We start from the raw sequence: 139,781 nt of genomic DNA on the forward strand, positions 1-139,781 counted from the left end.
ATAGTGGTCTTGATTATCTCGTTTTAATCAAGACATGTTGTTGTGATATATATATCCAGACATTATCAAAATTTGGTCGATCTTGCTCGATGGATATTGAACTAGATATTGAACTAGTTAGGATCAAATTGAATGCAAAAATATTGTGCTTGCTATTCTGATTTTGATCATTGTTGAAACTAGTGATTTTGGGTTTATGTGAGATAAGTTTTTCCGAATGGATTGTGACTATCTTTTGATACATAGACTATTTGCATAATGGTTTAGGTGTATATGACTAAACTAAGATTATGCAATTGGTGAGGAATCAGGAACCAATTGGTTCATATCTCTGGTTTCTTTATTGGTTGTGCAGTACATTTTGCTTATGCTTAAGTGGGAGAATCATATGTTCGAATGTAAGCATAAAGCTAAGAATTAGGCCGGCCATTATAATTCATTTGGTTGAATTATTTGTGTTACTTAATTTGTTTAAGTAATGAGAAGGATCCTATTATGTTGGTTAGCATTCAAAAGGAAATGAATTTGGTTTCCATATGGATTCTGATTAGTCATTCATTGTATTGGAATGATTTTTTAGTTAATATAGTTGCTATACCACATCTTTTACTTAACTTGGTTGTGTTGAGTATGGCCTAGATAAGTGGGAGCAAATTGGTTTGGTTTTGCTATATTGGTTCACATAATTACAAAGTGCAAATTAAGTATGTTGTGACTTTTGAGTTAATTCTGCGATGTAACAGAAAAGATTCTTAAGTTCAATACTTTAAAATGCATAGATAAGGTGTATGTGAGGTTAAGCTTTTGTTATCCAAAAGATTTGGTGGCTATATGAGTGGGAGTCTGTCTTGGTTTACTTTTGAGCTTAGATACATTGCTATGAACATAAACTAGACATTGTGATTTGTAAGTTAAATTTGTATATTGTGTTGCAGAGGCAATTATAAATTCATTGTTTTGGTTTATGTAAGCTGGTTGTGTCTATGTACTACTGTGGTTGAAGAATGACTTATGTGATCACCTTTATATTGAATTTGAGATGATTATTTACTGTTGTGAATCATACTCAAGTAGGAGAATGTTAGAGTATGAGTGTGATTCTTACAGTTTAGTAATAATCATTGTTATTTTAGATTGGTATAAAGAGGCCTTAATGTGTTTATAAGAGTTAATTCAACTTTGGTTTGGATTGAAACTCTACTGTTGGCTCGAGAATAGAACTCATACTTATACAAGGATTTGGTCTTGTATTCCTTGTAGGATTGTAATAGGGCAATCTATGTTTAGTATAAAAACATAAGCCACTGCTCTCACAAAACATACGCTCAATATTGAACTAAGACTTATTGTTAGTTTGAATACTTTTGGTTTTGCAAGAGAGGAGAAGGTGCACTGTTTGAAGTCTGATTTGGCTTATTCTTCTACTGCTTTTACGGGTTAGTTTGTTATTGTGTTTATCGAATTGTGATTTTAATACTTGTATAAATTTGTGGTTCATGAGCTTAATCTCTTAACTTATATTTTTGATAAGTTTAATCTTACACATAATAATATAAATGTGGCTTACATATATATCGAATTACACACTTGCAAAGTCATTAATTTAAAGAACCTATATATGTTCAAATAATACGAAAATATAAATTAATACGATTCAAAAACCTTATAATATAATACGAGAAAATCAAAACCATGAACCATTTTGAATGTCACTGTCAATGGGCAAAAGCAGAAGTCCAGATGGCTGACAGATTAACTTGATAAACCCTAATTCCATATGTCATGTATGCATGCTGGTATTGTTTGATTAGCAGGACATAATTAATTAGCACCAAATCCATCGTCTAGATCCTGAACGCTTTATATGAAGAAAGACCAAGACCTAAGGTGATTTGTTTTTGGTCGGTCAAATATATATATCATGCAAGCGGCGGAGAATGAGCAGTGAATTTTTGCTGTTTGGGTCCTTGCCTACTTGAACCTTTCCAATTAGTCTTTTCTAATCTTGATTAGTGAAAACGGTAATGTTAAGGAATACTTAAATTATATTTTGTAAATCATATGACGTGATTATTAATGATTGAATTATTACTTAAGTGAATTATTACTTAAGTGTTGATTAACATGCTTATTTCTATTAGTGACACACATAATGTGATCTTAAAAGTTGTTTACTAAGCAATCATCCTTATAATGTAGAAGGTGAAACCTGCTAGGACATTACAAGGATCTCATTTGAAAAAAAAATTGTTTTGGATACGAGTATTGCGAGGAAGGCTAAATTTTTGTAGATAAAATTTGCAAACCAAATTAATTAATGATGTGTCAACAATAGAAAATAAACATATTTATCAACACTTAATGTCACATCCCAGCCTGGGGCGGATCACTTCCCGGGCCTACTCCACCACCATAGCACGATATTGTCCGCTTTGGGCCCTGAGTCCCTTACAGTTTTGTTTCTAGGAACTCACGAACAACTTCCCAATGGGTCACCCATCATGGGAGTGCTATGGCCACCTTCTCGCTTAACTTCGGAGTTCCGACGAATCCAAAGCCAGTGAGCTCCCAAAAGACCTCGTGCTAGGTAAGGATGGAAATATATATTTAAGGATCACTCCCCTGGGCGATGTGAGATGTCACACTTAAGTAATAATTCAATCATCAACTTCTATATCATTTAACTTATAAAATTTTATTTACAAATTTAATCTCCTTAATATTTACTCTTTGAAGATATAACTGATGGTAATGGGAGCATTCTTTTTTCTTTCTCTTGATCAGTAGAAGTCAATTTTATGTTTACCAAAAAGTGATCATGGAAAATAACAACATAAAAGACAAATACAGGTGAAAAAGATCAAACAAAAGTTGATTCTGGATATTCATTGTCGTCAAATTAGAATCCGTTCAGTTTAGTGGAAGTCTGCAACAAATTATGATGCTTGCACTATTTTCGTCCTCATCTTTCTTTTTTAGGGTAAAGTAATGGTGAAGGTAAATGACAATTAACTAGTTGAACTAGTCATGATTTCTTTGCAGCATACATTTCACTCCACCCAGCTAATTAGTTACTAACTCTAGTCAAAAGGAAAAAAAATGAATATATAAGCGTTCATGCGATAAAAGATCAATAGTTTAAGATGACGTTATAGGTTTGGACTAATTCCACAATATTTTATTTTATAGTCAAAACTATTTATTTTTTAGATCTTCATTGTCTCATTTTATGCAACGCATGTGATGAAGATTAGTCATAGAAGGTTGATAGAGATGGGAGTGGTTGGCGAGTTGCCAAATTAATCAGGCTTCTATCCCCTCCTTTCAGCTTAGACCGTTGAAAAGAAATCTTTTGGTATGAAGTTAAGCCACACATTCAATGAGCCTTATTTTATTTTTTTTTATTGCTTTTATTCAAACCCATTTGAAACAATAAACCATGAACGACAATTTTTTTCATCAAATGTTTGAATCTTTTCAACACCAATAGAGAGAGAAGATGGTCAAACCGTGGCGGATGTGTGCAAGAGGAGGAAGGTTAAGTGGTGGCGTGAACAAGGGTGGAGAAGAAGAATGATTGTGGAACAAAAACAATATAAAACAAAATAAGGCTTATTAAATATGTGGCACAGCTCCAAGCAGTTAGATAATTACTTTTGAAAAAAAAATGAAAGGAGAGAGAAATAGGAGGGGAGAAAATTCAAGTCCAATTAATCAAAGTCCTCGTTTGATTGGTTAACTTTCTACCGTGATTGGTAGACTGGTCCCAAAACAACTCTTGGTCTATCTCTTTTACATTACAAGCCTTATTGCAAATTACCTAAACCATTGAAAAGAAAAATGACCAAATAAATGGTAAATTACACATTATAATCTTTTTTTAGAAATGCAGTTTTCATCTTAAGAAGCTATCTAGGATATACTTCAGTGATCAATGAAACCTCATTTTCTGGTGCTTTGACAGAGTTGCCATTGGATCGATCCGACCCGGTTGTAATCACCTCCGAACTATTCTTCCATCCCAAAGTCATGTCAGATCCAACGTTACTATCTCTGAAAAATGCTGGTTGTGAGGGTACTGGAAGAGTGACTGAATAACTGTTAAGCATTAGAACAATAGCATTCATGGTTGGCCTATCGGGTATATTTTCTTGCACACATAGCAACCCAATATGGATGCATCTCATTATTTCATTTCTTGAACCGTTCGTCAACGCGGGATCTATTAGATTTGAAGCTGTCCCTTCCTTCCAACATTTCCATGCCTGCATTGTGAAATTCGTAGAAATATAGTTAGAGATAAATTATTTTTCTTGGTTGCATTATGCATATAGTTTAAGTACTTACGTAGCTTAGAAGATCCTCCATGTTCTCGCCATGACGAAAGGAATTATTTTTCTGTCCACTCACTATCTCCAGAACTAAGACACCAAAACTATAGACATCTGACTTAACAGAAAAGTGCCCATGCATCGCATATTCTGGAGCCATATATCCACTGCATATCGAAACAAGAATAATATATGTTGGTTTTATGATCACTAACTTCGATGAGGACTTTGGATTATTGATATAGATTGACACAATTATAATATAAGCCATGTAGCCTTGTCGAGTACTTACTAGGTCCCCACAATTCGACTGGTATTGCCTTGTGTTTGATCAACCCCAAACAATTTTGCCATGCCAAAATCTGATATCTTGGGAGTCATTTCTTCATCTATCAAGATATTACTAGCTTTGAGATCACGATGGATAATTCTAAGCCGTGAATCCTCATGAAGGTAAATGAGCCCTCGAGTAATGCCTACTATGATTTTGTAGCGCCTATCCCAATCTAGTTGTGCACGCTTGATTGGGTCTGCATGTTCAATTCAAACCAAGGTTACAATGTTTCTTGTATGTTACAAGAATGAGATTTTATGGTAAAATTTTGAAGTTAAAGCTAAAGTTGTACAAAAAGAACATTGAAGCATAAATACCAAATATGATGTGGTCCAGACTTGCATTAGGGACAAACTCATAAATAAGAAGCCTTTCAACTCCTTCCAAGCAGAAACCCAAGAGCCTAACTAAGTTTCGGTGTTGAAGCTTTGCCACTAACAAGACCTCATTTTTAAACTCCAAATCTCCTTGTCCAGAATTTACGGAGAGCCTTTTCACTGCTATTTCTTCTCCATTGAATAACCTACCCTGAAAGAGTATCAAAACAAAAAGGTTGCATTTAAGGAATATATACATGAAATTGGTGATGTTGCCCATATATATCATCAAGTTGTTAAGATTGGCAGGTTAGGTTTTTTCACAATAAAGCCGGCCTCTGTGTTATGATCAATGGTGGAACAATCACTATATATTGTATTTTATTTCGTAAGGTATGATGTGAGAATGTTATCTTCAATAGATGTGCTATATATTACCTTGTAAACAGAACCAAATCCCCCTTGTCCTAGTTTATTGGCTTCAGAAAAGTCATCTGTGGCAATTCTAATGGTGTCAAAATTGAATTGCAAGGATTCTGCACTTCCAATTTCATCCATGTCTTCGTCTGTGGTACAATTTTAACAAAAATTTCATATGTAACATAATTAGATCTAGATGACGTAACGGTACTAGGCTTCCCACTTGAAGCAAATTGAGTTAAATTAATGTTACTGTGTCTATTTTGTTACAGTACGTACCTGGAATTAAATTACTTTGAAGCTTTTTCTTTGCCTTCCGTACTCTTAGACAAATGCCCATGAACATTGCTAATACCAAAGAAGCAATAATTGACACAACAATAATGATGACAGTCCGAGATTTGCTGCTCTTCGATCCTGCAAAGTAAAATCAGAAATATATCTTCTCTAATCATATGAGATTCTGAATAACATGTTTAAGTGATTGATCTATCAGCGAGAGGAGTTATCATTGATCAATTAAATTTTGAGATCAGTGTCAAGCAAATATGCAGTCATCGGCGTCTGTAATGGAGTGTACATACATATACGTTGTACGTGCGTACCTTGTGAAGTGTTTGTGGTATTGGTTGATGGTGGTGGAGAATGTATTGGTGGTGTTATTGGTGGCGGAGATGGCAGTTGTTTGACAGTTGTAGGGTCATAGAAGGGGTAAAGATCGAATCTAAACTTACAGCTAGGTTTATTAACTCCCCCACCTACTTTCCCGTAAATAGAGGAGATATCTGCAAAAGCCCCAACTAAGCAATCACTGCAAAGTTGCTCTGATATGTCTGGCGTGCATTGCGCTAGTGCAAATATTGTTTGGAAGGATGGGGCACTTGTGTTTCCGAATGCAAATTTCCGAAGAGAACCGCCAGCTGCAGCTTCACTTCTTATGCTTTCCAGTAGCTTCCTCAGCTGTTGGTTGAATCCATCCAGGTCGGACGACGATACGTTATTAATGTTATAATAAGCGGGAGAAGGCTCAGTTTCCATGACGCCATAGATGGAGCGGTTTGAGTAGCGTAACATGCAATTGTCATCATACCAACCAATTGCTTCCTTCCGATTAGGGCAACTCTGAGGGAGAGCATATCGGGAATTATTTAGGCAGCTACGGCAATCTTCCGCCTTGACATCTCCTCTACAAAGTCCGATTGCATAAATGTGCTCGTTCGACGAGTTTAGGCGATAGGATGCATTGTAAAAGCCATACCCGTTGCCGTTTTCGTCGGAGGGCAGGGAGGAGAGGAGGCGGTTGAGGTTTGTCTGATAGGTACTATTGGTGGTATAGTTTCCTTTTCCGTCTATGCAATTTTGACCAAGGGCTTGATTAATCATGAGAAACAGAATGGGAAAGAGGCAGGATAGAAATCTTGAGGAATCCATTGCTGGCATTATTTGATATTTTTGCTAAAATTGGTTTGTAAAAGAGGATTATAGTTCTGATGGAAAACTTGCTACACGTCTATATATGAAGAACGAAGTCAATGAATACCTCAATTTACGCAAGACGCGGTGGTGGGAAGACTTTTAGTAATAGCTCTAGCTACGATACGGTATTATTAGTACTTGCTACCATTCCTCTGCACATGCATGTTTAAGTGTTCTACAATCTACATGATCTCTAATTATCTGGCTTTTCGTTTACAACTTTTTCATGTACCAAGCCTACTCAACTCTTATGAAAAAAGGATGCCGTTATGACGGTCTCAAGCCAATAACATAAGTTGGAATTTAAAATGCATAATAATTTTAAATCAAATACTACTTGATTATTCTTTCATCAGCGAGGTTTCACACTGTTATAATTGAAGATGCTGATATAGACGGGAGTGCTAAATTAAATATTTAAGGTAGCTTCTTCCTAGACTTATGCTATTCAAGGAAGCTTCTTCCGAGACTTATACTATTCAACCATTGAAATAAAGTAAACCACAGACTGGAACAACTTCTCCTTTCTTTTCGGTGCATGCATTCTCTCAGTCAACAAAGTAAATCAATTATAATACGCAATTCTGACAATCATTTACTCGTTTCGGTGGATATACCTTTCTACTTTGTGGTCAGAATTAAATTGTCGATCTGTGACCGACTGTTTCTTAGTTCCTTTCGTCTCGGCTTACATTGATTGTAATCGGAAAATACATGGTGGTTACTACGATGAGCAAGAAAAGTTACAATAATTGATATTGCTGCACACCTTACTCTTTACTATAGTTGATACTAGCAAAGATGCCCAAGCTCCATTGCGGGTTTTGAATTCGTAACCATAGTTTAACACACCAATTTTTAAATTATTCAGAAACCAATCAAAGCAACTGAATCGACATGGTAAATTAAGTCTTTCAGTTGGATCTACATTCTATTGAATTTACATTAAAAGCCTATCTTAAAAAAAAATGTCGGATTTTTTAAAGTCCCAACTATATACAATGTACATGAGTTTTTCACATGAATTGGAGAATGATGGTTGTTTAATTGTACCTAAAGTGCAGCAGTAGCTGTCAGTGTGTGGCTAAAATGCACCTGCACAGTGAATCAAAATTGACTCATGATTCCTTGTACTTGTAGCATAAGTAGAAGGGCAGGTGCTACACAGAAGTTTGTACTACACAAATAGTCAATGCTATTTCCAAACCACCATGAGATTACTTATAATAAACTTACCTAGAAGTTGAAATTCAACCGAACATAAACATCAGGCACATCAGAAAGATGGCAGCAGTTTAAGTCTTGAAGGTTCTCTTCATTTATGTCCTAGTTCACGGGAAAAACAAAAAATGTGATTGCAAAGATGTGATTCCCAACAACAAAGCCTACCAAAATCTAATCCTTTCACCAGTACCTACCTACCACCAATTGAATATCCCACCAACACTCCAAATTTTGACAGCCCTTAAGAAAAAAACTGTTCTATGAAGCACAAAACTCTTCCAACACATTGCTTGCAAGATTTACTATGTTTAAACCTCTGATTTATTGGTATCATGCGATTTCTTTGAAAATTTACATAAACCTCAAAAAGTAGTAAAAGTGCTGCAGCAGCATGAGGAGTTTTATAACAAAGAAGTCATTCATTTCTACCGATAAACTGAAACAATGATTGATACAAAGGTCTTCGCATCAGATAAAAATGACTGACTACGAAGAATTCAAGTGCAAAATGACTGACCAAGAAGACTTCTATTTTTCAGAAAGGTAAAAACAATTAATTGTTATGGTACAAATTCTAAAGTTAATAAGCCCTTGAAGCAGGAAGCCATAAAAAGAGCAGAATTTTACAACATACGTCTCAGAAACAAATAGACTCATTTGAAATGTTCTTAAAGAAATAATACAGTGCCAAATTGGAATCATATCGGAGAATAAAGAGGTCTAAGATATTTTATCCATAAACCTAAAAACTACAGAGAACAAAAATAACAATCACTCAAATGGAAAGTACGGGGAAGCACTGCATCAAAGGTCAGGTGGCATACCAGAATTTTGATTCAAATGTCATGGCTGAGAACCTTTGCATCAAAAGCAGCTGCAAGAGCAAATGATGATGCTGCGATAGGAGTCCAAACTAAACAGCAAAAAATTAGAGAGAATAAGAGTAAGAATTCGAACAGAGTTCCTCTCATAGAACTAAAGAAGTGATGTTGAAACAACCATTTTTTCCCATTTTGTTTGACCAAGAATCTATTTGTATAAAATCCAAATCCAAATGCAGAAGAGATATGAGAATATAACAGAGGACCCTAACAGTTAAGATTAGAGAGAATAAGAGTCTGCATTCGAACACAGTTAAGCGATTTGTTCCAACACCTAACAAAATTAAGAATGGATAAACAAATACCTCAATGATGGTTTTTTGGCGCCTGCTCTGTGAATGCATGGTTTGATGTGTATGCTTGTGTTTGATCTGCATACATGTCAAGAAAAAATTAAGAAGTGCATCACAGAAATACATAAGCAACCAAGAATTGGAAAAACAAACTACCAACAGAGGAGCTAAACAGTTGCTAAAACAGCCTAATCTCCCCAACACTCACATCACAGAAATACAGAAGCAACAAAGTATGGAGAAACAATCTAGCAACAGAGGGATATTCAAACGATGTGAAGCGGAAAAGCAACCTCAATTTGATTTGTTGAGAAGGAAACAGCAGCAAATCATGAAGAAACACAGAAATGAGCACAGTGCAACCCCCTAGCTTATGAAGACACAAACCTGACTCTAACTGTGTACGGAACAGAGCACTCAACAGCCTAATCTCCCTAACACCCAACTAAACAGCCTATAAACATCCATTACAATTTTAATGAAACAACAAAATATTCATCACAGTTTTAACAAAGCAAATGGCAAACCAAACAATAAACAATGATTTTAAAACAGTGCATTCCCTGTTGAATCAGAGGTGAAAACTGAAAACCCACTCTCTCCCATACCTCCCTCAGCCATTCTCTCCTTAACAACCCTGTGGAGTAACCCGTTAACCCCAAAAAATGCACACAGCCATGCTTTCTGCCCTCTCTCTCTCTCTCTCTCCCTGTCCATCCTTCTCTCAAAAATTGGACAAAATCCCTTTATCTCTCTCCCACTCAGTCGAAACACGTAGCTCCCATCTCTCTCCAATCTGTCATTCCCTCTGTCCCACTCCTCTCCTCCCCCAACGACCCTCTGACCGATGCATCTCCCACAGCCACACCCACCCGCCCCCGAGTCAAAAATCCCGGCTATCCTCTCCCTCCACACTAAAGATATTTTCAAACAAATCACAATCCATCCCACAAAGTGCATCCAACTCCAAGGCAAGACTAAGCAAACACACAAAATGTATAAAAACCAAAGAAAAGTAGAAGTGTAACAATATTGTTATGCATCTGTATTTATTCTCACAAATAACGAATATAAGAATTTGATGATCTTGTTACTCAAACTCCAAGGAAAAATGAAATAAAATTCAATGGTTAAAATTAATCATTCTGTAAATGTATTCCCCACATCTATATCATTCAAGTACAACGGTTTCAACAACAAAAAATTCCTGATTGACTTCAGTTCAAAACATTCAAGTTCAACGTAATTGAAACCTGTGCAAGAGATTCGATGAAAACCCAGTTCCAATATTAGCCACAACGAACTGAAGCCGTATCGGCTCAGCGAGAACCTTCTCGATAACCTCCTTCAACGCAACCTATCAATTCCAACACAAAAATTGAGAAAAAGTGCGAGAATATTTGAGCTTGGGATTTTCCCGGAAACCAAACAGGGGTCTAGACTCTAAACCAAACCTTGGGCGAGGGGTGGGGTGGAGAGAGAGGGCAGAGCTTTGAGGCGAGCCACCACCTCTACCCTCCTATCCACCATATCTAAACATCCACAGAGACAAATTGTCAAACACCTAATGGGTGCGCATATACAAACACACACACAGACCTGTATATACAAAAATTACCACAAACAAACACACATACACCTATAAATACAAAAGGGGGTGTCTATATAATCACCTTGGGGAACATCTTCGGTGTGATGGAGGGACTTGTGGATGTCCATGGCGTAGTCGACCGTGTTGGTCTTGTTAAGGAGCATAAAATGGACTTGAGGATCTACTCATCTGGGTACATCTGCCGCTCCTGTCCGAACTCGAGGAGGGAAAAAAAATGAAGAAATTTGGGTTTAGGGATCTGGGTTTTGGGTTTATCGTTGAATACTGGAACGGTATAAAGAAATTTGGGTTTGTGGAGAGTAGCAGAAACTGAGAATGCCGAGAGAGAATCAAAAAGCAAAGAAAAAGCGGAGAAGAAGTCGAGGTGCAGCGATGACAGACGCCTGGGCTAGCTTCCACCGTGCGAAGCGGTGGCTCATACTTTTCTCTGACCATCTCCCCTCTCCCACTCATGAAATCGAGGATCTGCGGCAATGGCCTCTCTCTCTCTCTCTCTCTCTCTCTCACAGAGGAGGCATGGCCTCCCATCCCCGAAACCCTCACTGAATGACAACAAACCTAAACCCACCCCAATCCCTCTCTTACTCAGTCCAAACCCGTAGCTCCCATCTCTCCAATCCGTCAGTCCCTCTGTCCCCCTCCTCTCCTCCCCCCAACAACCCTCTGACCGATGCATCAGCCACAGAACACCCACCCGCACGTCCCTCCCGAAAATCCTCTCCCCTAAATCCCGGCGAACGTCTCCCTTTCAACCCTTCTGTCGCCCTTCCCTCTCTCTCCCCAAGCCATAAGCCCAGATCCAGCCGAAAGACCGAAGACCCGTTGTTAAGCCCAGTGGCAATCTTGTAAATGAAGCGAAATTTAGGATAGAATCAGCCCGGTGGCAAACTCGTAAATAAAGTGAAATTGATGCAAAATTGCACAGTAGCAATCTTAATGTTCGATTCAAACACTACGATGCAATGTCCGTATTGTGATTTGCTTTTTGTGGATTTAAACTAGGGGAGTTTAACGAAAAGCACCTGGTACTGTTCACTTTAACGAAAAACCACATTTTTACACTAAAAAGTCAATCCTGGTACTATTTACTTTACCCTTTATTTTGTCCTTATCATTAAAACTCAAAGTTTTCAAGCCATTTTCATTAGTTTTCCTTTTAAACTATCCATTGCAGTGCATGTTTGACTAGTCACATTTAATGTTGTATTTTTTTTATATACCTTTAAATATTGGATTATTTAATTTGATTATCATAAATCAGAAACTATAACGCAGAGTCTTAATTTACTTATTTTGGGTAACATAAACTGCAATGCAATATGTGAATCCCTAATGACCAATTCCAAAATATATAAAATATGAAAAAGGGGTACCGAGTGTTAGATTTTATAATTTTTATTTATTTTAAATAATTTTGTAGAAACCGTATATTCAATATCTAGATTTAAGAGATTACAACCTATATTTATACACAAATTATAAGATATCTTCTTAGTGGTTACAATGGGACGGAAAACCAATTATATCCTAATAAAGGCTAATAACAACATAATAGCTAAACAATAATGTATTGTCCTTGAAGAACCGTAACTATGGTAACTCCCGTAACTCCCTAACAAATTTAAATACAGATTTTGTAGTTTTTGTTTATCCTTCCCTCCCAGTTGCAAACGTATGCATAGAAGGTCTAAACGCGGCTACGTTTGTCATCAAATAGGCCAATATATACATCACTGAAATGGTGTGGATTGATACATTCTTCTCCTGACTATCCTTGTCCAGATACTTTCCTGTGTAAACGATTAGTTGAAAGAACATCTGGTATGGATATTGAACTTGGCATAGCTTGTACCAAACATTGCATCAGTTGTTTTGCAACTCTTGAAGATTTCCTTGCTTGCTTCATGAAACAGTTTCGACAAACTATGGAGTTAACATCCCATCTACAAAGTGCTTGTCCAGGGACTATGTCACGTCCATCTCCAATCGTGTCATTGTAAAAACCTCCTGTGATGGAAGTGTTAGAAGACAATGACTCAATAGCCGCTCGAGATTGCTTTCAAATTGACTACTTCTGCCATCAGCTGAACAAAAAATTGAAAGGGGATCTGTAGCAGAAAGGGCAGCCGGCATCAACAGCACAATAATTGCGAAAAGCATTACAAGAAGTTTATCTTTGTCCATTTGCTAGAAAAGGGTTCACGGTGAACACAGATTTTGGCCAAAAGCAAGAAACACTTTGAAGATTTATTTTGACGACGTTTCAGTTTTGACAGTGAAGTTCCAGCTACAAGTTTACATGTGACCATCACAGAAACTTCCTTGCTGATGGAAGACGCAAGCCGGATGTGATTAAAGTCATGATCTGCATGTTGATAGAGACCAGGAATAACATATGGTGTTCAAATGATCGGTTAATTGTTGATTGATCAAAGACTTTGCAGCTTGGTCACATATAGTGCATGCTTAAACTACTTGATTAAAATGTGATTGTTTAGAGTTGACTGGCCAAACAAGCAGTGTCTGTTGGTTAGTACAAGTCTAACTATTTGTTTGACCATTCTACTCGAAGGGAGCTGCCATGAAATTACTAGTAAGGTCTTTGGAGTCTTTATAGCAGCATGAGGATGTGTGGGCATACAAGAAATAATATGATCAAGAATAATAAGGATATCCAATGTAAAGTAGGAATGACCCCAATTGAAAATAAGATAAGAAAAAATTGATTAAGATGGTTTGAACATTTGAAATGAAGACCTAAAGATGCTCCAGTTAGAAAACGCAACTACGTGACAAAGACTCATAACACAAGGGCACAAGGGGTAGATGAAGACTTAAAAAAAATTAGGAGACTTTAAGAAAAGACAGAGACTATTTGGAGCTAATAAAATACTTGGCCCAAAATCGAGTACAGTGACGTTCTAGGATTCATACAATCAACCCCACTTAATGGGATGATGTATTTTTGTTGTTGTTGATGTGTTTATGCAGGCTCTATTTTGTTCACTTATTATATAAACCGGTCAAAGTATCGATTTGCTTATATCGCACAAATTTCCTTGCTGACCGAAAATCCATAGATATGCAATCCTGCTCAACAAAGTCTTGATCAAGAATACTGTATTGATCAAAGACTTGTTTAATTAAATTAGTTAAACTCACATCAGTAAAAATTAAAATTCAGTCACACCACAAGTTGAAAGATTTGTTGACCCAAAACTAATAGATAATGACAAGGACTTCACAACCATCAAATAATAGTAAACTGTCAGTGTTTGATTCGTGTTTGTATTATTTGAAAACAAAACTGCAAATTGATTCAGTGAGACGATGATTCACACCGAGCAGCTGAAAAACGAAGAACAAAGGAGGAAGAGAATTCGGAGTCGTTGCTTCAGCAAGAAGGATTCTATTTCTTCTTGTTGATGAGAATGAGTTCACGTTAATGGGAGGAAATATCTTGCATGAACTTATAAAAGAGACCTACTCTTCATATGGTCAATTGGTTTTGTGGTGAAACCTCAACTTTTTTCATGGTATCAAAGTAGGTTGAATAGAATTTTACGGGATAATTTCCGTGTATTCCATAATTCTCAATTAAAGGATATGTACAACCCTAGTTACAAGAAAGGCAACAAATAAAGGACATAATACCTTTCCTAAAACAAGACTCTAGTAATTACAAAATATTTACATTCTCTTTTCTACTAAATATTAACTTATTCCAATACTCCCCCTCAAGTTGGAGCATAAATATTACTCATGCCCAACTTGACAAGCGACTCACCAAACCTTCTATTGCACATGGCATGGGTAAGTACATCTGCAAGTTGTTCCTCTGAGTTCACAAATGGTATTGACACAATCTTCTTCTCCAGCTTTTCTTTGATAAAATGTCTATCAACTTCAACATGCTTAGTCCTGTCATGCTGTACTGGATTCTCGGCTATCTCTCTAGCGGACTTATTATCACAATACAACTTCATTGCCTCCTTCTGTGTAAAACCAAGGCTCTCAAGTAACTTTTGCAGCCAAAGCATCTCGCATACACCATGTGCCATTCCCCTATATTCGGCTTCGGCAGAAGACCGTGACACCACATTTTGTTTCTTGCTCCTCCACGTAACCAAATTGCCTCCAACGAATGTAAAATACCCCGATGTAGACCTTCTATCAGTCACATCACCGGCCCAATCAGCATCCGTAAATCCCTCGATCCTCATATGCCCATGACTCTCATACAAAACTCCTTTACCCGGAGCAGACTTTAAGTATGCCAAGATTCTCATCACTGCCTCCATATGATCTACACTTGGTGAGTGCATAAACTGACTAACCACACTTACCGCGTAAGCAATATCCGGACGAGTATGAGACAAATAAATCAGCCTCCCCACCAGTCTTTGATATCTCCCTTTGTCAACCGGTTCCTGATCTGGATAAATCCCCAAATAATGTTTCTCTACGATAGGAGTGTCCACAGGTTTACACCCCAGCATGCCTGTTTCCTTTAATAAATCCAGAACATATTTACGTTGAGACAAAAAAATACCTCTAGATGACCGAGCGACTTCCACTCCAAGAAAGTATTTTAAATCTCCCAAATTCTTCATCTCAAACTCGGCAGCAAGGTTTTGTTCAAGCTTCATCATCTCTTCTGAATCATCACCGGTTATTATCATGTCATCTACATAAATTATTAAGGCAGTCACTTTACCACTTCCCCGTTTCACAAATAATGTATGATCCGAATGACTTTGATAATACCCAAACCTCCTCATAACCTGAGTAAATCTCCCAAACCATGCACGAGGTGATTGCTTAAGTCCATAGAGTGACTTTCGCAATCTACATACTCCGGTTTTTCCTCCGGCATTGTACCCCGGAGGAAAATCCATATACACCTCTTCTTCTAGATGCCCATGAAGAAAAGCATTCTTTACATCAAACTGTTTCAGTGGCCAATTCAAGTTTGCAGCTAAAGAAATCAGAACACGTACCGTATTCATCTTCGCTACTGGAGAAAAAGTTTCCTGATAGTCAATACCATAAGTTTGAGTATACCCCTTCGCTACTAACCTTGCTTTATATCTGTCTACCGATCCGTCTGCCTTATATTTAATTGTAAAAACCCATCTACACCCAACTGGTTTCTTGCCTTTAGGTAGCTCCGTCACCTCCCATGTATCATTCTTGTGTAGTGCCATCATTTCTTCATCCATTGCAGCAACCCATTTAGGATCCTTCAAGGCCTCCTCAACTCGGGTTGGTGCTTGGATTGCTTCCACATTATTTACCCAGGCTTGACGTTCAGGTGCAAGGTTTTTGCACGACACATAATTTGATATTGGATACTTTACTTTTCCTTCAGGAGAAAACCTGTCAGGAGGAACACCACGATTTTGCCTTGGCGGCAACTTATACATACTTACATCATTATTTGGATTAGTTACATGAGCATCTGTAGTACTTACCTCAGGGATATTCAGAGTAGACACATTGGGTGGCACTATCGAGCGAGAGAGAATGTGATGTGGGTTCTGCAGATGGCACTTCTTCCCTTAAAGTACTTGGTTCGGCAGTAGGCTGCTGGATTATTATAGCTTCCTCAGTAGGACCTTGCCTAAAACCTGCACTTGTCTCGGCAGGCAGCAACTGAAGGCCCATATCATTCTCGGCAATTTCTTGTCGAAAATTTGGTGTCCCATTTTCATCCTTGTCGTCAACACATGCTCCCCCTGAACTACATATCACATCCTCGGGTACCTCTAACCACCCAAGATCAACTTGATCACCACTAGTGTTCTCCCCCTGGTGATCTGAAGGTGATGGGATCGAAGAATAGAAATACTCTGATTCAGAAAAAGTAACATCCATAGTCACATACATATGTCGAGTTTCAGGATGATAACACTTATACCCTTTCTGTTAAGAGGCAAACCCAACAAAAACGCACCAAAGGGCACATGGATCCAATTTGCTACGATGAATCATGTGAATATGAACATATGCTACACATCCAAACACACGAGGAGTAAGGGTATTAGTGGATACTACAGGAACATGTTCCGTTAATACTTGAAGAGGGGTACGGAATTCTACAACCCGAGATGGCATACGGTTAATCACATACACAGCATAGGTAACGGCTTCAGGCCAAAAACGTTTAGGCACAGACGCACCAATAAGCAGGGCACGAGCAGTTTCCAAGATATGACGATTCTTTCTCTCATCAACCCCATTTTGTTGTGGAGTATGCGGACATGTAGTTTGATGAATAATTCCACGATCTTGTAGAAACCGGGATAACTCAGAAGCTATGTACTCTTCACCGTTGTCAGAACACAAAACTTTAATATCAATGGAATACTGAGTTTTAACCATCTGTTGAAACAGACGAAACACATCACAAACCTCACTTTTATTTTTCAACATATACAACCACATCATACGAGTGCAATCATCCATGAAAGTAACAAACCATCTAATTCCCGAAGTAGTACTAACAGGGGAAGGCCCCCACACATCAGAGTGTACTAGTGCAAATGGAGAAGATCTTCTATTCATACTTGGAGGGAATGAAGCACGATGACTTTTGGCTAAAATACATACTTCACATTTCAATTCTGAGTTTTCAATACCACTGAACAAATCAGGTACTATATGTTTCAAATAACCAAACGATGCATGCCCCAAACGACGATGCAATAACAATACCTTCTGTAGATTCCTATTACGTGACGAATGAACCAAATGAGCTCTTCCAGGAACCACGTCATCCACATAATATAGTCCCTCTCTCTTAGTGCCACGCCCAATGATCTCCTTTGTTTGAATATCCTGAAGCAAGCAAAATGAAGGATACATTACTACAACACAATCCAATTGTTCAGTGACTTGAGGTACATACAATAAGTGATGGGACAATGACGGAACCAATAAACAATTATGTAACGGAAGAGAGGGTGTAAGAGACACTGTTCCCGCTCCAACAATGGCAGCAGTAGTACCATTGGCAGTTGCCACACACTTTTTATGAGAATCTTTCATGGACTGAAACAAAGTTCTATCATACGTCATATGATCCGTTGCACCGGAATCTAAAATCCAACCGGTATTGGTCATTGTAATAACAACTGCACAACAGTCTCTACACACTGCACAAAACAACAAGTACGCACAATACTTATACGCAACAAACTACACACTTGCAGCTGTAGACACGCTGATCCACGGACAGAAATCACTAGCACAAACTGTAGCCCACGGTACAAGAGAACAATCCACACATTGCAAGCAGTAGCAAGAACCCACAAATCCTTTTTTTTTTTTCAAAAGAGAAAAAATTGCAGAACTTGCAGACATAATCTGAAATAATAGTACTAACACGCACAGGAACAAGGGCACGATATTGGACAACAATTCAAGTGCAGCTCGGCACAAGAATTATAGTTATACTCACTGCAACAAATTGGATAGCAAGCCAAATTGTTTACTACCCACGGGATAAAGGAAAAGGTACTTTGACAATTGATGCAAAGCAATTGTATGCTAACAATTGCACAACAATTGTACACTGTTAAAAACCACAAGCACATCAATACCATTCACACACGGTTGCACACACAGCAACAACACACACGCACAGTGACTGATCTCTGCGAAAAGAATTGCAGAAAAAACAGTTGATTGAGCACAGCGGAAAAACTAGGGTTACGGCAGCCTTGGCTCTGATACCAAATAGAATTTTACGGGATAATTTCCGTGTATTCCATAATTCTCAATTAAAGGATATGTACAACCCTAGTTACAAGAAAGGCAACAAATAAAGGACATAATACCTCTCCTAAAACAAGACTCTAGTAATTACAAAATATTTACATTCTCTTTTCTACTAAATATTAACTTATTCCAATAGGTTGTCCCACGTGTGAAGCCAAACGGTAACACGCGCTCTGCGTCACCCTATTGTATTATCCACGTGTTAGGCTTGAAAATTTATCACACGTGAGGGGACGTGTTGAGAATAAGTCTCATTTTAATAGGAGGAGGGAATTCCATGGGCTTATAAGAGGTTAAACTACTCTTCATTTTACCAATTGATTTTATGATGAAACCTCAACTTTCTCTTCTTGTAGCTGAATAGAGAGAGAGAGGGAGTTAGATATAGCTGAGCTGAGCTATTGAAGGCATACTAGTTATTAGAATCCTTTTTACTATTTATCCTAGTATTAATTAAGGGAACTGTTATTAACACTAAAAAAATCTCATTATATACTCTTCACAAGTATATTTTTCTTTCTAATTATTGAAAGTTTGGAGTGTTAAATGAGGTTTTAGGAGTGCTAATAACAATTCCCTTAATTAAAGTTTGTATAATTAATCAAATATATACAAGGTGTGATTGTAACATTATCATGGGATTCTTACTTCCAGCTTCTCGGTATATAGTTTTTATCACAGATTTAAATATCGATATTATCGGCGAAATATCGCCGATAATATCGATTTTTCGGGTAATGGATATTTAAATAGGTTTCTGTGTGGTTTTCGTCCAAATATCGCGATATTATCGATAATATCGATAATATCGCGATATTTTGGAAATATCGAGATATTTCGTTGAACGGTGCAATCGGACTCCGATTTCGAACGCCGGAGATGGTGTGGCTGTTCCCGAGCCCATTTCGTCCCAAAAACCTTGCAAAAACACGAATTTTAACTTCAATTTCACATATATGCTTCAAATTTCACGCATGCATCAACGATTCAACATATGATGTCGGTTTAGGGCTTAGGGTTTCAATGGAATCTCACCTGAAAAATCGATGACTGGGCCAACTCCTTTCTCAGCGGCGCACCACCAGAGACGACTGAGCCAAGTCCGACTTCGCCAGAGCCACGATCAACGGCAGCGAAGGATCGAGAGAGTGGGCGAAGGATCGAGAGAGTGGGAGAAGGGGGAGATCTGTGTGTGTGTGGGTCGAATGGAGAAGGGGGAGAAGAGAGGTCAGGCCTCAGAGAAGAAGACCCCGGAGGCCCGGGAAACAACCGTCATCGCCAACACGCGCATCGACTGGAAGGAGACCCCGGAGGCCCACATCTTCAAGGCGGACCTCCCGGGGATCAAAAAGGAGGAGGTGAAAGTGGAGGTGGAGGACGGGAGGGTCCTGCATATCAGCGGCGAGAGGAGCAGGGAGCAGGAGGAGAAGACGAAGAACTGGAGAAGGGAGAAGCTCAGAAGTTCTAGAGAGAAGGAAGGGAGAGAAGAGAAAGACAGAAGTTCTAGAGAGAGAAGGATCCAGAGTGAGACTCTGTGGGCGTGCGTGGTTTTGGATTTTGGGGGGGGGGGGTTTGTCTGTGACACACTGACTCACTGACTCTCTCTTCTGCGTGTGATGTGTGGTGGTGTGAGAAAAAAAAAGAATCCAATGCAATGATCCAATCCAAATAATTCAAAATCAAATAAAAAAACATATAAATAATTCAAAAGCATCTCCAAATAATTTTGACAAGACACTCACTCTACACATAGAGATGATGAAGATAGTGAAAAAATTGAACCTCATAGGAACTCTATGTGGTACTAAAGTGTAAAATATTGTACTAATTCATTATATATAAATGATTATGGTGTGTTTAGACTTCTTTCATTAATTACTACATATTTTCTACACTCACAATGTTTGTCAGCTCGCTATATAATCAACTTGATAATGTTAAATCCATCATGCAATGCATTTCCTTCCAATTTTTTGTGATAAACTAATAGATAATTGACTAAATAAACATCCTGCAAAGTTTCAATAAAAATTTCCAAGTTTTTCTTACAATTTCCGTGGTTTCCATGTAATTTTTATCGATATCGATATTTTACCGATATTTCCATCGATATTTCCGTGTTTTCAGACTACCGATATTTCCGATATTACCGATATTTAATACCATGGTTTTTATAAAAGAACATGGATCCCCTCCGGATCCATTATGTGGGGATCTTAGGAATCCCCACATCTCATCCGTACATCGTGAATCGTGCGGTCAGAAATTATTTTATTTTTATTATTTTAAGTTAATCACAAATAGTACCTTACGAAAACTGGCCGCACGATATACGATGAATGATTGGGATGTAGGGATCCTTAGAATCCCCACATAATGGATCCGGAGGGGAAGACATTTTCTCACTTAAAACATCGTCGTCATGGATATTTTTCGTTGTAAAAATTTAGGGCTTCTTTGGTACTCTACTTGAATCCAATTTTTTAAACTTAAAAACAATTTTCAAGTTTTAGACCTTAAAAAATTGTTTGGTAGGACTATTTTAAAAAATTGAACTCAAGACTAACTAAAAAATATAGTCTATTCTCTAAAACCATAAAAAGTGAGTTTTTAAAGTTTTTAAATTTAAACTCACTCATTTCTTTCATTTCCGCTTGCTCTCTCTCACTCCAAATCTATCTCTCTCTTTTCTTCTTTCTCTTTCCTCTTTTATTTTATTTATTTATTTTTTTTTCCTTTTTGTGTCTCCTCCAATTTGCTCTCTTCATTCTCTCGGTTATTTCTCTCACTCCTCTTCTTCTCTCCTTCAATCATCTCTTATTTTCTTTCCTTCTCTCTTCTCTTTCTCCCTCTCCTATGACCCCCCTCTTTTTAGATCTCTTTGTCTAGTTTAAGTTGTAAAATTTAAAATTTTTAAATCGCCAACCAATTAAGTTTTTGAGTCTTAAAGAAAATTGTTTTCAAGAAATGTTCTTAATAAATGTTTTGAGAAATGATAAAAAAATTCAAATAGGATACCAAACATGCCCTTAAATTCCTCACTGTTTCATGGATCAAATTGGTTATCAAACTCAGTTCACAATCTTGCGAGAAAATTGAAATTTCCTTGAGTAATTATCTGCATATATATGACACGAATTTATAGATTTTTTAATTTGAGAAGAAAATCACACCAAATTGAGGTATAGTTAGATCACATGAAAAATAACACTCCTACTGAAAGATATGAGAAAATTTGAGCATCGGTCCCTAAACAGGTCATAAGGTATAGTAATGGTTCTTTTGAGTAAACATTGTTTTATAATACCTTCCAAAATTAAGGGTTTAAAGAGGAAAATATAAAAGGAATTATTCTAACGTGATTACCAAAAATAAATAATGTTACAGATTGTAACAAGTTATGGACCACTATTCAAATTAACTCAAAACATATTAAGTATGTAAAATAACACTACTCAAGTCATACTGCTAGTCATATACAGGATGCGTAATAACAAATTATGTAGATTCGAGATTATTAGGGAGCGCATGGTAATTAACATTTACCCTATACAAATGACAAGGTGAAAGAAAAACTGTAAAGATTATAGGATTGTCTCTAAATGCAGCTCAAGAGCCTTTAACGGAAGAACTTCCAAAATATTAACCTTATTGTCATCGGTCTCAACGAGGAACATCGATAGAAATGGTCAAACCATTGCCTGAGCAATCTTGAGGACGCACTTGATCATGGTGGTCAACATATCCTCCTGTAAAGAAGGCTGGTTTCTCAGGTCTGGGAAGAATAATAGTTTCACTTTTTAACATAAGAACAACTGAGGACATGGTCGGCCTGTTGTTTGCATCTTCTTGAACACACAATAGTCCAATGTGGATGTACCTCAAAAATTCATTTGGACTGCAGGAATCTTTTAACAAGGGATCCATCAACTCCAACCCTTTCGTTTCATTCCATAATTGCCAAGCCTGCAATCAATATCTCTCAGGGATGTATGTACTACTCCAGTTTTAATAGCTACATTAATTAGCTCACGAATATTTTGAATAAGTATTTCAAGTAAAAAACTTACATAACCTATAAGAGTAGGTTTACAATTTGTGCGATGAAAGCCTAAAAAGTTCCTTCTCCCCGTTATGATCTCAAGCAGAAGTACTCCGAAGCTGAAGACATCCGATTTTACTGAATACAACCCTTCCATAGCATATTCTGGAACCATGTAACCACTTTACAGGACAGAAATGGTTGACATATATTAGAGTTTAAATAACAAATATATACTTTTCCGTTGTCTATTTAAAGATAGAGTTAAGTACATAAGTTGAAACAAATAATTGGAACTTAAGATTACTAATATTAGATAGAGGTATTTGTATAAGTTGAAACTTACTAAGTACCAACAATTCTTTTGGTATTTCCTTCAGTTTGATCATCAATTCCAAACATTCTAGCCATCCCAAAATCTGATATTTTCGGATTCATGTTGCTATCTAATAAAATGTTGCTAGCTTTCAAATCACGATGTATAACTCTAAGCCTCGAATCTTCATGAAGATACAAAATTCCTCGAGCAATTCCTCCAATTATCATGGTGCGGCTCAACCAATCTAGTTGTTCTCGTTTTTTATGTTCTGCAAATTTATCAAGTTCAAGTAGTACTTTTTGAAGTTAGGAACGACAAAGAATTATATTTACTGACACAAACATATATGTATATTCATCAAATGATGTTCACATACCAAATAAAAAATAATCAAGGCTTTTGTTGGGCACATATTCATAAACAAGTATGGTTTCTTCTCCTTCCAAGCAAAATCCTAATAGCCTGACAAGATTTCTGTGTTGAAGCTTGGCTACCAATACAACCTCGTTCTTAAATTCTTGTACACCTTGTCCGGAGCTTTTTGACAACCTCTTTACTGCTATTTCTTGTCCACTAATAAGCATTCCCTGTGATAAGGTATATAGGTACTTTAGTTTATCCAACAATTTTGTTGTGATCTAAGCAATTTATATATACAATACAATGTTGGATTAATAGAATGACTCATGAACTAATGCATTATATATTTGTTGGGTTATTACCTTGAAAACTGCACCGAATCCACCTTCGCCTAACTTGTTATATTCGGAGAACTTATTTGGCAGGTCAGGTTTTTTCACAAGAGTAAATTGTAGTTATGGTCCCTGAACTTTACTCAAATTGGAGCAATGGTCATTCAACTAAAAATCCATTATCATTGGTCCTTCAACTCATTAAAACGTGCAGCTATGGTCCCTCAACTAAAAATCTATTACCTTTGGTCCCTTAATTTTAATTCAACTGGAGAAATGGTCCCTTAATTTTATCCCAATTGTAACTATGGTCCTTCAAACATAACTCGTTTTGACAAAATTTTTTACGTAGTTGACGAAAATGACCATAATTACACACTTTGATGAGTTGATGGACCCTAATTAAATAAATGGTTATTCCAACATAACATATTTTGACAAAATTTTGAAGAAATTAATGAAAATGACTATAGCTACACATTTTAATAAGTTGAGGGACCAATGGTAATGAATTTTTAGTTGAGGGACTATTGCTCCAATTTGAGTAAAGTTCATGGACCATTGCTACAATTTACTCTTTTCACAATAAAGCCGGCCTCGGTGATCAATAGTGGAACAATCACTATATATATTGTATTTTATTTCGTAAGGTATGATGTGAGAATCTTACCTTCAATGGATGTTTTATATATTACCTTGTAAACAGAACCAAATCCTCCTTGTCCTAGTTTATTGGCTTCAGAAAAGTCATCTGCGGCAATTCTAATGGTGTCAAAATTGAATTGCAAGGATTCTGCACTTCCAATTTCGTCCATGTCTTCGCCTGCGGTACAATTTTAACAAAATATTGATATGTAACATAATTACATCTAGATGACGTAACAGTACTAGGCTTCCCACTTGAAGAAAATTGAGTTAAATTAATGTTACTGTGTCTATTTTGTTACAATACGTACCTGGAATTAAATTACTTTGAAACATTTTCTTTGCATTCCGTACTCTTAGACAAATGCCCATGAACATTGCTAGTACCAAAGAAGCAATAATTGGCACAACAATAATGATGACAGTCCGAGATTTGCCGTTCTTCAATCCTGCAAAGTAAAATCATAAATATATCTTCTCTAATCACATGAGATTCTGAATAACATGTTTAAGTGATTGATCTATCAGAGAGAGGAGTTACCATTGATCAATTAAATTTTGAGATCAGTGTCAAGCAAATATAGTCATCAACGTATGTAATGGAGTGTACATACATATACGTTATGCGTGCGTACCTTGTGAAGTGTTTGTGGTATTGGTTGATGGTGGTGGAGAATGTATTGGTGGCGGAGATGGCAGTTGTTTGACAGTTGTAGGGTCATAGAAGGGGTAAAGATCGAATCTAAAGTAACAGCTAGGTTTATTAACTCCCCCACCTACTTTCCCGTAAAAATTGGAGCTATATGCAAAAGCCCCAACTAAGCAATCACTGCAATTTTGCTCTGATATGTCTGGCGTGCATTGCGCTAGTGCAAATATTGTTTGGAAAGTTGGGGCACTTGTGTTTCCGAATGCAAATTTCCGAAGAGAACCGCCAGCTGCAGCTTCCCTTCTTATGCTGTCCAGTAGCTTCTCCAGCTCTTGGTTGAATCCATCCAGCTCGGACGACGATATGTTATTTATGTTCCAGTAATACGGCGAAGGCCGCGAAGGCTCAGTTTCCATGACGCCATAGATGGAGCGGTTTGAGTAGCGTAAATTGCATTTCTCATACGATCCAAATGCTTCCTTCTGATTAGGACAACGCTGAAGGAGATCATATCGGGAATTATTTAGGCAGCTACGACAATCTCCCACCGTGACATCTCCTCTACAAAGCCCGATTGCATAAATGTGCTCGTTCGACGAGTTTAGGCGATAGGATGCATTATAAAAGCCATACCCGTTGCCGTTTTCGTCGGAGGGCAGGGAGGAGAGGAGGCGGTTGAGGTTTGTCTGATAGGTACTATTGGTGGTATAGTTTCCTTTTCCGTCTATGCAATTTTGACCAAGGGCTTGATTAATCATGAGAAACAGAATGGGAAAGAGGCAGAATAGAAATCTTGAGGAATCCATTGCTGGCATTATTTGATATTTTTGCTAAAATTGGTTTGTAAAAGAGGATTATAGTTCTGATGGAAAACTTGCTACACGTCTATATATGAAGAACGAAGTCAATGAATACCTCACTTTACACAAGACGCGGTGGTGGGAAGACCAGACTTTTTTTTCTTTTTTTTTTTAACACAGACCAGACTTTTAATAGTAGCTCTAGCTACGATACAGTATTGGTACTTGCTACCATTCCTCTACACGTGCATGTTTAAGCGCAACTTTTTCACGCATCAAGCCTATGCAACTATTATGAAGAAAGGATGTCGTTGTGGGGGTCTCAAGCCAATAACACTCTTATATTGATAAGTTGAAATTTAAAATGCATAATAACTTTAAATCAAATAATACGTGATTAATTTAAAATACCGCTATAATGATATCATTGTATAAGCAAGTGTCTATTTTATATTACATCTTTGTAGGTATTCTTTCATCAGCGAGGTTTCACTCTATTATAATTGAAGATGCTGACATAGACGGGAGTGCTAAATTAAATATTTAAGGAAGCTTCTTCCGAGACTTACACTATTCAACCATTGAAATAAAGTAAACCACAGATTGCAGGAGTGGTTGGCTCTGGCTGGGCCAACTTCTCTTTGCTTCTCGGTGCACGCAATCTCTCGGTCAACAAGGTAAATCAATTATAATACGCAATTCTGACAATCATTTACTCGTTTCGGTGGTTATACCTTTCTACTTTATGGTCAGAATTAAATTGTCGATTTGTGACTGACTGTTTCTTAGTTCCTTTCGTCTCGGCTTACATTGATTGTAATCGGAAAATACATGGTAGCTATTACGATGAGCAAGAAAAGTTACAATAATTGATATTGCTGCACACCCTACTCTTTACTATAGTTGATACTAGCAAAGATGCCCAAGCTCCATTGCGGGTTTTGAATTCGTAATCATAGTTTAACACACCAATTTTTAAATAATTCAGAAACCAATCAAAGCAGCTGAATCGACATAGTAAATTACGTCTTTCAGTTGGATCTACATTCTATTGAATTTACATTAAAAGCCTATCTTAAAAAAATGGCGGATTTTTTAAAGTCCCAACTATATACAATGTACGAGTATTTCACATGAATTGGAGAATGATGGTTGTTTAATTGTACCTAAAGTGCAGCAGTAGCTGTCAGTGTGTGGCTAAAGGGTGCGTTTGGTACGTGGGACGGGACGGGACGGAACGGGACGAGGCGTTCCGTCCCGCGTTTGGTACGCCAAAAATGGGTGGAACGGGCTGTTCCACGGAACAGATTTTGAGTGTTTTTGCGTTCCACCTCCCCCCCCGGAACGGGTTTGTTACACGTTTGCGGAACGCAATGTTTTACCATTTTAAGACAAATATACCCCATGTCTTTTTCAAAAATTACACCTTCGTTCCGTCCCGTCCCGTTCCGTCCCGTCTGCGTATCAAACGCACCCAAAATGCACCTGCACAGTGAATCAAAATTGAGTCATGATTCCTTGTACTTGTAGCATAAGTAGAAGAGCAGGTAACTTGGGATTTAAAAATTATACTTTTTCCCAAAAAATTATTCAAATTCACTTAATAGGTAACTTTCATGCTCCTTCACTTTACTTTCTATTTGGCTAGTTCAATTTTGTACTCGAATCTTTTCAAATTCACATCAGAAAGATGGCAGCAGTTTAAGTCTTGAAGGTTCTCTTCATTTATGTCCTAGTTCATGGGAAAAACAAAAAATGTGATTGCAAAGATGTGATTCCCAACAACAAATCCTACCAAAATCTGATCCTTTCACCAGTACCTACCAACAATTGAATATCCCACCAACACTCCAAATTTTGACAGCCCTTAAGAACAAAACTGTTCTATGAAGCACAAAACTCTTCCAACACATTGCTTGCAAGATTTACTATGTTTAAACCTCTGATTTATTGGTATCATGCGATTTCTTTGAAAATTTACATAAACCTCAAAAAGTAGTAAAAGTGCTTCAGCAGCATGAGGGTTTTTATAACAAAGAAGTCATTCATTTCGGCTGATAAACTGAAACAATGATTGAAACACAAAAGTCTTCGCATCAGATAAAAATGACTGACTAAGAAGAATTCAAGTGCAAAACCAAGAAGACTTCTATTTTTCAGAAAAGTAAAAACAATTAATCGCTATGGTACAAATTCTAAAGTTAATAAGCCCTAAAGTAGGAAGCCATAAAAAGAGGAGAATTTTACAACATACATCTCAGAAACAAATAGACTCATTTGAAATGTTCTTAAAGAAATAATACAGTGCCAAATTGGAATCATATCGAAGAATAAAGAGGCCTCAGATATTTTATCCATAAACCTAAAAACTACAGAGAACAAAAATAACAATCACTCAAATGGAAAGTACGGGGAAGCACCGCATCAAAGGTCAAGCGGCATACCAGAATTTTGATTCAAATGTCATGGCTGAGAACCTTTGCATCAAAAGCGGCTGCAAGAGCAAATGATGATGCTGCGATGGGAGTCCAAACTAAACAGCAAAAAATTAGAGAGAATAAGAGTAAGAATTCGAACAGAGTTCCATGTGTTTATATTGGATAAATGACTCTTAGCTTGTTTTGCTTCTTGCAGACTTATGGGATTCAGGAAAAATGTTTTGTTTAGTTCCTCTCGTAGAACTAAAGAGGTGATGTTGATACAACCATTTTTTCCCATTTTGTTTGACCAAGAATGTATTTGTATAAAATCCAAATGCAACCGCAGTTGGGTGATGGATGACATTATCGCTCGTTTCTTTAACTTCTAAGATTTCTACTTGCCATAAAAAAAATATAAAAAAAAAAAAAACTAGTGGCAAAATTATATCAAGGACACAAATAGTTACAAAGGCGTGGATTATACCTTTTCATCTTGGATTTGAGAACTTCGTGTCCTCCGCCGTATTTTTAAACATCAGATCTGAACTCTGGGGTGCCTTCTTTCACGCCTAAACACCGTCGTCTTCGATCTTGAGGCTTCTACATAGAGAATACATACATGAGACGGTCATCTTCTATTTTTCCCTAATCTACTATGATCGGAGATGAAGTTAAAGGCATAAGGTGAGAAAATTTTACCTGTGAGTGTGTCGACACCAAGATCAGGAGGTTTGGCATCTGACTTGCATGGCTGAGCTCGATTTATGAAGAGCAGCGAAGATGGAGGGGTGAATCTGACCATGGCGATGGAGATTTTGTGCATGCTTCTGATTCTAAATCGTACCTGCAATACGGCCGAAAAATTAATGCAGCGGTGGATCGAGAATGAAAGACAACGGAGACAAGAGTGAAGTCGGGTTGTCTGCAGCGACTCGAACGGATCAAAATTTGATAGAAATCTTTAGGGCCCGACAGAGAAGATAGATATGAAATTTTAATTTTAATTAGAAGATGCAGAACCTACCTCTTCCTTCTCTATGTGTATGGAGCTTCGTTTCACAAAATCTCACACCCACCGACACCAGCCCACGATTTCAGGAACCAAAATCAACCCTAACCCCATTTTGCAACCCCTACTCCTCCGTCTCTCTCCCTCTGTTTGCGCTAAGCCACCCAACCCATTCCAACCCGTCTCAAACCCCACGGACAAAATTACCCTCCTAACTTTTAACAATTACCCTCCCAACCCACCCAGCCCTATCTAGCTGGCATTGTTGTAAATAAGATGAAATCGAATGTCAAACTTTTGAAATACCTCATCAATTTTAGAAAAGACACAAGCATCTACAATCACGAATCAATCAAAAGACAGGAAGGTGACTACGGTGAAACATGTTATAGTGACGATAAAACCACCGTACCATCACGACTATTGATCGTGTTGTTCGTAACATATCAAGATAAGAAAAATAAGGGGAACTAATCTAGGAGTGGGCACAGTTTGGTTCAGTACGGTTTTGAGTGAAACCAAAATCGAAACCAAAATTTTTTACGGTTTGGAAGCTAAAATTGAAATGAAACCAAATCGTTTGGTTCGGTTCAATGCGGTTTCAAACAGTTTCGGTTTGGTTTTTAAGAAAAAATGTACAATTTGCAATTTTACATATTAACAAGCATTTCCCAGTAGCAATAGGAAAAAGACATTTGTTATATAAACAATTAGCATGTTGCATGCAGTTGTGATGTTAAAATATGTTTGTGCAACAAAAGGATGTCCCGTACAAGGTATAACATAAAACAAGTTGAATAACTTTGAATTCATTAAACATGAGCGAAACTTTCATACTAGAATATGTTATATCATGCTTCAAATGAGTGGACTTCATTAGATCATTGTTCGACTCTTGATAATAAGATTAGTCCACCCTTGTACATATATGTGTGTGTGTGTGTGTGTGTGATGGTATAAAATAACAAAGGTCCTTCAAGTTAATGAACGAAAGAAAGTGATGAATGATGATATTCTAGTGTGGTTGTGTCCATACTAAGTGCGTGAATTCTAACAAAAAACCAATTAAAACATGAAATTTAATATGGACATTTAATTAAATGTTCATTAATATTTGTGGTGCGGTTCGGTTTCGGTGTGGTTTTCAAAAGTCAAAACCGAAACCGAACCGTTTTCTATGTTGCGGTTCGGTTTCAAAACCGAAACCATTCCAAAACCGCAAAACCAAACTATTTGGTGGGTTCTATTTGGTTCGTGTTTCGGTTTCGGTTTTCGGTTCTAAGTGCCCACCCCTAAACTAACTTGCATAGAAACTCCCAGTTAGATTCTGAAGCGCATCTTGAGCCTGTTCTTCCTCACTGAGCTGAACGTACACATTCCCAACCTACGCACACAAACACAATAAATTAGTCCAAATAATCAACCAAGCAATTTTATTGTACTCATATGTGTGCCAGATTTGGAAGATTGAGCTAGCATTGTAGACATCAAAGGAACTTGCTTTGAAACTTTTTGCAAAGTGGACTCCTCAGCTCGAAGCTGTGAACACAACTCTTTCAAGGACACAAGAGTTTCACTACCACAAGTCACAGACTTGATGGTGTTATACTCAGAAGGTAGGCCTCGAAGAGCCACAATCACAATATCCTCATCAGATATGAAGACCCCAACAGCAACAAGTTGATCTCAGGTATCCTTAATTCTTTGAAGATACTCATCAATTGATTCAGACCCTTTCTGTATATTTTGCAAATCAATTTTCATTTGAACTATACTAGTCCCGGTCATGTTTACAAACCGTTCTCTAAGACTAAGCCACATTTCTTGAGAACTCTGACATCCAATCACACAAGATAAAGCAGTAGTGGACAAAGTAGCAGTAAGAAGAGTCATCAATGTTTTATCATGAATTTTCCACACCTTATACGCATCAGAAATTACTGGCACTTGATTATCAACCTTCCCCTCAGATTCAAAATCAACAAATTTGGTCGGACACGGAATGGATCCATCAACAAAACCACGAATTCCATTAGCATTTAACAACAACTCCATTTGAAAATTCCAATTCACATAGTTAGAGTCATCTAACTTCACAGTAACAATATTACCCACACTTGGAATGAGAGAAGCAATAGGCAATTGTGTAAGCATTAACTGAGTAGAGGTAACCATTGTGAAAATACAAACAGATCAATCATGACACAGATAAGCAAATCGCAGAAACACAGAATATAGTAGAAATCGTGAACAACAATTCCCAAAAATTAGGGTTTAGACAAACAAGAATCAAAAGTCAAGGGATCAAGAATCAGGAAATAATCAAAAGAATATCACCTTCGTGAACTCTGACGACTCAACACCGCCATAAATCCCCAAACACTAGGGTTTCAGAAGAACTCCGACGACGACGACACCGACTTTATCGACAATCACCACCGACAAACACCAGCGACTCCACCGACTCTTACGATTATACGTTGCTACAGTGCAACAAAGGCAACACTCCGATCAAACAACACCAAGAATCAAACGAGCGGAAGCAATAGGATCATCAATCAACAGCGCGAGCCTTGATCGGCGAAGATACCATGATAACTGTAAGAAAATGTAAGAGCTGTGAACTGTAGAGAGGGAAAGTAGAGAGAGTTTTGTAAACTGAATTATTATTACCACACTATTCAATCCAATACAATACATTAACTTGTCCTATAAATACACACCTATAACTAACTCAAGACTTAACCAATGATACACAGACACATGGTAAGCTATACATGTAACACCTGACACTATTATATCCTAATAAGTTCTATGCAGTTAGATAATTTCTTTTGAACAGTTAGATTAAAAAAGTGGAATGAAAGGAGAGAAATAAGAGGGGAGAAAATTCAAGTCCAATTAATCAAAGTCGTCGTTTGATTGGTAGACTGGTCCCAAAACAACTCTTAGTCTATCTCTTATACATCACAAGCCTTATTGCAATTACCTAAACCATTGAAAAGAAAAATGAACAAAACAAATGGTAAATTGCACATTATGATTTAAAAAACAATGCAGTTTCCATCTTAAAGAGCTATCTAGGATATACTTCGGTGATCAATGAACCTCATTTTCTGGTGCTTTGACAAAGCTGTTCTTGGATCGATCTGACCTAGTTGTAATCACCTCCTAACTATTCTTTCATCCCAAAGTCATGTCAAATCCAACGTTACTATCTCCGAAAAATGATGGTTGTGAGGGTACTGGAAGTGTGACTGAGTAACTGTTAAGCATTAGAACAATAGCATTCATGGTTGGCCTATCAGCTATATTTTCTTGCACACATAGCAACCCAATATGGATGCATCTCATGATTTCATTTCTTAAACCGTTCGTCAACGCGGGATCTATTAGATTTGAAGTTGTCCCTTCCCTCCAACATTTCCATGCTTGCGTTGTGAAATTCGTAGAAATATAGTTAGAGATAAATTATTTTTCTTGGTTGCATTATGCATATAGTTTAAATTCTTACGTAGCTTAGAAGATCCTCCACGTTCTTGCCGTGACGAAAGGAATTATTTTTCTGTCCGCTCACTATCTCCAAAACTAAGACACCAAAACTATAGACATCCGACTTAACAGAAAAGTGCCCATACATCGCATATTCTGGAGCCATATATCCACTGCATATCGAAACAAGAATAATATATGTTGGTTTTATGATCAAACTTAGTTGAGAACTTTGGATTATTGATATAGATTAACACAATTATAATATAAGCCATGTAGCCTTGTCGAGTACTTACTAGGTCCCCACAATTTGACTGGTATTGCCTTGTGTTTGATCAACCTCAAACAATTTTGCCATGCCAAAATCTGATATCTTGGGAGTCATATCTTCATCTATCAAGATATTAATGGCTTTGAGATCACAATGAATAATTCTAAGCCGCGAATCCTCATGAAGGTAAATGAGCCCTCGAGTAATGCCTACTATGATTTTGTAGCGCCTATCCCAATCCAATTGTGCGCGCTTGATTGGATCTGCATGTTCAATTCAAACCAAGGTTACAATGTTTCTTGTATGTTACAGGAATGAGATTTTATGGTAAAATTTTGAAGTTAAAGCTAAAATTGTACAAATTAGGGACAAACTCATAAATAAGAAGCCTTTCAACTCCTTCCGAGCAGAAACCCAAGAGCCTAACTAAGTTTCGGTGCTGAAGCTTTGCCACTAACAAGACCTCATTTTTAAACTCCAAATCTCCTTGTCCAGAATTTACGGAGAGCCTTTTCACTGCTATCTCTTCTCCATTCAATAACCTACCCTGAAAGAGTATCAAAACAAAAAGGTTGCATTCAAGGAATATATACATGAAACTGGTGATGTTGCCCATATATATCATGATGTTATTAAGATTGGCAGGTTAGGTTTTTTCACAATATATTGTATTTTATTTTATTTCGTAAGGTATGATGTGAGAATCTTATCTTCAATAGATGTGTTCTATATTACCTTGTAAACAGAACCAAATCCCCCTTGTCCTAGTTTATTGGCTTCAGAAAAGTCTTCTGTGGCAACTCTAATGGTGTCAAAATTGAATTGCAAGGATTCTGCACTTCCAATTTCGTCCGCGTCTTCGCATTTGGTAAAATTTTAACAAAAATTTTGTATGTAACAAAATTAGATCTAGATGACATAACAGTACTAGGCTTCCCACTTGAAGCAAATTGAGATGAATTAATGTTACTGTTTATTTTGTTACAGTACGTGCCTGGAATTAAATTACCTTGAAGCTTTTTCTTTGCCTTCCGTACTCTTAGACAAATGCCCATGAACATTACAAGTACCAAAGAAGCAATAATTGACACAATAATAATGATGACAGTCTGAGATTTGCTGCTCTTCGATCCTGAAAAGTCTTCTATGGCAACTCTAATGGTGTCAAAATTGAATTGCAAGGATTCTGCACTTCCAATTTCGTCCGCGTCTTCGCCTGTGGTAAAATTTTAACAAAAATTTTGTATGTAACAAAATTAGATCTAGATGACATAACAGTACTAGGCTTCCCACTTGAAGCAAATTGAGATGAATTAATGTTACTGTTTATTTTGTTACAGTACGTACCTGGAATTAAATTACCTTGAAGCTTTTTCTTTGCCTTCCGTACTATTAGACAAATGCCCATGAACATTACAAGTACCAAAGAAGCAATAATTGACACAATAATAATGATGACAGTCCGAGATTTGCTGCTCTTCTATCCTGCAAAGTAAAATCAGAAATATATATTCTCTAATCATATGAGATTCTAAATAACACGTTTAAGTGATTGATCTATCAGAGAGAGGAGTTACCATTGATCAATTAAATTTTGCGATCAGTGTCAAGCAAATATGCAGTCATCGGCGTATGTAATGGAGTGTACATACATATACGTTGTGCGTACGTACCTTTTGAAGTGTTTGTGGTATTGGTTGATGGTGGTGGAGAATGTACTGGTGGTGTTATTGGTGGCGGAGATGGCAGTTGTTTGACAGTTGTAGGGTCAATGAAGGGGTAAAGATCGAATCTAAAGTAACAGCTAGGTTTATTAACTCCCCCACCTACTTTCCCCTCAAAATAATTGGGGAATTCTCCATAAGCCCCAACTAAGGGCTGGTTTGGTATTGCTGTGGTTTGAAAAAAAGCTGTTGTGAGAATAAGTGACTGTGCTGTGAGAATAAGCGGCTGTGAAATAAATCAGCAGAGTGCTTGGTAAACTTTTTTGTAAAAGTGCTTTTGGAAAGAAAAAAAGCAGTCTGATAGTGGGTCTTTTCATTAAAAGAGCATTATAGCTCCGTGTGCTTTGAAAAAAAACCAGTTTTCCAAAGCTGCAAATAGCAGCTTCAGTTTTTTCCTTTGATTTCAGTTTATTCTCACAGCAGCTTCCAAAATAAGCCTTTTTTTTCAGTTTACCAAACATCTAAAACACTTGGTGCAATGGCAAGTGCCTTCGCCCGTGAGCGGTAGGTCTCGGGTTCGAGACTTAGGAGCAGCCTCTCCATAAATTGGGGTAAGGCTAGCCGACATTCACCTCTTCCAGACCCTGCATAAAGCGGGAGCCTTGTGCACTTGGTACAACCAAACATCTAAAACACTCACAGCTTTTTTTCATGGATGTTTTTTTTAAGCACATCGCTCCCAAAACACCCCTAAGCAATCACTGCACTTTTGCTCTGATATGTCTGGCGTGCATTGCGCTAGTGCAAATATTGTTTGGAAAGTTGGGCCGCTTGTGTTTCCGAATGCAAATTTCCGAAGAGAACCGCCAGCTGCAGCTTCACTTCTTATGCTGTCCAGTAGCTTCCTCAGCTCTTGGTTGAATCTATCCAGGTCGGACGACGATATGTTTTTTATGTTCCAGTAATACGACGAAGGATCAGTTTCCATGACGCCATAGATGGAGCGGTTTGAGTAGCGTAAAATGCATTTTTCATACCAACCAATTGCTTCCTTCCGATTTGGGCAAAGCTGAGGGAGAGCATATCGGGAATTATTTAGGCAGCTACGGCAATCTTCCGTCTTGGCATCTCCTCTACAAAGTCCGATTGCATAAATGTGCTCGTTCGACGAGTTTAGGCGATAGGATGCATTGTAAAAGCCATGCCCGTTGCCGTTTTCGTTGGAGGGCAGGGAGGAGAGGAGGCGGTTGAGGTTTGTCTGATAGGTACTATTGGTGGTATAGTTTCCTTTTTCGTTTATGCAAACTTCACCAAGGGCTTGATTAACCATGAGAAACAGAAAGGGAAAGAGGCAGAATAGAAATCTTGAGGAGTCCATTGCTGGCATTATTTGATATTTTTGCTAAAATTGGTTTGTAAAAGAGGATTATAGTTACGATGGAAAACTTGCTACACGTCTATTTATGAAGAATGAAGTCAATGAATATCTCACTTTACGCAAGACGCGGTGGTGGAATACCAGACTTTTAAGAATAGCTCTAGCTACGATATGGTATTAATACTTGCTACCATTCCTCTATACATGCATGTTTAAGTGTTCTACATGATTTCTAATTATCTAGCTTTTCATTTACAACTTTTTCATGTGACAAGCCTACACAGCTCTTATGAAAAAAAGATGTCACTATGACGATCTCAAATCAATAACACACCATCATATTGATAAGTTGAAATTTAAAATGCATAATAATCTCAAATCAAATACTATATAATTAATTTGAAGTGCAGCTACAATGACATGTACAAGCAAGTTTCTACATCTTTGTAGGTATTCTTTCATCAGCGAGGTTTCACTCTATTATAATTGAAGATGCTGATAGAGACGGTAGTGCTAAATTAAATATTTAAGAAAGCTTCTTCCAAGACTTACACTATTCAACCATTGAAATAAAGTAAACCACAGATTGGAAATGGAACAGAAGTCGTTGGCTGGGTCAACTTCTCTTTGCTTCTCGGTGCATGCATTCTCTCAGTCAACAAAGTAAATCAATTATACTATGCAATTCTGACAATTATTTACTCGTTTGGTTCGATACACCTTCCTACTTTGTGGTCAGAATACGATTGTCAATTTGTAATGTAAGATGATAAGGATGGCAAGGGTCGGGCTAGACTGATAGTTTCTTAGGCCATCTTCAACTGAAGCGTTCAGAGGGTTAGAGGGTCGAAAAACATTTGAAAATCATCTCCAATCAAGGACTAGGCCAAAGAGCTCATGGGCCCCACAGAATCTGAAAGGGCCGAAGGGCCAAAGGCCAGCCAGCCAGCCTTGGGCTACCCAGAAATATGAGCATTCCTGCCGGTGCCAAATTTTCAAATGCAATGGCTACCTAACGTCAGCTAGCCGTTATTTATTTATTTTTATTTTTTTACAATTTTATTTATATTTTTTTATTTACAATTTTTTTCCTATAACTACTATTTTACAAAATTTGGTTCATATTTTTTTTAAATTCCATTTTTTTTTCTATAACTTTTATTTTACAAAATTTGTTTCATATTTTTCTAAATTTTTTTTCCTATAACTTCTAAGTCATTATACAACATTAAATTAAATTAAGTAACATGAAACAACATCAAACAATATGAAACAACCTTAAATAACATTAACCAATAAATTAGCCGTTAGATTTGAATTTAAATTGTAGTTTTTAAATAATAAATTATGTTTGACCCTATGAGCATTTGGCCCTCGGTTGGAGATGGAGGCAAATAAGATCATGTAATGTATATTAAAATATTAATTTATTGAAGGAACAGTGAGCTAAAACAAGCTATCTGACCAGCTTTCAGTTAGGATAACATTAGTTCCTTTCGGCTCGGCTTAGATTGATTGTACTCGGAAGATTAAGGTATCAGGAAAGCAACCCCACAATGGTTGTGGTTTTGATGGAGAACTTTTTCCACTCAACAAGTCATTTCTTCTTGCTTCCGGAACAGTGCAGACTTACTGGCCGCTCCGTTATAGTTAACCATCAGCTATTGTACGGTGCAACGACTAAGGGTCAAACATAGAATCATGCATATTCCATAAGTGAATAGGACCCACAATTTTTTATAAAATAGACCAAAATGTGAAAAGGAAAAAATCCCCTCCCTCCTCCCTTTTCATCTTCCGCTCCGTTCCTCGCTCACTAACCAAGGTTCTGGATTTCAAGAGCCCAACACGTATCCGCTTCGGTACGTCGGCGTAAGCCACCCCCATAGTCACGTGAATGTCTGACGCTGTTGACGAGGTGAAGGTCCCGCGGCCGTGTTTGACCTCCTTCAATTTTTTTAAGTTGGTTTCGTTGGAGGCCATGTGGAAGTCTCTTGAGCTCCAATTAGGTTGAAATTGGGGCCCGATTGGATGTTGGTGTGACTCGATTGGATGTTGTGTTGCTTAAGTTTCCAATCTCGTCAATGTCGGAGGGATGAAGTGGGATGATTTACGTGGGATGGGGTTTTGGAATGTGCAGAGGGGTTGAGGTTGAAGATAAAGAAAGAGGAGCTGCACTGGAATTTTAAAGTTTTTTTAGCCTGCACAAGTAAGACGACATGAATTCTTTTTTGTTTAAAATTTAATTCAACTCAAAAAATTAAAACAAAAAAAATTAATTTTTTTTTAATTTTTAATTGCCCACAAAAGTAAAAACTTTATTCTTTTAAAAAAAATTATTTTTCCAAAAAACTAAAATAAAAATGAATTAATTTTTTATTTTTAAAAATATTTCTTAATTTTTGACAAATAAAAATATTATTGTGACCATGTTTGTCACATCCCGGCCCAGGGCGGATCACTTCCCGGGCCCGCTTCACCATCGTAGCGCGATATTGTTCGCTTTGGGCTTACCATTCCCTCACGGTTTTGTTTTTGGAAACTCACGAGCAACTTCCCAGTGGGTCACCCATCCTCGGAGTGGTTTTGTTTTTGGAAACTCACGAGCAACTTCCCAGTGGGTCACCCATCATGGGCCCGCTTCACCACCGTAGCACGATATTGTCCGCTTTGGGCTTACCATTCCCTCACGGTTTTGTTTTTGGAAACTCACGAGCAACTTCCCAGTGGGTCACCCATCCTGGGAGTGCTCTGGCCTCCTGCTCGCTTAACTTCGGAGTTCCTACGGAACCCGTAGCCAGTGAGCTCCCAAAGACCTCGTGCTAGGTAGGGATGAGAATATACATTTAAGAATCACTCCCCTGGACGATGTGGGATGTTACAATGTTCGTGATATTTATTTTGTAACAATTAATCAACCATCCTTACTTGAGATGTGTCGGTTGTTGTGACGATGATATTGCTGCACACCTTACTCTCGCATCACATTTGTGTTTATTTATGATATTAAGATTGAATTTATTGAACGATAATCAAAACACAAAAGTAAATTTATAGGCATGCATAAAGAGAAAAATAGTGTGCATAAATAGTTTCCCTTAAACAAATTTGAGCCATTTACTAGAAGAATGAATCACACCGTTTAGCACCATTTGCAAACTAACAAGTTTGAGTCATCATGAATAATAGAAAGGAAAAATGGAAAAATTAGAAATCTTGAGGAAACGATTGCTAGCAATTTACTTTGGCCTTTGATCTGTAAAGGGAATGGAAAGCTATAACTAGCTAGACTACTGTACTAAGAATGATGTCATTGAAATCGTTTTTAGATCGAGATGAATTTTGAGGACTAATTGAATAGTATCCGGAAACAAAGAGAAATCCGGAATGTCTAGTGTATGTGCTCGGATTGGTCCGACCTAGAAATAATTAAACAAGACTAGCTTGAAGCTTCTGATTAGTTCCTGCTTGGAAGACTAATACAATTCAACCTCTGGATTGAGTCAGCAAGAACAAACCAATAGTAAATTTCTCGTTTGCTTGGCCTAGCCATCCGTATGTATAGAGGAAGCAGACCAATGAATTCACTGAAAATAATGGAACGATGCATCGAGGAATATCAGACGGATACTACTAAACAGGTTGTACATCTTTTAATCGACAATAAGTCGTGAATATATGTGAAATTTTAAGAGGTGAGACATAATGAAAACTAACGGATGGGCCTGTTTCAGCTGCAATAACAGATAATGACAGTCAGTTGATGCATGTATTTCACCATAACGATCATATTCTCGTATCGAATTACTTCCGTGACTGTTGCCCCTGTTTCATGTAGCGATAGATGTGCATAAGGAGAAAATGGTGTGTATAAATGATTTCTTTTAACAAATCATAGCCATTTACATGAAGAACGAATCATATATAGGACGGAATTAGTGTTATTTTAATTTTCACCCACCTAAAATAACACCAATTCCGTCCCACATCAAAATCACACCATGTAGTCTTGTAGCACCTATCACAGTAAGAATCAATAACACGTTTACAAGAAAAATGAATCCAAAGGGCTAAAATACATCATAAATTCATATATGAATTTTTCCTAAAAAAAAATTCAGATATAAATCTTCAAGCACTATCGAGGATAGACTTTAGTACGTAATCATGGAAACCTCATCTTCTGGTGTTTAACACAGTTGCTCTTAGATCAATCCAACTAGCCAGATGTCACCCCTGAATTCTTCTCCCGTCTCAAAGACATGTCGGATCCAATTCTACCGAGCTTATAAAACGCATGTTGTGAGAGTACTGGAAGAGTGACTGAGTAACTATTAAGCATTAGGACTATAGGATTCGTGGTTGGCCTATCATCTGTATTTTCTTGTATGTATAATAACCCAATGTGGATGCTTCTCGTCACTTCAGTTCTTGAACTAGTCCTCATTGTGGGATCTATTAGATTTGAAGTTGTCCCTCCCCTCCAACTTTTTCATGCCTGCAACCAATAATTTGTGAATTTGTAGAAATATACACTACAAGACATCAACTTATCCACCATGACAATTTTATCACGGACTTTATAAACTCGTTATAAAAAGTACAAATTTACCACAAGTATAATAAGCACGTGGTGAATAACATCTTTTACCGCGAACAAATCTTAGTCCGTTATAAATTAAAAGTGAATGACCACGTGCAAAGTTCCACGTTGTTAATATAATAAGCCACCACAGGCAAAGCTCGTGGTCATTATTGTTAGTATCCACATCGTAATTAAAATAAAATTGGAGGGACACCAAAATGTTTCAAAATTTCAAACATATATGCAATTTGGAATTTTCACAGCACTACTCAAAATTTGTAAATATTAGTTGAAAAAAAAAATCTGTAAATATTATTAATGAAACACTACTTATCAACTAAAATCCCATAAAATTACGGTTATAACTCTCTACAAATAAAAAATAAAAATAAAAATTATTAAACCCCGGATAAACATGTCAAACACTAAAAAGTGAAAAACACAAATTAAAAAAAAAAGAAAAGAAAAGATAAACACAAAAAAGTTGAAAAACACAAATTAAAAAAAAAAAAGAAAGAAAAGATAAACACAAACCCACGTTTATCCTCTTAATCTTCTCTTTGCAGTAGACGTGGGATTCAAATTCAAACCTAAAATCTACACGTTTCTACGGTGTTTTCCCTCGCCCAGTAACTTCCCACTCAATAAACCCGAGTAAGTTGTGATTATTTGCATATGAAAAAGAAAACTAAAATCTCCAAGCTCCAACCATTCAAAAAGTTAAAAAAGTCGACAATATGAAGTGAAGAACCGAGGTGATTTTTTCTCTAATTTCTTTTCATTTTATTGATGAATTTTCTGTATGAATTGTTTTGTTTTTGTATCACTAACTTCCAGCTTTTCCCCTACACCGGTTACGGTGATCCTCTAACTGGTGTTCAGGTAATTTCTGTTCTTAAATTTATTCTGAAGAAAAAAAATTGTAGATGTCATGAAAAGGAAAGAAGGCTTACATGTTTATATGAATTTGCACTATCATAATTTTGTGTATATTTGAGTGTATCCACTTGGTTTGTACCACATGATTATCTTTTCTTTCCGTATTTACTTCTCTTACTTGATCTCAAATTAGTATATTCCCACCCAAGAAGTACAAGATTTTATTTTATTTTTCTTTGTGCTTATGTCTATGCAGATAGAAGTAGACATATAGAAGATGCAATTAGTGAGGTTCGAGCATTAAGGGGAGGATGTCACTCGTGAAGGACTTTTTTTTGGAGGTGTTCAAGGAAAAGTAAACTTCTAAGCTGACTATTTCCCAGTAAATGGAGGTGTACTTCATACTTGATACATAGTTTCATGTTTCTTTTTTTTTTCTTTTTTTGTCAAAATAGTTTCATATTTCTTAGTATAGGACATTGGCTTTATACCTGATTTTGTTGTAGTTTAGTGCAATGCTTGTAATTTTTTTTAATAATTGATTAATTAAGAAATTATTGTATGACAGTAAATTTGCAATTGTGTGATTATATATATATATTAATTAAATATTTTTTTTTTTAATTTTTTGAAAAACGTATTACAACGGGCATCGGCCGTGGTCAATTAGTGATCCACAATGGTCATAGCGTGTGATGCTAGATTCCAATTTACCACGGGTTAGATATGTGATTATTATTTAATTGATAACGCGCTTTGACCGTGGTAGAAGTTCAAACTTTTCATCACGCCCAGATTACTAACGGACACAATGTCCGTGGTAAATTGCAATCAACCACGAACATTTACCGTGATAGATGTGGGTTTTTCTTCTAGTGATAGTCAGTGATAAATTGGTTATTTGTTTCTTGGTTGCATTACGTTTCAGTGACACCAAAACTACTATCTGTGGGTGCAAAAATTAAGGCTCAAGCAATGAGCCACTTCCCATGATTCTTAAATTTGGGGGAATGGAGTTAGAATAAAGGAGCATGATTAAACACTTCCATGGAATGTGAAACATGGGGAAATACAAGGAGTGTGGAACTTGGAGTTCAAGCATTTTATGCCTATAAAAAGGCTAATAATCACACAAGAAAGGGGGGAGGAGAGACGTAGGATATTGTTCTATATTTTACAAGTATCCTTAACATACACTAACTTGAGCGTTAGAGTGTTTTATTAAAAGTTCCCCTCCTCTCTCATTGATGGCGAGCGAAGATGGAGTTTAAAGCTTGTCAACGTGTTCAAGATTACCTATTGGAGAAGAATTGAAGTACCTGAATTTTTCCGCTCCAACACTATCTATTTTAACAAAGCTTAGAAGATCCTCCTCATTTCTCCATGATGAAAGTAGCTAACACTCCTCGACGGATATCCCATACATTTTTGTGTTCCGAACCCCTTAACGGATATCTCATGCAAAATTAAACATTTGAACGAAAACTTGTATTATTTTTTTCTGTTAACAGACGCATTTTAATGCATATAGTGAAACACTCAAAGTTCACAAACAAAGTCTTACATGAAGCACTACATAAACTATTCACAGTCAGGATTAAGCTAGCTTAGTTTGGCAAAAATAAAAACTAAACTAGCTTAGCTAATTAATTACAAGTGCGATCATGATTAAACTACTTTGCTCTTTGAAGAACAGAAAACCTGAAGATGTACTTGGAAGTTTTCCAGTCCCAGTCAAGGTAAAGACCGATTTGGTCATTTTCCTTCAAGCCTCTCCGAACCACAAACTCCGGTCTCCAACCTCCATTCAGAACGTAAAAATCGCCAGAGTTCCAATGCTTAAAAGTTAACTCACGCCGGTTGCACGTATCCCAGTCCACAATTGTAACTGGTAAGCCCTCTTTACTGTCGACCATCTTGGCTGACTTGTCGTCCAAGTAAGACATAACGTGTTTTCGCACTGCCTCTTTTGGCATCAACAGCCTGCTCAGCTCTCCGAGGTCGCTCGCCGCTAGCCTCTTCCTGATTTTCCAAATTGAGCTGTAGTCCCAGGTCGGATCCCACAGATACAGATCGGTAGAGGGTTCGTGTCCTCCGCGAGGATCATTCAAACTACTGCCGAGGCCAACGCCGAACAGTCGTACATTTGAAGGGTGGTGGTCTTCTTCTTCTAGTTTCATTGCTAATTTTTCGATTGAGCGTAAATGCTTGGAGAGTCTGGAAGATAAGAGAAGCACACTGTTGGTATATATAAAGATTTAATCATGCTGGGATTAGGAAGGTATTGGCTTCCTAATTTCATTAGGAAACTTTTCCTTTTGTTTCATTTTTCCCTTTCTAATTATTCCTGGTTCGGGGAGGTATTTTGTTTTAAATTTCCAATTCCGTTGGGGCCTGAGTTGGTCGCTTTGCGGCGTGGCCCGCATACGTATTCAGTTGGGCTCCTTTCGAGCTGTCCAATTCCATTAGGCCTGGGTATGAATCCGTTTTAGGTTTTTTTTTTAATTTTTTTAATTTTTTTATTATGGACATTTTAGGTGTAAAAATTCCTTATTTAATTTAATAGGAAACTAGGTATTAATCCTTGAAAAAAAGTTAGTTTTGACAAATACCGTATGAAAGATTAACAATTGAATTAAGTCTCTGACTGACGTCAACCTACATTGACACACCCCGATCCGGAGGATCCAGGTGTGCTGGCCGTCACGTGGGCGTGACGTAACCATAAGCACGACACGGAAGCGGAAAAGCAACATAAATCAGCAGGATTTCAAACCAAATTCAAACATAACCACCTACGAACATAACCGGACGAGTTTACAAGTAAACACATAAGTTCAGAGCATAGGTTAACTGCAGTCAAGTAGGACTAAAATAAGAATACATCACCCTCAGGTGAGTCCTACATGTCCAAGGTCTGTCAGAAAGCCGGAAAAGACCTCGTGAGCCAACCACCGCTAAACTAGAACCTGGAGGGGCGCAAAACAAAATGAGTGGGTCAGTAAAACAAATTAGTTTTCCAAAACAGTTCATTAAAACAATTATATCCCCTCGCCGTAAAAACCTGTATACTTTCCCAGAAATATATATAACCATATAATATCTCAAAACTTAAATCCCAAATCTTTAACATTTTCAAGAAAACATGCCATGCCATAAATCAAAATATAAATCAGGTGAAATAAGGAATCAATCGGAGACCCTGCAGTTGGTCCTATACGATTAATTCAATAGCTCAAAATCCCACTAAGCCGGAGTCACCACAGTGACCTGTACGGCCCTACTCTGCACATCACTCGGAACTACGTAAGGTAGTCTATACGATGAAAGGTGTAAAAATACGCTCTAGTGCTTCTCTCATCATATCATCAGCGCGCATAACTAAGGTCACCCACTAGTCGGAATCACGCCTAGTGATCTATACGACTAGCATGTCGGAACCCTCACATGGTCTGTACAACATCCACCTACTTGGATCCAAGGCGAGCGTGCGGTGTGGTGAATAAAATAAGCACTAACACCTAGGGTGCATGTATGAGCTTAAACATCTTATCAACAATCAATTCAATGAATAAATGAACTCACCTGACTTACCTGTGCCTCCACAGCACCATGCAACATGTATGCATCATACGTCAATCATATATCTCATGTGAAATTCATGTTTATCAAATAATTCTATGCATGACATTTTAAAACATAACTTCGTATAAATTCAATTTTCTGGGAAGAATTACTAGTATAAAGGTAATACGAAAACAAAACTGCCCACTCACTGGTAAGTCGACGGGTCGTAACCCCCGTGGCGTCCCTGGATGCGGTCGTCCTCGGGATACGTCTCACCTATATGCGAAACAACTAAAATGACATTATTTAAAGCACATCACCAACGTTTCGCAATAATTTCTCATACGATGCTCAATTTTGACAAATGAATACACCAACGCGATCTACACAACCTCACGAGCGTCGCAAAATTTTTAAAATAATTTTTTGAAACCTCACGCGCCCCCACGCGCCAAAACAGGCACGGGTCTACGCGCCCCCCACGCGCAGCCACGTGCGAGTCATGCGGACGGCGTCAGTTGACGCCGTCAGGAATATTCTGGAATATTCCGTCAGATCTAACTGTTACCGTTACTGCCGTTAGGAATATTCCGTCAAAACTAACGGAATATTCCTTCTTCTTCTCCGACCTACCCTCGCCGGACTCCGGTCACCGGGAAACTGGAAAATTTTCTAACTAGCTATTCTCACTCATTTTTCGTCCATTTTTCTCGTACTTTACACCAATTTAAAGCCCTAGATGAGTACTATCACGTTGGACTAAATTTAAACACCAAAAAGCACGGGATCATACCTTCCAAAAATCCAAGAAAATCGGCCAAACTCGAACTAGGCGATCCCGACGTCCAATTCTTCCAAACGAAGCACTCCGAGCTTCGTTAGGACCTCACCAAGCTTCCTACAAGCTTCAAATTCCCAAAAACGTAAGAATTTACGTGTGCATGAACAGTGCACCACCACGGGGACTTTGAAAGCTAGGGTTTTCGAAGGAAACATTACCTAAAAGTGGTGTCAGTGTATTCGTGGAGTCTTCAGGAGTCCATTGGTGTCCTCAAACTCGTCGATCCACTAAGTTTGGAAGGGTTTTGGGATCTGTCCGTACAGTTTGGAGAGGAAGAGAGAGACTGAGAGGGAGAGAGCGTGAGGGAAGAGAGAGAGAGAAGAAACACGGGGAAAGAGAAGGAGAGAGATCTTTTGTGGTCCACACCAATCCACCCATACTTTTCATCCTAACCATACATTAAAAATTCATCTCAAAATATTTTCTAATACCCTTGCATAATATTTGAACCAATAAGGTCTCACACACACGTACCTTAGTAACGTCAAGAGCAATCTCGTCATTTCATATTCCCGTCAAAAGCACTGCTGGGACGGGCTGTGACATACATAATTCTGCATTAGTTGTCATTTATTTCTTTGTTATTCTTCCAATTATACCCTTTTTTGAATGTTTGTAATGAAGACTTTTTTTTTGTTAACAATCATAGGACGTCATTTATTATAGCTTATTTTTAGGATGTATATGATATTTTGTAGTATTTTTTTTTATTCTCATTCAAATTTCAAACTGATTTTAGTTCATATTTGAGAAATTAGTAATTCATTTTCCAAAATTAAGAGGGCTATGTATATAGTATATTGTAATGACATCACCTTTTTTATCATGGGACCTAAGGTACGAATATTTAGGCGCATTCGACTAGATACTATGATTTAGGTGCATTCATGTAGGTTCTATGATTTAGGTGCATTCATGTAGGTACTATGATTTAGATGCATTTAAATAGATACTATGATTACATATTTAGATGCATTCGACTAGATAGATATTGTGATTTAGGTGCATTGTGGTAGGTATCATGATTTAGATGCATTTGACTTGGTACTATGATTTATGTGCATTCGATTTTCACTAATATTTTTTTAGACGTCTAGATGAGGTATGTTTATTGTTTGAGAAAGTCAAACAATAATCAATGCAAAAAAATGTGGAGCAAAGTAAAACCAAATATTTAATATGGGCATTATGGGAACAAAAAAAAACGCATTAAATATTTAAAAACTAGAAAATATGAATTTTAATATTTATGATGACATGGAAATTTAGTCAAATGACTATAATGAATATATAATTTAACATAAGGTTTTAATTGAATTTCAATTTTTATCAAGGATTAAAATGGAGAAACCCCTTAATTTAATTAAATTAATTTTTTTTAATGAAGGTGTCGAAACTATTATATTAATTTAAGGGAGATGAGAGTTTCGAATTCTAGATGACAGACAGAAACCCAACACTCTACCTACTAGGATATTGAACCACATGCAAATATTATATGCTTCTTGCTATATGAAGAGTGGCCTTACAAAAATAAATTTTTGTCAGACATTTTATGAAACACTGTCTCTCATCTTAAAAGAACTCAAATATTTGTGTCAAATTATATATCTTAAATCCCAGATTATTGAAGTCGACTATAATAACTCTGCTCCACCATTAGATTAAACCGTAGAGTAATCCTATAAAGAAAAACTCGATAGGAATTTAATCAAACACTTTGATCCTCACCTTAAAAAGAACTCAAATATTGAAACGAAATTATATATGTCATTAACCCGAGATTATTGAAAAGAAATGCAGAGCAAGCCGTATTATATTGGTCTTAATGGATACAAATTCAGGTACATGCCAACAAATATTACACTTGCTAAATGTATGTCAAAAATGAAACAAAATTGAACATGCATTTTCACCAATCGCTTCCACACTCTTAAAAAAATGCGTATGCTGATGACAAGCATAGCGACAATAGCAATCCCAAGAACGATGATGGTGATACTTTGGTTGTTATGTTACTCGTACCATTTCCTGTATTATTTCCTGCAAAAATCACAATGTTTTTAGTCAAAGAAGTAATAAGCAGATATCAAGAGCACAATATTGTCCTATTTTTCCTTTTTTATGAACTTTCAATATAGTTTAGGAAAACTAATGAAAAGGGTTTGAAAGCTTTGAGTTTTAATGATAAAGACAAAATAAAGGGTAAAGTGAATAGTATCAGGATTAACTTTTTAATGTAAAAATGTGGTTTTTCATTAAAGTGAACAGTACCGGGAGCTTTTCGTTGAAGTTCCCATATAGTTTTGAGATTTCCTAAACTTTCAATTTGAATCAATTTGAATAATAAATCTTATAAGTCAGCGAATTTACTGCATATGTGTAAGTTTCAGTTCATTTTTATGTTTTCTCATATCTCGATCTCAAGAATTTGAAGTATTTACTATTACTATTTTTTGTAAATTCTGATGGAATTAAGAGACAATTATGACAAAATTGACAGTTAGGAGATATAATGGCACGAATTCGGTTTAGAGTTCCTCTAAACTTCTAATTTAAAATTTTCCGAGGGCAAAGTGTAACAAAGTTCAAAGTTCAGGTTCATTTCTAAAGTTTTCCCTGAAAATTAAATTAATTGCAAGACATATAAATGATATACCTTGTTTGCCTGGAAGATTTACTAGGGAATCAGATGCTGCGTCATAGAAAAGATTGCTCTCAAACCTCAAATTACAGCTGGGTCTAAGGACTCTCCCTCCTTCCTTTCCTTCACAACATTGTGGGATATCCGAGATGGCCTCATCAAGGCACTCACTGCAATTTTGTCGGTCCAAATCAGGGGTACACTGGACTATTGCGTATATGGTTTGATTTGTTGCAGGGACAAGTGCATGTCCAGCTGCAAATTTTTTCATGGAGTCTCCTGCTGCAGCTGTCCCACTTAAATTCACCACCAAGGGGTTGAGCACCTGCTTGAACTGCTCAGCGTTTGGTGCGTTAGTCGGGCCGGGCACAAACTTAACCGGATCATCTTCCGCAACACCGAAAATTGAGACGTTCGAGTAGTGTACCGTGCAGCGCTGTGCCCATATGGTCGCTTGCTTTTGATTGGTGCAGTTCTGCCGGAGAATGGAAATGGACTCATTGAAACATGTGTGACAGTCGTTTAGGGGAACGTCTCCCCTGCATAGTGCCATTGCATTGACTTTTTCGGGGCCTTGTCCGAGAGAAGAGTTGTAAAACCCAGAGTTGATTTCGGTTTTGTTGGAAGAGAAAGAGGAGAGGACAGTGTGGAGGTTTCGTTCGTAGTTGCTGCCATTGTTGAAGGTTTCATTAGTACCGGAACAGCTCCAGCAGTAGTCGGCCGTCGTAGTGCATACGCCGTTATCAACGTCATCGGCTATGGCGGGAGCATGAAGGCCCAAGATAATAGGAAGAATGAAGAAAAGCAATGGTCTTGAGTAACCCATTTTTCTGTATGAGAACTCTCTGTGAATATTATTGGTCATTACATATAGCTGTAAATAAATAGACAATTGCTTTAATGAGAATTTTTGTATTCGGACTGTATCTACGTGGTATCACTAATTTACGCAACTACACTTATATCTATTTATTAATACTACAATTTGGATACATATGACATATCAACTATCACGTACACATATCATTATTTATTTACTCTTTTTTTAGAGCTTTGTTGAAAATTCGAGTCCGCAAACAAGTCACACGCCAGTGGGGTTTGTGTTCTTCCTTCTTCTTGGTCTAATGTGGCTACTTGGAGAAGACCTTGACTCCATCTGTGGTCCCTAATCTAGTTGGTTGCTTGACAATTTTGCAATTGGTTTTGTCCCCTTCATTCTATGGCACTAACTTTTCTAAGAGAAGACTTAGACTTACGAGTCTTTAGCATCTCCCATAACCCCTCCAATACGAAGAGAAATTCTGTGACGTGGCTATTCCGGTTAAGTTAGGCTATCTCCAACCGAAAAGGGATTAAAGAGAAATCTATTATGTATAGTATAAATAGTGCATGTTTATTATATATCACATAACATCTAAAAATATTGACTATAAACATATAATATCTAGTTTTGAAAGAAATTATTTTTTAATGAATAGTATCAGACCATATTTATATATCATCTCCAACCAAGGAGGTCAAAGGACCATAGGTCAAAACATAGTCCGTTTGATAAAAAACTCATCTCCAACCGAGACGGCTATTTTTTAGCCCATGTCCAAATTATAGCCTTGAAATAAATTATTTTTTAATGAACAATACTAGACCATATTTATATACTATCTCCAACTAAGAGGACTAAAAGGTAATAGGCCAAAACATAGTCTATTTGTTCCTGCTTGTCTTTTTCCTCAAATTTTCAATTATTACATCTCCATATTCATATTCATATTTAGTCTTTACGTCTCTTGGAAAAGGTTTTGACTTTTGGGGGTCTTGATTGAATCTTCTTCTCCCGGTTTGGTGTCATAAATTCAAGGATGAAAAGTATTGGTTACTATGGAAATATCATTCTATGGAAATATCAATAATTCAATGTCCCAATATTTCAATATTGATATTGAAATCACCGAACATCGAGGAAAATGATGTAAATTTGGTTCAAAACTAACAAATGATGGTCTAGCCACAACTTGTTACATACGTAGGATAAAGATTATGATTAATTACTTCTTAATTATTTGTTATCAGGGCTTAAGATTGCTCTCCAGTTTGTAGTAATCTTCTTTCTTTTGTGTCTATGAAATAAGAAAAAGAGTTTTGCAATCAGTTTCTCTTCTCGTCCTTTAATCAGCCTAAAAATTCTCATTCTAAAACTTAAATAACATGACTTTTCTTTGAGTGATGCTTATCTGGAAATGAATTCATCGAGTAACTTGGTTGCAGCTCGAAAGCAGAGATCAATTAGTTAATAGAAAGATAACTCCCCCATGGAGATAAACAGTTACAACTCTAAAGCAACATGAAACAAGAATACAAAATGATGACTTGTGCTACAAAATAAATAAAAAGTATGTTAACATATGGTTCCTAACTAGCGAGCATAGGGCTCAGTGATATTTGAAGGCTCATTTTTTGACACATAGACCGAAGGGGTACTGGATTCGGATTCTTCAGACTCTGCCAATATCAATCCACTGTCGTTTTGCGCATGAAATGCAGGTTTTGAGGGTACTGCAAGCGTGACAGAATGGCTATTAAGCATGGATACAACTGAAGCTGATGTCGGTCTGCTGACAACATTTTCTTGTACACAAAGTAAACCAATGTGGATGCATCTCGTCGTTTCGATTCTTGAACTCGTTGTCAACATGGGATCTATGACATTTGAAATTGTAGACTCACTCCAATTTCTCCAGGCCTAAAAGTAAAAAGTACATAAATATACACAATAAATAAATTTTACCACTTTGCCTTGTAGTGGGAAAAAGAGGGAATCCACTAACTTGATTGTACTATTACTCACATAGCTTACAAGGCTCTCTTCATTCTCGCCGTATCGAAAGCGACCAATCTTTTGACCACTTACAATTTCAAGAATCAGGACGCCGAAACTGAAGACATCCGTTTTTACAGATAAATTCCCATGATGTACATACTCAGGAGCCATATATCCACTGCATGATTATATTCCAATTTAAAATTTTAAGTTTTTCTTCTTCTGAATTCTAGTGTAAACAAAGCAGAAAACTAATGTGTAAAAGTTAGCTTGCCATGTTAATACAATACTTACTAGGTTCCCACAATTGCTTTTGTATTTCCTTGAGTTTGATCAACAGCAAACAATCTTGCCATACCAAAATCAGCAATTTTTGGGTTCATATCTTCATCTAACAAAATGTTGCTCGCTTTGAGATCACGATGAATAATTCGAACACGAGAATCTTCGTGAAGGTAAAGAATCCCTCGAGCAATGCCTCCTATGATCTTGTACCGTGTTTCCCAATCCAAATGCATATGATTGTTGGGGCCTAAATATTATTTCATTAGAATGATACATGTGTGTGCGCGCGTCATATTATCTATAAGACGTTACTATGAATTATACCGAATTTGAAGTGAAGAAATATACCAAAAATGAAGTGATCAAGACTTTTGTTTGCCACGTATTCGTAAATGAGGAGTCTTTCTTCTGCTTTTAAGCAAAATCCTAGGAGCCTTACTAAATTTCGGTGTTGAAGCTGTGCAAGTAGTATGACCTCATTCGAAAATTCACGATCGCCTTGTTCAGAATTCTTAGCGAGCCTTTTTACGGCTATAAGTTGCCCATTCAGTAGCCTTCCCTGAATGTGTAAAGGAGAAAAATAAGGAAACAATTCATAGGTAATCTTCTTTCTTGTGAAAATTTATTTATTTTGGTTTACCTTGTAAACAGCTCCAAATCCACCTCTTCCAAGCTCATTTGCATCAGAGAAGTCATCCGTTGCAGATCTTATAGTGTCATAGTCATATTTCAACGATTCCACTAAACTGATTTCATCTGAGTTATCCTGATCTGGAAAAGGAAACTAAATTAGCAAAAGTTCCAACAGCAGATGAAATAGTGTGAGAAAAGTGTTGCACTTACCTTCAACTTCAAGTTTTACCCCTCGTTTCTTCACTCTCAAGTAAACGCATATGCTGCTGAGGATGGTCACAAAAGCGACCAAAACCACGACCACCACGATGATGATAATTACTTTTGTGTTACTCTTCTTTGCAGCTGAAAATCACAAGGGTGCGATTATGAAGAATCACACCGTATAATTGCACGGTGATCAAATATTTATTACGTTTTAAGCTGAAATATTACCAAGGCTAGTAATTTTAGAACCTCTATTTTTAACCTCTTGCACTCCTCATGTGAGTGCAGAAAAAAATTATAATTACTCAGTCTGGAGAGCATAGTGCTAAAAAGCAGGAAATGAAAAAAATTGTATCGTACCTCCTTTGGGTGCTGGTGCTGCTGGACCCGGAGATGAAATATTTACTGGCAAATCGGATGTGGACTCATAGAAAAGACTAACCTCATACCTTAGGTTACAGCTGGGTTTAAGAACTCTTCCTCCTTGCTTTCCACCACAACATCCGGGAATATCTGAGACTGCTTCTGTAAGGCAATGGTTGCAGTTTAGTTGCTTTATATCTGGAGTGCACTGGACAAGTGCATATATAGTTTCACCTCCCGGGACAGTTGCATGACCTGCTGCAAATTTTTTAGTAGAGTCCCCTGATGCAGCTTTTTCAACTAACGTACTCAACAAGGGGTTAAGCACCAGGTTAAACTGTGCAGAATCCTTAGCAGGATTTGGGCTAGGCACAAATTTTATAGGGTCCTCTTTCTCAATTCCGAATATCAAGTTGTTCGAGTATCGAACCATACAATGCTCTGTCCACATGATTGCTTCCTTTGGATGAGTAGAACAATTTTGCAAGAGAGCATTTATAGAATCATTGAGATGCGTATGGCAAGCGTCCTGAGAGAGGTCTCCTCTGCACAATGCAATGGCGTTCACTTTGTTGGGGTCTTGTCCCTCGGAAAAATTGTAGAACCCAGAACTGATTTCGGTGTTTGTGGTGAAGGAGGAGAGGAGGCTGTTGAGGTTATCTTGGTACATGTCGCCGGGCGTGTAGGTGCCGGTATCGGAACATTTCCAGCAGTAGTAAGGATTATTTGTGCAGATACCGTCGTTTTGGGAAGTGGTGGGAGGAACAAGGTTGAAAAGAATTGGAAAGATGAAGATAAGCAATGATCTTGAGGATCCCATTTCTCTCTTGCCCGTGTCAGAAAGTTTCAACTTGTCTTCAATTATTGATTTTCATAGAGTAGATGAGGTGGAAGAAGCTAAGAAAAATCAAATTAAACAAAAGACCTTGGTTCCTTGACTCAAATGTCACTATCGACCCAGCTGGTTTCTTGACCCTTAATTAGAATTCCAGGTTTTGTTTCTTTGATCAATAATGGCAGATAGTATTTGGTTTGACTCTCATTACAACAATAACGAGTTGTATCTTGCTAAATATGGTCGGCTATATTTATATAATTTTAAAACGTCATTACGCTCGATTTTGCATTAAGTCTTCTGCTAGCTCCAAGTATTCCATGTTTTTTCTTAAACACTCTTTCCAAATCTTCTTATGTCTTTCTCTGCTCTTTTGTTCTGAGCCTCTATCTCATAATCACATTTTCTAAACATATAGATCTTCGGTTCACATATCTAAATCACTTTAACCGATTTTCTTTCTTCTCATCTTCAATTGCAGCTCCTCTTCCAATGATGCGTGGAATTCATTATACGTGGAATTCATGTTTTGGCACCTATTGGACTATATCAAACTTTGAAGGGAAGTTGGCTAGTGTGACTGATGTGGGCCAACCACAAAGACGAAGGAAATAAGGATGTATATGTGAATACACTTTACGTACTCGACTCTCTCAGCACCATACATTCAGCCACTCAGAATTTTCGATATTTTTTTTTCCATAAATTACTGTAATTGTATTGAATAGAAAAAATGTGTCCGTGCTTTGCGGTGGATGTTGAATGTATTAATCGCAACATGCATGAATAGTTTTCACACAAAGCAACTAAAAGGACGTTGAAGCACCTAAGAACCAATGAACAATTGGGACATCTTACTCATGAGATAGGCCAATCCCTATTGAACAAAAATCCTATTTCTTCTTCAAATTGAATCGACATCATTGATCAAGCAATTAAACATTCTTACTAGCAAATAATGGACTCAAGATTGGAAAAAGGGGAAGCAATTAAACTATATAATTTAACAAAAGTAAAGATCAACTCAACTCTTTGAATTATAATATATATCTAATTTACCAGAAAATTTTAAATTTACAGTTTACTTGATATAAGCACTTAATTTTCCTATTTAAAACAGTTTACCCATTCTTAATAAGTAAAATACAGTTTAAGCTTACTTTTTATTTTTTCCAAATGCATATGTGCTGTTTACTACACCCTCAAACCACGTGTCTTGAGCTGTTAACTATCCTCCACTTGCAGCAGTTTTCCTCCTCTGCATGGGAACCTCTTCTGCACTACTGGACTACAAAGAGGGAGAAAAACAGTATTAGGAAAACACATCATACTCAAAACCATCACACTAAAGATATTTTCAAACAAATCACAATCCATCACACAAATGCATCCAACTCCAAGGCAAGACTAAGCAAACACACAAAATGTATAAAAACCCAAGAAAAGTAGAAGTGTAACAATATCATTATGCATCTGTATTTGTTCTCACAAATAACGAATATAAGAATTTGATGATCTTGTTACTCAAACTCCAAGGAAAAATAAAATAAAATTCAATGGTTAAAATTAATCATTTTGTAAATGTATTCCCCACATCTATATCATTCAAGTACAACAAAATTCAACGGTTTCAACAACAAAAAATTCCTGATTGACTTGAGTTCAAAACATTCAAGTTCAACGTAATTGAAACCTGTGCAAGAGATTCGATGAAAACCCAGTTCCAATATTAGCCACAACGAAATGAAGCCGTATCGGCTCAGCGAGAACCTTCTCGATAACCTCCTTCAACGCAACCTATCAATTCCAACACAAAAATTGAGAAAAAGTGCGAGAATATTTGAGCTTGTGATTTTCCCGGAAACCAAACAGGGGTCTAGACTCTAAACCAAACCTTAGGTGAGGGGTGGGGTGGAGAGAGAGGGCAGAGCTTTGAGGCGAGCCACCACCTCTACCCTCCTATCCACCATATCTAAACATCCAGAGACAAATTGTCAAACACCTAATGGGTGCACATATACAAACACACACACAGACCTATATATACAAAAATTACCACAAACAAACACACATACACCTATAAATACAAAAGGGGTGTCTATATAATCACCTTGGGGAACATCTTCGGTGTGATGGAGGGACTTGTGGATGTCCATGGCGTAGTCGACCGTGTTGGTCTTGTTAAGGAGCATAAAATGGACTTGAGGATCTACTCATCTGGGTACATCTGCCGCTCCTGTCGAACTCGAGGAGGGGAAAAAAATTGAAGAAATTTGGGTTTAGGGATCTGGGTTTTGGGTTTGTCGTTGAATACTGGAACGATATAAAGAAATTTGGGTTTGTGGAGAGTAGCAGAAACTGAGAATGGCGAGAGAGAATCAAAAAGCAAAGAAAAAGCGGAGAAGAAGTCGAGGTGCAGCGATGACAGACGCGTGGGCTAGCTTCCACCGTGCGAAGCGGTGGCTCATACTTTTCTCTGACTATCCCCCCTCTCCCACTCATGAAATCGAGGATCTGCGGCAATGGCCTCTCTCTCTCTCAGAGGAGGCATGGCCTCCCATCCCCGAAACCCTCACTGAATGACAACAAACCTAAACCCACCCCAATCCCTCTCTTACTCAGTCCAAACCCGTAGCTCCCATCTCTCCAATCCGTCAGTCCCTCTGTCCCCCTCCTCTCCTCCCCCCCCAACAACCCTCTGACCGATGCATCAGCCACAGGACACCCACCCGCACGTCCCTCCCGAAAATCCTCTCCCCTAAATCCCGGCGAACGTCTCCCTTTCAACCCTTCCGTCGCCCTTCCCTCTCTCTCCCCGAGCCATAAGCACAGATCCAGCCGAAAGACCGAAGACCCGTTGTTAAGCCCAGTGGCAATCTTGTAAATGAAGCGAAATTTAGGCTAGAATCAGCCCGGTGGCAAACTCGTAAATAAAGTGAAATTGATGCAAAATTGCACAGTAGCAATCTTGATGTTCGATTCAAACACTACGATGCAATGTTCGTATTATGATTTGCTTTTTGTGGATTTAAACTATCCATTGCAGTGCATGTTTGACGAGTCACATTTAATGTTGCATTTTTTTTATATACCTTGAATATTGAATTCTTTAATTTGACTATCATAAATTAGAAACTATAACGCAGAGTCTTAATTTACTTATTTTGTGTAACATAAACTGCAATGCCATATGTGAATCCCTAATAACCAATTCCAAAATATATAAAATATGAAAAAGGGGTGCCGAGTGTTAGATTTTATAATTTTTATTTATTTTAAATAATTTTGTAGAAACCGTATATTCAATATCTAGATTTGAGAGATTACAACATATATTTATACACAAATTATAAGATATCTTCTTAGCGGTTACAATGGGACGGAAAACCAATTATATCCTAATAAAGGCTAATAACAACATAATAGCTAAACAATAATGTATTGTCCTTGAAAAACCGTAACTATGGTAACTCCCGTAACCCCCTAACAAATTTAAATACAGATTTTGTAGTTTTTGTTTATCCTTCCCTCCCAGTTGCAAACGTATGCATAGAAGGTCTAAACGCGGCTACGTTTGTCATCAAATAGGCCAATATATACATCATTGAAATGGTGTGGATTGATACATTCTTCTCCTGACTATCCTTGTCCAGATACTTTCCTGTGTAAACGATTAGTTGAAAGAACATCTGGTATGGATATTGAACTTGGCATAGCTTGTACCAAACATTGCATCAGTTGTTTTGCAACTCTTGAAGATTTCCTTGCTTGCTTCATGAAACAGTTTCGACAAACTATGGAGTTAACATCCCATCTACAAAGTGCTTGTCCAGGGACTATGTCACGTCCATCTCCAATCGTGTCATTGTAAAAACCTCCTGTGATGGAAGTGTTAGAAGACAATGACTCAATAGCCGCTCGAGATTGCTTTCAAATTGACTACTTCTGCCATCAGCTGAACAAAAAATTGAAAGGGGATCTGTAGCAGAAAGGGCAGCCGGCATCAACAGCAGAATAATTGCGAAAAGCATTACAAGAAGTTTATCTTTGTCCATTTGCTAGAAAAGGGTTCACGGTGAACACAGATTTTGGCCAAAAGCAAGAAACACTTTGAAGATTTATTTTGACGACGTTTCAGTTTTGACAGTGAAGTTCCAGCTACAAGTTTACATGTGACCATCACAGAAACTTCCTTGCTGATGGAAGACGCAAGCCGGATGTGATTAAAGTCATGATCTGCATGTTGATAGAGACCAGGAATAACATATGGTGTTCAAATGATCGGTTAATTGTTGATTGATCAAAGACTTTGCAGCTTGGTCACATATAGTGCATGCTTAAACTACTTGATTAAAATGTGATTGTTTAGAGTTGACTGGCCAAACAAGCAGTGTCTGTTGGTTAGTACAAGTCTAACTATTTGTTTGACCATTCTACTCGAAGGGAGCTGCCATGAAATTACTAGTAAGGTCTTTGGAGTTTTTATAGCAGCATAAGGATGTGTGGGCATACAAGAAATAATATGATCAAGAATAATAAGGATATCCAATGTAAAGTAGGAATGACCCCAATTAAAAATAAGATGAGAGAAAATTGATTAAGATGGTTTGAACATTTGAAATGAAGACCTAAAGATGCTCCAGTTGGAAAACGCGACTACGTGACAAAGACTCATAACACAAGGGCACAAGGGGTAGATGAAGACTTAAAAAAAATTAGGGGACTTTAAGAAAAGACATAGACTATTTGGAGCTAATAAAATACTTGGCCCAAAACCGAGCACAGTGACGTTCTAGGATTCATACAATCAACCCCACTTAATGGGATGATGTATTTTTGTTGTTGCTGATGTGTTTATGCAGGCTATATTTTGTTCACTTATTATATAAACCGGTCAAAGTATCGATTTGCTTATATCGCACAAATTTCCTTGCTGACCGAAAATCCATAGATATGCAATCCTGCTCAACAAAGTCTACTGCAGGGTGGATTGAGACCAAGAATACGGTATTGATCAAAGACTTGTTTAATTAAATTAGTTAAACTCACATCAGTAAAAATTAAAATTCAGTCACACCACAAGTTGAAAGATTTGTTGACCCAAAACTAATAGATAATGACAAGGACTTCACAACCATCAAATAATAGTAAACTGTCAGTGTTTGATTCGTGTTTGTATTATTTGAAAACAAAACTGCAAATTGATTCAGTGAGACGATGATTCACACGGAGCAGCTAAAAAACGAAGAACAGAGGAGGAAGAGAATTCGGAGTTGTTGCTTCAGCAAGAAGGATTCTATTTCTTCTTGTTGATGAGAATGAGTTCACGTTAATGGGAGGAAAGATCTTGCATGAGCTTATAAAAGAGGACTACTCTTCATATGATCAATTGGTTTTGTGGTGAAACCTCAACTTTTTTCATGGTATCAAAGTAGGTTGTCCCACGTGTGAAGCCAAACGGTAACACGCGCTCTGCGTCACCCTGTTGTATTGTTCATCTGTTAGGCTTGAAAATTTGTTACACGTGAGAGGACGTGTTAAGAATAAGTCTCATTTTAATAGGAGGAGGGAACTTCCATGGGCTTATAAGAGGGTAAACTACTCTTCATTTTACCAATTGATTTTATGTTGAAACCTCAATTTTTTCTGCTTGTAGCTAAATAGAGAGAGAATAAGAGGGAGTTAGATATAGCTGAGCTGAGCTATTGAAGGCATACTAGTTATTAGAATCATTTTTACTATTTATCCTAGTATTAATTAAGGGAACTGTTATTAACACTAAAAAAATCGCATTATATACTATTCACAAGTATATTTTTCTTTCTAATTATTGAAAGTTTGGAGTGTCAAATGAGATTTTAAGAGTGTTAATAACAATTCCCTTAATTAAAGTTTGTATAATTAATCAAATATATACAAGGTGAGATTGTAACATTATCATGGGATTCTTACTTTCAGCTTCTTTGTATATAGTTTTTACAGAAGAACATGGATCCCCTCCGGATCCATTATGTGGGGATCCTAGGAATCCCCACATCTCATCTGTACATCGTGAATCGTGCGGTCAGAAATTATTTTATTTTTATTATTTTAAGTTAATCACAAATAGTACCTTACGAAAACTGACCGCACAATATACGATGAATGACTGAGATGTAGGGATCCTTAGAATCCCCACATAATGGATCCGGAGGGGAAGAAATTTTCTCACTTAAAACATCGTCGTCATGGATATTTTTCGTTGTAAAAATTTAGAGCTTGTTTGGTACTCTACTTGAATCCAACTTTTTAAACTCAAAAACAATTTTCAAGTTTTAGACCTTAAAAACTTGTTTGGTAGGACTATTTTAAAAAATTGAACTCAAGACTAACTAAAAAATATAGTTTATTCTCTAAAACCATAAAAAGTGAGTTTTTAAATTTAAACTCACTCATTTATTTTATTTCCCTCTTGCTCTCTCTCACTCCAAATCTATCTCTCTCTTTTCTTCTTTCTCTTTCCTTTTTTATTTTATTTATTTATTATTATTTTTATCTTTTTTGTGTCTCCTCCAATCCGCACTTTTCATTCTCTCAGTTATTTCTCTCACTCCTCTTCTTCTCTCCTTCAATCATCTCTTACTTTCTTTCATTCTCTCTTCTCTTTCTCCCTCTCCTATGACCTCCTCTTTTTAGATCTCTTTGTCTAGTTTAAGTTGTAAAATTTAAAATTTTTAAATCGCCAACCAATTAAGTTTTTGAGTCTTAAAAAAAATTGTTTTCAATAAATGTTCTTAATAAATGTTTTGAGAAATGATAAAAAATTTCAAATAGAATACCAAACATGCCCTTAAATTCCTCACTGTTTCATGGATCAAATTGGTTATCAAACTCAGTTCACAATCTTGCGAGAAAATTGAAATTTCCTTGAGTAATTATCTGCATATATATGACACGAATTTATAGATTTTTTAATTTGAGTAGAAAATCACACCAAATTGAGGTATAGTTAGATCACATGAAAAATAACACTCCTACTGAAGGATATGAGAAAATTAGAGCATCGGTCCCTAAACGGGTCATAAGGTATAGTAATTGTTCTTTTGAGTAAACATTGTTTTTATAATACCTTCCAAAATTAAGGGTTTAAAGAGGAAAATATAAAAGGAATTATTCTAACGTGATTACCAAAAATAAATAATGTTACAGATTGTAACAAGTTATGGACCACTATTCAAATTAACTCAAAACATATTAAGTACGTAAAATAACACTACTCAAGTCATACTGCTAGTCATATACAGGATGCGTAATAACAAATTATGTAGATTCGAGATCATTAGGGAGCGCATGGTAATTAACATTTACCCTATACAAATGACAAGGTGAAAGAAAAGCTGTAAAGATTATAGGATTGTCTCTAAATGCAGCTTAAGAGCCTTTAACGGAAGAACTTCCAAAATATTAACCTTATTGTCATCGGTCTCAACGAGGAACATCGATAGAAATGGTCAAACCATTGCCTGAGCAATCTTGAGGACGCACTTGATCATGGTGGTCAACGTATCCTCCTGTAAAGAAGGCTGGTTTCTCAGGTCTGGGAAGAATAATAGTTTCACTTTTTAACATAAGAACAACTGAGGACATGGTCGGCCTGTTGTTTGCATCTTCTTGAACACACAATAGTCCAATGTGGATGTACCTCAAAAATTCATTTGGACGGCAGGAATCTTTTAACAAGGGATCCATCAACTCCAACCCTTTCGTTTCATTCCATAATTGCCAAGCCTGCAATCAATATCTCTCAGGGATGTATGTACTACTCCAGCTTTAATAGCTACATTAATTAGCTCACGAATATTTTGAATAAGTATTTCAAGTAAAGAACTTACATAACCTATAAGAGTAGGTTTACAATTTGTGCGATGAAAGCCTAAAAAGTTCCTTCTCCCCGTTATGATCTCAAGCAGAAGTACTCCGAAGCTGAAGACATCCGATTTTACTGAATACAACCCTTCCATAGCATATTCTGGAGCCATGTAACCGCTAATTGCAAGACAAAAATGGTTGACATATATTAGAGTTTAAATAACAAATATATACTATTCTGTTGTCTTAAAGATAGGGTTAAGTACATAAGTTGAAACAAATAATTGGAACTTAAGATTACCAATATTAGACAGAGGTATTTGTATAAGTTGAAACTTACTAAGTACCAACAATTCTTTTGGTATTTCCTTCAGTTTGATCATCAACTCCAAACATTCTAGCCATCCCAAAATCTGATATTTTCGGGTTCATGTTGCTGTCTAATAAAATGTTGCTAGCTTTCAAATCACGATGTATAATTCTAAGCCTTGAATCTTCATGGAGATACAAAATTCCTCGAGCAATTCCTCCAATTATCATGGTGCGGCTCAACCAATCTAGTTGTTCTCGTTTTTCATGTTCTGTAAATTTATCAAGTTCAAGTAGTACTTTTTGAAGTTAGGAACTACAAAGAATTATATAGACTGACACAAACATATATGCATATTCATCAAATGATGTTCACATACCAAACAGAAAATAATCAAGGCTTTTGTTAGGCACATATTCATAAACAAGTAAGGTTTCTTCTCCTTCCAAGCAAAATCCTAAAAGCCTGACAAGATTTCTGTGTTGAAGCTTGGCTACCAACACAACCTCATTCTTAAATTCTTCTACACCTTGTCCAGAGCTTTTTGACAACCTCTTTACTGGTATTTCTTGGCCATCGCTTAGCATTCCCTGTGATAAGGTATATAGGTGCTTTAGTTTATCCAACAATTTTGTTATGATCTAAGCAATTTATATATACTATACAAAGTTGTACTAGTAGAATGACTCATGAACTAATGCATTATATATTTGTTGGGTTATTACCTTAAAAACTGCACCGAATCCACCTTCGCCTAACTTGTTATCTTCGGAAAACTTATTTGTGGCAGTTTCGAGAGTTCCCAAATCAAATTGCAAGGACTCAGCCGTCCTCATATCTTTTGCATTGCAAAGAAAGTTATGATCATATGCCAGACACATCAAAATAAATTCAAAATTTTCAGTTCTAACTTTTGGGTTTCATTTGTTTTCCCTTACCTTGCTGTTTGCCATTTTCTTGTTGTAGAGCCTCATCGTTCTTCTTTGTTTCTCTTCTGCCTGGGAGGCAGTAGCCCAATGCTACAAGGACCAGAGAGACAACTAGAAGAGCAATTACAACACTCACAACAACAATGATAGTTATAGAGGAGTGTTTCTTTCTTCCTGCAGTAAGAACAGTTTGAGTTTTCTTGTCATAAAGCTCTTTGTGTACTTTTAAACTCACAATTTCCATTGATTGATTTAATTAGTTGAACATGGAAAAAATACAAATGATAGTTTTATCAAACCTTTCTTCCACATTCATCAAAACAAAAACAATTAATATCTCATGTTCATTTCCGGAATACTGTTTCTTCCCCTTTAAAATGTACTTGTTCTTATCCACTTAATATCTATCCAATGGCCGATAAGATCGTAGTTCCTACATATATCTAAATCTTGATTTAAAATATAAAAAACGAATTAACAGGAGAACTCCTATTAGTAATCTAATCATTAAACAGTTTTTCCCTCATATTCGTTGTAGTCTTGTAGAGAGAAGAGTGCATACATGATGACTTTTTTACGTGCACAGGGTACCTTACCTATAGGTAATCGCGAATTTGGTAGTAGAGTACTAGGAGGAGGAAGAGCCTCTGGTGTGGGAGGATGCTGTGCGTCGGTCCGATTGATGGCGTAAAAGAGGGTAGTATCGATCCAAACGGTACAACTGGGATATTGCAATCGTCCCAATTGGGTTCCAAATGAAACTAATTGTTCTGCAGCTTTTTCCAGACAACGTTTGCAATCTGAAGCAGAGAGATCCTGCGTGCACTGCACAAGGCTGTACAGCGTCTCATTTGACCCTTCAACTTTGGCTTCTTTGGTTGCAAAGTACTTGCTGTTATTGGCAGCCTCAGTGGTTAGTTCACTCATATTCAGGGTAAATCCTCTTGGTTCTGTAACATTAACCTCGTCCAACACGCCCGTTGCGAGCGAAATGTTCATCGAGAAAAGTAATGTCTCATTCGAGTAGCGTAGCATGCACTCGTCGAACCATATGGTAACCTCTTTTATATCAGGGCAGCGTTGTGCTGCCTCCACGATTGCATCGGGCACGCACTCTTTGCAAACCTCGGTAGAGACATCACCGCGACATAGAAACATCCCATATGCCTTTTCAGTTGAGTTTCGGCCAGCGGTGGCAGTGTAAAATCCGGTGTCAGTACGTGTGGCGTTCGAGGAAAGGGATTTGAGAAGTTGACCGAGATTATATTGGAAGCTGTCGGGGTCGGATTCGAATACTTCGGCCGGGGTGAAAGTGGTAGTGTTTGGGCAGAGATGGCTGAAGTAACGAACTGCTTCACTTCTAGCGATCAAACTCATGAGAAACAGAAAAGGGATCGTAGACATATTCCTCATCATCTCCCCCTCGCTCTTAATCACAAATGTTGATCATATATTCCTAGGTTTAACAATTAGTGATTGTTTGAGGTAATTAGATGGCAATTGCAAATTCGCAAGCATGGCTTGTTGACCCTTGGGTCAACCATACCGTGTGACTCATGAGAAAACAATTACTAAATTGCAGCTTCTTAGAAATTGATTCATTGGAAACTTTAACATGATTTGAGTGATAAAATTAATTAGTACCTTTAGGTGGACGAGAACCAGGTGCTCTTGGTGCAGGCGCCGGCAATGATGTGACGTTTTGGAGGAGTTGAATATTCTTGAACCGAGTAAATTGTAGTTATAGTCTCTTAATTTTAATTCAATTAGAGCAATGATCCATTAACTCAAAATCCATTACCATTGATCTCTCAATTCATCAAAACGTGCAGCTATGATCTCTCAACTAAAAATTCATTACTATTGGTCTCTCAACTTTAATTCAACTGGAGAAATGACCTCTTAGTTTTAACCCAATTGTAGCAATGATCCTTCTAACATAACTCGTTTTTACAAAAATTTTGCCATAGTTGACAAAAAATGACCATAATTACACACTTTGATGAGTTGAAGGACCCTAATTATATAAATGGTTATTCCAACATAACTTATTTTGACAAAATTTTGATGAAATTGATGAAAATAATTATAGCTACACATTTTGATAAGTTGAATGACCAATATAATGAATTTTTAATTAAAGGATTATTGTTACAATTTACTCTTTTTGCATCCATCTTTGCCTGTGCCCCTCTGTGCCCTTGCTTAATTGAGTGACACCTGTCTTTTTAGTAACCACAACCAACACTGTTAACTTGCCAATATTTAAAATAATAAAAAATAAACCAAATATTCAAGAAAAAAAATTAAGAAAACAACCCTAGCACCCTAAATTATTTTACTAACCACAACCAACTCTGTTCATAAATTATTTTCGACGCCATGCCCAATTTTCTCTGCTCTTTTCCCCTTTCTCAATTCTCTTTCCATGTTCTGCAATTCCTGCGATTCATGACTGTTAGGTTGGTTTTAAGTCGACCTCTTCTCTGGTCATTGCCGGCGAGATTGTCCGTAGCTTTCACATCGAAATTTTTATCGGTGAGTTTATGAACAGAGACACTGCAAAATTAAATCCCTACCTCTCGCACTCCCCCCGTCGCTCTGTAATCTGTATGCATTAGGTTTCAAAATAGCAGGCCATAGCTTCGGACTGCTGCGACATCAACCTCGGCGGCCGACTGGTACCGCGAAATGTACTATTTTGGAACCGAATGAAGGAAAATGAGTAAACATCAACACTTTTGTTTGATTTGGCGGTGAGGGGTTCGATCGACGATTCGATATCGAATCTGAATCCTAAATATGGTGCGGCAATTTGAGAGAGTGGGAAACGGCCTGTTCGGCAGCGATGTGGAGGAGAAGAAGTACGGCGGCGGGTATGGTGGCTGACTGATGTGGTCGAGTGGTGGCTGTCGTCTGGGTTGGGGATGAAAGTGGCTGATAGGTATTTTTTAAAATTTTTCTTGAATATTTTGTTTATTATTTTTTGTTATTTTAGATATTGTCAATTTAACAGTGTTAGCTCTAGTTAGTAGAAGGACAGGTGTCATTCAATTAAGCAAGGCACAAAGGGGAATGGTGCAGAAAATTTCAACTCTCCTCCTCCGCCTAAAGGTACTGTTTGATTATCTAATTCAAATCATGTTTAAATTACAAACATTAAATTTTGGCTGATGTTATTAGCATTTCAAAATGGTTATTGTTCACTCCTCTTCGCATGATAATTGTGTTGAAATAATATCTGGCAAATGTTTTGGTGCACCTTGAACACGACCATTTAGTATTATTATTTTATTTATTTATTAATACATTTTAAAACTGAGACATATCAACCATATTTTGTACTGATATATACCTATTTAATTTGGGTAATACTAGAGAGAATAAATTTGTAGATAAAATTTACAAACTAAATGATATGTTAGCAATAGAAAATGAGCACGTGTATCAATGCTTAAGTAATAATCTAATCATCAACTTCTATGTCATTTAATTTACAAAATTTAATATTCCCATCATTACTCATTTAATTTACCTCCAAAATGAGTTGAAATTTTCTGCACCATTTTCGCCTGTGACCCCTTTGTGCCTTGCTTAATTGAACGACACCTGTCCTTCTACTAACTAGAACTAACACTGTTAAGGCACATATTAAGGAAGGAGGATTCTCTACCTCTTATTCTCATCTCTTTCCATCTCCTCCTTTCACACATTACTTTTTGTTTTATTATTTCTATAAAAAAATCAATATAAAATGTTGACGTGACTTAACCGTGACCGTTTAAATAGGAAGAGATAGAAGGATAGAGAGATTAGGAAGGTAGAGAATCTTGGTCCCATATTAAGGCCATAAACTCTATCTGGTCCATTTCCAGCGGAAGTGTTGTACAGCTTGGAAACAGAAAGATTTGAAGGCAATGAATTGAGCAGGCTGTGGAGGTTTTTGAAACGTACTATTTTCGACTTAGACATCATAAACCATCAAATAATAGTAACATATGCTTTGGATTTTGTGGGTTTTTATTTATTTATGTACGTTACATATGAGATTAGCATGTCTCATAGGTTACACAACTAGAATTAAACTTCATTGCCTAGCCTGCTCTCCATATGTATGTATGCCTAATTTTCGGACATATTGAATTGAAATTATGAGTTTCATTTTCATTCAATTCCGTCATAAAAATAAAAAAATCAAAAATCAAAATCAAAATCAAAACTTCAACATCCATCCTGATTGAAAAAAAATTGAATTTCAGAAAAGATGGTAGCTTATGTTTCAAAAATAGTTCGGCTTTTGAATATACCCAACATTTTGAAAGAATTTTTACAACATACTGTGTGGTTATTAGATCTTATTTATTTCAACATAAAGTTAGTCATTGTGGACAATTTTAGTTTGAAGCCCTAATATATTTCAAATACCGTAAATAATTAGAATTTTAAGATATATCCCAATTTCGATCCAAATTACGAATTTTGAATGTGAAATTCCATTCGATTGCAACAAAGTTGAAAATTTTCACCTCAAACCTTGGTCAAAATTGATTGAAATCGAAATTTCCAATCCAACTTGCACTTGTTCTAAATAATCTATTGGCTTGGACTTTCAAGCCCAAGACATAATGTTGGTCCAAAGCAAATCAGGGCGGACGAATATGCCCTCCATTATAAAAGCCCTTTCGGTCAAACACGGTGGATACTTCGTGTTATGATCCCACATTGAATACACTTATGGGGGTGTAGGGGTTTTTAAGTCCTTGGGGTCCTCCCACTTATTAGACTAGTCTTTTGGGTTGGGCTTCTTCCCTTGGGCTTGCATACCTAACATTGGTATCAAAGCCTAGGTTCCCAACGCTGCGGAGGGGGCGACCTGGAAAGGGCTACCTTAACGGGACGACCAAAGGGTGTGCCGCCGTTAAGAGTGAAAGCCACCAGCGTAAGGGCCACCGTGGGTGTCGGCTTCCGAAGAGTGGTGTAATATTATGATCTCACATCGACTACACTTATGGGGGTGTAGGGGTTCTTAAGTCCTTGGGATCCTCCCACCTATTGGACTAGTCTTTTGGGTTTGGGTCTTCCTTGGGCTTGAGTACCTAACACTCCTTTCAAATACAAACCGGCGACAGTGCGCGCTTTCCCTCCTCGGACCAGTTAATGGCAATCGCTCTTAGAAGACTTGTGAAAAGGTCTCCGTTGCGCTTTGGAAATAGTTACAGTTCCTTCGTGCCTTCGGTTTCGTCTGGTATTCCCCGAACCTGCTTGTGAAAATGTCTCTTAAACAACACCTATTATGTCATTAACTGCCATTTCTGCACTTGCTCTGTATTTCAAGATCAGAGGAATCTGCTCCAACTGGTCATCCGGAATTCCGACAATAGAGAGAGAACAAGAGGGAGTGAGATGTAGCTGAGCTGAGCTGTTGAAGGCGTACTAGTTATTAAAATTCTTTTTATTATTTATCCTAGTATTAATTAAAGTTTGTATAATTAATCCTACAGAAAGATACGAGAAAATTAGAGCATCGATCCCTAAATGGGTCACAATGTAGCAATGGTTCTTTTGAGTAAACACTGTTTTATAATACCCTCCAAAATAAAGGGCTTAAAGGGGAAAATATGAACGGAACAGAATTAACGGAGTTACCAAAAATGATCATTGTTACAGATTGTAACAAGTTCTGGGACCAATATTCTAATTAACATGAAACACATAAGTATGTAAAATAACACCAACTCAAGTCATACTGGTAGTATATATACAGTATATCTTATTAAAAATTCTGGAGATTCGAGATTAGGGAGTGCATGGTAACTAACATTTACCCTATACAAATGACAAGGTGAAAGAAAAGCTGTAAAGATTATAGAATTGTCTCTAATGCAGCAAAGTGCCTTTAACGGAAGAGCTTCCAATGATATTAACCTTATTGTCATCGGTCTCAACGAGGAACGTCGATAGAAATCGTCAAACCATTGGCTGAGCAATCTTGAGCACGCACTTGATCATGGTGATCAACATATCTCCCTGTAAAGAAGGCTGGTTTCTCAGGTCTGGAAAGGCTAATAGTTTCAGTTTTTAACATATGAACAACTGATGACATGGTCGGCCTGTTGTTTGCATCCTCTTGAACACACAATAATCCAATGTGGATGTACCTCAAAAATTCATTTGGACTGCATGAATCTTTTAACAAGGAATCCATCAACTCCAAACCCTTCGTTTCATTCCATAATTGCCAAGCCTGCAATCAGTATCTCTCAGGATGTAAGTCCTCCTCCGGTTTTGATAGCTACATTAATTAAGCTCACGAATATTTTGTACAAGTATTCCAAGTAAAGAACTTACATAACCTATAAGAGTAGGTCCACAATTAGTGCGATGAAAGCCTAAAAAGTTCCTTCTCCCCGTTACGATCTCAAGCATAAGTACTCCAAAGCTAAAGACATCCGATTTTACTGAATACAACCCTTCCATAGCATATTCTGGAGCCATGTAACCACTAATTGTAGGACCAAAATGGTTGAAATATTTAAGAGTTTACATAACAAACATATACTATTCTGTTATCTATTTATAATAGAGGTAAGTAACGAATAATTGGAATGTAAGATTACTAATATTAGATAGAGGTATTTGTATAAGTTGAAACTTACTAAGTGCCAACAATTCTTTTGGTATTTCCTTCAGTTTGATCATCAACTCCAAACATTCTAGCCATCCCAAAATCTGATATTTTCGGGTTCATGTTGCTGTCTAACAAAATGTTGCTAGCCTTCAAATCACGATGTATAACTCTAAGCCTCGAATCTTCATGGAGATACAAAATTCCTCGAGCAATTCCTCCAACTATCATGGTGCGGCTCAACCAATCTAGTTGTTCTCGTTTTTCATGTTCTGTAAATTTATCAAGTTCAAGTAGTACTTTTTGAAGTTAGGAACTACAAAGAATTATATATACTGACACAAACATATATGTATATTCATCAAATGATGTTCACATACCAAATAGAAAATAATCAAGGCTTTTGTTGGGCACGTATTCATAAACAAGTAAGGTTTCTTCTCCTTCCAGGCAAAATCCTAAAAGCCTGACAAGATTTCTGTGTTGAAGCTTGGCTACCAATACAACCTCGTTCTTAAATTCTTGTGCACCTTGTCCGGAGCTTTTTGACAACCTCTTTACTGCTATTTCTTGTCCATTAATAAGCATTCCCTGTGATAAGGTATATAGGTGCTTTAGTTTATCCAACAATTTTGTTGTGATCTAAGCAATTTATACATACTATACAATGTTAGATTAATAGAATGACTCATGAACTAATGCATTATATATTTGTTGGGTTATTACCTTGAAAACTGCACCGAATCCACCTTCGCCTAACTTGTTATCTTCGGAGAACTTATTTGTGGCAGTTTCGAGAGTTCCCAAATCAAATTGCAAGGACTCAGCCGTCCTCATATCTTTTGCATTGCAAAGAAAGTTATGATCATATGCCAGACACATCAAAATGAATTCAAAATTTTCAGTTCCAACTTTTGGGTTTCATTTGTTTACCCTTACCTTGCTGTTTGCCATTTTCTTGTTGTAGAGCCTCATCGTTCTTCTTTGTTTCTCTTCTGCCTGGGAGGCAGTAGCCCAATGCTACAAGGACCAGAGAGGCAACTAGAAGAGCAATTACGACACTCACAACAACAATGATAGTTATAGAGAAGCGATTCTTTCTTCCTGCAGTAAGAACAGTTTGAGTTTTCTTGTCATAAAGATCTTTTTGTACTTTTAATCTCACAATTTCCATTGATTAATTTAACTAGTTGAACATGTTTGTTTTCTGAATACTGTATTCTTTCCCTTTATAATATACTTACTCTTATCCACAAAATATCTATCTAATGAGCAATAAGATCGGAGACCATACATATATTTAAATCTTGATTTAAAAAAATAAAAAACGAATTAACAAGAGAATTGTTATTGGTACTCTCAATCTAAATCTTGATTTAAAACTATAAAAAACGAATTAACAAGAGAACTGTTATTGGTACTCACATCATTAAACACTACAACTGATGGCATAAATCTTTTTTACGTGCACAAGGTACTTTACCTATTGGTAATCGCGAATTTGGTAGTAGAGTACTAGGAGGAAGAGCCTCTGGCGTGGGAGGATGCTGTGCGTGGGTCCAATTGATGGCGTAAAAGAGGGTATTATTGTACCAAACATTACAACTGGGGTATACCCATCGTGCCCCTCGGAATTCCATTTCCGATGGACGTAATATTTCTTCTGCAGCATTTGCTAGACACCGTTTGCAATCTGAAGCGGAGAGGTCCGGCGTGCACTGCGCAAGGCTGTACACCGTCTCATTTGACCCTTTAACTTTGGCTTCTTTGGTTGCAAAGTGTTTGCTGTTATTAGCAGTCTCAGTGGTTAGCTCATGCAAACTAGTTGCCACTACCTGGCCATATCGGCTTTGCCCTGTTTCATTAACCCTGGTGTTCCACAAGCCCGCTAAAAGCGAACTGTTCATGGAGAAAAGTAATGTCTCATTCGAGTAGCGTACCATGCATTGGTCGTACCATATGATAACCTCTTTTCCATCTGGGCAGCGTTGTGGTGCCTCCATGATTGCTTCGGCCACACACTCTTTACAAACGTCGGTAGAGACATCACCGCGACATAGAAACATCCCATATGCCTTTTCAGTTGAGTTCCGGCCAACGGTGGCAGTGTAAAATCCGGTGTCAGTACGTGTTGCGTTCAAGGAAAGGGATTGGAGAAGTTGACGGAGATTATGTTGGAAGCTGTCGGGGTCGGATTCGTATACTTCGGCGGGGGTGAAAGTGGTAGTGTTTGGGCAGCGATGGCTGAAGTATAGAACTGCTTCACTTCTAGCGATCAAACTCATGAGAAACAGAAAAGGGATCGTAGACATATTCCTCATCATCTCCCCCTCGCTCTTAATTACAAATGTTGATCATATATTCCTAAGTTTAACAATTAGTGATTGTTTGAGGTAATTAGATGGCAATTGCAAATTCGCAAGCATGGCTTGTTGACCCTCGGGTCAACCATACCGTGTGACTCATGAGAAAACAATTACTAAATTGCAGCTTCTTAGAAATTGATTCATTGGAAACTTTAACATATGATTTGAGTGATAAAATTAATTGGTACCTTTAGGTGGACGAGAACCAGGTGCTCTTGGTGCAGGCCCCGGCAATGATGTGACGTTTTGGAGGAGTTGAATATTCTTGCACCGAGTAAATTGTAGTTATATTCTCTTAACTTTAATTCAATTAGAGAAATGATCCATTAACTCAAAATTCATTACCATTGATTTCTCAATTCATCAAAACGTGCAGCTATGATCTCTCAACTAAAAATTCATTATCATTGGTCTCTCAACTTTAATTCAACTGGAGAAATGACCTCTTAATTTTAACCCAATTGTAGCAATGATCATTCCAACATAACTCGTTTTTACCAAAATTTTGCCATAGTTGACAAAAAATGACCATAATTACACACTTTGATGAGTTGAATGACCCTAATTATATAAATGGTTATTCCAACATAACTTATTTTGACAAAATTTTGATAAAATTGATGAAAATGATTATAGCTACACATTTTGATAAGTTGAATGACGAATATAATGAATTTTTAATTAAAGGATTATTATTACAATTTACTCTTTTTGCATCCATCTTGGCCTGTGCCCCTCTGTGCCTTGCTTAATTGAGTGACATCTGTCTTTTTAGTAACCACAACTGTTGAGTTTTTGATATATCTTTCATAGATAAAACTGTTACAAGATACAGCATATATGGAAGAAGAAACGTGAAGAAGAGAGGAGGGAACATGGCAGCTAAGCCAACACCATGATGACCTACAATCCCTCTAATCTTAATCTATTATCCAGCTTTGGCTTTACAGTGATGAAGAGCCGAAAGCAATGGATAAAAAACAGTAGGTGAGGGGGGGACCGAAAGTAACAGCTAAGCAATGACAACAAGCTGAGCTGTTCTCCATCACCACTGGACAAAAGCTTGTTATTCTTCTAATATTTAACCCTACTTTCAATAATGACATCCAATAACAACCAACTCTGTTAACTTGCCAATATTTAAAATAATAAAAAATAAACCAAATATTCAAGAAAAAAAATTAAGAAAACAACCCTAGCACCCTAAATTATTTTACTAACCACAACCAACTCTGTTCATAAATTATTTTCGACGCCATGCCCAATTTTCTCTGCTCTTTTCCCCTTTCTCAATTCTCTTTCCATGTTCTGCAATTCCTGCGATTCATGACTGTTAGGTTGGTTTTAAGTCGACCTCTTCTCTGGTCATTGCCGGCGAGATTGTCCGTAGCTTTCACATCGAAATTTTTATCGGTGAGTTTATGAACAGAGACACTGCAAAATTAAATCCCTACCTCTCGCACTCCCCCCGTCGCTCTGTAATCTGTATGCATTAGGTTTCAAAATAGCAGGCCATAGCTTCGGACTGCTGCGACATCAACCTCGGCGGCCGACTGGTACCGCGAAATGTACTATTTTGGAACCGAAGGAAGAAATGAGTAAACATCAACGATTTTGTTTGATTTGGCGGTGAGGGGTTCGATCGATGATTCGATATCGAATCTGAATCCTAAATATGGTGCGGCAATTTTGAGAGAGTGGGAAACGGCCTGTTCGGCAGCGATGTGGAGGAGAAGAAGTACGGCGGCGGGTATGGTGGCTGACTGATGCGGTCGAGTGCTGGCTGTCGTCTGGGTTGGGGATTTTTCAAAAAATTTCTTGAATATTTTGTTTATTTTTTATTATTTTAGATATTGTCGATTTAACAGTGTCAGTTCTAGTTCGTAGAAGGACAGATGTCATTCAATTAAGCAAGGCACAAATGGGCCAGGCAAAAATGGTGCAGAAACTCCCCTCCTCCGCCTGAAGGTACTGATTGATTATCTAATTCAAATCATGTTTAAATTACAAACATTAAATTTTGGCTAATGTTGTTAGCATTTCAAAATAGTTATTGTTCACTCCACTTAGTATTATTATTTTATTTATTTATTAATACACTTTAAAACGGAGACATATCAACAATATTTTGTACTGATACCTACTTTATTTGGATAATGCTAGAAAGAATAAATTTATAGATAAAATTTACAAACTAAATGATATGTTAGCAATAGGAAATGAGCACGTTTATCGATGCTTAATTAATAATCAAATCATCAACTTCTAAGTTATTTAGTTTACAAAATTTAGTCTTCCTATCATTACTCATTTAGTTTTCCTCCAAAACAAGTTGAAATTTTCTGCACCAATTTTGCCCGTGGCCCCTTTGTGCCTTGCTTAATTGAATGACATAACACTGTTAATCATTGTGGTTATTAGATTTTATTTATTCCATCATAAAGTTAATCATTGTGGCGAATTTTAAATATCGTAAATAATTAGAATTTTAAGATACATCCCAATTTCGATCCAAATTATGTGCGAATTTTGAATGTGAAATTCCATTCGATTGCAACAAAATTGAAAATTTTCACCTCAAACCTTGGTCAGAACTAGTTGAAATAAAAATTTCCAATCCAACTTGCACTTGTTCTAAATAATCTATAGGCCATTTCCCAAAAAAACAAAAAACAAAAAACAAAATGTGTATATATAGATATATATAGGCTTGGACTTTCAAGCCCAAGACACAATGTTGGTCCAACGCAAATCTGGGCGGACGAAAATACCCTCCATTATAAAATTAAAATCCCTTCCGGTCAAACACGGTGGATACTCGGTTTCAAATACAAACGGGCAACATTGCGCGCTTTCCCGCCTCGGACCTCAGTTAATGGCAATCGCTCCTAGAAGACTTGCGGCTGCATTCCGCAACTCGCCACATCTCCAATGCGTCCGAAGCTTGTCTCCGTTGCGCTTTGGAAATAGTTACAGTTCCTTCGTGCCTTCGGTTTCGTCTGGTATGCCCCGAACCTGCTTGTGAAAATGTCTCTTAGACAACACCTATTTTGTCATTAACTGCCATTTCTGCACTTGCTCTGTATTTCAAGATCAGAGGACTCTGCTCCAACTGGTCATCCGGAATTCCGACAATAGAGAGAGAACGAGAGGGAGTGAGATGTAGCTGAGCTGAGCTGTTGAAGACATACTAGTTATTAAAATTCTTTTCATTATTTATCCTAGTATTAATTAAAGTTTGTAGCAATGGTTCTTTTGAGTAAACACTGTTTTATAATACCCTCCAAAATAAAGGGCTTAAAGGGGAAAATATGAACGGAATTATTCTCTAAAATAAAGGGTTAAAGAGGAAAATATGAACGGAATTAACGGAGTTATAAAAAAGGATCATTGTTACAGATTGTAACAAGTTCTAGGATCAATATTCGAATTAACTTGAAACATATAAGTATGTAAAATAACACCACTCAAATCATACTGGCAGTGTATATACAGTATATGTTATTAAAAATTCTGGAGATTCGAGATTAGGGAGTGCATGGTAACTAACATCTACCCTATACAAGTAGCAAGGTGAAAGAAAAGCTGTAAAGATTATAGAATTGTCTCGAATGCAGTAAAGTGCCTTTAACGGAAGAGCTTCCAATGATATTAACCTTATTGGCATCGGTCTCAACGAGGAACATCGATAGAAATCGTCAAACCATTGGCTGAGCAATCTTGAGCACGCACTTGATCATGGTGATCAACATATCTCCCTGTAAAGAAGGCTGGTTTCTCAGGTCTGGAAAGACTAATAGTTTCAGTTTTTAACATATGAACGACTGATGACATGGTCGGCCTGTTGTTTGCATCCTCTTGAACACACAATAATCCAATGTGGATATTCCTCAAAAATTCATTTGGACTGCATGAATCTTTTAACAAGGGATCCATCAACTCCAAACCTTTCGTTTCATTCCATAATTGCCAAGCCTGCAATCAATATCTCTCAAGGATGTAAATCCTCCTCCAGTTTTGATAGCTACACTAATTAAGCTCACGAATATTTTGTACAAGTATTCCAAGTAAAGAACTTACATAACCTATAAGAGTAGGTCCACAATTAGTGTGATGAAAGCCTAAAAAGTTCCTTCTCCCCGTTATGATCTCAAGCAGAAGTACTCCGAAGCTGAAGACATCCGATTTTACTGAATACAACCCTTCCATAGCATATTCTGGAGCCATGTAACCACTAATTGCAGGACCAAAATGGTTGACATATATAAGAGTTTAAATAACAAACATATACTATTCTGTTATCTATTTATAGATAGAGGTAAGTACATAAGTTGAAACAAATTATTGGAATGTAAGATTACTAGTATTGGATAGAGAGGTATTTGTATAAGTTGAAACTTACTAAGTGCCAACAATTCTTTTGGTATTTCCTTCAGTTTGATCATCAACTCCAAACATTCTAGCCATCCCAAAATCTGATATTTTCGGGTTCATGTTGCTGTCTAATAAAATGTTGCTAGCTTTCAAATCACGATGTATAACTCTAAGCCTCGAATCTTCATGAAGATACAAAATTCCTCGAGCAATTCCTCCAATTATCATGGTGCGGCTCAACCAATCTAGTTGTTCTCGTTTTTTATGTTCTGTAAATTTATCAAGTTCAAGTAGTACATTTTGAAGTTAGGAACTACAAAGAATTATATTTACTGACACAAACATACATGTCTATTCATCAAACGATGTTCACATACCAAATAGAAAATAATCAAGGCTTTTGTTGGCCACATTTTCATAAACAAGTAAGGTTTCTTCTCCTTCCAAGCAAAATCCTAAAAGCCTGACAAGATTTCTGTGTTGAAGCTTGGCTACCAATACAACCTCATTCTTAAATTCTTGTACACCTTGTCCGGAGCTTTTTGACAACCTCTTTACTGCTATTTCTTGTCCATTAATAGCATTCCCTGTGATAAGGTATATAGCTACTTTAATTTATCCAACAATTTTGTTGTGATCTAAGCAACATATATACTATACAATGTTGGATTAATAGAATGACTCATGAACTAATGCATTATATATTTGTTGGGTTATTACCCTGAAAACTGCACCGAATCCACCTTCGCCTAACTTGTTATCTTCGGAGAACTTATTTGTGGCAGTTTCGAGAGTTCCCAAATCAAATTGCAAGGACTCAGCCGTCCTCATATCTTTTGCATTGCAAAGAAAGTTATGATCATATGGCAGAGACATCAAAATAAATCCAAAAGTTTCAATTCTAACTTTTGGGTTTCACGAGTTCTTTTCCCTTACCTTGCTGTTTGCCATTTTCATGTTGTAGAGCCTCATCATTCTTCTTTCTTTCTCTTCTGCCCGGAAAGCAGTAGCCCAATGCTACAAGAACTAGAGAGACAACTAGAAGAGCAATGCCAACACACCCGACAACAATGATAATTGTAGAGAAGTGTTTCCTTCTTCCTGCAGTAAGAACAATAATATGTCATGTTCATTTTCACATACCTTCCACATTCATCAAAACAAAAACGATTAATATGTCATGTTCATTTACTTATTCTTATCCACTTAATATCTATCTAATGGCCGATAAGATCGTAGGTCCTACGTATATCTAAACCCTGATTTCAAAATATAAAAAACAAATTAACAAAAGAATTGTTATTAGTACACTCATCAGTATACAGTTTCTTCCTCATATTCATAGAAGAGAAGAGTGCATGATGACTTTTTTATGTGCACAAGCACAAGGTACTTTGCCTATAGGTATCATCATTGGGTGGTGAACGTGAATATAGTAGTAGAGTACTAGGAGGAGGAAGAGCCTCTGGCGTGGGAGGATGCTGTGCGGCTGTCCAATTGATCGCTTAAAAGAGGGCATCATCGAACCGAACACTACAACTGGGATATAGAAATCGTCCCCCCTGGGATACCGTTGAAACTATTCTTCTGCAGCTTTTGCTAGACACCGTTTGAAATCTGAAGCGGAGAGGTCCTGCGTGCACTGCGCAAGGCTGCACACAGTCTCATTTGACCCTTTATTGGCAGCCCCAGTGGTTAGCTCATGCACATTAGTTGTGACTACCTGGCTATATCTGCTTGGTTTATTATCCCCGTACCAATCGCTCGCTGAATGCAAAATGTTCATGGAGAAAAATAATGTCTTATTTGATTAGCGTACCATGCACTCGTCGTACCGTATGATAACCTCTTTTCCATCAAGGCAGCGTTGTGCTGCCTCCACGTTTGTTGTGACATCCCACATCGCTCAAGGGAGTGATCCTTAAATGTATATTCTCATCCTTACCTAGCACGAGGCCTTTTGGGAGCTCACTGGCTTCAGGTTCCATTGGAACTCCGAAGTTAAGCCAGTAGCGCACAAGAACACTCCCATGATGGGTGACCCACTGGGAAGTTCTCATGTGAGTTCCCAAAAACAAAACCGTGAGGGCGTGGTCGGCCCAAAGCGGACAATATCGTGCTACGGTGGTGGAGCGGGTCCCGGGATGTGGTGGACCCCGGGTCGGGATGTGACAATTTGGTATCAGAGCCAATCTCTGGCCGGAAGTGTGCCGACGAGGACGTCGGGCCCCTAAGGTGGGTGGATTGTGACATTCCACATCGCCCAGGGGAGTGATCCGTAAATGTATATTCCCATCCTTACCTAGCACGAGATCTTTTGGGAGCTCACTGGCTTCGGGTTCCATTGGAACTCCAAAGTTAAGCGAGTAGCGCACAAGAGCACTCCCATGATGGGTGACCCACTGGGAAGTTCTCGTGTGAGTTCCCAAAAAACAAAACCGTGAGGACGTGGTCTGCTCAAAGCGAACAATATCGTGTTACGGTGGTGGAGCGGGCCGAGGATGTGGTGGACCCCGGGTCGGGATGTGACATTTGTGATGGCCACGCTCTTTGCATTCGCCGGTAAAGACATCAACTTGACATAGAAACATCCCGTAGGCCTTTTTAGTTGAGCTTCGGCCAGCGGTGGCAGTGTAAAAGCTGGTGTTAGTACGTATTGAAACAAACCGAATACTAGTGCTAGTTGCTTGCATATGTCACAAGTATGGTGGTCACAAGTATGGTTGTAAAGCATATGTCACATGTATGGATGTAAACATCACTCTAGCAAGTATTGGTTAAAGTGATTTTCTCAACCATACTCTAATCTTCCATACCTTGTCACTCATTTAGGTCTTTTGTTAATCTTTCTTCCTTGGTTCTAGGAACCTCTTTACTTGTTATTAATATTTATCTTGTCCACTTGTTAGGACTGATTTGGTAGTGAGGTATGGCTGTTAGCCTTCCTCTTGTAATCTTCTTTTCGGCTCTCTATAAGAGTTGCCGTTCACTCTTGTAATGAGAATGAATTATACAATACAAAATTTAAAACCAAAACTCAACAGTACGTGTGGCGTTGGAGGCAAGGGATTGGAGAAGTTGACCGAGATTATATTGGAAGCTATCGGGGTCGGATTCGAATACTTCTGCCAGGGTGAAAGTGGTAGTGTTTGGGCAGTCATGGACGAAGTAACCAACTGCTTTCACTACTAGTGATCAAACTCAAGAGAAACAGAAAGGGGATCGTAGACATATTCCTCATCATCTCCCCCCCCCCCCCTGCCCTTAATTAGAAATGTTGATCTTATATTCATAAGGTAACAATTAGTGATTATTTCGGGTAATTAGATGGCAATTGTAAGCATGGCTGGTTGACCCTGGAGTCAAGCATACTGTGTGATACATGAGAAAAACATGCCACAAAGCCAAAAGTACTACAAGTTTGGCTTCAGCTAGCTAGTGTGGATCAGGCCTGGCCCTGGCCTAGGGCATACGGTGCAACTGTCCAGGGTCCGGAATTTTATGGGGCACCAAAATTTGCTATACTAACAAATATGGGGATATATAAGAAAATAAATAAATAAATAAAAATTTGCAAACCCAGAAGTCGCGTCTTCTAAGTTTGACTCTTCTCTTTGTGTTCCTTCTTCGCAACTCGGAAGTCGCGTCGTGACACCTCACAAATCATAGAGTCATTATTAGGTATTATTCTATATATATATTTTTTTGGACGAGAGGTATTATTCTATATATTGGGTTTAATTTACTAATTTTTACAATATATGTTTGTTGGAATGATTGCGGTCTGGCCTCTCCTCCGATTTGGCCTCTTTCTTTTTAATGGATTTATTTTTTATTGCGGTTTGATAATGGATTTATGGCTCGATTTTGCAGCCAAATGTGAGACTGCATTTTGAGACGTCTGCAAAACCCGATTGGCGATTGCAAATTGCAAAACTCCTCTTCTACGAATTTCAGATTGGCATGGTTTTGCTAGCTTGGGTTGATAATATTAGGTATTTTTCATAATACATATTAGTAATTCTCTATTATATAGTTGGAACGATATGTGCAATGATAATTGATATGTTAATGATTTTTTTGATATATATTGGGATGATAGGTTAGTATTTTTTATAATATATATTGGAATTATAATTTGATAATGAAAATTTTTCAAAATTAAAATTATTAAAACCAGTATGACTCAAGGAAGACTAAATAAAATTGGCAATTTTATGCATTTGGAGACTTGAATTATGATAATATAATTGATGATTTTACTTCAATAAATGAAGAAGATGATTTCTTAAAGGTTGAAATTTTAAGAGAGTTTTGCTTGGAGTGGTTGAGTATGATTTTGCTTTTGGTGGTTGGCAATGGCATTTAGGTATTATGTCCCCTTGTATGTTTTTTTCTTCAAAGTAATATAATATGAGTGTGAGGGTTTAGTCTCCCAACTTCGATTAGATTCCAACTCTCTTTAGATATTTATTTTAATATATGTTCTCGTATTAAAAAAAAAAAAAGCATATTTTCAACGTTTGTCCTGGGCACCGAAAAACTCAGGATCGGCCCTGGTGTGGATGCATCGCAAAGTATGTGCTATATTCCATTACGGAATTGGATCCATTCCGGACCTTGGTGTTCGGAACCTAGAGATCAAACAATCTGGACCACACATTGTGTGACAAAGAAATCGAAATCGTTGGTTTGTGTGAGGTAGGTCAATGAAATGAGTTAATAAAAACCGTTGGTTTCAATTTGTGTAATCCGGATTGTTTGATCCCTAGGCTCCAGACACTATTGTCCGGAGTGGATCCAATTCCATTACAGCGCGATTAATCATTAATGTCGGTCGGTGCGAATACAATCACAAAAAGGTGAAAAGCAAACCGTGCTTTGGTGGGGTATGGCTGGAGTTTGGTTTTTAATTCTATCCGGCATTTCCATCAATTTTGATCGATTTACAATCTATTAAATTTCAGCTTCTTAGAAATTGATTCATTGGAAACTTTGAACATGATTTGCATTATAAAATCAATTGGTACCTTTAGGTGCAGGAGGAGGAAGAGCCTTCGGTGCAGGCCCCGGTGCTGAGGTGGCGTTTTGGAGGTAAAAGGGATAAATTTCAAACCTAATGTTACAGCTCGGCATCAAAACTCGTCCCCCTTCACTTCCTTCACAACAGCTCGGCAATAGCGCCACGGCAAGCTTTAAACACCGGTTGCAATCCACTGCAGACAGATCCCATGTGCACTGTGCGAGGCTGTACACAGAAAGAAACCTACTGATATTTGCCTGTTTCGTTGCAAACTTGTTGGCCGTATTAGTAGCCTCGGTGACCACCTCGTTCATACTCTCCCCCAGCACCTGGTTGAACCGATTCCATTCGGTTGCGTTCTGCGTGTTCCGCCAGTTGACGATCGGCGATTCGGACAAGGTGGATAAGGACTCGTTTGAGTAGCGTAGCATGCAGTAGTCGTACCATACAATTACATTTATTCGGGAGGGACAGCGTTGAGCTGCCATTATGCTTGCGGCAGTCACGCAATCTTTGCAAACGTCGGTAGAGACATATCCTTGGCAGAGAAAGAGGCCGTAGGCCTTTTCCGTAGAATTTAAGCCCGCTGTGATGTTGTAAAAGCCGGTGTCATGGGCAGCGGGAGAGGTAAGGGTGTTGAGGACTTTGTTGAGATTGGATTGGAAGCTCTCGTGGAAGGAGGGAAAGTACCAGCCTGTGTCGGAGGTGAAAATGGTTGTGTTATTTGGGCAGCTAATGGCTAGAAATTGGCCAGTTTCATTACTGGTGATCAAACTGAGCAAGCTAAGCATGGAGAGAAACAACAAAATGATCATGGACATCTTCATCAGCATCCCCCCTTGCTCTTAATTAATTAGGATTCCTAAGGTTTTAAATATCAGTTTTTTATGAAAGTATCGATATTATAATTTACGAAAACAACGATGGATAATTGTTATATATATGCATTGACTTACGAATACAACGATATTATAAAGGCTTTGACTCAGACAACAGTCCAACACCAAGTCGTTGGCCCTAGAGTGAACAGCGATGTATGTTGTACAAGGGCGACCACAAACTAAAATTTCCTAGCTAGCTCTTGTTTTCTCTTTTTATGCATAGAAATATGAAAGTAAAAAAGTCATGCGTCGTCAAAAGATAAACATTATAATAACTTATAAGAGATTAAGGTATAGCTTATATTGTCAATTGATTTTATGATAGACTTCGTAAAGACTCAATAAATTCCATGTGTTGAAGAGTTTCCCACTCTTGTTCCTGTGTTGAAAAGTATCCCACTCTTGTATAATGACCAACCGTGTTGATTAAATTCCCTGTGTTGAAAAGTATCCCACTCTTGCGTTGTGACCAACTATGTTGATTAAATTCCCTATGTTGAAAAGTATCACACTCTTGTGTTGTGATCAACTATGTTGGAAAGAAATACAAAATGTATAGTTCCAAAAAAAAAAAAGAACGAAAGAAAGAAAAGATACAGTTAACTAACAGTTTGTTTGTCTGAGTTGCCACAAACACTCTCTTAGGCTTTTTTTTTTTTTGTCGGATCAGATCAAAAATTTATGTCCAATTACAATCCAAAAAGTTTTGGAAACGCGTATCATTTCCGATCTCGGAATCGAAATTTCAAAATTTCATAAACTCATTCCAAATTTGGTATTTTCGGAATCAGATTATTTTAGAATTTCAAAATTATGGGAGTTGTATGACTTCATCTATACCAAGATAAAAAAAAAATAGAAAAATTTCCAAAAATAACCAATTTTCTTAATCTTAGGACTGAAATATAACAAACTTAGTATGCACAGAGCATGAGCATGTACACGCTATGCACAACAATAGGACATAAATAAGTTTAGAGAATGACAAGGTGAAAGAAAAGCTGTAAAGATTAGAGAATTGTCTCTAATGCAGCAAAGTGCCTTTAACGGAAGAGCTTCCAATGATATTAACCTTATTGTCATCGGTCTCAACGAGGAACATCGATAGAAATCGTGAAACCATTGGCTGAGCAATCTTGAGCACGCACTTGATCATGGTGATCAACATATCTCCCTGTAAAGAAGGCTGGTTTCTCAGGTCTGGAAAGACTAATAGCTTCACTGTTTAACATATGAACAATTGATGACATGGTTGGCCTGTTGTTTGCATCCTCTTGAACACACGATAATCCAATGTGGATGTACCTCAAAAATTCATTTGGACTGCATGAATCTTTTAACAAGGGATCCATCAACTCCAAACCTTTCGTTTCATTCCATAATTGCCAAGCCTGCAATTATGTATAAGTACATTAATTAAGCTCACGAATATTTTGTGTAAGTATTCCAAGTAAAGCACTTACATAACCTATAAGAGTAGGTCCACAATTAGTGCGATGAAAGCCTAAAAAGTTCCTTCTCCCCATTATGATCTCAAGCAGAAGTACTCCGAAGCTGAAGACATCCGATTTTACTGAATACAACCCTTCCATAGCATATTCTGGAGCCATGTAACCACTAATTGCAGGACCAAAATGGTTGACATATATAAGAGTTTAAATAACAAACATATACTATTCTGTTATCTATTTATAGATAGAGGTAAGTACATAAGTAGAAACAAATAATTGGAATGTAAGATTACTAGTATTGGATAGAGGTATTTGTATAAGTTGAAACTTACTAAGTGCCAACAATTCTTTTGGTATTTCCTTCAGTTTGATCATCAACTCCAAACATTCTAGCCATCCCAAAATCTGATATTTTCGGGTTCATGTTGCTGTCTAATAAAATGTTGCTAGCTTTCAAATCACGATGTATAACTCTAAGCCTCGAATCTTCATGGAGATACAAAATTCCTCGAGCAATTCCTTCAATTATCATGGTGCGGCTCAACCAATCTAGTTGTTCTCGTTTTTTATGTTCTGTAAATTTATCAAGTTCAAGTAGTACTTTATGAAGTTAGGAACTACAAAGTATTATATTTACTGACACAAACATATATGTATATTCATCAATTGATGTTCACATACCAAATAGAAAATAATCAAGGCTTTTGTTGGCCACATTTTCATAAACAAGTAAGGTTTCTTCTCCTTCCAAGCAAAATCCTAAAAGCCTGACAAGATTTCTGTGTTGAAGCTTGGCTACCAATACTACCTCATTCTTAAATTCTTGTACACCTTGTCCGGAGCTTTTTGACAGCCTCTTTACTGCTATTTCTTGTCCATTAATAAGCGTTCCCTGTGATAAGGTGTATAGGTACTTTAGTTTATCCAACGAATTTGTTGTGATCTAAGCAATTTATATATACTGTACAATGTCGGATTAATAGAATGACTCATGAACTAATGCATTACATATTTGTTGGGTTATTACCTTGAAAACTGCACCGAATCCACCTTCGCCTAACTTGTTATCTTCGGAGAACTTATTTGTGGCAGTTTCGAGAGTTCCCAAATCAAATTGCAAGGACTCAGCCGTCCTCATATCTTTTGCATTGCAAAGAAAATTATGACCATATGCCAGAGACTTCAAAATAAATCCAAAATTTTCAATTCTAACTTTTGGGTTTCACGAGTTCTTTTCCCTTACCTTGCTGTTTGCCATTTTCATGTTGTAGAGCCTCATCATTCTTCTTTCTTTCTCGTCTGCCTGGAAAGCAGTAGCCCGATGCTACAAGAACTAGAGAGACAACTAGAAGAGCAATGCCAACACACCCGACAGCAATGATAATTGTAGAGAGGTGTTTCCTTCTTCCTGCAGTAAGAACAATAATGTGTCATGTTCATTTTCACATACCTTCCACATTCATCAAAACAAAAACGATTAATATGTCATGTTCATTTTTCTGAATACTTATTCTTCCCCCTTATAATACTTATTCTTATCCACTTAATATGTACATGATAAAATTGTTCTGGAAACTGTTGAGGCAGTTGAGAAGGAACATAAGAACTGTCTGGCACAGCAGTAATTGTACTAGCAGGTATATGACTGTGATTCTGGGAGCTAGAAGATGATGCAGAACTAGAATTAGAACTAGAACCCTAAACAAACATTGCAGACATACTCTGTGATAGCACATTCATTTCTCCCTCAATTTCTTTCTCAGCCCCTAAAAGTTGTGCTCTAAACTCCTTCATAGTAATAGAAGACTCCCTAGCCAAGATTACAGTTCGAATGACTGCATATTCTTTAGGTAGACTAGCAAGTCCGCAATCATGATGTCATTATCAGATACAGATTCACCTGCTGCAGTTAATTGCTATCTAATTCCCTTTAGATTAGAATCAGTGCCCTTCTGAATTGTATGCAACTTTGTCTTAAGATGATTAACCCTAGACTTTGAAACAGACGCATACCTATCAACAAGATTGGTCCATGCTTCATGAGCACTCCTACACCCAAGAACATATTCCATTGCCTCATCAGTCAAAGTGGCAAGTAAAAGGCTTAACAATGCCATGTTTGTAGACTCCCAATCAATGAAAGCCCCAGAGATTTCTTTTGTCACACCAACTTCAGTGCTAACAACATATTTTGGTGGACACACAATTGTGCCATCAAAGTGACCAAACAATTTGTAACCTCTTAGAACAGATTGAAACTGAAGTGCCCATTTGGCAAAATTATCATCTCTCAGCATTATAGTAAGCATACCTAGTACTCCTTCCATTTTAAAATTTGGAGTAGTCATGACTATTTTCACAAACAACAACCTAATCATGATTCGAATTATATGTAGAGAATGACATCACGAGCTTAAGAAGAAAGACTAAGGGTTGGTTTGGTATTGTTGTGCTTTGAAAAAAAACTGCTTCCGCTGTGCTGTGAGAATAAGCAGCTGTAAAATAAAGCAGCAGAGTGTTTGGTAAACTTTTTTGTAAAAGTTTTTATGAAAAAAAAAACAGTATTATAGTGTTTGATAAACTTTTATGTAAGACAGATGTAAAAAAAACTGGTTTTTCAAAGCTAGGTTTTGCAGCTTTGTGTTTTTGGCTTTTTTTCACCCAAAACTGTGAAAACAAGCTGAAGCTAAATGTTTACCAAACATAAAAAAGCTCCCAGCTTTTTTTTATAGCCATTTGTTTTAGAATCACCTCAGTACCAAACCAAGGCTAACACTTTCTTGAAGAAACACGTTCTTGATTTAGAAAGAAGGACACTTTCTTGAAAGATTGACACTTTCTTGACTACAAAACTTCTTATCTCAATACATTAACACATCCATATCAATATATGCAGATTATCAAACTCAGCCAAATCAACAGAAATATCCTAGATCAATAAAAAACATGTGGAAATTTTCAGGTCGACGGGCCGAGGGCCCACTCTAACAACACCGATACTGTCCCCACTTAACCACCTGCACAATCCTCAGGTATGGGGTTTTATCACAAAAGGCCTCGATGTTAGTTAGAGAGGGGTATTTCTATTTAAAGCACTCTTCTCTTCTCCCTCTGTCCGATGTGGGACTGGGGGTTCCAACACTCCCCCGCACGTGAGACCCCACTTATGGGTCACATGTGAATTTCCACACATCGGCAACCACATGGAGCCATGTCGGGACTCACCCAATCACGCGGGGCCAATGGGGACCCACCCAAACACGTGGCATCTTTGGCCTACGTGGACAATCACGCGGGGCCAACGGGGACCCACCCAATCACGTGGCAGTACGGGCCCACCTCCTGGCTCTGATACCATGTGGAAATTTTCAGGTCGACGGGCCGAGGGCCCACTCTAACAACACCGATATTGTCCCCACTTAACCACCTGCACAATCCTCAGGTGTGGGGTTTTATCACAAAAGGCCTCGATGTTAGTTAGAGAGGGGTATTTCTATTTAAAGCACTCTTCTCTTCTCCCTCTGTCCGATGTGGGACTGGGGTTCCAACAAAACATCCCAAATCAACATCTTGAGAAGCCAACTATAACCTTCGAATTCAAGTAATGAATTAGAATAACAAAACAAGAACACTTGAGATGATTGCAAACACAACTAGCAACCCAGAAGAAGCTTTGCAACCAACAATTCCCAGCAACCTTCACTATAATCACCCAACACAGCAGTAGAAATCGCACCTCTCCGTTGTACCAATGTTGCTGCCTTGCAGCACCTCTTGATATCATAGCAGCAGAAGAATCAGGATCGGAACCGGTGATGAACCTATTCCGGCCATGATACCATCATAACAGTGTAGAGAATAATGAAAGTTTGAAGGATTTCTGAGAAACGGTAAGAGAGAAGAGAAAAGGGAAAAGCTCTATTGAAATACAACGAAATGAATTACAAGACGATCTCCAAAATGCCTAACCAATTTCCTTTCATAGTGAACTAACTATAGAATTACTATATTACCCTTTCTTACAATCCCACCTATTTCTAAGTAACTTGATCCATACAACTACCTTATAACAACCAATCACCACATGTAAACCGATTGCCACATGTACACTATAGTTATTAGGTCCTACGTATATCTAAATCTTGATTTAAAAATATAAAAAATGAATTAACAAAAGGACTGTTATTAGTACGCTCATCATTATAGAGTTTCTTCCTTATATTCGTGGTAGAGAAGAGTGCATGATGAATTTTTTTATGTGCACAAGGTACTTTGCCTATAGGTATCATCACCGAGTTGGGTGGTGAACGTGAATATTGTAGTAGAATACTAGGAGGAGGAAGAGCCTCTGGCGTGGGAGGACGCTGTGCGGCTGTCCAATTGATCGCACCTGGGATACCATTGAAACTAATTCTTCTGCAGCTTTTGCTAGACACCGTTTGAAATCTGAAGCGGAGAGGTCCTGCGTGCATTGCGCAAGGCTGTACACCGTCTCATTTGACCCTTTATTGGCAGCCCCAGTGGTTAGCTCATGCACACTAGTTGCGACTACCTGGCTATATCCGGTTGGTTTATTATCCCCGTACCACTCGCCTTCTGAATGCAAAATGTTTATGGAGAAAAATAATGTCTTATTTGATTAGCGTACCATGCACTCGTCGTACCATATGATAACCTCTTTTCCATCAGGGCAGCGTTGTGTTGCCTCCACGTTCGTGACGGCCACGCTCTTTGCAAACGCCGGCAGAGACATCACCATGACATAGAATGTTAAACCCCACCCCCATATTTTCATTCTATTTCTATTTTCCCCTAGAACATATTTGTTTTCTATCAATTTAGTCCCTTATTCTCTTTTAATCCTAACCCTTGATCTAGAAAGGCTATTGATCTTAAACTGCCATGTGGCAGCTCTCAGATCCCTCTTTCCTTTCATCTCTGCCCGAAACTCATCTCAGAATCTCAGTGCTCTCTTTCTTTCGGTTTCTCCTCTCTCTTTCTCACACTCTCTAAGCTCCGAGAGCTTCTCTCTAACTTTCACCTCACTTCCTTCACAAATCAAACCCCAAAAACCATATATTTGGAATCCTTGAGACCTAACGAACTCAATGGTACCCTTGCATGCGCCATCTGAGCACCGTGGGTTTTTCTGCCATTGAAGCCGAGAGCTTCAAAGCTCTAAAACTCGAACCCAGGTAAAGATTGTGTTCCTTCTTCAAATTTCTGGGTTATGCATGTTGTTTTTATGACAAAACTCAAGGGTTTTGATCTCAGTTTTTCTCTGTGTCAATAATCTAGCTCCGACGACGAACTCCGACGAGTTCGAGGTCCATTTCTTCCCAAAACCTGCCGCAGTGCGTCTAGGTGAGTTCTTATGTATATTTGTGAAGTTTTAGAACCCTTTATTCAAGCCCTAACCCTTGTCATCCCTCGTGCATGCATGTTCGGTTCCAACGACGAACTCCGGCGAGTTCGTGAGTGTGTGTTTGTGTAGTGTGGGTGTACTGTGTGTGTATGTGTATGAGCAGGTGTGTGTGTATGTGAACCGTGTGTGTGTGTGTGTGTTTATATATATATAAGTATGCATACTGTGCGTGTGTGTGATTGTATATATATATATATATGCATGCTGTGCGTGGGTGTGATTGTATATATATATGCATGCTGTCTGTGTGTGTGTGTTTGGCATGTTGGTGTCCGTGCAAGTGTGTGTGTGTGTAAGTAATTATGATGGTGTATGGTGCACGTGTGTGTTGTGTATGTTTGTGTACTGTATGAAGTGTACAGTGTGTGTTGTGTATGTATGTGTGTGAATGTATGGTGTGTGTGCCGTGTGTGTATAAGTATGGGTTTAGGCTTAAGCCCAAAACTCCCTCTTGTTCCTAACCTACCCAAACCCAAAACCCATTTCCATTTCCTAAAATTCTATCTTTTGGGTAGTTTATTAAATTGTACATTTTCGTGCTTAGGTGAAGTTGCTAGTGGAGACTTCCTTAATCTTTTTCCACACAATTCTGCTGCTTCGGAGTATCTGTGAGTGGACCACCTTCGAAAATTGCATGTTTTATTGATAGAATTGCATAAATTAATAGCATGCCTTGCAGAATTATTGATTTGAGGAATTCTTTACAGGAAGCATGATGATTTGATTATGATTGATTATATATATTTTGAACTAATTTCATTATATTGTATTTTCTATAGAACCCTCATTCTGGTAGACTATCTGATCGATGACGATAGGATGCTAAGAATGTGTTTCAAATGACTTTCGAACACCTTTTCGTAGTATAGAGGATCGATGAATTTATGCTACGAAGTTGTATTTTAGAGATGAATTATGTTTTGTGCGTACCTAGTGAACACTATGCCGCCTGGAGCGAGGATCTGGTGTTGGCATTGAGGCCGGGAGAAATAATCCCTAGCGAAAGGCTGAGGCACACGGAGACAGGCATTGGGCCGGGAGGGAGATATCTCTGGCTACGGGCACAGAGACTGAGGTGCAGGCATTGGGCCGGGAGTATTATTATTCAGTGCACTCACTAGCAGCACAACTTGTGTTATGCTTCCTGATACGATTTCTGTTACGATTCCTGATATGATTTCTGATATGATTTTCTGAGATTGTTTTGCAGAGAGATATATGAATTGTTTTATGGCATGCTAGAGTTTTCTGAAAAGCTTATCACTTATTATTCTAGTAGTTTTCATTATTAAACTGTGGGGGTTAGTATGTTCATAATTGTTTTCGTACTATGTATGTATATAAACTTGGTCCACTCACCCTTGTTTTGCGCCCCCATTCAGGTCTTAGAAACGAGGCATAGAATCCCGGCATCAAGGCACTTCCGCAGCAGCATCTTCGAGTCCTCTCGGGGTAGGACCTACTCCTTGTTCATTCAATCTTATCTTAATTCTTGTTAGTGACTAGGTTTAGTTGTATGCTCTGAACACATTCCTAAATTGTTAATTCAATGTTTTTAAATTCATAACCCGTATTTATTTCTTATTCCTAGCTTTTGTATCAATTAATGGCTTTCGTCACCCTCGGGTGTCGGCCAGCACATGTCTATCCTGGTATTCAGAGAATATCAGGGTCGGGGCGTGTCATAGAATCAGCCCGTAGGCCTTTTCAGTTGAGCTTCGGCCAGCGGTGTCAGTACGTGTGGTGTTCGAGGCAAGGGATTGGAGAAGTTGACCGAGATTATATTGGAAGCTATCGCGGTCGGATTCGAATACTTCGGCCAGGGTGGTAGTGTTTGGGCAGTCATGGACGAAGTAACGAACTGCTTTCACTACTAGTGATCAAACTCATGAGAAACAGAAAAGGGATCGTAGACATTCCTCATCATCTCTCCCCTTGCCCTTAATTAGAAATGTTGATCTTATATTCAGAAGTTTAACAATTAGTGATTATTTCAGGTAATTAGATGGCAAATGTAAGCATGGCTCGTTGACCCTAGAGTCAAGTATACTGTGTGATACATGGGAAAAACATGCCAAAAAGTCAAAAGTACCACAAGTTTGGCTTCAGCTAGCTAGTGTGGATGCATCGCAAAGTATTTGCTATATTCCATTACGGAATTGGATCCACTCCGGACCTTGGTGTTCAGAGCCTAGAGATCAAACAATATGGGCCACATATTGTGTGACAAAGAAATCGAAGTCGTTGGTTTGTTTGACGTAAGTCAGCGAAATGAGTTAATAGAAATTGTAGGTTCTAATTTGTGTGGTCCGAATTGTTTGATCCCTAAGTTGTAGACACTAATGTCCGGAGTGAATGCAATTCCATTACAGCGCGATTAATCATTAATGTCGGTCAGTGCGAATACAATCACAAGTTGCTGCTCATTGTTGAACCAATTTTTTGTTTTTTGTGAAAAGTGAAAAGCAGGCCGTGCTTTGGTGGGGTATGGCTGGAGTTTGGTTTTTATTCTATCCGGCATTTCCATCAATTTTGATAGATTTACAATCTATTAAATTTCAGCTTCTTAGAAATTGATTCATTGGAAACTTTAAACATGATTTGCATTATAAAATCAAGGGTTCTTTAGATATAGACTTTTACAACTCTTATTTCTTAGACAAAAATCTACCTAGTTATAAACATCCAAATAAAACCCAAATTTAAAAACAACTGCTAAGTATAGAAATAATTGACCTATTATTACAAAATATTTACAATTTGTACCACAATATTCAAAATAAAATCAATAAATATTATTACTCACCTTATTGAAAATATAATTATTGCACATATTATTACCCCTAACACACACATATATAGTTTACGTATATATAAAATACTATTATACGTTCACACACACACACACACACACATATATATATATACACATATACATGCATAGTACTACATATATGATCAAACATATTAAACTATTTAATCTGCCTATATTTAAATTTATGATAAGCAAATAACATATATTTTGTAGGTAAATTAATATTGAATCAAATAACATTCTTTTATTTTGTAGGTATTTATTTTCCATGTATTATTACATATATTTGGCACATTTTATTATTATAAGATATATGTACTAATAATAGGTAAATTAATTTTTAATAAAGTACAATTGCTTTATTTTGTAAGTAAATTAATTTTGAATCAAATAACATTTCTTCATTATGTAGGTACATCTTATATACCTACATAAGGACTCGTTTGATAACTGCAGTGGGCGTACCATACAATTACATTTATTCGGCACATTTTAATAGGTAAATTAAAATTAAGCACATTTTATTATTACATGTACAAATAATAGGTAAACTAGTATTGAATAAAATAATAACATTTTTTTATGTAGGTATATTATTTTGCATATATTTGGGTTTGCTTTATTATGTAGGTAAATTATTTTGCATGAATTTTTATGTATATCAGGCATGTTTTTTGTTGTTATATATATATATATGTGTGTGTGTGTGTGTGTGAAATAATTTACCTACATTTATATGTAAAATATAATTTTATTGACTTAACTAAGCATGTATTACTACATTTATTAGGCATGTTTTATTGTTATTATATATTATGCAATGAATTTATTATTATTTTTTTTTGTAAAATCATTAATTCTCCCTTACAATTTGTATGAAATTAATTGTTTATATCAAACATTCAAATAGGGGTGTTTTGGGCATCAAAAAATTTTAAATGTGTAAAGTCAAATATAATTAATAAATTTGTTGATGTGGAATCTAGTCAATGAGTTTTATTTTAGTAAAAAACTTATGTCGTATTTTATGTGGAGAAAATTAAGTTTTAGAGACTAAAGTCATATTTTAAGTAAAATCAATTGGTACCTTTAGGTGCAGGAGGAGGAAGAGCCTTCGGTGCAGGCGCCGGTTCTGAGGTGGCGTTTTGGAGGTAAAAGGGATAAATTTCAAACCTAACGTTACAGCTCGGCATCAAAACTCGTCCCCCTTTCCTTCCTTCACAACAGCTCCGCAATCTCGAGACGGCAAGCTTTAAACACCGGTTGCAATCCACTTCAGACAGATCCCATGTGCACTGTGCGACGCTGTACACAGAAAGAAACCTACTAATATTTGCCTGTTTCATTGCAAACTTGTTGGCAGTATTAGTAGCCTCGGTGACCACCTCGTTCATACTTTTCCCCAGAACCTGGTTGAACCGATTCCATTCGGTTGCGTTCTGCTCGTTCCACGCGGAGATGGACGGCGATTCGTACAAGGTGGATAAGGACTCGTTTGAGTAGCGTAGCATGCAGTGGGCGTACCATACAATTACATTTATTCGGTAGGCACAGCGTTGTGCTGCCATTATGCTTGCAGCAGTCACGCAATCTTTGCAAACGTCGGTAGAGACATATCCTTGGCAGAGAAAGAGGCCGTAGGCTTTTTCCGTAGAATTTAAGCCCGCCGTGGTGTTGTAAAAGCCGGTGTCAGGGGCAGCGGGAGAGATAAGGGTGTTGAGGACTTCGTTGAGATTGGATTGGAAGCTCTCGTGGAAGGTGGGAAAGTACCAGCCAGTGTTGGAGGTGAAAGTGGTTGTGTTATTTGGGCAGCTAATGGCTAGAAATTGACCAGTTTCATTACTGGTGATCAAACTGAGCAAGCTAAGCATGGAGACAAACAACAAAAGGATCATGGACATCTTCATCAGCATCCCGCCTTGCTCTTGATTAATTAAGATTTTAAATATCAGTTTTTTATGAAAATATCGATATTACTATTTACGAAAACAACGACGGATAATCGTTATATATATGCTTTCGGTGAAGATGAAAATTGCAAAAGTCTTTGACTCAGACGACACCTGGTCGTTGGCCCTAAGTGAACGGCGGTGTTGTACAAGGGGGGACCACAAAGTAAAATTTCCTAGCTAGCTCTTGTTTTCTCTTTTTATGCATAGAAATGTCAAAATAAAAAAGTCGCTCGGGTGAAAAGATAAACATTATAATAACTTATAAGAGGTTAAGGTATATTTTATATTGTTAATTGATTTTATGATAGATATGTCATTAAATTCCCTCTGTTGAAGAGTTTCCCACTGTTGTTCCTGTGTTGAAAAGCATCACACTCTTGTGTTGTGACCAACGATGTTGATTAAATTCCCAGTGTTGAAAAGTATCACACTCTTGAGTTGTGATCAACTGCGTTGGAAAGAAATACAAAATTTATAGTTCTAACAAAAAACAAAGAACGAAAGCAAGAAAAGATACAGTTAACTAACATTTTGTCTATCTGAGTTGCCACAAACACTCTTAGGCCTGTTTACCAAAAAAAAAAAAAAAACACTCTCTTAGGCCTTATTTTTTTGTCGGATTAGATCAAAAATATGTGTCCAATTCCTATCCAAAAAGTTTTGGAAACACGTATCATTTCCAATTTCGAAATCGGAATTTCAACTTTTCATAAACTCATTCTGAATTTGGTATTTTCGGAATCGGATTATTTTAGAATTTTAAAATTTTAAAATTATGGGAGTTGTATGACTTCATCTATACCAAGATAAAAAATAGAAAATTTTCTAAAAATGACCAATTTTCTTAATCTTAAGATTGAAATAGGACAAACTTAATATGCACAGAGTATGCACACGCCATGCACAAACAATAGGAAGATTTTTTTCTACAACTGAAAATGACTAATTGCCTTCCTATATAAATGGGTTATTTCCTCCCATTTTCTGATTTCTCTCTCTCTACTCTCTCTCGGAAGAACCCTAACGATGCACTCACCCTTTAACAACCCACTTTACCGGCAGTAACCCTTTCTCTCTCACCGATGGCTATCCTTTCACCAGTCCCCTCTCTCCTATCCTTTCGAACTAGTAACCCAAGATTCAGATCGCATCTAACTTTTGGATGGCAGTACAATTCCCAACTCAAAATTCCAAAATCTTGTTGTGTAATGAATAATAATTCATCCACCAAAGCTCTTGTGAATGTCGCAGGTGAAGAGTGCACTTCCAAACTCATGACCTTCTTGCCAATTTCTTTTAACTTTTTAGTTTCAAGGCGCGATGGGATTGGATGAATCAACATGAGCCAAAGCCCACAACAAGTGATGCGGGTTTCTTTACGATATTTGGGAAATAAATTTTTTAAGGTTTGTTTATGGGTTTTGATTTAAAGTTTCTTGGCTTTGCCTGTATTTTGTGAGTTCCTATGTTCAATGGCTGAAGTCAAATATTTCTTGGCTTTGCCTTCCATTTTCTAGAAAACTGTACACTGTATGCACACGAGTTGCACATGATATGCACATGATACGCTCACAGATCTGAGCTCAACCTAAAAACCCAGAGCTCATAGCTCTCACTTTGAAATCAGAAAAATGACGTCATCACTTGTGAATTTTTACATTTTATATGTGGGTATTTTCATTATTTCACTTTTGTGCATGGTGTGCATGGCTGATTTGTCCTATTTCAGTCTTAAGATTAAGAAAATGGGTCATGTTGATGCACAAAATTAGTGAGGACTTTGGTACAACATAAAGTGTTAAGTTTGTGACCTTCGCTAGATTGCTCCGGTCACTAGTGTGGATAAGTATGTAAATGGATAGAGACAGGGAAGCAAACACAAGATGTACGTGGTTCACCCAGATTGGCTACGTCCACGGAGTAGAGGAGTTCTCATTAATTGTGAAAGGTTTACACAAGTACATAGGTTCAAGCTCTCCTTTAGTGAGTACTAGTGAATGATTTAGTACAAATGACATTAGGAAATATTGTGGGAGAATGATCTCCTTTTATAAAAGAGAGTTTCTAGCCTTGTTCTAACATTGACACGTGTTGTGTTGTGATTGGCTTCCGATGTTGACACGTGTCGCGCTATGATTGGCTTCTGATGTCGACACGTGTCGCTCTGTGATTGGCCTCCTAGTTGGAGGGAAACTCTTCTAGATCCTTGACGGTATAACGTTGACCGGTGCTCGGTAGTTTCGGGATTTGTCAAGTATGATACAAACAGGTCATTTTTGGCAATTTCCCTAAAAGATATGTCATCTCCGATTTTAGTTCTCAAATACTCATTTTTTTCGTATGTAATGGAGTTATGTATGTTTTGGAATTTCAGATCAGATTCGGAATATTAAATAATTCCAATTCCTATCCAATTTTTTTTCCTTCTTGGATTTTGGAATTTTGGTTTTGGATTTGTATCCGACGGAATATTTTGAAATACTTCTGCTCACAATCGGTCGGAATCAAATATTCCTATCCAAGTTGCACCCATCCTCTCTCGTGAAATATCTTCTTCTTCAAAACCCCAATATGTTTCGTATATTGGGAATTATTAAAATTTTAAGGTACGTCATAGTTTCGATCCAAATTATTTCAGAATAATGAGTAGGATTCATCAGTTTCATTACTGATGATTGTAGGATCTATATAGTATATTAATATAAATCACTGTTGACCCTAAAAACTACTAAGCCTACGTGGCGCGCATGCCGAGTAACTAATAAGCTAACTACGTCATTCGGTTGTTTGCGGGGCGTGCCAACTCGTCAGTCAAGCTCGGCCGAGGAGTAAAATTTGCTGATGTTGCGTTGGGTGCGCTGCTGACTTCTCGATCTTGCGACTACGGCCGAGGAATGAACACTCTCGGCCTTCGGGTCCTAGAGCTTGAAGACAAGGCTACTAGTTCTGCGAAGTTAACAAATTGTCAGCACCAGATTTGATCATAGTGATTATATTCGTAAGGGTATAAGCACGCCGAATCGACACCAGAGTATAGGGACACAATTATTCAAAAAAAATATATGCCTTGACTATGAAAGTGGTTCGGCCGTCAGAATGCCGAACTCTAAAGCCTACTTGCGAATAACCAATCATAAATAACTCGACGTTCAATGTACCAAGCCTAATAAATCGTAACACCTCGCTTCGCCGAAAAGGCTAACGAGATAACTTCTGTCAATAAGGAGTCGAAAATCCTTCTCGATCGAGACTTGGATAGATAACCAGTCGGCCCTGTCGCAGTGCTGTTTATCCAAACTGAAGGTGTTTCACGATCGGCTGATTCTACAGCAACAATGTTGTTTATCCAAACTGAAGATGTTCGTCGGTTGCCTTCACAGTGTTGTTTATCCAAACTAAAGATGTGTTGGTGAAAAGGAAAACAAAAATCTCAAGGTTGTTGAGAGGTTTCGCGTAGAGCGAGGGTTTGCGCAGGGGAGTTTGTGTGTTGAATTCAAGAGAGCTTTGTTCGATGTCCTCTCTCCCTATTTTTAGTAGTGTTGTATTGAATCCCAATTATTCTCGGATTAGAACTCATTTCCCCGATCCAACCTTATCTCGGCCAATCCTACTCCTACTAGGATTCTAAACTCAACCCGTTATTAGGCCACATTCAATCTTAAACCTCTTATCCTATCAAGACTCCTTCTCGTAATATGACTCACCCGCATCCCCCAGATTCCTAATGGGATACGGTCAATCATGACTACGCGGCCCATGAGCCGGATAACCTCCCGACGACTCCTACGCACGGCCTCTGAGCCGAGAACAATTCTAAACTCGTCCCAAACCAATATTTTTGGGCCCAAACAATCACCAATAATTAATCCATCCAAATTAGGGTGTTTTGTTGTTGGAGTCTTTTGCCCCACATCGACCGTTTTGATCTTTTTCTCATCCCTTCCTAACCACTATATAACGAGAACTTAAGGGAAAGGAGGAGACACACCCAGTGAAACATTTCTCTTAGCTTTATAGAGGAGAGGTCAATAATCTTTTTCTTTCTTAGTTTAGCCTCTAGGGTATCACCTTGGCCCTAGACTTAGAAAGCTACTAAGAATTACAACGGTTTGAACCTTGTGCATTGGCACAAACTACGTAGGAAATCAAGCCAGGCTAGATGCAACCGAATCCTTCCTTTGGTGAATCTTGTTTGTGGTTCTTGTAACGGTTTGTAGAAACGAGACGGCAATCCAGAATTCGTTAATTCCTCTAGGTATAATCCTAATCAAATTCCTTTAGATTACTTGTATATATCCAACGGTGGTATCAGAGCCATAGGGCTTGTTCCTCGCCTTACAATCCGATGTAAGTAGCGGAAACCATGATATCCACCATGATTGCATAAACCCGGAAAAATCACATTTTGATTTATCGTGTTTTTTGAGGATTTCTTTTGAGAAATAAGTTCTCCAATGTGTGAGACTCATACTCTCAAAATTTTATGCAATGACGTGCCACAGTTTGACAGAAATCACAAACCCTAGTTTTGTGATTTCTTGAAAATTTTAGCTTATTTTCAGCCCTTTGGGGGGCTGAATTTAGGGTACATGGTGTTGATATTTTCTGTACGTTTTGCATGGGGCTTGTGGTTTTCTATTTGAGCTTCAAGACCATATAAAATACACGTCATTTGGATGAGTATAGAAGAAGAAATGGCTTTGCTACTGCCTACGTAAATTTTTGAAATCTGGGATTTCAGCAAAAAGTTTGAAAAAAAAAAAAGTGATTTTATTTTAGTTTTGCGAGCTATTTTTCATGCTGTTAGAGTTAGGTTTTCGAATGTTATCCAGCAATGGAGTGCGAGACTAAACACTTGTACGGTTTCACTTACAAAGCATATACTAGATATGCATGTATGTCGCTTTAGAATGTCTAAGATGAGACCTATCAAAGGTCGAACATGGAGATTTTTTCATTTGAAATCCATATTAAAACTTGTCAAGCCGAACGTGAGTAACTAGGTGGGCGTCGAAAGGGAGACTAGGCTAGATGCTCAAGTTAAACGTTTGTGTAGCGCTTAGACTAAGATCAATATGGTGTATGTCCAATGAACATGTGACACGCTCATTAAATTGAGAACATACCATAGCATACATTTCATACTGTATGTGCTAGTTGCGGCTGATAGTGAGAGTGACGAATTGATCTCTGCTTCAAGTCACTATGTGACCTACTGAATCTATGTGATCCTACCCTTAATACCCTTTGGATTAAAGCTTACATCAAAAAGATGAGATTTGATGATCGCTACTTTTGCACATTTATCTAAGATGGTCAAGTTAGCTATTATCCCAAGAAGCGTGTCTAGGCAAGTAGTTAAACCAAGTTGGACTGAGGAAGATAGTTTGAAGACTACATTATATCATGTGAATCATTGGCTGCCCAGCGTCTATTTGATGTTTGTTATCAAATGTAAGACATGGATACATGATACTTGTGGAACATGACGTTGATTTTTATATCATAAACAAGGAATAAAGAATGTCAAGTTTGGTACGTATAACGAACTGTCTGGGGTATAAAGCGATGAACTTAGGAGTGATACACTCTTGTTAAGTTTGGTGATAGTTTAATGGCAGCTCTCCTGGATATATACGTTCGTTCTCGCAAGTTGTCGAGCGCCCTAAATCCCATATGAAGAGGTAAACTGTAACAACTGAGAATTGGATGAGCCAATTGAGTTGATGCGAAATTGTAATGGACAAAGTAACGAACAGCGCTGCTTCACTGTATATTCCTCATCATCTCCCCCCGGCTCTTGCTCTTAATTAGGAATGTACACAATATTGCTAAGGTTAATAATTAGTGATTATTTCAGGTAATTAGATGGAAATTGCAAGCACGACTTGACATTGGCTCTTTGACCCCAGAGTCAAGCATACTGTGTGATTCATGAATACCCCAATATATTTCAGATATCATAAATAATTAGAATTTTAAGATACTTCCCAATCCCGATCCAAATTATGTCCGAATTATGAAGGTCAAATACCATTCGATTGCATCAAAGTTGAAAATTTTCACCTGGAGCTTTGGTCAGAAGTGGTTAAAATCGAAATTTCCAATCCATCTTACACTTGTTTTAAATAATCTGTTGGCTTGGACTTTCAAGGCCAACACCGGTTAAAATCGAAATTTCCAATCCATCTTGCACTTGTTTTAAATAATCTATTGGCTTGGACTTTCAAGGCCAATAACGGTTAAAATCGAAATTTTCAATCTAGAAATCCATCTTGCACTTGTTTTAAATAAGGGAGTTTTAACGAAAAACCCGCGGTACTGTTCATTCTAACGAAAAATCACATTTTTACACTAAAAAGTCAAACATGATACTATTTACTTTACCCTTTATTTTGTCATTATCATTAAAACCCAAAGTTTTTAAACTCTTTTCATTAGTTTCTATTGGCTTGGATTTTAAGGCCAACACTCAATGTTCATGTTTTTTTTTTTTTAAAGGAAGACAACGTAACAAACTATTGTAATCTACCTTTTTAAGTTCGAGAAGACTCATGTAGAACCCATCACCTAATGTTGGTCCAACGCAAATCGCAAATCTAGACCGACAAAACTGCCCTCCTTTACAAAAGCCCTTACGGTCAAACACGGTGGATATTTCGGTTCAAAATAAACGGGCAGCAAGTTTTCAAAAAAATAAAAAAATAAACGGGCAGCAGTGCGCGCTTTCCCTCCTCGGACCTCAGTTAATGGCAAGCGCTCTTAGAAGACTTGCAGCTGCATTCTGCTACCCGTCACATCTCCAATTCGTCCGAAGCTTGTCTCCGTTGCGCTTTGGAAATAGTCACCGTTCCTTCGTGTCTTCGGCTTTGTCTGGTATGCCCCGAACCTGCTTGTGAAAATGTCTCTTAGACAGCACCTATTTTGTCATTAACTGCCATTTCTGCACTTGCTCTGTATTTCAAGATCAGAGGACTGTCCTCCAACTGGTCATCCGGAATTCCGACAATAGAGAGAGAACGAGAGGGAGTGAGATGTAGCTGAGCTGAGCTGTTGAAGGCGTACTAGTTATTAAAATTCTTTTTATTATTTATCCTAGTATTAATTAAAGTTTGTATAATTTTTTTTTTTTTTGGGAAACCTAAAGTTTGTATAATTAATCCTACATAAAGATACCAGAAAATTAGAACATCGATCCCTAAATGGGCCACAATGTAGCAATGGTTCTTTTGAGTAAACACTGTTTTATAATACCCTCCAAAATAAAGGGCTTAAAGGAGAAAATATGGACGGAATTATTCTCCAAAATAAAAGGTTAAAGAGGACAATATGAACGGAATTAATAGAGTTACAAAAAATGATCATTGTTACAGATTGTAACAAGTTATAGGACCAATATTCTAATTAACTTGAAACATATAAGTATGTAATATAACATCACTCAAGTCATACTGGTAGTAATATACAGTATATGTTATTAAAAATTCTGGAGATTCGAGATTAGGGAGTGCATGGTAACTAACATTTACCCTATAAAAATGACAAGGTGAAAGAAAAGCTGTAAAGATTATAGAATTGTCTCTAGTGCAGTAAAGTGCCTTTAACGGAAGTGCTTCCAATGATATTAACCTTATTGTCATCGGTCTCAACGAGGAACATCGATAGAAATCGTCAAACCATTGGCTGAGCAATCTTGAGCTCGCACTTGATCATGGTGATCAACATATCTCCCTGTAAAGAAGGCTGGTTTCTCAGGTCTGGAAAGACAAATAGTTTCAGTTTTTAACATATGAACAACTGATGACATGGTCGGCCTGTTGTTTGCATCCTCTTGAACACACAATAATCCAATGTGGATGTACCTCAAAAATTCATTTGGACTGCATGAATCTTATAACAAGGGATCCATCAACTCCAAACCTTTCGTTTCATTCCATAATTGCCAAGCCTGCAATCAATATCTCTCAAGGATGTAAGTCCTCCTCCAGTTTTGATAGCTACATTAATTAAGCTCACGAATATTTTGTATAAGTATTCCAAGTAAAGAACTTACATAACCTATAAGAGTAGGCCCACAATTAGTGCGATGAAAGCCTAAAAAGTTCCTTCTCCCCGTTATGATCTCAAGCAGAAGTACTCCGAAGCTGAAGACATCCGATTTTACTGAATACAATCCTTCCATAGCATATTCTGGAGCCATGTAACCACTAATTGCAGGACCAAAATGGTTGACATATATAAGAGTTTAAATAACAAACATATACTATTCTGTTATCTATTTATAGATAGAGGTAAGTACATAAGTTGAAACAAATAATTGGAAGATGTATTTATATAAGTTGAAACTTACTAAGTGCCAACAATTCTTTTGGTATTTCCTTCAGTTTGATCATCAACTCCAAACATTCTAGCCATCCCAAAATCTGATATTTTCGGGTTCATATTGTTGTCTAATAAAATGTTGCTAACTTTCAAATCACGATGTATAACTCTAAGCCTCGAATCTTCATGGAGATACAAAATTCCTCGAGCAATTCCTCCGATTATCATGGTGCGGCTCAACCAATCTAGTTGTTCTCGTTTTTTATGTTCTGTAAATTTATCAAGTTCAAGTAGTACTTTATGAAGTTAGGAACTACAAAGTATTATATTTACTGACACAAACATATATGTATATTCATCAAATGATGTTCACATACCAAATAGAAAATAATCAAGGCTTTTGTTGGGCACACATTCATAAACAAGTAAGGTTTCTTCTCCTTCCAAGCAAAAACCTAAAAGCCTGACAAGATTTCTGTGTTGAAGCTTGGCTACCAATACAACCTCATTCTTAAATTCTTGTACACCTTGTCCGGAGCTTTTTGACAACCTCTTTACTGCTATTTCTTGTCCATTAATAAGCATTCCCTGTGATAAGATATATAGGTACTTTAGTTTATCCAACAATTTTGTTGTGATCTAAGCAATTTATATATACTATACAATGTTGTATTAGTAGAATGACTCATGAACTAATGCATTATATATTTGTTGGGTTATTACCTTAAAAACTGCACCGAATCCACCTTCGCCTAACTTGTTATCTTCGGAAAACTTATTTGTGGCAGTTTCGAGAGTTCCCAAATCAAATTGCAAGGACTCAGCCGTCCTCATATCTTTTGCATTGCAAAGAAGGTTATGATCATATGCCAGACACATCAAAATAAATTCAAAATTTTCAGTTCTAACTTTTGGGTTTCATTTGTTTTCCCTTACCTTGCCGTTTGCCATTTTCTTGTTGTAGAGCCTCATCGTTCTTCTTTCTTTCTCTTCTGCCCGGGAGGCAGTAGCCCAATGCTACAAGGACCAGAGAGACAACTAGAAGAGAAATGACAACACTCACGAGAACAATGATAGTTATAGAGAAGTGTTTCTTTCTCCCTGCAGTAAGAACAATATTGAATTTTCTTGTCATAAAGCTCTTTTTGTACTTTTAAACTCGCAATTTCCATCGATTAATTTAGTTAGTTGAACATGGAAAAATACAAATGATAGTTTTCTCATACCTTTCTTCTTCTTCATTCATCAAAACAAAAACAATTAATATGTCATGTTTGTTTTCTGAATACTGTATTCTTCCCCTTTATAATATACTTTTTCTTATCCACTAATTATCTATCTAATGGCCGATAAGATCATAGGTCCTATGTATATCTAAATCTTGATTTAAAAATATAAAAAAAAATGAATTAACGGGAGAACTGTTATTAGTATTCTTATCATTAAACACTACAACTGATGGCGTAAATCTTTTTTACGTGCACAAGGTACTTTACCTATAGGTAATCGCAAATTTGGTAGTAGAGTACTCGGAGGAGGAAGAGCCTCTGGCGTGGGAGGATGCTGTGCGTGGGTCCAATTGATGGCGTAAAAGAGGGTATTATCCAACCGAATACTACAACTGGGATATAGGACTTGTCTCCCTCGGAATTCGGATTGAACTAATATTTTTTCTGCAGCTCTTGCTAGACACCGTTTGCAATTTGAAGCGGAGATGTCTTGCGTGCACTGCGCAAGGCTGTACACCGTCTCATTTGACCCTTTAACTTTGGCTTCTTTGGTTGCAAAGTACTTGCTGTTATTGGCAGCCTCAGTGGTTAGCTCATGCACACTAGTTGCCAATACCTGGCTATATCCGCTTGGTTCTTTTTCAGTAGACCCGTAGAATTGGCCATGGGAAGACGACTCGTTCATGGAGAAAACTAATTTCTTATTTGAGTAGCGTACCATGCACTCGTCGTTCCATATCATAGCATCTGTTCCATCAAGGCAGAGTTGTACTGCCTCCAGGTTTGCGAAGGTCATGCACTCTCTGCAAACGTCGGTAGAGACATCACCGCGACATAGAAACATCCCATAGGCCTGTTCAGTTGTGCTTCGGCCAGCGGTGGTAGTGTAAAAGCCGGTGTCAGTATGTGTGGCGTTCAAGGAAAGGGATTGGAGAAGCTGAACGAGATTATATGGGTAGCTATCGGGGTTCGATTCGACTGCTTCGGCGAGGGTGGAAGTGGTATTGTCTGGGCAGGCGACGGACCAACAAAGTGCTTCCCTACTGTCACTACTAGTGATCAAACTCATGAGAAACAGAAAAAGGATCGTAGACATATTCCTCGTCGTCTCCCCCTTCTCTTAATTCCAGATGTTGATCATATATTTTTAAGTTTAACAATTAGTGATTATTTGAGGTAATTAGATGGCAATTGCAGATTTGCAGGCATGGCTCGCTGACCCTCGAGTCAACCATACTGTGTGATTCATGAGAAAACATGCAAGGGGAGCAACAAAGTCAAACGTAGCACAAGATTAGCTTTGGCTTCCGGATGCATCGAAATGCATGAAAGGGATTCGGATTTCCTCCTCCTAATTCATTAAATTCATCAATCCGAATTACTAAAATTTGATTCAACGATTAAATTTATTATAATTTTTAAAATAAATCTTTATTTATAACTGTTTGATCAAATTTCAATACTCAGAATTCTCAAATTTTGAATTAAAATGAAGGAATTCGGAAAGTATACCTTTCCGAAATGTATGTGCTAATTACAGTGCGATTAAGCATCAATGTCGGTCAGTGTGAATAGTCACAATTTTTTAGGAAAGTGAAAAGCAGGCCGTGCTTTGGTGGGGTAGGGCTGCAGTTCGGTTTTTATCCTATCCGGCGTTTCCATCAATTTTGACGCAGCGTCTTAGAAATTGATTCTTTGGATTTGGAACTTTAAATATGATTTGAATTATAAAATCAAATGGTAGGTGGATGAGGAGGAGGAGGAGGAGGAGGACGAGGAGCCCTTAAGTGCGGGTGCCGGTAATGATGTCACGTTTTGAAGGTAAAGTAGGTATGTATCTGCATAATATGAATGATATGTCTCACTTTTAGGTATGTTAAGAAATAAATAAAAATAAATATGTAAGTTTATATTTTGAGTGAGATAATAACAATGAGTGACCATGTTCCAGGTGCACCAAAAAATTGTGAGGATGTGAAGGTAAAAGAGTTTTACATTGGAGCAGGTTGACCCATGTGTGAAGTCTAAGGGTCATACGTGCTCCACATCACCCAATTCGTGTTCTCCACGTTTTTGGCTTGAAAATTTGTCAAGCGTATGGAGATGTGAAGGTAAAAGAGTTACCACATCAATAAAAAGAAAAATCATGCAAAAATTTATAAGAGGTTAGACTACTCTCCATATTGTCAATTAGTTTTATAATGAAATCTCAACTTTATTAAAAAATTACTCAGACGTTATTTCCAACACAATTATCAGGCTAAGAGGAGTAAACAATAACTATTTCTGCTAATAACATCAGCCAAATTTGAATGTTAGTAATTTAAACATGATTTGAATTAGAAAATCAATCAGTACCTTTAGGCGGAGGCGGAGGAGGAAGAGCCCCAAGTGCAGGCACAGTATGGCTAGACATGCTGACACAACCGTAAAGATTGTGATCCACCATCCTCTACCTGAACAACCATGCATCTGCAGTTAATTTATAACGTTGTAGCGTCAAAATAGACACACTTTAAAAGTGCTCACCAACACCTGTGTTGTTATTTGGAGAGCCAGAAACAGAAGCTTCAGTTGCAACATTATACAAGGCATACAACTCGTATCTCAGTTAGCAACTCCGGTGCAGAAGCCGTGCAACAATGGAGAAATAAAACTCTCTCAAAACGTCTTCTATGGTGCCGAAGGCATTTGTCACAGTCATCTCCAGATAAATTTCTGGTGCACTGCACAAGAGCATATATCACTCTATCTTCAAATTGTACATCTCCAGTAGCATACATTTTTGCTGAAACATTATACGCCGCTAGCTTCACAAGCTCACCCAGATTCTCCTTCACAACATACTCAAACTTTTTTGGGTCTGAAATAGTTTTCTTGTTAGCCAAGGCAATCTTGTCTGCCACATGGAACTCACCCTGGAACTTCACATCGGGGTAGAGCAGTTGGCACGTTTCCTCCCACACAACTGATTCTGTTCAGTTGGGACAAATCCTCACAATGTCTAAATGCGCGGCAGTTGTGACGTATTCGTAACATAATCGAGGCACATTAAAGTTCATAAACTATATCTGGCTCATTTCCAGCGGAAGTATTGTACAGCTTGGAAAGAGAAGCATTGAAGGCAATGAATTGAGCAGGTTGTGGAGGTTTTTCTGAAACGTACTATTTTCGACTTAGACTTCACAAACAATCAAATAATAGTAACATATGCTTTGGATTTTGTGGGTTTTTATTTATTTATGTACATATAACATTAGCATGTCCCATAGGCCACACAACTAGAATTAAACTTCATTGCCTAGCCTACTCTTTATGTATACAAATCAAATTGAAATTATGAGATTCATTTTCATTCAATTCCGTCGTAAAAGAAATTCATAAATTCAACATCTATCCTCATTGAAAAAACTTTGAATTTCAGAAAAGTTGGTAGCTTACATTTAAAAAATAGTTCGGCTTTTAAATACACCCAACATTTTGAAAGAATTTTTTACAACATACTATGTGGTTATTAGATCTTATTTAATTTCATCATGAAGTTAGTCATTGTGGACAATTTTAGTTTGGCACCCTAATATGTTTCAAATACAGTAAACTATTAGAATTTTAAGATACTTCCCAATTTCAATCCAAATTATTTCCGAATTTTGAATGTCAAATTTCATTCAATTGCAACAAATTTGAAAATTTTCACCTTAAACTTAGGTCAGAACTGGTTGAAATCGAAATTTTCAATCCAACTTACACTTGTACTAAGTAAGGGTGAATAATTGTTATTTTGTGGTGCAAATCTTGGGGTGTGGATTGTCGGCCGTTTCTGGTTTTCACCTTTGGACCTCTACTATTTGAGCCCTTGTGGAAGATATGTTTGTAGGTTAAAACCGTCTCATGTTTATTACCTTTATGTACTATTTGTAATTGCTACAGAGAATAACCTTTACTCATGGCGGACGGCAGTTCCCATGCTTTGCAATTGCTAAATTTGTGTGGATGGCGTCGCCCCTTTGTCCTCCTCCTTCTGATCACATTTCAATCTCGATTGGTGATTGGGGTCTCTTCACTGGTGTTTTTGTTACCCATACCCGTCTCCAAGGAAACAACATTGCACACCTCCTAGCACGCCATGCTCTTCACATGAGTCGGCCACCTGCTCCTGGTTTAAGGAGCCCCCCGATTTCATTCTAGTTTTGTCTCGTTGGAACATAATTGATGGCGACTTTGTACTGCCGGCCCTTGATGTAACTGACTTCTTTTGCATCTATAATATCACTGCCGTTGCTCTCAAAAAAACAAAAACAAAACAAAACAAAACAAAAAAAAGGTGACGTCTTATTTCTGTATGTTGATCCTTATATAATTTTTCGTTAAGATTTTATTTTATGAAATTTATCTGCTTTCTAACCCAAAAAATAAAGGAAAACTAATGAAAATAGCTTGAAAATTTTGAATTTTAACAATAAGGACAAAATAAAAGGTAAAGTGAATAATATTATAATTGATTTTTTAGTGTAAAAATATGATTTTTCGTTAAAGTGAAGTAACCGGAGTTTTTCATTAAAGTTCCCAAAAAAAAATAATAATAATCTTTAGGTTTGGGCTTTCAAGCCCAAGACCTAATGTTGGTCCAACCCAAATCTAGGCGGACGAAAATGCCCTCCATTACAAAAGCCCTTCCGGTCAAACACGGTGGATACTCTGGTTCAAATACAAACCGGCATCAAGGCGTGCTTTCCCTCCTCGGACCTCAGTTAATGGCAAGCGCTCTCAGAAGACTTGCAGCTGCATTCTACTGCTGGCCACATCTCCAATTCTTTCGAAGCTTGTCTCCGTTGCGCTTTGGAAATGGTTACCGTTCCTTCGTGTCTTCGGTTTCCTCTGGTATGCCCCGAACCTGCTTGTGAAAATGTCTCTTAGACAACACCTATATTGTCACTAACTGCCATTTCTGCACTTGCTCTGTATTTCAAGATCAGAGGACGGTGCTCCAACTGGTCATCCAGATTTCGGACAATGGAAGAACGGAGGCGGGTTTTTCCACAAGTCTGCCTGCATTGACCCAACAGTTTTCATAGAGTTTGGTGCTGTTGTTCATTCAAAATCCGTTGTCGGCGAACATGTTTGTATTGGTTCTGGAGCTGTTATTGGACCTTCGGTTACAGTTGGGCAATCAACAAAAATTGGGTACTGATCAAATTTTTAACTTGACATTGCCTTGTTAATCTTTTCGCTTACTTGATTTTTGATAGAGTAACCACGGTCATAATCTCTGCAGCTACAATGTTGCACTTAGTAATTGCAGCATAGGAGATTCGTGCATAATCCACAATGGTGTATGCATCGGTCAAGATGGTAGGGCCGCTTCTTGTAGGCTTTGACTCATTTGGGAATATTGATATGGATCAATCAGCTTAGTTATGATTTGATGTAAATAGTGTTTGATGTGTGGCGATGGAAAATCTGATGTTTGGTGGGATGTTTGTTTAACTACAGGATTCGGATTTATGGTGGATGAGCATGGGAATATGTTAAAGAAGCCTCAAGTTAGTGATGCTTTTATGTACTTGAATTGAAGTCCTTTTGTTTTCTTCCTCTTTCTCTGTGTTTTTGAATATTTTTCTCTGATAATGTTTGAATGCAATCACGATACATTAGTTCTTTAGGATCAACATATTCAATTTCATAGTAGTTTGTTGCATTGCATTATAGAGGCAAGAGTGTCTTCATATATGTGACTTGTATGACGATAAGAGGTTATTTATGCATTTGCATCCAACTGTAGAAATTGAAGCATCTTATTGTATGTATTTCTTGTTTTTTTTTTTCCTCATCCTCAAGATGCTGAATGCTAGGATTGGAAACCACGTGGAGATTGGTGCAAATACGTGCGTTGACAGGGGCAGGTTAGAAATAGAGCCCTGGATATCAACTGATTTCAGATGCATGGTTGTATTTTTCTGAATAATGTTGTAGTTGGATTCTGTTAAAGTTTGAATAATAATTTATAACATTGTTTGGTTTATGCAGTTGGAGAGATACCGTTGTAGGGGATCATTCAAAGATAGACAATTTAGTTCAGGTTAACTTTTGCTTTTTAAGTTCTTGGTAATTTTCTGGAATATAGTATACAATTATCCATTTGCTTGTTTCTTGTAGATTGGCCATAATGTAGTTATTGGGAAGAATTGCATACTTTGTGGACTAGTTGGGATTGCAGGCTCAGTGACGTATGTTCTTTTTATGTCCCCTCTGTATTTTTCTAATTTAGAAAGCCCACCATAACTTGATTCACTTTCACTTCAACAACTTAGCAGATGATTCAGAAGATCTACCAAATCTGATCGCTGTCCTTTTTTTTCCTATTGTAGGATAGGAGACTATGTAACTATGGGAGGGAGGGTAGCAGTTCGTGACCATGTATCCATTGTATCAAAGGTATTTTCTTACATACAATGGCCCAATCTAATAGTAGCCAAAATTAGTCATTGCTTGTCACTTGTTAAAGAAGGCGGTACAGGATTTTTATATCATTTGAGTTTTGAAGTTTGATGTTACTTCCTTTTTAGTTTTTCTTCTGATATTTTATTCTTTTTTGTGCTCTCACATTTTTTCATTGATTACAAATGTTGCTGAAAATAATTACATGGACTTTGCAGGTACGGCTTGCTGGTATGAGCTGTGTCACGAAAGATATTACAGAACCTGGAGATTATGGTGGCTTCCCTGCTGTAAGTATCATGTTGTACTTTTCTTATGAAAAATGAGAGTAACAAGAAAAATTGTTTTCATATATTGTGTACCCAAAATAATGGAGCTGGAACTGTGGGTGATTGTTGGATGTTTGGGATATATAAACGACATAATTCTGGTTGTGTTTTAGGTTCCAGCCCATCAATGGCGAAGACAAGTTACAAACTACAGTCGGACATCAAAACAGCGGAACCCTGGGAATCATTAGAAAGGAAAATCAGGTGCACTCTTATGTTATTAAACATTGAAACTGAAATTATGGGCAGAATTTTGGTTCAGTTTGCGCCAGCTCTCCTATTAATATTAAGGCATATGTCAAGAACTTGTTCTTAATTCTACTGTTGTGTTGTTATTTATGACTCTAAAAGGGCATTAGAGGTATGTATCATTACAACTGTGCAGGTCATTTGCTAAATTGTTGAATTGTGTGATCTACTACAATAAAAATTGGAACAATTACCAGTATATAATTACAAGCAACAATATGAAAGTAAGGCAAGCCATATTGTAAATTTACAAGAAAACATCTAACCTAGTAATCGTCGGCTATTGCTCCTTCTCCATTTCTTGGAAGCATGGCTTAGCTTAACTTTCTTCTTCTTACCAGAAATCTTACCATCTGAACCGATAGGTAATTTACCGTGCAAATCAAGCCCATGATGCTTACTCTTCACTCCCCATGTTTTATATTGAACCCGAGTTAGTAAAGCCACCTTCAATTCTGCAGTTGCATTCAATATGGAATTGCGAAAAGTTTTCCAAACTCGTGGGTTGACATCAACATAATCAATCACTTGACGGGTTTTACCTTTTCCTTGCCGAAAAGCAGGTATGTGTTTCTCCCCAACACTATCGGACCCATACAAGAACGTTAAAACTGCCTCATCATAGTAAATGCTAGAGTCTTTGTTAGGATTTTCAATTTGAAGGTCATATGTGAGAGAGCCATTGTGTCCCCCGCCCCCTAAATCAGATTCTGGGATGGTAATATCCACGATGGTATACTGAGGGTCCTTTGGACGTAAGGCCACCCATAAACAGAGGGCTAGGAGTCCCAAGAAAGCTAGAACTTGCATAGCCCAGCAATTGAAAGTCTTTGCTTCGCACATTTCTCCGTCTGAGGATTAGATTCACTTCAAAGTTTTAAATGAGTTGGGTTGCACTAGTTGTTTATATGAGGATTCATATGGAGGAGGAGAAAAGTAGGAGTATCAGAGGGTCCTTGTAATCCAAGTTACAAGAGGTATGTTCTTTTCTTCTTGACGTTGAAGGATAAAGTCTGATACATCTGTAGGTCAGGAATTGTAAATTAGGCAACTTGGAATCCTTGGAGGAGAAGGAACATGATTTGGGTAAGCTCTTCTCATTCCTTACTTGTGTAGGAGTCTACCCAATTCGGACCCGTTTTATGATCGTGATTCTGTTGAATATCTTGATTATCCCCTAAATTCCCTTGGATCCGATTTGAAGACGAATCAAATGGTATCGTAAGCTTCATTAAGGTAGTGTTTATGCTTTGAGGATGCACAAATCATATGTAACATATATGAGTTTGAAAACAAAATATGTCTTTTCTTGCATCCAAATAGCGCATATTAGTGTTTATTGCTAAGCCAATATGTTTAGCACAAATATTGTACATGATCATCTTTTAGTACAAAAGTTTTGCATGATTTGGAGATAGAAGTTGAAGATTTTTGCAACTTTTTTCTGTCCAAAAGATTTATTTTCGTTTTTTACATTCGAGAAAACATGAAAAGCATGTCGAAAAGTGTGAGAGAATGTCAGCAATCTTTGTATTTGGACTTTTTTTACCTCTTTGCGTGATCCGTGGCATATTTTTACTCAAAAAACAAGTGTCATTTGAAGAAGTGAAAAGTCTAAATGCAAAGGTTTGTGCAAATTGCTAACTACACTACCAATTTTTGAGGTTTTAATTTGTTTTCACAATTTCTTTTAAAGTAAAACTATAACGGTTTTATTAGAACATTAAGAAACAGTACAAATTTCAAGAACATCTTGCATTAAAAAGATTTGCACCACAAATTCAATAATTTGAACCAATTAATGTAGAAAGATTGCACAACAAATGAAATAAATCACAACAAATGAAATAAACGAATTAAAAAAAAAAAAATATGTCCCAACTCAGGTGAAATACACAGGGCATCTCCTATCTTTAGAAATGGGCAAGATCAAGCCGTCCTGGCCCACATCAACATCACAGTTGGCGTGCATCCGATGACGCCTGCTATCCCACGCGTGGATCCTAAATCTAATCGTAGCCGTAAATTCTAGACGAAACACGACCGTTCCTTTTTTACGATCATTCGTGAACTCCATCCAACGCTGGTTATTCACCGTTAAGGTGGCCCCCTGAAACGACCCCATCACGATCGTCGTATTCTTTGGGCCCTGATAAAACGGGTCCAGTAAACCCGTGATTGACCCAACCCGTTGGTCCCTATAATACACCGTCGCGTCCATCGAATCATAATATATACCTATATTATGGTTCGCGTTACGGGCCGTGGCATTGAACATTATCCCCGCATTTGCGAACCCGGTTTCTTGACCCAAACCCGGAACTGAAAATGCATGGATGTGAAATCTAGGTCGGTGGGGACGTAGGCTGAGCCATAGTATGAACGTTATCATGCCAAGGATGAGGAGGAGGCTTAAGAAAATGGTGCATATGAGCTTGGAGACCCGGGTGGTGAGGCTTTCGCGGACGCGGTGGGCGTAGTACCGGGCGGTGTGTTGACGCCTCATGGGCCGTTGTTGCTCTGGGGTGGTGGAGTACTGGATCGGCAACCGGTCGGAGTTGTACATATTCTGGGAGAAAAGAATGCGTGGGAGGAGGGTTTTGGTGAGCAGGACAGAAGTGTTGGTTAATGGAGTTGGTTTTATATAAGTTGTGAAGTGAAGGGACGTTAAAGCATTTTGGTCTTTTTGCATGCAGAAAGAAAAGAATATTAACAACAGTGTATCAATAGGTTTTGCATATTCATGCTCATTGTATACGAAAGAATAAATGTTTTTAAGGATTCTGGAAAGTATATAACGAATTTCCAAAAAGAAGAGAATCCTGTGAGCTGGGGATCCGAAATGTCTATTTGCTTCATTCATGAACATGGCACTAATTGTTAGAATCCTTTAATTATTCATCGTAGTATTAATCAAAGTCTGAATAATTAATCAAATATATAAGGTGTGATTGTGACGGTATCATCGGATACCTACTTTACATACATGTTACAAGTTATGACATTGTTTAGGCCTGAAATTCAGATTTTCGGCTGAATTGAAGTCAGCCCAGAAAGGTTACTGCAAGTCTTGACCCTCCATTTGACCAAGTCCGGGATGAAGTAGAACTGTCTTGAGATCAAGATCGGTTTCCGATGAGGTTCAAGTCATTTATCAAAGGATTAGGATTGGATTTTTAGATAACGGTTGAATTTATCACTTAACTAGATTCAGAATCTTAATGCAAATGAAACTCAGTGGTGATTAGTTTTGATGAAGGAAATTGTGAAGATAATTCTGTATGTTTGAAGAATATGCTGAAGAATTGGAATATTATCATAATTCTACAACTCGGCAGACTTCATCATCACGAAATTCAACACACTAACAAACGCTCTACATAAAACCTTCTCATACCTTGAGAAAAATACTAATTGCTCTACTGACCTGCCAACACATATTCAATTGGTTAAACATCACTAAGTTGACAAATCGACAACATATTTAATTCGGTTGAACATCACTGGAGCCGTAGAATTAGCTTGGTCTAGGAGTTTCTTCAGTTTGGTTAAACAACACTTACTTCTTGTTCGACTAGTTATCTATCCTAAATTTTGGTCTAGGAGTTTCTTCAGTTTGGTTAAACAACACTTACTTCGTGGTTGACTTGTTATCTATCCTAAATTTAAGCCAGCGAAGAGTCTTTGATTCTTTTAGCGAAAAGTCTTTGAATCTTTTACAGTAAGAGGCCACTTCATTAGCTTTCTCAACAAAGTGAGGTGTTATCCAAGTTACACTATATTCGGGACATTGAACACCAACCGTTATTGGCCTTCTTAGCAAAAGGCATAAATGTGTCTTCAAGTTATAGAACCCAAGGCTGAGAGTGTTTCTTCCTCGATCGAAATTGCTCAGTGCAAAAAGCGACAACGCAGTTCGTCACCATACCATGCACTGCATCCATTTTACTCGTCCAACCCCAGTAGCAAGTTGGCACGCCTACATCAACAATCATCCTCAAAAAGATATAGTTAGCTTATAAATTGCTTCGACTTAGTCTGAGTAATTTTTGAGTCAACATTTTGACACGCCATGTAGGACCAAAGTACTAAAATTGCAAAGTTTCGAAGTTCAAATTATTTAGCAGCATGCATATCTAGTACAACTGCAGGCGTTGCAGAATTTAAATAGAAAAACATATCAATTTCCCATGCTGAGCAAGAGTTTATTGTACCCCCACAAAAGAGGGAAGTAGAAAATGGTATCCCGCTCCCACTTGCAGAGCATCTTCGCCGTCCACATCAAGGGGATGGAAAAGTACTTGCAACAAGAAACAGAGAGCTTAGTACATACTGCTCATCCAGCCTTGATATGCAGTTAAACTTAATTAATTAATTTAAAACCCTAAAGCCCACACAGACACGGAATCACAGATATGATGGATCCAGATGCGTCGGTTGGCATGACGACAGTGCTTTCTCGTCGCGACTTGTACTCGATGGAGGTTCAAGCTTAGCCACCTCGAGACAGCCCCTCGCAATTGGCGTTGCACGTTAATTCATTTGCATGCAATAATACAAATGACTCGCACAAACAGACACAGTACGGATGTCTGGAGTGTCACAGCGTCACAATGTGGTGGCGCTGAAGGGGGGAGGGGGGCTACCTTCTCGCTATATGCTCATTCTACATGCTGATGTGTCGTTATCAATATTTTCCATCAAAACAGCTTAATTTGTCAAGTCTCTGTAATTAGAAGTCGAGCCCTTTATGCAAAGAGATTCTCATTTTTTTCAAAAGATAGGGATTAAGTGTGGGATCCAATCCACATCAAACTTCAACGATCCGAACCGTCTATTTTGTAAGTCTCGATTCATAGATCATCCTTACAAAAATTTAATTCAATCCAAAACCATTTACATATTTAATTATCAAGATAACAATTTATTGTTTCTTATATAACAAAGTATTCGTTAATTTCTTTGAACCCAATTAGATGTTTTAAATATTTCTGATTTGGCTAATATTTTGCAAGAATGATCTATGAGGTGCAACTTGAAAAATAGATGATTCAGATCGTTAAAATTGTGGACCCCACAACTAATCTTCATTTTTACAAAAAAAATAATATGAGAATCCCTTTCCTTAAGGGTGCGTTTGGTACGCAGACGGGACGGAACAGGACGGGACGGGACGGAACGAAGGTGTAATTTTTGAAAAAGACATGGGGTATATTTGTCTTAAAATGGTAAAACATTGTGTTCCACAGACGTGAAACAAACCCGTTTCAGGGGGGGGGAGGTGGGACGCAAAAACATCCAAAATCTGTCCCGTGGAACAGCGCGTTCCACCCATTTTTGGCGCAACAAACGCGGGACGGAACGCCTCGTCCCGTTCCGTCCCACGTACCAAACGCACCCTAAAGGCTTCCTATATATACACCTTTTTTAGCTCTAGCTTACGTTAACGTCCCCCCAAAATAGATTACATGTGATGGAAACGGTGAAACTTGGAGGATATGATCGATTAAGCAATGTCCTTAGACTGTTGAGCACAATGTTGTGTAAAATATATGTTGATTCTTTGACAATATCGACTCATTACAATTGTCCAAGAGAAGTTACCACTTTTTTTATGGATGTAACTTCAGACATATCCTATTCAGTTAATTGAATAAATAAATAATCGCTTAGTACTACAGTCTAATGATTTTTCTCTTCACTTGTAAGTGAGATATCTTAGGTTTGAATCTCGAGAATGAAAAGTTCACAACCAATTTGTCCCCCCCCCCAAGTCATAGTTAGTGTGTGTATATCGTTGTATTCAAAAAATTGATTTCGTTCACTTATTAATTCAGTGATATATATACACACATTATAGTAGTGCGTGTATCAATATACTAATATTATGATGTATCTTTCTACATAATTAGGTTCACATCCTTCTTTTTGTTACTCCATTGATTAAAATCCTATTCATTATCAATTTTTGATCAAGGTCCTTAGGTATTAATAACATCATTAATTATTTGAATAATAAAATATTTTATTTTTAAATATATTTCTTTAATGTTAAAAATGTTACAATTAGTATATTTATATTTATGGCTAAATTTTTTTATCATATAATTTTATTTTTAGTTTGTACCTATTTTTAATTTGCAATTTTTTTTAATATGTACCAATTTTCTTTTCATTTTTAATTTGTACTCATATATTAGTTTCTTTTTGTGCCCATTTTTTTTAAGTTTTATTTGTGTTTGTACCCATGTGTATACCGTCACGTGACATTGTATATTTAATCAATAATAGAAAAATTACATATGGTATATTTATGTTTTATGCGTAAACTTTGTATCATATATTTATATTTTTAGTTTGTACCCACTTTTAATTTGCAACATTTTTTTTTAAATTTGTTGTATTTTCTTTTTAGTTTTATTTTGTACCCATGTACTAATTTCTTTTAGCGCCTATATTTTTAAAAATTCATTCGTATTCATAAATTTTAATCTTTTATTTGTACCCTAATTTATTTCTAATGTACCCATTCTTCTTTATTAATGTACTTATCCATTTATTCAATCAAAATCACTGGCGAAGCTACGGCAGAGCAAGGAGGGGCGGCCGCCCCTCCGGTCGTCGGAATTCAACACTGAGAACAAGAATCCGCCCCTCTGCAATCGCTGCTTTTGTGCTTGAAGAGCACCAGGAAATAATCAGAAAACCACAAATTCTGAGGAGCAGGAATTTGAAGCCCTGAAAACGACGACTTACAAAGGAGATTTGGTTGCCTATCTTCTCCGATTAGGAGGAAAACCAGAAGATGAGGGCGTTAATATTGCAAGGGAAACACGATCGTCTTTTGCTTTTGACTTTTTAGCCAAAATTGGTACTGTATTTGTTGTGATATCAAAACTGCCGCTGGACCTAATACCCGGCCCATTAGGTACTACACCATAATGCTCAATCATAAAAAATGATCCCGATCAAAGATTTGATATATTAACTAGTAGCATAGTCACACATAAAAGATAACATCATCAACAATTTTTACAACCTTTGTTTTTTCTTTTTGTCTTCATTCTCTTGTTTATGTCACTTAATTTTTATTACTTCATTGAATGCAAACGCAAATGCAAATGTTAGAAAAAAAACAAAAGAAAACTAATGAAAAGAGCTTGAAAACTTTGAGTTTTAACGATAAGGACAAAATAAAGGGTAAGGTGAATAGTACCAGGATTGACTTTTTAGTGTAAAAATGTAGTTTTTCGTTAAAATGAACAAATACCGAGAGATTTTTGTTAAAGTTCCCAAAAAACGAATTATTGAAAGGTAGAAAATGACACTGTGAATATTATTTCCCATATATTAGAGAAAAATAATATGAAGACTGAGAGGTGCTAAGACTACAAATTAGTGCATAAGCTTCTTACATTGGATTTAGTGTTACCAGTTACAACTGATTCGGTGGAGATAGTGTATTCGCCCCTTTGCACGACAATTCCTGGCTTCGCCACTGATCAAAATGTTTGAATTTTTTTATTGTAACCGTTTCTAATAGTGTTATAATGAGGGATTTTAAATTTATAGGATTATAAATCTCATAAAATATCAAATAATTAATGTCAAAACTATAAAAATATTAATATTAATAGTAATATAATAAGGTGTACAAAGTCAAGGGACCTTGATCAAACTTTGAATAATATTAAGGTTTTAATCAAAGAATGTTAAGGATTATGGACCGCATCCAAAATATCCCTAATTACAAACATTGTGAAAATTGTGGGAGTATGATTCTCTCCCCTCCAATTGTCTTCCCCTTCCCTCCCCTCTTTTCTTTTTGTATTTTTCTCTCTATAAACAAGTCCACACAAGATGTTGATATGGCTTAATCGTGACTATTCAAATAGAAGATATTTGGAAAGAAGAGAATCCTACTCCAAAAATGTGTTACCATATTCATAGATATCCTAACAACATGTATTAAGAAAATGAGCTAGCTCTTGCATGTTTAATTAAGAGTAAGTAAAACCATTTACCATTTAACATAAGTGGTTAATCTAATCCACTACTCAGATATTTATTGATTTTAATCATGTGAATTATTCCTTTCGATTGATATCTGAAAGATGACCCAGCACATGATTTTACGTATTTTTATCGACATAGCACAGAAACAATATCACAAACATATATCTTACCCTACCTGTCACTAGAAATCGAACTGTTTACAGATCATATGGGATCCCACATTTATACCCTTTCTCTTTCAGTTTTATTGGAACTTTGTCACGGTCTCTGAATTTTTGTCCTTCTTATTGTCTGCATGCACATCTATTCCAAGTCGGTCCTATGGACATTTCTCTTTTTGTTCTGCCTCTTAATTACAACTTTTAACTTGTAAGTTCTCTTTTGTTGGATAGCATATGGTTAGTTGGTTCAAACTTTGATGAACAACCGAGATCGACCGAAGATTCCGATTAACTTCTAAGGACTCAGTCACTCAGGCCATGCACGTTCGTATGGAATGAGAGCGACGTAATAACTAGTAGAGTGGCCATCAGTCAACACGCCATAATTTGTCTGTTCCTTGGAGGCCAGGGCAAAAGATTGGGCCACGGTTTATCTTTTGACACCTTGCTCTATTGGATCACGTTTTCACAACTCTGCAGGCGTTGTAATTTCATTCCCCCATCCCTTGAGCAAAAGCGACTAATATGTAAAATAGCCTCTATATATATGTGATGGATATAACAATGCAAATGTAGTATCTAGATTCATGGAAATTTTTACATCATTGTTCAAAGTTCTTACAAATATATTGCTAGAAGAATTTAATTTGTTCAACGTCAGTTTATGACATCGTATATAGCAATTTTTTGATTAGGAACATTTGGAAGTCTCAACAAATACATTTGAATCAATAGCCTCAGTAGCTAATCTATAGCTTTGTTTTAGTAATGCCAGCACTTTCTTATTTAAATTTTTTGGCTTTCCTTCATTCTCATTTTGTAATGTTACACAGTAATCTAAATCATCTTTCTTTTAATTTACTTTTTTCAGATCAATCATGTTCAATTATTTGACATTATGACCTAACCATTTGGCCATGATTTGGAGCAATTAAGTTCCATGCCCTTTAGAGCAGCCAAAAAAGCTTGAAAGTAATTAAAATCTAAGCCACATCATTTTCAGATGAAACTTGTAATGTTAGTTAGTTCAGTCAACAAAAGCTAGGAGTGCAATTAAGACCAACAAAAATGCTTTGGTGAAATTGAAACCCCACCACATCCACACATATGTCATAATTTCATGATTACAATGCACCTTCCATGTAGCATTCCATAGCCAACCACCATACATATATATATATATATATATTGCATTATGCGGTATTACTAATTAATTATGACATCTCTGATGTCATGTTGAATTTTTAGAGAGATAGAATAGAGGTCCATTTCCAACAACATTAGTATTCTCTTCAACTTGGTAACTACCGCTTGCACAATCTACTAGGTGTGAAATTTTATCACAAAATGCCTCATTATTAGTTGGAGTAAGGTTATGATATTTAAATTCTTTCTACTTTATTTCTCTGGCCGATGTGGTGGGATATTCAACCACAATTGGAAATGAAGAGACTCGTATCTATTTTTTATTGGCTAAGATCCGCAAAAATTGACAGGTGGGGGAATTTCCACCTATCAGTATTTGCTGGCCTGGATGTCTGCATAAACAATATTATTTTGACACTGGAAATACCTTACGAATCTCTGATTGAGTGAGATACAAAAGAAATAATGAATTATAATATAACAGAAGCCATACAGAGAGAAACATTCTCCAGTGTCATGGTTTTTGATAACCGAGTAGATCGACACGTACTTTTCATATTCATTTGCATAGAAAAAGAACCGATCGGCTGATGAAGTTCAAACTTCAAAGTCATTACATTCATATATAGCCTGCTGTAAATGGAGGAGCAAACACAAAGCGGAAGACTACACAACACAATCAGCGGGGAAGCAACAAGTTACAGCTTTACGAATTACTTCATTTGAATGTCAGAATATGCCTTATCATATATATATGGAGCACTTTCGTAACAGAGATTTTGCTTTATTATAGGAAAACAAACATGACAATCTTATAAGACCTCTTATACATTTCACTGTTTTCCTCTTTTTGACTCCCAAATATGACAATCTTATACGGTATTTACAAGTTCCCACGAATTATATCGTCTCGATTTCATCAATAATGCAGTTGAAGGCCTGCAGGATATATAAATTTTTTATTGTTTGAATTTGTAAATGTTGATTTTTAATTCCTTTATGTATATTTTGAACAACCATTATTTGCATGGCTTAGATGAAATAAGGATATGTATGCCCTAAACACTCGTGATTCTGCACTTCTTGGCGACCATACACGTTAATTTGCACCTCATCCTGTTGTGGTCTCTACTTCGATATCCTTCCCTTTGGTTCTTTGTGCAAATCACAACCGTCAATATAGACAAAAGTGGATTCATCCTATGTTTGTTTTTTCCGACAGTGCCTGCATTGTCTGGAACTGTAAATAATTTAAGGTCGTCCTTCTCAAGTGTTAAAAGTTGTCACAAAGAACCAAAGGGAATTTAATCCTAGCTGTTATTGCCTAATAGCTTGCTTCCTCAAGAATCAAAAGTCACTTTGCACCTCAAAATTGAAGATGCATGCGTTACGCACATAATTTTGATCCATAAATTCAAAGATAAACTTACCTACATACGTCTGTATATAATTTCATGATACTAAGAATGACACCTCGTTACAAAGAAATTCTTCTCATATCTTTGAAGCATGCTCAATTTTGATTTTATTTAAAGCTACAAGCCTACAATCACCAATAACGGAAATCGCATGTTCCATCTCAACTGCTACACGTTGGTGTGAAAATCAACTAATTTTAAAGCTTCATTACAAAGTTTATAGAAAACAGTGAGGATCAAATTTAGCTGGTGGGGAATTCATCTAGAATAATAATAGAACCTGTCATGTTGTATTGGATTTTATATATGGTTTAATGAAATTGTGGTTACTTATGGTTCTAGTTTAGCACTAAAAGACAAAATAAAACAACAAAAATAACCTTATTCGATAGACTAGATCAAATGATAAGTGACTATAATTTATTTGAACTATAGATATAAAAGAACGAGATAAATATTAAAATAGGCTTATTTTTTGGAATGCCCCTTGAAACTTAATATCAAGCTCATTTTTTTCACCTAAAATGCAAATTGTGCCACTTAACATTTGAAACTCGAGTTTCATCTCATTTTATCACATTCTGTTAAATCCGTTAAGGAATATGTCAAGTCACTAACTTGGCGTAAGTAGAGCCCACCTACATAGTGACATGTTTGCCATGTCACTTCCACAGTGGTCGAGATGCGATGCGGTCATCCCTCGCCAAATCCACAAGCCCCTCTCCTCCTCCGCCTACTTCTCTCGCTTTCTCCCTGAAATCTCTTTTTTTTATTATTATTAATTTTCTTCTTCTTTTTAAGTGATTTTTAATGTTTTAAAAATATTTAAAAATATTAAATTTTTTAAGCTAATGTAGTAATGACGTGGCAAGCATGTTAGCAAGTAAGCCGGCCTTACTCATGCCACATCAAAGACTTAACGAATTTAAAGGAATACGACCAAGTAAAATAATTTGTGTTTTAAAGTGTTAAATGATGGAATTTGTATTTCATTGAGAAAAGTGAGATTAACATTAAATTTCAGGCATTCTAAAAAAATTAAGCCATTGGAATAAGCATGTTGAGTCCACGAAAGTGACTATTACTTGTTTTGCACAAAAAAAAAAATTTAAAAAGTGGTGATGGCTTTTCCTTCTCTCCCACCCATAATTAGGGATGGGCACGGGTTGAGCTAAGTCGGGTATTGCAATTATGATCACTGGAATCGAACCTAACCCAGCCCATTTGAAATGGGCCGGTTCGGGACGGGTCCACGGGTCCTCTTACTTTTTTTTTTCTTTTTTTTTTCTCCCGGTTTTGATCGCCTCCTGACTCGCTCATCCTTCAGATCTTCGACTCGAACCATTGTGGTTCGCCTCCTGCTCCACCACGGTCACAATCTCCGGCTTCATTTGCTTCACCACTAATAACACCTTCTCAATCGTGCCGGGTCGGGTCTCCTAGAAGTGGATCTACGATATGTCGAAGAATGAGTGGTCGATCAGCGGCTGAGGGTAGACTCTGAAGATTCGATGGGCCAGGGCTTTGATGAAGAAGGTGGCGACTTTACGCATGGCACCTGCTTATGAACCTGCCAGGTAGTCGATCTTGGTCACCGAAGCTTTGGCAAGGTTGAAGTTGTTCTTCTGCTGGATGTCTTATGTGCAGGCCATGATTTGGGAGTCTGGGCTCGAGATTGAGGTCTGAGATGAGAGCCTGGGCAAGAGATTAAGGTCTGATACGAGAGAGGAAAGGAGAATGAGGAGATATCGACGGAGGAGACTCGGATGGTGTTGGTCGGAGACTCAGACTAGAGAGATAGGGTGAGGGGAGAGTTGAGTGCAATGAATTGATGTGGGCCTGAGAATAAGAGAGATAGGGTGATAGAATTAGAGGGTATTGATTTAAACGGTCTAGATCTGGGGCCTGTTTTCTCCAATTTTTAGAACCAGCCCGTCCCATTATTTACAAGGAACCAGCCCGGCCTGTCCCGTTTTGTATTTATAATTTTTGGACCCGCTCCGAACAGCAAAGAACCGCCCCGACCCGTGGGTCCAGGACCCGTTTGCGCACCCCTACCCATAACTGAAAACAAAGAAAGCATTTGGCTTCACATATCTATTACCTATTGCATAGGCCAAGGAACAAAAAGGTAAAAAGGACAACAATTTGGGGATCATGTGTTCTGATTTCCAACCATAAAAATATAAGGCCTAATCGGATAAATGGTCCCCGTGGTCATAAGGTATTCGGATGATAGCCCCTGTGGTAAAAAAATTCGGATTTAAACCCCTGTGGTCTAAGTCTGTTAGGATTTATGCCCATCTGTTAAATAATGCTCACGTGGCTGCCAAATGTCTGATACGTGGCAAAATAATAATTTTTTATTTTTTATTTAAAAAAACCTGAATTTTTACAAAAAAAAAAAAAAAAAAAAAAAAAAAACCCAGAACCTCCCCCCGCCCTCCGCCCGTTCCCCCCCCCCCCCGGCCGTCCTTCTCCTTCTTCCTTCTTCTTCTTCCCGCCGGTCTCCCCGCGCGACTCCTCCCTCTCCCTCTTCCTTCTTCTTCTTCTTCTTCTTTTTCTTCTTCTTCCCGCCGGAGACCAGCTCCCCCCCCCCCCGCCGGAGCCCTCTCCCCGCGCCCTCCTCCCTCTCCCTCTTCCTTCTTCTTCTTCTTGCAGATCTGCGTTTTTTTTTTTTTTTTTTTTTTTGTAAAAATTCAGGTTTTTTAAAAAAAATTAAAAATTATTATTTTTGCCACGTGATAGACATTTGGCAGCCACGTGGCATATATGTGTCAGCCACGTCATCATTATTTAACAGATGGGCATAAATCCTAACAGACTTAGACCACAGGGGTTTAAATCCTAACAGACTTAGACCACAGGGGTTTAAATCCGAATTTTTTTACCACAGGGGCTATCATCCGAATACCTTATGACCACGGGGACCATTTATCCAATTAGGCCAAAATATAATTCACAACTAATATTTCAAAAGTAGAAAAAGATAAAAAATTAACATAAATTAGTACTTTTCTTTTTTCATACTATGTTTGGGAGGATATGTGCTGAAGTCATAATTTAGTATTGAACCTCTATTTATAAAGATGTGTTATCTACACATTTATTTTTATTTTATACATAAATTTTTTATTTTTTACTGTTTAATTAAATAAATTTAAAAAATTAATAGACAAATTTAATAAAAATACGTGAAATTTATTTCTTTTTAAAATAGATCCTACAAATATCATTTATAACAAAAAAAAATCGGTTGGAAAAAAAATCTAACATTACTACATCAGTCATCAAATTAACATTTGACATTTATCTTTTAATATATCTATTAGAGATGCTCTTAAATAGATAGATACTGACAAAGATGGACACGATTTTTGTTCTATCCCAAACAGAAAAGTGAGTTACCAAAAAAAAAAAAAAAACAGAAAGTGAGGAAGATAGGGACGAAACAACAAGAACAAGGAGAAGGAGGGAGAGACGGCGGCGGCGGCGTACACCCTGACATGCGCCGCACCTTTGCTTGCCTCACCATGTGCCCTTTCATGTTTATCTAGTTATCTAGTTATCTCACTTATTAATAAAGGTTGCATTCCACATCATTCCTTTTCTAATCTTCTTTTACTTTTTGTTTTAGTTATCTACCTTAACTTTAGTTATGAAAAAGTAGGAGGAAATTAGCAATTGTTTAGAAGTATTTTTAAAATGATTAAAATTGTTTTGAGCGAAAATATTTTTTAAATTAATTCTTAATAAAAACTAAAGCAGTTCTTGAAAAAGTAATTGCAATGCTTCAATTCTTGGAAGAAGCACCAATTATGTTCTTCCACGAATCATTTCAAGTGTTTTTGGAACCGTTAAAAAATAGCTTCAATCATTTTAACAACACTTCCAAACGATTTCTTATTTGTTGAGAAATGCTTAAAGTGGGACTGTCAATTGACTCTTTGCTGCCTTGTATTTTTTACACAATATTTTATAATATTGACAGAAAAAATTATCGTTAAACTATGAGGAGAGAAAAAAATCTATAAAAAATCTCACTTTAAAATAATCTCCTTAGTATTTTCCTTATTCTAATACCCATATGCTCTCAATATCTTAATTCTTAATAATACAGATAGTCTTGGATTAAAAAGATTGATAAGTAAATGTGGTGGTTAGATATGAAATAAACCAATTGGTCATGATTAGCGTGCCCGCTAGAGCCCGTCACGTTCTGTTTAAATTACATGATAATAGTTTAATTAAAATATCATCTTATTATAAACATGTTTAAAAATAATACGAGTGGTGTTTGATTTAAAACATTCTTTGATTACAATAAAAAGCAAATTGGGATATATACCTGATAAGGCTTATAATAAAGCCATAATTTTCTTTTCTTTCCTACGATGCGGTGCTAAAAAGCGACTCGGATCACATGTAAATTGACCACACACAGGTTCGCCGTATTGGCTTAAACTCGATTTCAACGCAATCAAATGTCTTTATAGTTTTTATCTTGAACACTACATTAAATAAAGTAAACGGAAAGAAAGAAAAGAGATCAAGAAAGATTTTTAAGAAGATTGTCGTCGATTCCCAAGCCAAACGCAAGGCATTTTTCTCTGGTTTTTGCTCTAGACGGCTAGAATTTTCAATATGTTCCTCTATAAAAAAATAATAATAAACACTTTTTTTTTTTACAAACGATACTATCTGTGCTAAGCGGCTTGTTAGATTAAAATGGTGTGATATCCACACACCACTTTTTACTTCTCCCACACCTTTTTGGTTTTCGGCCGTCGGATCGGATGAATTGAAGAAGATCAAATAACAGAAATTAACAAATGTGTGTGAGAAGTAAAAAAGGGTGTGTGGATAGCACACCCCCACACACCCCTAGATTAAACTATAAGTCCACTTTGTAATTCATTATTGGATTTTTTTTTTTTTTTTTTGTCTCTGATTCATTATTGATTTAGTCCACTTTATTGGGTTAGCCATTCGCTAACTATCTACATCAGTTTTTATATTATCTTTTATTAAATTGTGATAAATATAAAAAATAAATATTGTTTTTCCTTTTTTCTATTCATTGTATCTCAAATTTTTATTGAGGCTAACTGAGAGAGGATCCTCTTTGTGACAATCCGAGGATCCTCTAATCACATTCGTTTATCGTACATCGTGCGAGTTAATTTTTGTCAGGTATTGTTTATATTTAATTTTAAATAAAAAAAATTTACAATGATTACTGATCGCACGATATACGATGAACGGATGCGATTGGAGAATCCCAGGATCATCCTCCAGGAGGTTAACTAATCTATGTTGTATATATAATCGTATGGATTCATAAATGTAATGGAGATGAATTTTTTTTACTATTTTATATGAATAATAGGTAAATTAATTTCCATTAATTTTTATTTATTTTCATATGACATACAATTATTTTTAACTCTTTTTCATAAAAAAATTTAAATTAAAATTTTGTAAAAGATGCATAAATAAATAAATTTAATTAAAACTAAAAAATAAAAAAAAACTAGACTAAATTCAACGACATCATAAATTTCTGAATTATACTGTTATATTCGAATTTTATATATGACGAATTCAATATTTTAATATATCGTTGTCGCACTGTTTTTCAAAAGACATTATAATTGTAAAAACAAAGAATTTAATCACTTTGAATAAGAAAAAAAAACGTCAAGATTATAATCAAACACCAACTCGTGGTATAAAAACACCACCAAATTTCTCAAAAACACTCCCCACATGATCACATTCTCGCATCCTCACTCCCTTTCTGAATTTCTGTCTCTTCCTCCGCAGCCAAAACTTCCAACCTCTCTCTTTCTCTTCCTCCATTTTTCTCTTCTGCAACAGGGTTTTGCTGGAGGAACAAGATAAAAGACTCATTCTTCTCTTCCGGGTGACTACGTTAGCTGAGGTTTATAATTTTTTGTTCAACCACTTGGGGAAGTTGGAAGAAGAAAAAAGTGAAAGAAAATAATCAGAAAGTCGCAGTCTTCGTGTACAAAGTGAGTTTCTTTCTTATAATTTACGGGCTTTGTTCCATCTGCTATTTGTTTGTTCCAGTTAAATCTTTCCAGTTTTGAGTTGTTGGGTTGTTTTCTTTTGATTTTATTTCTCAAATTTTCTTATTTCCCAACCAGGTGGTGACTGGTGATTGTCCCATTCGCTACGCAATTTCTGACGCTCCTGATACCACCCATTCTCTTCTTCTCCTCCATTTCTCGGTTCCTTAGCTTTCATTTTTCTACGAACTGACAGAAAGATGGCGGAAAATCCGAAGTTGGTAAGAAAAATTAAATCCAACATTTTCTGGGTTTTCTTTATTTTTTAATTGGGTTCTCGAAAGTTGCTCCATTTTTGTATTGTAACTGTTCCGTTGGAGTTTCAAATTTTCAGAAAAGTTTTGAGTTACAGGGACTCTGTTTCTGAATTCGGGTTTCTGGATTTTGGTTTAGGATTCGGGTTCTGAGGAGGTTTATGGATTAGAAGAGAAAATGAGCACCCAGAAAATATCGGTTTCAGATCATATAAACGGGTTTCACTACACCGCCGATAAATCTGACAGCTTCGTCATCGACATGGAAAGCTTCTCCCATGGCGGCACCGATAAAGATGTCACTGCAAATTCTAGAGTCTCGGTAACGTTCTTATTCCTCTAATTTTTATTTACTTTTTTCATAAGAGTTTGTGTATTTTTTTTTTCTCTTTGGATTTCGTAGAAGTGGCATCTTCTAATGGTAGTTAATCTCCCAATTAGTCATGGTATTTTTTACTAAATGTTGGTTAGGTCAGTCAGTTAGAAATATTTCCGTCAATTTTCATCCGACTTTGAATTTCCAATTCTATAAATTAGAGTAACTCAGGATGTCGTGCGGTTAAAAAAATAAGAATCATGACATTCTCGAAATATAAAACAAATACTTATGAGATTGCGGCCATTGTAATCGAATGTGTTTCTCAAGCAACAAGCAGCATCATTGCTTGAGACAACAAAAGTAAAATTGCAAATGCAAGTTGTTCATTATTATTTTTTAAACTCTGTTTTTCACCCATTTTTGCTTTCTTTTTCCTCCTACAAAATTAAAAGTGTTGACAAATTATTTATGTTGGATGACAATGATGCAGAGAAACGTTTCCCGGAAATGGTCTCAGAGAGGTGGGGAGAAGAAGATAATCCGAAACGTCAATTCAAATGACAAAGAAGTTTCATCTACAACAACTTCACATTTCGGTAATAATTTTTTCGATACAACCGATATTCTACTTTAAATTAATTACTTTTGTGAGAGTGATTGCTCGGTTGAAATTGAATTGGCCTCCTGGGGTTTCAAACAATAAGAACAAAATGGAAAATTGGACCATACCCTAGTGTGTGCCACATTTGTGGTAATATATAATTGTTATCACCACCAACCACTGCCAGCCTCACATTGAGGTGGATGACTCCCACACACCAGCCCTTACCAATTCCATATTATAATTGTTTCTTTGTTATAAGCACCACAGAACGGTTATCGTACTAATTACGTGTAACGTCTCTTTAGAACTTGTTTGGAGTTAGTCAGTAACAACCTTCAGTTACAGATTGTTTGTTGGAGTGTCAGTAACAACCTTCAGTTACTTATTCATTTGTTAGTGTCCCACCAAAGATACACTTATGGGTATTTGAAATTTGTTAGCTGGAGATTTGTTAGGGATAAACATGAACCCACATCCATAATTCAAACTATAACCATCTCTAATCAATTTTATGTGGGGCCTTTGTGGTAAGTAAGTTGCAGTCGTGACAGTGAAACACAACCAGAATTTGGCTAGGTCAATTATGAGAGATTTTTCAATGTGCCTGGAACACGGGGCAGTACGTCGTATGATATTATATAAGTGGAGGGAAGTTTTTTTTTAAAAGTGTCCCTCCACTTGTATAATGACTTATGTTGTATGTGTCCGTTTTCTTGGCACTCTGGAAAATTTCTCATCAACTAGATGGTACAGTTGATGAGTTTTTCAGATTTTGATTGCATTTTGATTTAGTTGGTAAAAGAAGGATTTACTGAATGCCTTGCCCTTTTGTTTTGATTCTATGTTTGGAGGCGTAGGCAGTTATATGTACCAGCATTTTGGGAAATTCGACGATGAAATTCTAGTTAGGCTACATATCACATTTTGGTGTGAAATTATTGAGTTGCAGCTACTGTTGTAGGGTCTAGCACGCCTGAAAAGTCCCCACTAGCTGTTGGGACCATAGATCAATCGAGCAACCCACACGTTCATCATCAGATCACAGTCACTGCAGCCAACATTGGCACCACCACCGAAGGGAGGTGCGTTGTCCGGAGGAATAGTTTCCGGCGCTCTTCCTCCTGGGGCATTGATCCCAAGAGGGTTCTCTTCTTCTTTGCCACCATGTAAGTTTACCGACCTCTCTCTAAACCCTAAACCCTAAACCCTGTTAATAAGAGTCAATGACCGGAAGTGTTTTTTCGATGGCAGGTCAAGCATTGGAACAATCTTACTCATATACTTCACCCTTTCTATTGCCAAGTACAATGCAGATGAAACCAGTATTGACTGGCAGCAATGACACAAGTTGTACACTTTCTAGTTGAATTTAAGACGCGAAACGATCCATAACGGAAAGGTGGCTCGTCGGAAAAAAGCGGCTTCTTTCGACGAGAGATACGGTTTTGCGGATCGAGAAAAGCTAACAACATTCCATCGGCATGTCTTGGTACAGAAATCCAAAACTCCTTTTTGAGGCACTTTACAAAGTTTTAAAAGTGAAGACAAAGACATACTGCATTGTAACAAGGAGGAGTCTTTCTTTATCTTTTTTTTTTTTTTTTTTTTTTTTTATGTAGATGGGTGAGATCAAAACACATGATCTGTTTTCTTTTGTAAAATACTTCTTTTCTCTACATAGATTAGTGGGAGGATGTGAATCGCCTTAGAGGATCAGAACAATTATTGAAGATATCAAATCGCTTGTTTTCTTCTTTGATTATATGAAGTGTAATCATGTTTTTAGAGAAACAAATTTCACGGCAGATGTTATTACTTTCGTAAGTCACCATGCTAGTAATATGTGTATTTGGGACGGGAGGATCCCGCCTCAAGCTAAAAATGCTTCTTTGTTTGACTCGGGGACTCAGGTGTTCCTAAGGCTTCTCTTAAATTAATTTTTTTTGTTTCTAAAAGATCAGTGGGAGGATCAGAAAGTCACGTTTTTCTTTGGGTTCTTCTTCTCATCCTTTTGCCTTGTATTTTATTCGGAAAAATAATTTCCGCACGTCCCTGTTTGCTTGCTCTTTCGGGAATCCAACTTCGGCCGGCCCTATTTGTTGTATTTGGCTTCCATGTGAGTGGAGCAATTTGGTCTTCACGCATGCGCAGTTGGAACTTTTGCTTTAAGGAAATATATTTTTGGAGTTCCAGGAGTGCAATGGTGGAATTATATGCCTGGGTTTTTCTGGAAGGCTCTTTCCCTATGGCATTCAAAACCACAGAACATGCCATCCCCTATTCAAACATAAGCCAAAAACAAAGAATAAACATATGATTCGTTTAACTTCAAAAGGAGAGTGGTTTTACAACATTTACAAGTCACGTCATGAGAACGATGGGAAGGAAGAAAGTCTCCGAAATTCAAGTCATGTAAGGACCAGTGTGGCGGTATCTTAAGCAGATGCGGGTTAGGCCAGTTTGGCAATCCACAAAGTCTTCCCTTGCAAAGCTGGCAATCAATTCCCCAATTGACAAGGAACTCTAGTAGTCCCAAACGCACCTAAAATACAATCTCACATGCAAGTCTAAATCTTTTACCCACCCTAAACTACCCTAATGCAGAAAGGAGAATTTTCACCACCCTCCTTTTAAGAGTTTGGTTGTTTTAGGTATCACTAGGTCATCTACGATCGGTAGTAGTTAAAGTTTTAGTGCCCCCTAATTCCGGTAAGTCATAAATTACAGAGGTCAATTTAGAATTTAAGATGAAGAACCTAACTTATAGCAACTATAAAAGAAAGATAAGAGCAAATCAAATCAATAAGGCATTGCATTGGAAAGAAGTAAATATCCATACTAATCTTGGCACATTGGAAATCCAGTGGGCTCCTAAGAGATCGAGTAGTAGAAGTTGGATGCTGAACCCGAAACCCAAACCCGGCCAAGAGTTAACAAATAGAGTGGCATCTGGGGAGAGCCTCCTAATAAGTTCATGCCAATGTGTTCGGTAAATGTACATGTAAGGTTATAAAGGTAATGAAAACCACGAGGATAGTTCTGTCTCTACAACCTGCTAATTCAGCTGGATATAATGCAAATGGTGACAGGCTTGTACATTTCGAAATGACAACTAGCTTTTGTAATTTTGTATCATATGCATGTGCAAGTTTGTAGCAGAGAAACCGCATGGCTATGCTAGACATTCATGTATTGATAACACTATATATATATATATGTTTATGTTTGTATCACGAGTATATAAGTATAAAGAGGCATGCCATTCGGCATATTTTACCTCATGTTTTGCTACAACAAATATATTCTTGTAGTGGTAGCACTATGCGGTAGATCTCGGGTTCGAGACTTGGGAGCAGCCTCTCCATAAATGGGGATAAGGCTAGCCGACATTCACCTCTCCCAGACCCTGCGTAAAGCGGGAGCCTTGTGCACTGGGTACGATATTTTTTTAGTGGTAGCACTATATATATGTTTATGTATGTATCACGGGTATATAAATATAAAAGAGGCATGCCATTCAGCATACTTTTACCTCATATTTTGATATAACAAATTGCAGACAGCTCGGATGTTAATTCCTCGGTTCAAAATTTCCATCTCTAGTAGCGTTTCGATATTCTTGGCATAGAGCACTTGTGCTTCCGGTCATGATAAAGTCGCAATACAACAGCTGCAGTTTCTTCTATTGCTTTTCCTGTTACTTCTGCACTCAACAAAATACGAGCACGATTAACTTAGGCAACGATATTATACCAATCTTCACATTACCAAATTAAAGCATAAGAGGAAGACCAAAAAGATCACACTAAAATATAACCAATGAGTAAAGACGTGAAAGTGCAGTTATTCTCACCAATTACTGGCCATACAGGATTCTGTGCAAGAATCCTTCGAGCAAACTCCAGCTCCTGTTTGACATGAACCATCTCGGAATAGTTACCCTTCATTCCTTCACTGAACCCCAGAGTCTTTGCTCTTGCCGTTCTAATTGTTTGCAACACTAGAGGATTGATAGTCAGACCAAAAACCTTTTCCGGGTCAACCTCAAAGAGGGTCTTTGGCGGCTGAACCCCCATCACAATAGGCACATTTGCAACCTTGTAACCTTTCTGCGCAAGATAAATCGATAACGGGGTCTTCCCAGTTCGTGAAACGCCAGCAAGAACAATGTCAGCCTTGTGCAAGTTCTGGGGCAATGCCCCATCATCTTGTTTGATGGTAAACTCAATGGCTTCAATCCTGCAAAAGTACTCATCGGTGAGAGGAAAGCTCCGGCCTGGGGCCCCACGAGGAAGGCCGGAGGGCGAAACACCCAAATGGGTAGCAATGGCCTCTGTGATTGGGCCCAACATATCTGTCGTTGGTATGCCCCAGTGCCTACATGCTTGCCGAGCAGACTCCGCCATTGACGGGTCAGCTAAAGTGTACACAAGCAGAGAACCTTCTTTTGCTGCTTGCTTTACAATCTCCATCAACCTCTCTACATCATCAATCTGAAAAAAAATTCACAAAACATCATTTTGCATTCTAAATTAGCATCAACACAGGCAGTATCAAGGATTACAAAATTTGAAAATTCAGATTAAGTACTGATTTGGTCTACTTTCTTTTCACTTAAGCCACAAACATCATAATAGCAAAGATTCAGAAAATTTAGATTAAAGTACTAATTTGAGCTACTTTTTTCACTTGAGCTACAAACATTGTAACACCAAAGATTATAAATTTATTAAAAATTTTTGATCAAGTCCTAGTCAGCAGTTAGTTCATAGTCAAAACTGTTTACCTTGATTAGTGGTGATCTGTTGTAGATTAATTTCGTACTAATCTACTAAACATTTCTCAGTTAATTACCGTAATATATAAATACTACTGTACACAGTCATTGACGACTACTGAAAATCATTATTTGGTTTCTTTTTACGAATTTATGATTTTTTCAGCTTATGCTACGAACATTATATTAGCAAAGATTTCAGGAAAATTGCCAAAATGATCAATTTACAAATCCCAATTACTGAAATGATCTTCTTTTTTTTGGTATGTTTTGGGATCATTTCATATGTCGCTAATGATTGATATCTGTTTTTGATCAATTGAGCAATTGGGATTTGATTTTTGATCACTTGAGCCAATTTCCCAAGATTATAAAGCAACGAACTTTACCCCAGAAAACAAATGGGTATTGACGGCGCAGCCCCGGTCGACCAAGCAATGCTCGAACTGCCCCAACGCAGCGTTGACGGAGTGCTCCACCGTCCACCCAGTTCCGTCAGAAACCATGTATATCGACTTCCCTGCCGTCATCTCCGAGCCATCGTCGCTATCGCCACTTCCCGATGCGGTACTATCATTGGGATCTAACGAGACGCGGTCTGTAGACTGCAGCGGAGGGTTCGGATCCAGCAATTGGGTCCTCTGACCAGCGCGGTCCAATTTCCGACCCGAGCGTACGGACCGTGCCCGGGACCATCGAGTCAGCTGAGGGCTGCCCTTGATTTTCCTGGCATGTGGTTCCGATCCGGGTTCGGATACGGAGGAGGAGGCGGCGATGGGAGGTTTGAGAACTGGCTGGGGATTTGCATGACTGGTTCGGCGCGAGGGAGCGAGGTTCGGGAAGCTCAAGGTGGAAGAAGCATTCATTATTTTATTATTATTTACTTCTCTTTTTCCATTTTTTTTATCTTTATTTTTGCCTGAGATTTTTTCTCGTTGTCGGGTTTGGGTTTGGGCCTGGTGGGCCTCAGCAGTCTATTTGGGCAGGCCTCTTCTTTTTGCACACCTTCGGATACAGATGAATTTTCAAACACAAATATTATTACCCATGTCCGAGTCAAATGCCTCTAAAGTTTAAACAATTGAATATTTCTCCACGTATATTTTCTTCTTTTTCCTTGTATTTTCACTCGTGAATTTTTCATTTTAAATTGATATTTAATGTAGAAATAGACTTTTTATATATTTAGTGAAATAACTCTAAGGCCCATTTCGAAGGCTAGCCTAGGGCCCAAATTCTCAGGACCGGCCCTGATTCAAACTTCAATCGGAGAACTCACGAGCTCCGTCGTCCAATTCACCTCCGCTCAGACCAAGCTCATCGGTCACGCCCTCCGACCCAGAAAACAGAGATATGAAGAACTTGGCCACAAACTGCATCTTTGTCCTTTCCCACCTCATTCCCGCGGCTGAGGAATAAAAGTAGAGAAACGGACAACCACCATAGCCCACCCCATGTATCCGAAAGAAACAATTCACATGGCATTGGCTCTAAACAGCATAATCCCCCACACCACAGCTTTAAGCCTAAGCACTTCTCTGCCCTCTCCCAGAAAGTCCTTGAGCCCTCAATTCCAACGCCTCATAATCGTCGCCAGGATACGAGAACGAGCTTTGAAATTTCAGCTCGCTCCATTACCCGCAGCTCCAGCACCCGCGCCATGCCGTTTTCTTTGAGGCAAAACAAAATAAATACAAAGTTTCAAACTTTGAAAAATAAGGAGGCCAGAGTAATTTGAGGTGGATCGGAAGAAAAAAAAGGAGATGGCTGAAGACAAAGGTAAAGGTACAGAGAAAGGAGGTAAACAGTGGGCGGAGAAAAAGAGACGTTTAGACAGGGAGAAGATGTCGAACAAAGAAAAAAGAGTTGAAAGAAGAAAAAAGATAAAATATTATAAAATATTAATATTTGATTAAATTAATAATAAAATATTAAAAGATATGGATTATATAATATAATAATAGTAGAGTCTTGTTTCTTAGTCCGACACTATACCAAATGCTTCACTAAGTCAGTTTAGTTTAGTCACTGAAACTAGTCAAATCCGAGATAGTCCGGTTCAACAAACGCACCCTAAAGTTGCAGTACTCTAAAGTCACAATATGAAGTGAAGAGAGCATAAAGACTCCAATAATATAGGGGCAGCCACATGATGTAAAGGGCGCGTCTCAATCTCATATATAGCCAAATGTGTCACATAATAACATACTTTTGTATATAACAATATGTTTGCATTACGAAGATAAACAAAATAAATTAGTATCAAACTTATCGCTAACAAGATTTAAATTTAAGATATTTTACTTAAAAAGTAAATTGTAGTTATGGTCCCTTAATATTAACTCAATTGGAATCTCTTAACTAAAAATTCATTACCATTGGTTCCTCAACTTATCAAAACGTGTAGCTATGGTCCCTTAACTAAAAATGCATTATCATTAGTCCATCAACTCATTAAAATGTGCAGATATCGTCTCTCAACTAAAAATTCATTATCATTGGTCCCTCAACTTTAATTCAAATGGAGAAATTGTCTATTAACTTTAACCCAATTATAGCAATGATCATTCTAACATAACTTGTTTTGACAAAAATTTTGACGTAGTTGACGAAAATGACCATAATTATACACTTTGATGAGTTGAGGGACCCTAATTGTATAAATGATCATTCCAACATAACTTATTTTGACAAATTTTTGATGAAATTGATGAAAATAACTATAACTACACATTTTTATAAGTTGAGGAACCAATGGTAATGAATTTTTAGTTGAAGGACCATGTTCCAATTTGATTCAAATTAAGGGACCATTGCTACAATTTACTCTTACTTAAAAGTACAAAAAAATATCTCTAAATTATATTATTATGAGCCTACATCTTAACATCAAGTGTAAAATTGAAAAGACCAGCACGCATTGGGCCTCATATAACAGACATAAAGACTTTACGAATCTTACAAAAATATAAAGCTTCCACCAAGGACAGGACATGACATGCTAAACCCTTTCATTTCTTACGAAAACAACTCATTAGGGGGCTGAAAGTACGAAAAAGATTCATCAGGGGGCTGAAAGTACGAAAAATACTCATTAGGGGGCTGAAGTACGAAAAAGACTCATGAGGGGGCTGAAAGTACGAAACTAGGCAATATTTTTCCCACTTTGCCAACTCTGATGAGTATATAAGAACATGTTTGGCATTTAAATAATGTCTAGATATTATCGTAATCTTATCAAAATATTTATATTATAATTTATATTTATTTATTAATAGGAAAACTAATGAAAATGGTTTAAAAACTTTAAGTTTTAATAATAAAGACAAAATAAAAGGTAAAATGAATAGTGACTCATCAAGGGCCTGAAAGTACGAAACTAGGCAATATTTTTCCCACTTTGCCAACTTTGATGAGTATATAAGAACATGTTTGGCATTTTGTATGTACGAAATAATGTCTAGATATTATCGTAATCTTATCAAAATATTTATATTATAATTTATGTATTTATTTATTAATAGGAAAACTAATGAAAATGGTTTGAAAACTTTAAGTTTTAATGATAAAGACAAAATAAAAGGTAAAATAAATAGTACTATGATTGACTTTTTAGTGTAAAAATATGATTTTTCGTTAAAATAAACCGGAATTTTTTTGTTAAAGTTCCCTTTATTAATATGATGCTCTGAATCTATTAACCATGTCATTTACTTTGTACACAAAGAATTTAACCTCTTTTGCAAATAAATGATAATTCATATGACTTTTTGAATTTGAGAAAATATGACATCTCACACAAAAAGCAAATAAATTAATGTAATTTTCCATTTATATAAACCAACACGAGAAAGTAAATAATGTTTCATTCCCAATGTATATATTGTCATTCGTCGACTCATTGTAGAAATTACTGCGCCACTGCCTTCATGGGTTAATCTTAGTTTACTATTATGAAGTTTCTTGGTTTTCAACATTTGGTATATGAAGTTTTTTTTATCCCATGATGGTACCTAAAGTCATAATTTTTGGACACTTTCATACTCTGTTAAGGTTGCTATTAAATCAGTCGTTAACTGATGACGTGGCGTTCATGTGGACAAAGATGAAGCACCATGTGTCAACATGGGTCCACATAAATATTAAAAAATTAAAAATTAAAAATTAAAAAAATTTAAAAAAAAACTTCAAAAATTAAAAGTTGAAAATTTGGTTGTCTTCTACCCCCCCCATCTGTCCGTCCCTCGCTCCTTCCCTTCTTCTTCCTCCCTTCTCTCTTTGCACGAACCCACCAAACCCTCATACCAGATCTGGTCGATGACGTAGACTGTCTTGGGCTGCTGCTCCGAGCTGCGGTAGTCGAAGAGATTGTTGACAAAGCACTGACGTCATGGTCCGAATCGAAGGCGACACCGAAACCAGTTGCAATCGGAAGAGCTCCAGGATCCAGAAGATCACCTGCAAAGGGGTTGTAGCTTTGGTTAGCACCTCGTGGCTCTCCACCGCTGTCAAATCAGGTAGATGGGGGTCAGAGGTTCGAGCTCATGAAGGCTGTTGAAGAGAAGGGGAGGGTTGGGTGAGTGGATGGGTGGAGTCGAAGATGGATGGGAATGGTGGACATATGGCGAGTCGAACATGAAAGGAAATAAGGGTTTGGTGGGTTGGTGCAGAGGAGAAAATGGAGGGATAAGGGAGGAAGGGAAGGTAAGGGGAGGTAGAAGATGACCATTTTTTTTTTTTAATTTTTAATTTTTTTTAATATTCATGTGGGTCCATATTGATATGTGGCACCTAGTCATTGTCTACATAGACGTCATATCATCAGTTAACAGCTGATTTAACAGCAACCTTAACGGAGATATGAAAGTGTCCAAAAATTATGACTTTAGGTACCACTTTGGGATGCAAAAAACTTCATGTACCAAATGTTGAAAACTAAGAAACTTCAGGGTAGTAAACTGAGATTAACCCTTTATTCAAAGAGTAATGCTAATGAGACTCTTTCAAAAGTAGAACTCTCCACAGATTATCTGTCAGTTTATGTTTTTAACATAATATTTTATAATATTAGCAAGAGAATTGACGTTAAATCGTGAGGTGAGAGAAATTATATAAAAAATCATACTTTAAGAGTCTTCATAGCATTTCTCTTATCAAAATACCGCGCCGGGCATGACTCATGAAGCAGATGGAATTTAAAGCCCATTTTTTTATGGAAAGGGCAATGTACAAAAATGGAAATAGAATAAAAGTACAAACAAAAGAATTTAACCAAATAAAGGCTAAGAATATAAATGTTTATCTAATTTATATATTAAATTTTGTCATATAACAATATTCGACGTTCAGTTACATGCTTATAGAAGTAATTAAGGAGATCAAATTTTCTGTACTTATTTTGTGTATGAATTCTCTCTATAACTTCTATCATTGATTGACATGTGATAAATTTATGACAACAAAATTTAAGAAGAGTTACATTTATTAACACGTGTCAAATCAATAATAGAATCACAAAGGTCACAGAAGTAACACACAAAATGAGTGTAGAAGATTTAAGTTCAGAAGTAGGATTGCATGCAAGGTGGGTAGGTGCCTTGGGAGCAGGTTGCAATGCTAACTAACCCTATCGCACCTATTTGGGCCCAAAATAAGAGTTTGGGCCGAGGGTAGGATCATTCTCGGCCCGGGAGGCTGTGCGGCGAGAGGGCCATGGATCGTTCAGCTCGTGGGCTTCCAAGCCTAGGTCGGTTAGATCATAACGCAAGTCGAGTCCTAGTACAATAGGGAGTCTCGGCGGGATCAGTAACCCAGAAAGCGAATTCGGCTCAGTTAAGGACTAGGTTCACAATCCTAGTGAAGATAGGACTGGTCGATGTGGTGTTGATCCGGAGAGGAAGACCTAGTCCGAGTAGGATTTTAACTCGGATTCAAGATCCAATGCTATAAATAGGGGAAGCTGTGCGTCAGATAGGCCTCCTGCAAATCAATACAAAATTGCCTTGCGCAAATTCTCACAACTTGTGATTTTTCTTTTTCCTTTTTCGCTGACACATCTTCCGTTGGCATCAACAACACTGTGGAAGCAACCGGTGATATCTTAAGTCGGCATAGATAGCTCTGTCACCGTAGAATCAGTCGGTCTCGCAGTATCTTCCGTTGGCATCAACAGCACTGCGGCGAGAACGACTGATTACCTATCCAAGTCTCGGTCGAGAAGGATTTCTGAATCCTTATTGGTCGAGGTCATCTCATCAGCCTTCTCGGCGAAGTGAGGTGTTACAAGTGATTACATTCGGCACGTTGAAAGCCGAATTTGATATTGAACTTCGTAAAAATAGTAACCTTGTCTTCAGGTTCGAGAGCCCAAGAGGCCGAGACGTGTTCCTTTCTCGGCCGCAATCGCAAGACGCAGAAGTCAGCCGCGCACCCAACGCAACATCAACAAATTTACTCATCGGCCGAGCTCGGCCGACGAGTTGGCACGCCCCGCGATCACCGAAGGACGTAGTTAGCTTATAGATTACTTGGCCTGCGCGCCACGTAGGCTTTGTAGGTTCTAGGGTCAACATTTTGGCACGCCCAGTGGGACCCAGTGCTAAACTACGAAGTTCATGCCAATTGAAACATGATCGGTAAAAAAGAAAACAGCTATGGGAAAGTCGACAGCCGATTTGCCAAATCAGATCATAGGACAAAGTGTACCACAGGCGCAGAATC

The 139,781-nt window shown here is 37.3% G+C and overlaps 14 protein-coding genes, 8 long non-coding RNA genes and 2 pseudogenes across 49 annotated transcripts; 8 read left to right on the top strand and 16 right to left on the bottom strand.

Moving 5' to 3' along the window:
* Positions 1–3,710: 3,710 nt before the first annotated feature.
* LOC103419615 (cysteine-rich receptor-like protein kinase 10) lies at positions 3,711–64,407 on the bottom strand. Of its 11 annotated transcripts, XM_070821537.1 has the most exons (11): positions 10,950–11,091; positions 10,731–10,808; positions 10,530–10,633; positions 9,289–9,354; positions 8,927–9,015; positions 5,682–5,819; positions 5,421–5,548; positions 4,983–5,193; positions 4,624–4,861; positions 4,348–4,498; positions 3,711–4,265 (listed from the first exon to the last, which is right to left on the bottom strand). In XM_070821537.1, the coding sequence occupies exons 6-11, from the start codon at positions 5,746–5,748 to the stop codon at positions 3,909–3,911; spliced, it is 1,152 nt and encodes a 383-aa protein (XP_070677638.1). In that variant the 5' UTR covers positions 5,749–5,819; positions 8,927–9,015; positions 9,289–9,354; positions 10,530–10,633; positions 10,731–10,808; positions 10,950–11,091; the 3' UTR covers positions 3,711–3,908. The 11 variants fall into 11 exon arrangements, with proteins under 11 accessions (XP_070677638.1, XP_070677637.1, XP_070677639.1 ...); XM_070821536.1 differs by lacking the exon at positions 10,731–10,808 and having other exon boundaries at positions 10,950–11,612; XM_070821538.1 differs by lacking the exons at positions 10,530–10,633; positions 10,731–10,808 and having other exon boundaries at positions 10,950–11,182.
* LOC103410698 (uncharacterized) lies at positions 26,757–29,639 on the bottom strand. 8 transcript variants are annotated; one of them, XR_011580865.1, is made up of 6 exons: positions 29,262–29,639; positions 28,937–29,081; positions 28,722–28,837; positions 28,262–28,350; positions 27,479–27,549; positions 26,757–27,014 (listed from the first exon to the last, which is right to left on the bottom strand). XR_011580865.1 is itself a non-coding variant. In XM_029103277.2 (4 exons), exons 2-4 carry the CDS (start codon positions 28,973–28,975, stop codon positions 26,984–26,986), a joined length of 447 nt encoding a protein of 148 aa, XP_028959110.1. In that variant the 5' UTR covers positions 28,976–29,081; positions 29,262–29,436; the 3' UTR covers positions 26,757–26,983. The 8 variants fall into 8 exon arrangements, 2 of the variants coding, with proteins under 2 accessions (XP_028959110.1, XP_070677641.1); XR_011580864.1 differs by having other exon boundaries at positions 27,292–27,549; positions 29,262–29,607; XR_011580867.1 differs by lacking the exons at positions 26,757–27,014; positions 27,479–27,549 and adding an exon at positions 27,171–27,302 and having other exon boundaries at positions 29,262–29,607.
* On the bottom strand, positions 35,398–36,183 carry LOC103434618 (cysteine-rich receptor-like protein kinase 26). The gene has a single exon (XM_070821539.1). The coding sequence runs from the start codon at positions 36,058–36,060 to the stop codon at positions 35,398–35,400; it is 663 nt and encodes a 220-aa protein (XP_070677640.1). The 5' UTR covers positions 36,061–36,183.
* Positions 44,284–46,300, bottom strand: LOC114825040 (uncharacterized). The gene is made up of 4 exons (XR_003773772.2): positions 46,082–46,300; positions 45,876–45,987; positions 45,292–45,358; positions 44,284–44,484 (listed from the first exon to the last, which is right to left on the bottom strand). It is a non-coding gene; the product is annotated as an uncharacterized lncRNA (long non-coding RNA).
* LOC103410699 (cysteine-rich repeat secretory protein 38-like) lies at positions 47,674–49,599 on the bottom strand. The gene is made up of 2 exons (XM_008349376.3): positions 48,583–49,599; positions 47,674–47,966 (listed from the first exon to the last, which is right to left on the bottom strand). Exons 1-2 carry the CDS (start codon positions 49,430–49,432, stop codon positions 47,857–47,859), a joined length of 960 nt encoding a protein of 319 aa, XP_008347598.3. The 5' UTR covers positions 49,433–49,599; the 3' UTR covers positions 47,674–47,856.
* Positions 50,827–54,179, bottom strand: LOC103441024 (cysteine-rich receptor-like protein kinase 29). The gene is made up of 7 exons (XM_008379727.4): positions 52,871–54,179; positions 52,514–52,648; positions 52,311–52,441; positions 52,019–52,229; positions 51,680–51,917; positions 51,413–51,563; positions 50,827–51,307 (listed from the first exon to the last, which is right to left on the bottom strand). The coding sequence occupies exons 1-7, from the start codon at positions 53,691–53,693 to the stop codon at positions 50,981–50,983; spliced, it is 2,016 nt and encodes a 671-aa protein (XP_008377949.2). The 5' UTR covers positions 53,694–54,179; the 3' UTR covers positions 50,827–50,980.
* On the bottom strand, positions 54,728–56,520 carry LOC103441036 (uncharacterized). 2 transcript variants are annotated; one of them, XR_003773773.2, is made up of 3 exons: positions 55,819–56,013; positions 55,402–55,505; positions 54,728–54,996 (listed from the first exon to the last, which is right to left on the bottom strand). It is a non-coding gene; the product is annotated as an uncharacterized lncRNA (long non-coding RNA). The 2 variants fall into 2 exon arrangements; XR_011580874.1 differs by lacking the exon at positions 55,402–55,505 and having other exon boundaries at positions 55,819–56,520.
* Positions 64,408–65,154: 747 nt separating the features above from the next.
* Positions 65,155–66,056, top strand: LOC114825041 (uncharacterized). The gene is made up of 3 exons (XR_011580879.1): positions 65,155–65,333; positions 65,417–65,739; positions 65,831–66,056. It is a non-coding gene; the product is annotated as an uncharacterized lncRNA (long non-coding RNA).
* Positions 66,057–66,713: 657 nt separating this feature from the next.
* Positions 66,714–68,412, top strand: LOC114825043 (uncharacterized). Its single transcript, XR_011580883.1, has 2 exons — positions 66,714–68,040; positions 68,136–68,412. It is a non-coding gene; the product is annotated as an uncharacterized lncRNA (long non-coding RNA).
* A 133-nt stretch (positions 68,413–68,545) lies between these two features.
* On the bottom strand, positions 68,546–71,917 carry LOC103419645 (cysteine-rich receptor-like protein kinase 15). 2 transcript variants are annotated; one of them, XM_070821545.1, is made up of 8 exons: positions 70,904–71,917; positions 70,360–70,524; positions 70,147–70,259; positions 69,801–70,011; positions 69,452–69,692; positions 69,144–69,297; positions 68,954–69,039; positions 68,669–68,822 (listed from the first exon to the last, which is right to left on the bottom strand). In XM_070821545.1, exons 1-8 carry the CDS (start codon positions 71,742–71,744, stop codon positions 68,810–68,812), a joined length of 1,824 nt encoding a protein of 607 aa, XP_070677646.1. In that variant the 5' UTR covers positions 71,745–71,917; the 3' UTR covers positions 68,669–68,809. The 2 variants fall into 2 exon arrangements, with proteins under 2 accessions (XP_070677644.1, XP_070677646.1); XM_070821543.1 differs by having other exon boundaries at positions 68,546–69,039.
* A 1,159-nt stretch (positions 71,918–73,076) lies between these two features.
* Positions 73,077–73,381, top strand: LOC139195834 (uncharacterized). Its single transcript, XR_011580880.1, has 2 exons — positions 73,077–73,199; positions 73,283–73,381. It is a non-coding gene; the product is annotated as an uncharacterized lncRNA (long non-coding RNA).
* Positions 73,382–74,514: 1,133 nt separating this feature from the next.
* LOC103419621 (uncharacterized) lies at positions 74,515–75,098 on the top strand. The gene is made up of 2 exons (XR_011580878.1): positions 74,515–74,788; positions 74,879–75,098. It is a non-coding gene; the product is annotated as an uncharacterized lncRNA (long non-coding RNA).
* Positions 75,099–75,160: 62 nt separating this feature from the next.
* LOC103409078 (cysteine-rich receptor-like protein kinase 25) lies at positions 75,161–82,097 on the bottom strand (annotated as a pseudogene).
* Positions 82,098–83,052: 955 nt separating this feature from the next.
* LOC103434543 (cysteine-rich receptor-like protein kinase 10) lies at positions 83,053–94,012 on the bottom strand. 3 transcript variants are annotated; one of them, XM_070821547.1, is made up of 8 exons: positions 92,843–94,012; positions 84,759–84,923; positions 84,543–84,655; positions 84,197–84,407; positions 83,848–84,088; positions 83,528–83,681; positions 83,370–83,455; positions 83,085–83,238 (listed from the first exon to the last, which is right to left on the bottom strand). In XM_070821547.1, exons 1-8 carry the CDS (start codon positions 93,666–93,668, stop codon positions 83,226–83,228), a joined length of 1,809 nt encoding a protein of 602 aa, XP_070677648.1. In that variant the 5' UTR covers positions 93,669–94,012; the 3' UTR covers positions 83,085–83,225. The 3 variants fall into 3 exon arrangements, with proteins under 3 accessions (XP_070677647.1, XP_070677649.1, XP_070677648.1); XM_070821546.1 differs by having other exon boundaries at positions 83,053–83,455; XM_070821548.1 differs by lacking the exon at positions 92,843–94,012 and adding an exon at positions 85,237–85,442 and having other exon boundaries at positions 83,053–83,455.
* LOC114823844 (uncharacterized) lies at positions 88,480–90,669 on the top strand. 3 transcript variants are annotated; one of them, XR_011580877.1, is made up of 4 exons: positions 88,480–88,710; positions 89,485–89,548; positions 90,323–90,392; positions 90,532–90,669. It is a non-coding gene; the product is annotated as an uncharacterized lncRNA (long non-coding RNA). The 3 variants fall into 3 exon arrangements; XR_011580876.1 differs by lacking the exon at positions 90,532–90,669 and adding an exon at positions 88,814–88,879 and having other exon boundaries at positions 88,488–88,710; positions 90,323–90,524; XR_011580875.1 differs by lacking the exon at positions 90,532–90,669 and having other exon boundaries at positions 90,323–90,524.
* Positions 94,013–100,452: 6,440 nt separating the features above from the next.
* LOC139195835 (uncharacterized) lies at positions 100,453–100,796 on the top strand. 2 transcript variants are annotated; one of them, XR_011580881.1, is made up of 2 exons: positions 100,453–100,583; positions 100,674–100,796. It is a non-coding gene; the product is annotated as an uncharacterized lncRNA (long non-coding RNA). The 2 variants fall into 2 exon arrangements; XR_011580882.1 differs by having other exon boundaries at positions 100,679–100,796.
* A 295-nt stretch (positions 100,797–101,091) lies between these two features.
* LOC139195833 (cysteine-rich receptor-like protein kinase 10) lies at positions 101,092–103,292 on the bottom strand. The gene is made up of 6 exons (XM_070821549.1): positions 102,966–103,292; positions 102,753–102,865; positions 102,407–102,617; positions 102,058–102,298; positions 101,761–101,914; positions 101,092–101,655 (listed from the first exon to the last, which is right to left on the bottom strand). Exons 1-6 carry the CDS (start codon positions 103,162–103,164, stop codon positions 101,599–101,601), a joined length of 975 nt encoding a protein of 324 aa, XP_070677650.1. The 5' UTR covers positions 103,165–103,292; the 3' UTR covers positions 101,092–101,598.
* Positions 103,293–103,478: 186 nt separating this feature from the next.
* On the bottom strand, positions 103,479–104,327 carry LOC139187479 (putative cysteine-rich receptor-like protein kinase 9). The gene has a single exon (XM_070821982.1). The coding sequence runs from the start codon at positions 104,325–104,327 to the stop codon at positions 103,479–103,481; it is 849 nt and encodes a 282-aa protein (XP_070678083.1).
* Positions 104,328–105,488: 1,161 nt separating this feature from the next.
* On the bottom strand, positions 105,489–107,441 carry LOC139196292 (cysteine-rich repeat secretory protein 38-like; annotated as a pseudogene).
* A 199-nt stretch (positions 107,442–107,640) lies between these two features.
* On the top strand, positions 107,641–110,478 carry LOC103434547 (probable UDP-3-O-acylglucosamine N-acyltransferase 2, mitochondrial). Of its 2 annotated transcripts, XM_029103285.2 has the most exons (10): positions 107,641–108,139; positions 108,235–108,442; positions 108,534–108,610; positions 108,752–108,801; positions 109,097–109,161; positions 109,286–109,337; positions 109,415–109,485; positions 109,627–109,693; positions 109,915–109,986; positions 110,139–110,478. In XM_029103285.2, exons 1-10 carry the CDS (start codon positions 107,878–107,880, stop codon positions 110,214–110,216), a joined length of 1,002 nt encoding a protein of 333 aa, XP_028959118.2. In that variant the 5' UTR covers positions 107,641–107,877; the 3' UTR covers positions 110,217–110,478. The 2 variants fall into 2 exon arrangements, with proteins under 2 accessions (XP_028959118.2, XP_028959120.2); XM_029103287.2 differs by lacking the exons at positions 109,415–109,485; positions 109,627–109,693.
* Positions 110,479–110,535: 57 nt separating this feature from the next.
* On the bottom strand, positions 110,536–111,117 carry LOC114825042 (protein NDR1-like). The gene has a single exon (XM_029103288.2). It carries the CDS (start codon positions 111,115–111,117, stop codon positions 110,536–110,538), a length of 582 nt encoding a protein of 193 aa, XP_028959121.1.
* Positions 111,118–112,014: 897 nt separating this feature from the next.
* LOC103434545 (NDR1/HIN1-like protein 10) lies at positions 112,015–112,882 on the bottom strand. The gene has a single exon (XM_008372910.4). The coding sequence runs from the start codon at positions 112,838–112,840 to the stop codon at positions 112,157–112,159; it is 684 nt and encodes a 227-aa protein (XP_008371132.3). The 5' UTR covers positions 112,841–112,882; the 3' UTR covers positions 112,015–112,156.
* Positions 112,883–126,673: 13,791 nt separating this feature from the next.
* Positions 126,674–130,079, top strand: LOC103434541 (uncharacterized). Of its 3 annotated transcripts, XM_070821550.1 has the most exons (7): positions 126,817–127,050; positions 127,186–127,203; positions 127,241–127,328; positions 127,501–127,683; positions 128,171–128,276; positions 129,234–129,450; positions 129,536–130,079. In XM_070821550.1, exons 3-7 carry the CDS (start codon positions 127,308–127,310, stop codon positions 129,624–129,626), a joined length of 618 nt encoding a protein of 205 aa, XP_070677651.1. In that variant the 5' UTR covers positions 126,817–127,050; positions 127,186–127,203; positions 127,241–127,307; the 3' UTR covers positions 129,627–130,079. The 3 variants fall into 3 exon arrangements, with proteins under 3 accessions (XP_028959123.2, XP_028959122.2, XP_070677651.1); XM_029103290.2 differs by having other exon boundaries at positions 126,674–127,050; positions 127,186–127,328; positions 129,246–129,450; XM_029103289.2 differs by having other exon boundaries at positions 126,766–127,050; positions 127,186–127,328.
* A 1,395-nt stretch (positions 130,080–131,474) lies between these two features.
* LOC103434542 (probable pyruvate, phosphate dikinase regulatory protein, chloroplastic) lies at positions 131,475–134,241 on the bottom strand. Its single transcript, XM_008372906.4, has 3 exons — positions 133,451–134,241; positions 132,138–132,777; positions 131,475–131,987 (listed from the first exon to the last, which is right to left on the bottom strand). Exons 1-3 carry the CDS (start codon positions 133,925–133,927, stop codon positions 131,884–131,886), a joined length of 1,221 nt encoding a protein of 406 aa, XP_008371128.2. The 5' UTR covers positions 133,928–134,241; the 3' UTR covers positions 131,475–131,883.
* Positions 134,242–139,781: the final 5,540 nt, after the last annotated feature.

Source organism: Malus domestica, chromosome 05 (genome assembly GCF_042453785.1).
Source record: "Malus domestica chromosome 05, GDT2T_hap1".
Classification (NCBI taxonomy): domain Eukaryota; kingdom Viridiplantae; phylum Streptophyta; class Magnoliopsida; order Rosales; family Rosaceae; genus Malus; species Malus domestica.

Bases quoted from the DNA above. Each gene is read 5' to 3' on its own strand.
- LOC103434543 (XM_070821546.1), bottom strand. From the start codon at position 93,668: ATGCTGATGAAGATGTCCATGATCCTTTTGTTGTTTGTCTCCATGCTT. The intron at 84,656-84,758 runs GTAAGGGAAAAG...GCAATGCAAAAG, and splicing joins TGAAAATGGCAAACAGCAAG to ATATGAGGACGGCTGAGTCC. The intron at 83,682-83,847 runs GTAAGTTTCAAC...TCCTGCAATTAG, and splicing joins AAAAGAATTGTTGGCACTTA to TGGTTACATGGCTCCAGAAT.
- LOC103410698 (XM_029103277.2), bottom strand. From the start codon at position 28,975: ATGCCAAACCTCCTGATCTTGGTGTCGACACACTCACAG. The intron at 28,351-28,936 runs GTAAAATTTTCT...TTTGCTGTTTAG, and splicing joins TGGTGTCGACACACTCACAG to TTTGGACTCCCATCGCAGCA. The intron at 27,303-28,261 runs GTATGCCGCTTG...TTCACTGTGCAG, and splicing joins ACATTTGAATCAAAATTCTG to GTGCATTTTGGGTGCGTTTG.
- LOC103434542 (XM_008372906.4), bottom strand. From the start codon at position 133,927: ATGAATGCTTCTTCCACCTTGAGCTTCCCGAACCTCGCTCCCTCGCGC. The intron at 132,778-133,450 runs GTAAAGTTCGTT...ATTTTTTTTCAG, and splicing joins ATACCCATTTGTTTTCTGGG to ATTGATGATGTAGAGAGGTT. The intron at 131,988-132,137 runs GTGAGAATAACT...TGTTGAGTGCAG, and splicing joins TCCTGTATGGCCAGTAATTG to AAGTAACAGGAAAAGCAATA.
- LOC114825042 (XM_029103288.2), bottom strand. From the start codon at position 111,117: ATGTGCGAAGCAAAGACTTTCAATTGCTGGGCTATGCAAGTTCTAGCT.
- LOC103441024 (XM_008379727.4), bottom strand. From the start codon at position 53,693: ATGGGATCCTCAAGATCATTGCTTATCTTCATCTTTCCAATTCTTTTC. The intron at 52,230-52,310 runs GTAAACCAAAAT...TTACACATTCAG, and splicing joins GATTTGGAGCTGTTTACAAG to GGAAGGCTACTGAATGGGCA. The intron at 51,918-52,018 runs GTATATTTCTTC...AATAATATTTAG, and splicing joins TCTTGATCACTTCATTTTTG to GCCCCAACAATCATATGCAT.
- LOC103434545 (XM_008372910.4), bottom strand. From the start codon at position 112,840: ATGTACAACTCCGACCGGTTGCCGATCCAGTACTCCACCACCCCAGAG.
- LOC103434547 (XM_029103285.2), top strand. From the start codon at position 107,878: ATGTTGGTCCAACCCAAATCTAGGCGGACGAAAATGCCCTCCATTACA. The intron at 108,140-108,234 runs GTATGCCCCGAA...TTTCAAGATCAG, and splicing joins CGTGTCTTCGGTTTCCTCTG to AGGACGGTGCTCCAACTGGT. The intron at 109,486-109,626 runs GTATGTTCTTTT...TTCCTATTGTAG, and splicing joins GGGATTGCAGGCTCAGTGAC to GATAGGAGACTATGTAACTA.
- LOC103434618 (XM_070821539.1), bottom strand. From the start codon at position 36,060: ATGCCAGCAATGGACTCCTCAAGATTTCTATTCTGCCTCTTTCCCTTT.
- LOC103419615 (XM_070821531.1), bottom strand. From the start codon at position 6,842: ATGCCAGCAATGGATTCCTCAAGATTTCTATCCTGCCTCTTTCCCATT. The intron at 5,820-6,007 runs GTACGCACGTAC...TTTACTTTGCAG, and splicing joins TACCACAAACACTTCACAAG to GATCGAAGAGCAGCAAATCT. The intron at 4,862-4,982 runs GTATTTATGCTT...TTGAACATGCAG, and splicing joins TCTGGACCACATCATATTTG to ACCCAATCAAGCGTGCACAA.
- LOC103419645 (XM_070821543.1), bottom strand. From the start codon at position 71,744: ATGATGAGGAATATGTCTACGATCCCTTTTCTGTTTCTCATGAGTTTG. The intron at 70,260-70,359 runs GTAAGGGTAAAC...GCAATGCAAAAG, and splicing joins AGAAAATGGCAAACAGCAAG to ATATGAGGACGGCTGAGTCC. The intron at 69,040-69,143 runs GTAAGTTCTTTA...TACTGATTGCAG, and splicing joins GACCTACTCTTATAGGTTAT to GCTTGGCAATTATGGAATGA.
- LOC103434541 (XM_029103289.2), top strand. From the start codon at position 127,308: ATGGCGGAAAATCCGAAGTTG. The intron at 127,329-127,500 runs GTAAGAAAAATT...ATTTTGGTTTAG, and splicing joins TGGCGGAAAATCCGAAGTTG to GATTCGGGTTCTGAGGAGGT. The intron at 127,684-128,170 runs GTAACGTTCTTA...ACAATGATGCAG, and splicing joins CTGCAAATTCTAGAGTCTCG to AGAAACGTTTCCCGGAAATG.
- LOC139195833 (XM_070821549.1), bottom strand. From the start codon at position 103,164: ATGACAAGAAAATTCAATATTGTTCTTACTGCAGGGAGAAAGAAACAC. The intron at 102,299-102,406 runs GTATGTGAACAT...ATAAATTTACAG, and splicing joins CCTTGATTATTTTCTATTTG to AACATAAAAAACGAGAACAA. The intron at 101,915-102,057 runs GTAAGTTTCAAC...TCCTGCAATTAG, and splicing joins AAAAGAATTGTTGGCACTTA to TGGTTACATGGCTCCAGAAT.
- LOC103410699 (XM_008349376.3), bottom strand. From the start codon at position 49,432: ATGACCAATAATATTCACAGAGAGTTCTCATACAGAAAAATGGGTTAC. The intron at 47,967-48,582 runs GTATATCATTTA...TGATTTTTGCAG, and splicing joins AAATCTTCCAGGCAAACAAG to GAAATAATACAGGAAATGGT.
- LOC139187479 (XM_070821982.1), bottom strand. From the start codon at position 104,327: ATGAGTTTGATCACTAGTAGTGACAGTAGGGAAGCACTTTGTTGGTCC.